Source organism: Neovison vison, chromosome 3 (assembly GCF_020171115.1).
Source record: "Neovison vison isolate M4711 chromosome 3, ASM_NN_V1, whole genome shotgun sequence".
Classification (NCBI taxonomy): domain Eukaryota; kingdom Metazoa; phylum Chordata; class Mammalia; order Carnivora; family Mustelidae; genus Neogale; species Neogale vison.
Genome location: NC_058093.1, coordinates 225,811,201 through 225,947,500, shown reverse-complemented (window position 1 = coordinate 225,947,500; position 136,300 = coordinate 225,811,201). Strand labels below are relative to the sequence as shown.

General features: G+C 45.0%; 4 protein-coding genes and 1 pseudogene across 7 annotated transcripts; 2 read left to right on the top strand and 3 right to left on the bottom strand.

Annotated features, from left to right (window-relative positions):
• The first annotated feature begins 30,829 nt into the window (after positions 1 to 30,829).
• Positions 30,830 to 33,810, top strand: DYNLL1 (dynein light chain LC8-type 1). Its single transcript, XM_044244142.1, has 3 exons — positions 30,830 to 30,941; positions 31,142 to 31,279; positions 32,842 to 33,810. Exons 2-3 carry the CDS (start codon positions 31,148 to 31,150, stop codon positions 32,977 to 32,979), a joined length of 270 nt encoding a protein of 89 aa, XP_044100077.1. The 5' UTR covers positions 30,830 to 30,941; positions 31,142 to 31,147; the 3' UTR covers positions 32,980 to 33,810.
• A 2,134-nt stretch (positions 33,811 to 35,944) lies between these two features.
• COQ5 (coenzyme Q5, methyltransferase) lies at positions 35,945 to 54,206 on the bottom strand. Of its 2 annotated transcripts, XM_044244140.1 has the most exons (7): positions 53,993 to 54,206; positions 48,828 to 48,977; positions 45,650 to 45,871; positions 40,535 to 40,641; positions 37,723 to 37,811; positions 36,791 to 36,902; positions 35,945 to 36,712 (listed from the first exon to the last, which is right to left on the bottom strand). In XM_044244140.1, the coding sequence occupies exons 1-7, from the start codon at positions 54,192 to 54,194 to the stop codon at positions 36,611 to 36,613; spliced, it is 984 nt and encodes a 327-aa protein (XP_044100075.1). In that variant the 5' UTR covers positions 54,195 to 54,206; the 3' UTR covers positions 35,945 to 36,610. The 2 variants fall into 2 exon arrangements, with proteins under 2 accessions (XP_044100075.1, XP_044100076.1); XM_044244141.1 differs by lacking the exon at positions 48,828 to 48,977.
• Positions 54,207 to 56,546: 2,340 nt separating this feature from the next.
• On the bottom strand, positions 56,547 to 57,323 carry LOC122903636 (annotated as a pseudogene).
• A 1,435-nt stretch (positions 57,324 to 58,758) lies between these two features.
• RNF10 (ring finger protein 10) lies at positions 58,759 to 99,959 on the top strand. Its single transcript, XM_044244139.1, has 17 exons — positions 58,759 to 59,358; positions 72,263 to 72,459; positions 80,994 to 81,193; positions 82,358 to 82,448; positions 85,382 to 85,566; positions 85,647 to 85,783; positions 88,699 to 88,859; positions 89,393 to 89,518; positions 89,754 to 90,015; positions 90,229 to 90,362; positions 91,794 to 91,911; positions 92,148 to 92,249; positions 93,713 to 93,868; positions 95,813 to 95,913; positions 98,722 to 98,779; positions 98,876 to 99,034; positions 99,674 to 99,959. Exons 1-17 carry the CDS (start codon positions 59,202 to 59,204, stop codon positions 99,748 to 99,750), a joined length of 2,421 nt encoding a protein of 806 aa, XP_044100074.1. The 5' UTR covers positions 58,759 to 59,201; the 3' UTR covers positions 99,751 to 99,959.
• A 2,093-nt stretch (positions 99,960 to 102,052) lies between these two features.
• On the bottom strand, positions 102,053 to 104,608 carry POP5 (POP5 homolog, ribonuclease P/MRP subunit). 3 transcript variants are annotated; one of them, XM_044241097.1, is made up of 6 exons: positions 104,544 to 104,608; positions 104,311 to 104,453; positions 104,063 to 104,182; positions 102,876 to 103,025; positions 102,612 to 102,695; positions 102,053 to 102,510 (listed from the first exon to the last, which is right to left on the bottom strand). In XM_044241097.1, exons 1-6 carry the CDS (start codon positions 104,561 to 104,563, stop codon positions 102,398 to 102,400), a joined length of 630 nt encoding a protein of 209 aa, XP_044097032.1. In that variant the 5' UTR covers positions 104,564 to 104,608; the 3' UTR covers positions 102,053 to 102,397. The 3 variants fall into 3 exon arrangements, with proteins under 3 accessions (XP_044097032.1, XP_044097033.1, XP_044097034.1); XM_044241098.1 differs by lacking the exon at positions 104,063 to 104,182 and having other exon boundaries at positions 102,054 to 102,510; XM_044241099.1 differs by lacking the exons at positions 102,876 to 103,025; positions 104,063 to 104,182 and having other exon boundaries at positions 102,054 to 102,510.
• Positions 104,609 to 136,300: the final 31,692 nt, after the last annotated feature.

Sequence of the window (136,300 nt, the reverse complement as noted above, 5' to 3'; positions counted from 1 at the left end):
AGGGTGTAAAAGAGTCTCAGCTATCTCAGCTGTCGCTACAGAGTAACTCCCACTATTTGTGCTTTTAATGCTCCCCGAAGATGGTGGGATTCCGATGTTAACAGGTGAGAAAACTGAGGTCTCCTGGTGGAGTCGGGATTCGAACCCGAAGCCGAGCTCCCAGCCTGTGGGGCGAACCTCTCAGGAGCTCGGGTAGACTGCCATTTTGGCACTTTTTCACATTTACCACCAGTTTTTCAGGGCACTGAACTTGGGGACGTTACAAAAATAGACATCTAAAAAGAACTTGTGTATTAAAAAATGAAATCTCTGAGCTGATGCATGGGCAGGTGCGCAAAAGCAAATGCAAACGAATGTTAACTGTAGAATCTTAGACGGCGGGTGCGTTCAGTGTGTTCAGTGTACCATTCTTTTTTTTTTTTTTAAGATTTTATTTATTTATTTGACAGTGAGAAATCACAAGTAGGCAGAGAGGCAGGCAGAGAGAGAGAGAAAGGGAAGCAGACTCCCTGCTGAGCAGAGAGCCCGATGTGGGACTCGATCTCAGGACCCTGAGACCATGACCCCAGCCGAAGGCGGAGGCGGAGGCTTTAACCTACTGAGCCTCCCAGGTGCCCCTCAGTGTGCCATTCTTTCAACCTTTTTGTATATCTGGAAATCTTTATAATAAATGTTGGGGGGCAGGTATGGAAACTTTTTTTTCTAAAATTTTATTTATTTTTCTAAAATATTTATTTATTTACTTTTAAAGATTTTATTTATTTATTTGACAGAAATCACAAGTAGGCAGAGAGAAAGGGGGAAGCAGGCTCCCCACTGAGCAGAGAGCCCAATGTGGGGATCGATTCCAGGACCCTGAGATCATGACCTGAATCTAAGGCAGAGGCTTTAACCCACTGAGACACCCAGGCACCCCTGAAACTTTTTAAAAACATACTCTAGGGTCGCCTGGCTGGCTCAGTCGTGGGTGACTCTTAGATCTCCCCGTTGTGAGTTTGGGCCCCACGTTGGGTGTTTAAAAAAAAAAACCAAGAACTCCATTAATACTAGCAATAGCAAGAGAATAAAACCACACATTTAATCTGAAGGTACAGTAGTTGATTTGTAGTTACACCACCTCTGAGATTGTCGTTGTTTTCTTTCTTTTTTTTTTTTTTTTGAGTAGACTCAAGCCCAGTGTGGAATCCAAGGTGGGGCTTGAACTCAGGACCCTGGGGTCAAGACCTAAGCCAAGATCAAGTCTCAGACTCAACCGACTGAGCCACTCATATGGCCCCGCCTCTGAGCCTTTTAAAATAAAAATTAGGCACCCATTCATAACTACTGAGTGTATATCCTTTTTGGAAGGTAGAGCGATGGTATACATCAGATCCTGATAATATACATACATATAGCTTTTGGTCCAGTAATTTCAATTGTAGAATTTTATCATTAGGAAATAAGAAATCCTTACAATAAATTATGTATGTTCATTGCATTCTGTGCAATTATTAAAAAAAAATTGAACCCCTGATAAGTGGTTCAACATAATTTTGAATGTTATGATTATTAAATGATATTTTGGAGGATATTAAGGTCATGCTAATTTAGTTATAATTAAAATGATTTTTTAAAGATTTTTCTTTCAGGGGCGCCTGGGTGGCTCAGTGGGTTAAGCCGCTGCCTTCAGCTCAGGTCATGATCTCAGGGTCCTGGGATCCAGTCCCACATCAGGCTCTCTGCTCAGCAGGGGGCCTGCTTCCTCCTCTCTCTCTGCCTGCCTCTCTGCCTACTTGTGATCTCTCTCTGTCAAATAAATAAATAAAATCTTTAAAAAATAAATAAATAAATATTTTTCTTTCTTTCTTTTTTTTTTTTTTAAAGATTTTATTTTATTTATTTATTTGTCAGAGAGAGAGGAGCAAGAGTGAGCACAGGCAGACAAGAGTGGCAGGCAGAGGCAGAGAGAGAAGCAGGCTCCCTGCCAAGCAAGGAGCCTGATGTGAGACTCAATCCTAGGACGCTGCGATTATAAGCTGAGCTGAAGGCAGCTGTTTAACCAGCTGAGCCACCCAGGCATCCCAGAATTTTCTTTCTTTATTCGACAGACAAAAGATCACAAGTAGGCCAAGAGGCAGGCAGAGAGAGGCGGGGAGGCAGCTCCCTGATGAGCAGAGAGCCCGATGCAGGGCTCGATGTGGGGTTTGATCCCAGGACCCTGAGATCAGGCTTTAACCCACTGAACCACCCAGGCATCCCTAAAATGAATTTAAAATGTTATTTAAGGACCACCTGGATGGCTTCAGTTGGTTGAGCTGCTGACTCAATCTTGGCTCAGGTCTTTTTTTTTTTTTTTTTTTTTTAAATATTTTATTTATTTATTTGACAGAGAGAAATCACAAGTAGACAGAGAGGCAGGCAGAGAGAGAGAGGGAAACAGGTTCCCTGCTGAGCAGAGAGCCTGATGCGGGACTCGATCCCAGGACCCTGAGATCATGACCTGAGCCGAAGGCAGCAGTTTAACCCACTGAGCCACCCAGGCGCCCCCTTAGCTCAGGTCTTGATCTCACAGTTGTGTTTGGGCCCATGTTGGATTCTGCGATGAGTGTGGAGTCTGCTTAAAAAGATATATTGTTTAGGGCGCCTGGGTGGCTCAGTGGGTTAAGCCGCTGCCTTCGGCTCAGGTCATGATCTCAGGGTCCTGGGATCGAGTCCCGCATCGGGCTCTCTGCTCAGCAGGGAGCCTGCTTCCTCCTTTCTCTCTCTGCCTGCCTCTCTGCCTACTTGTAATCTCTCTCTGTCAAATAAATAAATAAATCTTTAAAAAAAAAAAAAAGATATATTGTTTAATAAGTACATTATAGGGGCGCCTGGGTGGCTCAGTGGGTTAAGCCTCTGCCTTCTCATGCTCAGGGTCCTGGGATTGAGCCCCACATCAGGCCCTCTGCTCAGGGAGGCTGCTTCTCTGCCTGCCTCTCTGCCTACTTGTGATCTCTGTCAAATAAATAAATAAAATCTTTTAAAAAAATAAGTACATTATACACATATAAGTATATGTTCTCAAGGAATCTATTAAATTGGTTGACACCAGTTGTCTCCAAAGAATGCAGTTGTGGGAACTTTCACTTTAGAACTCATATAGTTCTGTAAAGTTGAAAATAGTTACTGCAACTGTATGCAGTTTTTTTATATTCTGGAAAAAAAAAAAATTGAAGCAGTACTATCCAGTTCTGTTCAGGGGAACACACACACACATTGGAGTTTCCTCAAAAAAGAAATACACACACACACACACACACATTCATTCCTTATAACAGAGAAGCATAGAACAAAATACCTTTCCAAATGTTTGTGGAGATATCTCTTGTTGGAAGTGATTTCTATATTTTTATTTATGCTGTTCTGTATTTATCAAATTGTCTGTAATTAGCATGTACTACTTTTATAATTGGAATAAAGCACAATAAATTATTTCTAAAATAAAACAGAACCATCTGTTGTATTCTGGATGATGTAAAGCTTCTAGTTGTTCTTTGTTAGCCTTCAGAAATCAAGCAGGAAAGAGTCCTGGCCAAATATGATCTTGAATCAAAGTACAAAGACTTTTAGGAGCTTACGTATCCTAAAGGCATCCAGAAGTCCAGATGCCTCCCCATTTTTGGGGTGTCTTTAGGTGTGTTAATACCACTATCTGACTCCTACCACTTCTACATAATTGTTGCCTGGAAAGATCAGCCTCCCCACCCCCGCAAAAAATGCTTGTTGGAGACAATTTGGTCATCTCCTAGGGCGAGAAGTAGAGCAACCAAGTAGCCTACTAGGACTCAAGGTGGAAGATTGCTTATGAATAGTAACGATGCAGCTTATGTTGTGCTCTCACAGCATGCAATCACCAGAGGCGTTCATAGACATGAAAATGTTGTGCCCTGATGTGGAGAGAGGGTCAAGTGTAGAACTGGAAGGAACACAGCTAAATTGCTAGGTGGCATTTATGGCCATCCATGGAAACCTAAAGGTGAATTTTTGTTTGTTTTCCTTTGAACCCAGGTACTAACCTTTGCAGGTCAGAACACAAGGCCAGAATTATGGCTTAATGCTTAAGGGGCTCATGGGTTCCATTCACTACTAAGACTGCAGACTCTAGGCAGGAACATGCTTTTGAGCTTTTGCTTATCTGTTCAGCATTATGGCTACATTTTAGGCCATATAAGAGACCCATGGCATGTAGTAATACAATTTTGTTCTCAAAGTGTGTATTCAGGGCGCCTGGGTGGCTCAGTGGATTAAGCCGCTGCCTTCGGCTCAGGTCATGATCTCAGGGTCCTGGGATCGAGTCCCGCATCAGGCTCTCTGCTCAGCAGGGAGCCTGCTTCCTCCTCTCTCTCTCTGCCTGCCTCTCTGCCTACTTGTGATCTCTCTCTGACAAATAAATAAATAAAATCTTTAAAAAAAAAAAAAGTGTGTATTCAAGCTGCTATTCAAACAGCTATAGAGAGCACATTTATGATAAGGGTAAATCTCTATGAGAACACCTAATACAATCTTAAGAGACTACAAGGAACGCTTCTAGGAGGAGATGTTGAGGTCGAGCCCTGAAAGACCAGTAGGAGTTAATCATAGGGAAAAAGAGGAGTATGACAGATCTCCCATATAGAAGAGAGCACACCAGACCGGGGGCGATCCTTACTGCCCTACAGTATGGCTGGGGCAGAAGGTTCAAGTGGGGAAGATGGAGGAGGAGCTGGGTCTGGGGCTTGCAATGTCTAGTAGACCACATTATGGAGTGTGGACTCCACTGAGAGCAGTGAGTAACCATGAAGGAAGGACTCTAAAGAGTTATGTTGGGATGAGATAGTTTCAGAAGGAAGTGGCAGCTGAAAGGATTAGAGATACGGAGTAAGAGATAGGGAGGAGGAGACCAAAAGCTAATTAGACTAGAGTGCAGCTGCGGAAGCAAGGAATGAGGGACGGGTGTGGCAATACCTGCCTTAATGAGGCGGGGGTGGTGGGTGGCAGGGGGGGACAAAGGGTCTGTGTAGGAAGAATTGCTGTGTATTACCCTGTAAGCCCCTCCCTGGGACTTTGTAGAGTCCTTTATTTAAAACTACATTATTCATTTGTGATTTTGCAATGGATTCTTACTGTTCTGGAAAGATATGATAGTGTAGTCAGATTGGCCTAAAAGTGCATATAGGTAAGAACAGGGGTTAGAGGTACCTGGAAGGCTCAGTTGGTTAAATGTCTGCCTTTGGATTGGGTCGTGATCCTGGGTCCTGAGATCAAGTCCTATGTCAGGCTCTGTGCTCAGCGAGGAGTCTGCTTCTCCCTCTTCCTCTGCCTGCCACTCCCCCTGCTTGTGCACACGCTCTCTCTCTTTGTCAAATAAATAAATAAATAAATAAATAGAAGAGAGATAGCTCCAAATGGCCTGTTGACTAGTAGGTTACATGGGGAAGTAATATGGGGGCCAACGCAGGGAGACCCCAGCTGGTAGACACTGCAGTCTGCCAAGCAAGAGATGCCAGTGACCTGACGTAAGATAATAGAGATTGAAACTTAAGGAGGTGAGTTATCCCAAGGAGACGACATCATAGGACATGGGGATAGACTGGGTGTGGGGGCTGAGTGAGGAGGAGCCCAGGTTGATTTCCAAGTTCTTGGCTTGCGGAACTGGTTATGCATGGGTAGCATTCTGAGGTGGGGAGGAAAGCAGAAGAAAGTAATCTACAGGGAATGGACAATGATGATGAGTTCAGTTGTATGTGGAGAATATAAGGAAGGATAAGAAGTGTGACAGCTCTAGGCTGTCACATCTAGTGCCTTCACTAATTTCAATTGCATGACTTGATGATGGTGAATGGGCATCAGAGTTCTCAGATACATGGGCTAGGACTGCCCTTTCTACAGGGATAAGCTTTCACCTAAAATACATGGGAGCTCCAGAACATTGATCATTCCTAATATGAAGATAAGAATGGCACTGTTGGGCTTATCTTCAGATTGAAAAGAAGCCTTTAACCTTGGCAGAGTGTTAAGAGTTAATGTATTTCCCACGGCAGGCAAGCCATTCACTAGGGAGTAGAGCAGTGCCCAATAAAAAGTAATAGTAAAACAATTATCACTGGGGATAAAACATTCTATGAACTGGCCCATCCGGTTTTCTCCCTTTCCCTATGACATCAGTTCCCTCTGGCATCCCAGCAAAATATTCTCTTCTTGGTCAGGCTCAGTCATGAGTTTCTCCCAGACTCTGGTCCTTGGGAGCAGTGGACCGAAGAGGAAGTGATGTGGGAGGTAAACCACTGGTGGGAAAATGAGTCACCTCAGAGAAACTGGTCCAGGGTGCCAAGGAGAGCTGCGGGGTTGGATCACTGTGGAGTGTGTGCCTGGTCACATCACCCACCCTGGGAGCTTTCTCTTTGTTACTCTTTGCACTGTATTCGTGGGATGGAATAAAATAAAACATATTCTGCAGAGCTACATAACAGAGAACTTTGCTGTGCAGGGGAGGAAGGGGAGAAGCGGCAGCAGACTAGGTTTGGAGGGGGTTTGGATGCAGAGAACTTTCAGGAAGCAAGTGCCATGTGTGGGAGGATGAGAAGAGGAAAAAGAGATAATTGAAGAAGATTTACAGTGTGTTGTGAATGTTATTCCTCTTTGGTGTCTCCTTCAGAGACTGCAGAAAATACTTAACATTGTTTTCAGTTATTTTTGGATAATAAGCTGATATTGTTGTTGTTGCTATTGGGATGGTTTGTGTTTGTTTTTTTTGTGTTTTTTTTTTTAAGATTTTATTTATTCAGGGCGCCTGGGTGGCTCAGTGGGTTAAGCCACTGCCTTCGGCTCAGGTCATGATCTCGGGGTCCTGGGATCGAGTCCCGCATCGGGCTCTCTGCTCAGCAGGGAGCCTGCTTCCCTCTCTCTCTCTCTGCCTGCCTCTCCATCTACTTGTGATTTCTCTCTGTCAAATGAATAAATTAAATCTTTTTTTTTAAAAAAAGATTTAATTTATTCATTTGACAGACAGCACAAGCAGGGGGAGGAATAGAGGGAGACGGTGAAGCAGGATCCCTGCTGAGAGAGGAACCTGATGTGAGGACCCTGGGATCATGACCTGAGCAGAAGGCAGATGCTTAACTGACTGAGCGACCCAGGTGCCCCTGCCATTGTTGTTTTTAAGATTTTATTTATTTATTTGAGAGAGAGATAGAGTGGCAGAGGGAGTGGGAGAAGCAGGCTCCCTGCTCAGCAGGGAGCACAGTGTGGGGCTGGATCCCGGGACCTTAGGATCATTATCTGAGCTGAAGGCAGACACTTAATGGCTGAGCCTCCCAGGGATCCCTAAGCTGATGTTTTTTTGAATGTGGCCAGAAGGTAGGCACCTCCTCTTTTACGTGAGGAGGTAAAATTAAAGCAGTGACCTTACTGAATTTGTAGTAGCTTTGTCAACTTGCTATATATATATATTTTTAAGATTTTATTTATTTAGGGGCATCTGGGTGGCTCAGTGGGTTAAGCCTCTGCCTTCAGCTCACGTCATGGTCTCAGGGTCCTGGGATCAAGCCCTGCATCGGGCTCTCTGCTTGGCAAGTAGCCTGCTTCCCCCTCTCTCTCTGCCTGCCTCTGCCTACTTGTGATATCTCTCTCTCTCTGTGTCAAATAAATAATAAATAAAATCTTTTAAAAAATTAAAAAAATATATTTTATTTATTAACAGAGATCCACAAGTAGGCAGAGAGGCAGGCAGGGTGTGGGGAGCAGGCTCCCCGCTGAGCAGAGAGTCCCATGCGGGGCTCAATCCCAGGACCCTGAGATCATGAACTGAGCCGAAGGCAGAGGCTTAACCCACTGAGCCACCCAGGCTCCCCAACTTGCTATATGCTGAGATGGAGTCCTCACATTGCTTGTCATATGAGGGCTTCTTTTTCTTGGATTCTGGGGCCTTAGGGACAAGTGAATAACCCCCACCCCAACCCTGCAAAATTGTGAAGGTTCTAAAGTTGGATGCAAAGTATTGCATGAGAACAGAAAAGTCTTTATTCTAGGGAGAATATATATGTAGTGCTGTCCAATAGAACTTCTTGTGATGCTGGAAACATTCTGTGTCTTGAGTTCTGTGTGATAGTCATTAGCACCATGTGAGTGTCGAGCTCTCAAAATGTGACTACTGCAACTGAGATACTGAACCTTTAATTGTATTTAATTGTAATTACTTAATATTACTTTATTACTTTATAAAGATTTAGTTCCTTAGAGAGAGAGAAGCACGAAGAGTTGGGGAAGGGGCAGAGGGAGAGAGAATCTCAAGCAGACTCCATGAGGAGCGTAGGGCCCCACAACACGGGGCTTGATCTCACAGCCCATGAGATGATGACCTGAGCCGAAATTGAGAGTCAGATGCTTAACTGACTGAGCACCACACCCCGCCACCCCCTGCCCCACCGAGCCCGGTTAATATTATTTTAAATAGCCAGATGTGGCTAGTGGCTACCACATAGGGCAATGCTATTCATCATCATTCACAATGATCTGTAAAACATCCCCCCAGAAAAGATTAAGAAGCACATAGAACAATCACTTCTCTTTACAGCCATGTTATGTTGGCACATAGTAGGTGCTATGAAATAAAAATTAAAAATTTAAATTTTAAAGATCTAACTGGCTTTATTTTTTTTAAGTTTGTTTATTTATTTATTTCTAGTAATCTCTACACCATTGTGGGTTGAACTCTCAACCCTGAGGTCAAGAGTCACATGCACCTCTGACTGAGCCAGAGAGTCAGACAATCTCTCTAATTTGCTTTATTAGTTGATTTTTGAATCACGCAGCATCCAGTCTAGCAAGCAAATAAGAGATCCACAAGGCTACCGAAAAGGAAAGGTTTTTTAAAGGTAGAGAGGGAATGGATAAAAGCAAATGATTAGCAAAGAATCCATTGTTTTAGGCAAAGTCACCCTCCTGAGGGGAACTGAAGGGGCTTATCAGTAAATTTCCTAGTGTTAACCAGAAAATTCCCCTGTTGACTGGTTAAACATTACATTTCAGTGTGTGGGGGGGTGGCTGTTGAAACTGCAGTTTAGTTAGAAGTCCTGCTCTACCGACTTGGGGTCTTAACCTCAGTGACACCATTTTGAGCCTGTGGGTTTTTTTGTTCTTCTTCTTCTTTTTTTTTTTTTTCTTTTTTTTTTTTTAAATATTTTATTTGTTTATTTGACAGACAGATCACAAGCAGACAGAGAGGCAGGCAGAGAGAGAGAGGGAAGCAGGCTCCTTGCAGAGCAGAGAGCCCGATGCGGGACTCGATCCCAGGACCCTGGGATCATGACCTGAGCCGAAGGCAGCGGCTTAACCCACTGAGCCACCCAGGCGCCCCATCTTCTTTTTTTTTTTAAAGATTTTATTTATTGGGTGCCTGGGTGGCTCAGTGGGTTAAGCCGCTGCCTTCGGCTCAGGTCATGATCTCAGGGTCCTGGGATCGAGTCCCGCATCGGGCTCTCTGCTCTGCAGGGAGCCTGCTTCCTCCTCTCCCTCTCTCTGCCTGCCTCTCTGTCTGCTTGTGATCTCTGTCTGTCAAATAAATAAATAAAATCTTTAAAAAAAAAAAAAAAAGATTTTATTTATTTATTTAACAGAGATCACAAGTAGGCAGAGGCAGGTGGGGGTTGGGAGGGAGCAGGTTCCCTGTAGTTTTCTTTTTAACAGTGCTTAATGGGGCCCCTGGGTGGCTCAGTGGGTTAAAGCCTCTGCCTTCAACTCAGGTCATGATCTCAGGGTCCTGGGATCGAGTTCCGCATTGGGCTCTCTGTTTGGCAGGGAGCCTGCTTCCCCCCTCTCTCTGCCTGCCTCTCTGCCTACTTGTGATCTCTGTCTGTCAAATAAAAGTAAGAAAAAAAAAAAAACGTAAACAAAAAAACAGTGCTTAATCACATGTTGACTTTATTAACTAGTACTTAAAAAAGAGTTATTCTAGCTCCAGAAAAGGTTAACTGAGGTACAAAATGGCAGATGGGCTCCTTGAGTTCACCATGTTTTATTTTCTCAGCCCCAAATTCCTTACCCTCAACCCAGAACTATTCCTTAAACATGTCCCCACCCTATCACATACCTTTGAAACTCATTTTATGGCAGAGTAAACCAGAAACACAAGCAAAGGGTTGAAGCAGTGTGAATTGATTGATGACAGTGCTAATTATATATATATATAATATATATATTTATGCAGCTATATATATAACATATATATATAGCTGCATAAAAAATATATATATTTTATGCAGCAAGAAGATGCACTTATTTATTAGAATCCTAATGTTTTTGGATCGAATCAATTTTATACTAAGCAGATTTTTAATGAACTCTGTCAATATAATTTGGTAACAGCACCTGAAAAATAAAAACATTTCTTAAAGGCAAAAAAAAATGTATATATAAATATTAAATATCTGGAGATTTTTTTTAAGTTAAAAAAAAAAGAAAATGAACGCAGAGCCAAGAAGTTTCTAAGCCACACATTGCTCAGTGCTAACACATGCACAGTAGCTGAACTCCCTTCTGTCTGGCAGAGGCAGGCTCTCCCCCTCAGTCAGCCCGGTGCAGGGTTTCTGTGAATGTCACACTGACAAACATTCCCTGGAGCGAGGCAGCTGGAGACCAGTTTCTTTTGTTATTCCATCCTTTCCCTTGGGTTGCCAGTTGTCTTGTGACAGACTCCTTGAAGGTATCTGCAGGAAGCCAGGTTTTTTGTTCCTTAGAGAATGCTTCTTCCCCAGCTGTAAGAGACCACAGTCGTGTATGTGGCATCTGGGACTCTAGTGACTTCCCCCCTCCTCGTGCACTTCACATTTGTTCATTCATTCAACAGATATGTATTGAGCCACAGAACTGCCTGGCTCTGTGGTGGGCTCCAGGGACAAAACAGTGAACAAGACCCAAAGTCAGCCCTCACGCTATTCACGGAGAACTAAAAAAGAAATGTATCAAAGTGGGATATGTGCTACAAGAAATAATGGGGTGGGTCTGCGGCTCTTCACCCAGTCTGGAGTGGGTATTCAGGAAAGGCTTCCTGGAGGGGGTGGCTTGTGAGACCTGAAGAACCAGCTGGTGTTCGCTAGGTCGTGAGGAGAGAAGGAAGACCTTGTGCAAAGAAAGCTGGGAGGGCCAAAAAGAGCTTGGTGCTTTGGGGAAAGCTCGGTAGCTCAGCACAAGAATGGTCTGAGTTGGGGGTGAGGGGTGTTCTTTCTCCCTCTAGAACCACAGGTGACTTGTGAGAAGCCCTAATGTAAATCAGAGCCCAGGTGGGTTAGGGTATATACATGTAAGACCTGAGTATTTCAGGGGCTCAGTAGAAATCAGCGTGAGTTGCCTTTAACATACAAATGTTTACTGTATATCATCCCTGAATAGGATGATTGTAAAGGGGAGTAGGCTGGGAGGAGGGGAAGGCCTGAGGGGACTATAGTCTCAGTCTCTGAGGGGACTATGAATAGAAAAAGGGTGCTTGTTTGGGAACCAGGAGAGCAAAACTGGACCAAATAAAAATCCAAAGATCCCTCCTGGCCCTTGGGAAGAAGGGCCACAGAAGGAGCTGTATTGGAAAAGCTAGGATGTTTATTAATAATGACTGTGATTCCCTAATAATAACTGGAAGCAACCTCCAGGTCCATCCGGTAGGGACCTGTCACAGGGAAAATGTGGAGGCCTGAACACTATGCAGATGTGACAAAAACCAAGTCCATATACACAGGTATGAAAAGATCTCCAAGATACAGAACATCTTTTGGGTGCTCTGGGCTAAAACCTAGGGACTCAGCAGTGGAGGAGAGACAAAGTGCCTCCTGGAGAGAGCCCCATCTCTACACCCTTATCTTGGCTCTTCATCGTGTGCCTCCCCCAGCTTCTCCTCATCTCTCACTACTCCTCAGCCAGCTTCTCTGTGTCTGAAAGCCTGTGCTTGATCCTCACAGGGGCTGCTCCTTCTTGGAACATTGATTTCTCCACCTCTGCCTCCCCAGTCTTTTGCTTGACCAAACTCTCCGTGGCCGCCAGATCCCTGACTTGGTGAGTTTTGGTATTCAGTGGTAGCAAGAACTGTATGAGCCCAGTCTAGAACTTTCCTCCTAATTTGTACCTCTGAAAGGCTTAGTTGTGTTGATTATTTGCAGACTTTTTTGTGGGGAGGGGGGCAGAGAGAGAGGGAAAGAGAGTATTAAGCAGACTGCCCAATGAACGCAGAGCTCCATGCTGGGGGTCTGATGGTAACCTGAGCAAAAGTCATGAGTCAGATGCCTAACGAACTGAGCCACTTAGGCGACCCAGGAGAGAGAGAATCTTAAGCAGGGTCCATGCCCCGCACAAAGCCCGACCTGGGGTGCTCGCTTCGGCAGCACATATACAAAGCCCGACCTGGGGCTCAGCCTCACAAACCCTGAGATCATGACCTGAGCTGAAATCAAGAGTGGGATGCTTAGCCAACTGAGCCACCGAGGCACCCCATGATTTATCTAAGCATAATCTAACATCTTTCTGTCAAGTTCTGTACAACATCTTGTTAGTATCTTAATTGGAATGGTGTTAAATCTATAAATTTACATGTGGAAAATTTTTTCATTCTTGCTATATTTGGCTTTCCCATCCAGAACCTTGATGTTACTTTCCATTTATTCACATCTTTCCTTTTCTTCTGTTTGTGGCTTATAATTTTTATATCTTTTGAAGTCTGTGTATCTAGCACTGTCCTAATACCCAGTGACTACCTCTGGTGTTTTTGTTTTTTGTTTTTTGGACATGTAATGTGTCATTTTTCCATCTCGATTCTCCAGTTCTCCAACACCAACTCTGTGTTCAATAATTCAAGTCCTTTTCTTTCTTTCTTTCCTTTTTTTTTTTTTTTAAGATTTTATTTCTTGGAGTGCCTGGGTGGCTCAGTGGGTTAAAGCCTCTGCCTTCGGCTCAGGTCATGATCCCAGGGTCCTGGGATTGAGCCCCGCGTGGAGCTCTCTGCTTGGCAGGAAACCTGCTTCCCCTCCTCTCTCTGCCTGCCTCTCTGCCTACTTGTGATCTCTGTCTGTCAAATAAATAAATAAAATCTTTTTTAAAAAAGTTTTTATTTCTTTATTTGAGAGGGAGAGAGAGAGCATGAGCGGGGTCAGGGGGACAATGAGAGCGGGAGAGGGACAAGCAGACTCCCTGCTGAGTGTAGAGCCCAATCCCAGGGCCCTGAGACAATGACCTGAGCCAAAGTCAGACACTTATCCAACTGACCCACTCAAGCACCTCAGTTCAATTTAATTCTGACACTACCCAGAGTTCATACTGAACCCCACGGGTTAAAGGCTCAGTCCTGCAAGACTCATCCCTACTTTAGGCAAGGGCCACAAATGGGATTCCCAGTATACCCAGTTTTTTCCTGGCTGACTACAAATTTGGGGCTTCCTGCAGACTGAATGTTTATGCACCCCCAAAATTCATATGTTGCAACATATGTGTGATAGGATAGGGAGGTAGGGCTTCGGGGAAGTATTCGGCCATAAGGATAGAACTTTTAAGAATAGGACTAGGGGGACGCCTGGGTGGCTCAGTGGGTTAATCCACTGCCTTCAGCTCAGGTCATGATCCCAGGGTCCTGGGATTGAGTCCCACATCGGGCTCTCTGCTCAGCAGGGAGCCTGTTTCCTCCTCTTTCTCTCTGCCTGCCTCTCTGCCTACATGTAATCTCTCTCTGTCAAATAAATAAATAAAATCTTAAAAAAAAAAAAAAAAGAGGGGGGGTGGGAGGTTGGGGTACCAGGTGGTGGGTATTATAGAGGGCACAGCTTGCATGGAGCACTGGGTGTGGTGAAAAAATAATGAATACTGTTTTTCTGAAAATAAATAAATTGGAAAAAAAAAAAAAAGTAAGGAATTTAAAAAAAAAAAAAAAAAAAGAATAGGACTAGGGCCCTTATAATAAAAGAGACCTCAGAAAGTCCCTTGCTCCTTCTAGCATGTGAGGACACAGGAAGAAGACAACAGGCTATAACGCAGGCAGAGGGCTCTCACCAGAACCCAACCATGTCAGCACCCTGATCTTGGATTTCCAGCCTCCAAAACCGTGGAAATGAATTTTGGTTGTTTCTAAGCCCCTCAGTCTATGGCATTCTGTTATAGCAGCCCCAGTGGACTAAAATAGGAGTCCTGGGCATAGAGGTGGTGTTTAGAGCCGTGAAAATAGAAACTATGAGAAGTGGCCCAAAGAGTGAGGCCTGGGACACTCCCTTCTTCAGAGGTCAGGGAGAAAATGTGGACACACAGCTGAAGCTGAGGAGGAGCAACCAGGGAGAGAGGAGAGCTCTTGAGAGTCTCAGGGATCCTGGAACCCAAGCAAAGAATGAGTTTCAGAAGAGAAGAAAGCGAATTGTGATGAGTTCATCCATGGAAGTGCTGAGAACTGGTCACTGGATTTAGCATGTGGCAGTCACAGGTCACCTTGATAAGCTGTTTTGGTGCAGTGAATGGAGGAGACAATTGGCATTGGGCTGTGTCTCAGTCTGTTCTGGCTGCTGTAACAAAATACCACTGACTGGATGGCTTTTTTTTTTTTTTTTTAAGATTTTGTTTATTGGGGTGCCTGGGTGGCTCAGTGGGTTAAGCTGCTGCCTTCGGCTCGGGTCATGATCTCAGGGTCCTGGGATCGAGTCCCACATCGGGCTCTCTGCTCAGCAGGGAGCTTGCTTCCCTTCCTCTCTCTCTCTCTCTCTGCCTGCCTCTCTGCCTACTTGTGATCTATCTCTCTGTCAAATAAATAAATAAATCTTTAAAAAAAAAGATTTTATTTATTCAACAGACAGAGATCACAAGTAGGCAGAGAGAGAGGAAGGGAAGCAGGCTCCCCGCTGAGCAGAGACCACCCCCCTCCCCCGCCCCATGCGGGGCCCAGGCGCCCCCTGGGCGGCTTTTAAACAACCAAAAATTCGTTTCTCATGGTTCTGAATCAGACATTGAGATAGTTCCCCTCCCCCCACCCCCACTCCCGCCCTTGTCCACGGTTTCACTTCCCCCGGTTCCAGCTTCAGTCTGGAAGCAGAGCATCCTCCTTCTGACTATCCTCAGAAAGTCAAGAGTAGCCCTAATGCTACGTCACAATGCCTGCCATTCATCTTGCTTCGTCTCATCGTACAGGCATTTTATCGTCTCAGAGCATCACAAGAAGGGGAAGGTCAGCACAATAAGATATTTTGAGAGAGAGAGATCATATTCACACAACTTCTATGACAGTTCTATAATTGTTCTACACTTATACTTGTTCCATTTTATTGTTATTACTAATCGTTAATTATTAATTGTTAGTTGCCTGATTCATAAATTAAATGTTATCATAGGTATGTCTGTACAGGAAAAACATGTATACGGAGAATTCTGTGTATCTGTGGGTTCAGGCATCCCCAGGGCGTCTTGGAACGTATGATGAGGGGGGCTACCCACAGATGAGGGGGTGCTAACTGCATAGACAGCTCTTTGGAGGAGAGCTGAATGGGTTGGTAACTAGAGGAGAATGTAGGGGTAAGGAAGGCATTTGTTAAAGGTGGAGAGTGTTGCAGGATGTTTGTACACTGATGGGAATAATCCAGGAGATGCGGGAAATTAATGATGCAGGATTTGACACACTGGCTATCAGAGAAGCGAGAGGAGATGGACTCAAGGCCAAGAAGATGGCCTTAGATAGGAGCACTTGTGATTCATGCCTGGGACGTGGAGGGGAGGCAGCGTGTGCTTACAGATGTGTGTGGGCAGATAGCGATGGTAGGGGGGATGTCAGGAAGATTATCAAAAGAATGAAGCAGATGTATATGTCGTGACATGGAAAACTCAGAATCATCCTGTTTTGGTAAAAAGAAAGAAGAAAGACTATTCTACGCATTTTTTAAAAATCTAATTTTAACTATTGTTATCTTTGAGTTGTGAGATTACCGGGAACGTTCTTTTCCAGATTCTAAATTGCTGCAGTGTTTGACTTTTATACAATGAGTACCTATTACTTCTGAAAGTAGAATAAAACAAAGATTATTTTTAACTTTGAAGGATGTTCATCAGAACAAAGTGTTGTTACAATACTGAAAAACTGGAAACAACCCAAGTGTCCAATAATAAGGGATTGTTTCAAAAAGTGATGGATGGAAATAGTTATGGATGGACTATTAAGAAGCTATTGAGGGGCGCCTGGGTGGCTCAGTGGATTAAGCCGCTGCCTTCGGCTCGGGTCATGATCTCAGTGTCCTGGGATCGAGCCCCGCATCGGGCTCTTTGCTTGGCGGGAGCCTGCTTCTCTCTCTCTCTCTCTCTGCCTGACTCTCCGCCTGCTTGTGATCTCTCTCTCTGTCAAATAAATAAATAAAACCTTAAAAAAAAAAAAAAAAAAAAAGAAGCTATTGAAAGATTATGTTGGGGGCACCTGGGTGTCTCAGTTGGTGAAGCATCTGCCTTCAGCTCAGGTCGTGATCCCCGGGTCCTGGAATTGAGCCCAGAGTTGGGCTCCCTGCTCAGCAGGGAGTCTGCTTCTCCCTCTGCCTCTGCCTCTCTCCCCGCCTGTGCGCTCTCTCTCGATCTCTCTCTCAGATAAATAAAATCCTTTTTTTTTTAAAGAAAAATAATGTTGTAGAAGGCTTTTAAGGATGTGGAAAAGCATATAACGAAAATGATATTTACAGGGGCACCTGGATGGCTCAGGCAGGTAAGTGTCTGCCTTTGGCTCAGGTCAAGATCCTGGGGTCCTGGGATCAAGCCCACATTGGGCTCCCTGCTCAGCAGGGAGTCTGCTTCTCCCTCTCCTTCTGCCGCACCCTCCACCCTGCTCATGCTGTCCTTCTTTCTCTTAAATAAATAAATAAAATCTTTTTTTTTAAATGATATTTACAGGGGCGCCTGGGTGGCTCAGTGGGTTAAGCCGCTGCCTTCGGCTCGGGTCATGATCTCGGGGTCCTGGGATCGAGTCCCGCATCGGGCTCTCTGCTCAGCGGGGAGTCTGCTTCCCTCTATCTCCCTCTCTGCCTGCCTCTCCATCTGCTTGTGATCTCTCTGTCAAATAAATAAATAAAAAATCTTTAAAAAAAATGATATTTACAGTGTGGTAGGTATCCTACCTACCTACAATACATATGTATATATATATATTGAAAAAATGATTTTTTAAAAAGATTTACTTATTTATTTGACAGACAGAGGTTACAAGTAGGCAGAGAGGCAGGCAGAGAGAAAGAGGAGGAAGCAGGCTCCCTGCTGAGCAGAGAACTGGATGCAAGGCTCGATCCCAGGACCCTGGAATCATGACCTGAGCGGAAGGCAGAGGCTTTAACCCACTGAGCCAGCCAGGTGCCCCTGAAAAAATGATTTTTAGGGCAAAATATTAACAGTGTTCCTCTTTATACAGTTAATCATTATAATTTAATTCTTTGTGTCCTGCATCTTTTACTTTGCACATTTATTATTTTTATAATCTTTAATAAAAAACGGATGTCAGGAAAGAAAACTGGTTCTCTAAATATTTCACACCTGTGATGGCTGTGACATCAAGACAGAACAGTTGCAATTGGCTGCACTAATTATTTTACTTTATAGCCCGATGGTAAAGGGCCCATAAATCCAGGAATCTAATTTATGTGAACTCAGATAGAAAATAATCATAGAGAAGAGAGTCACAGAGGCTCTGGCCAGAACAACCTGGCATTTGTGCTTAATGAAATACAGATCTCCGGCTTTCAATGGGTTTATTCCAATAAACCCATCATAAGTTGAAAATATCCTAAGTTGGAAATGCATTTAGTATACCTAACCTACTGAAAAGCATAGCTTAGCCTGGCTTACCTTAAAAGTACTCAGAGCAGTTACATTAGCTTATAGATGATCAAAATCATCCAACACAAACCATATTTTATAATAAAATGTTGACTAGCTCATGTAATTTATTGAACACTGTACTGAAAGTGAGAAGCAGAATGGCTGTAAGTGTATCAGTCTTTTACCCTTGCGACTGCATGGCTGGCGGGAAGCTGTGGGCGAGAGCGTAGAGTACCGCACATCGCCAGCCTAGGAAAAGATCCAAAATCAAAATTCAAAGTATGGTTTGTGTATCACTTTTGCACCGTTGTAAAGTCAAAAAATCTTAAGTCTAGCCATCCTAAGCCAGGGACTTTCTGTAGTATCTCTGGAGTGGCTCCTAGAAGAAGAAGACTTTTATATGCGGCCTTAAACTCTGGCTTTGAGATCCCCAGATGCCAAGTTTGGGGGCACCAGGGGTTCTACTCCTCTGAGAGAGAACATCCCTCCTGCCCTGGAGAGAACTGGGGCTCTGCAAACAGATGCCTAAAATGGGTCAAGCAAGAGACTGAGGCAAAGGGGCAACAGTCAAATACTTCTTCTGTGATGACTTGGCTACCATTTTGGCTCCCTCCCCTGATCTACCCTTCTTAGTGACCCTATGATCACATGAAATGCAACCTATAGCCTTTTGGGACTAGTGATGTGGTCTTATCTAGGCTCACAAGGCCCTGAAGGTCTGGCTGTTGCCCAATCCCGCACCCCCAGCTTCATCTCTCCAGTTCCCCCAGATCACTTCTATGTAGCCAAGTTGGCCTTCCTCAGTTGTCAGCCTCCTTCGAGCCTTCAGATCTTTGACCTGTGCTATTCCTTTTTTTTTTTTTTTAAGATTATTTATTTATTTATTTGACAGAGAGAAATCACAAGTAGATGGAGAGGCAGGCAGAGAGAGAGAGAGGGAAGCAGGCTCCCTGCTGAGCAGAGAGCCCGATACGGGACTCGATCCCAGGACCCTGAGATCATGACCTGAGCCGAAGGCAGCGGCTTAACCCACTGAGCCACCCAGGCACCCCTGTGCTATTCCTTTCACCCGAGAAACTTCTGCATGTCCCCTTCTGCAAGTACAGCTTCCTTTAGATTGCTACTCAAATGTGACTTCTCAGGAGAGCCTTCCTGCCTCCCAGACTAGGGCGCAAGCCTCATTAACAGCTCTCCTACTACCCTACGTTCTCTGTCATTGCATTTGTCACAACTGTAATCACATCAACATATGCATCTTGTTCAATGCCCACCTCTTCCACATACAAAATGTAAATACCATTAGTATGAAGCCTTATCTGACATTTCCTTTCATGACCCCAGTGCCTAAACAGGGGCCTTGTACAAGTAGGTGCTCAGTAAGTATCTGTTGGAAAAAAATAAGTGACTAAGAGGCATGGCAGAACTCCCGATGTTTATCCTCTAAGTAGCCAAAGCATTTAGACAGGAAAAATTAAATAAGTAATGGAGTGTCTCTTGGGCAGGTGCCTAAGGATATACATCTCTGTACCTAGCACCTACCTTGGGGCCTGGCCCATGTTAAAATCTCAGAGAATGTTGTTAGCTGAATAAGCATTACCTCTTCCATCTTCACGCACTCCTCCCTCTATGATGACCTCATTCAGTCTCATGGCTTTAAATGTCACTTATAAACTGATGACTCCCCAAATTATAGCACTGGTCTGGACCTCTTCCCAGAACTCATATATCCAACTACTTATTTGACACCTCCACTTGGAATAAGCATCTTTCTTTTTCTTTTTCTTTTTTTTTTTTAGATTTTTATTTATTTATTTGACAGACAGAGATCACAAGTAGGCAGAGAGGCAGGCAGAGAGAGAGAGGAGGAAGCAGGCTCCCTGCTGAGCAGAGAGCCCGATCGATCGGTGCTCGATCCCAGGACTCTGGGACCATGACCCGAGCCGAAGGCAGAGGCTTTAACCCACTGCTACCCAAGTGCCCTGGAATAAGCATCTTAAACTTAACGTGGCCAAAGTAACTTTTTGCTTCTGTTTTGGCCAGCCTTCCCCAACCCAATCTATTCTTCTCATTGTTCAGGCCGCAAGTTTTGGAGTCATGTTTGATGCCCCTATACCCTCACACCTTGCATTCAATTAATCAGCAAATCTGCCAGCTCTGCCCTCAGAATATATCTAAAATCCAGCCAGCTCTATTCCTACCTCTGCCTGGCCTCTCTGCCTCCACGGACTTCTCCACACCCCATCCTCCACCCGGTCATCAAATCTTGGCTCAAATGGCGCCTTCTTGAAGAGTCCTTCCCAGAAACCTCCATTAAAATCAAGACTCCTCATCCTATCACTTTTGGTTCTCTTGTTCTACTTTATTTTTATTCATTTCACTTATCAGGGCATGACATATATTTTTTTAAAAGATTTTATTTATTTATTTGACAGAGATCACAAGGAGGCAGAGAGGCAAGCAGAGAGAAAGGGGGATGCAGACTTCCTGCTGAGCAGAGAGCCCGATGCGGGGCTCAATCCGAGGACCCTGAGATCACGACCTGAGCTGAAGGCAGAGGTTTTAACCCACTGAGCCACCCAGGCGCCCCAGGGCATGACATATTTTTTGCTTATTTATTGTCTTTATTCTATTAGAATGTAGGTTCCGTGAAGATGGGACATTGCCCATTTTGTTCTTTTGTACATTCCTTTAAAAGATTTTTTTTATTAGGGAGAGAGAGAGACAGTATGCGTGTGAGTGAGGGGAGCAGCAGAGAGAGAGGGAGAATCCCAGCAGGCCCCACGACCAGTGCAGAAGCAGATGCAGGGGCTCCATCTCATGACCCTGATATCATGACCTGAGCGAAATCAAGGGATGCTTAACCAACTGAGCCATCCAGGCAACCCTCTTAGACATTCCTAGTAGGGTTTTGGTCACCAATTACTCTATATGGGGCAGGGGGTTTCCCTCACACCAACAAGCATTGTCTGGACACCACCTGGGTTTCCTACAATTTACCTCAATTCTGGCACTCTCTGCCTGGAGATAGCATTAGAATCCACAGTTAAGGGCCCAATCCTGCAAGACTGCCCCACCCATTACACTGCAGAAACCAGTCACAAGCCCAGGTTGTTGCCTGTACGACTGCTGCTGCTGCTTTGTGTATGTGTATGTGTGTGTGTGTGTGTGTGTGTGTGTGTGTGTTACATATACTTCTGACCAACTGGCTATAAATCAGAGGTTTCCATGACCCTTTCCTTGGGTTTGATTAATTTGATAGAAGAACTCACAGAACTCAGAGAAACATTTTATTTACTGGATCTCCAGTTTATTATGAAGGGATATAACTCAGGAAGATACGTGTAAGACAAAGTATGGGAAGAGAGCTCAGAGCTCCCGGCATGCCACTCTCCCTGCATCTCCACATGTTCACCAACCCAGAAGCTTTCCAAACCCTGTCCTTTTGGGTCTTTATGGAGGCCTCAAAACATAGGGATGATTGACTAAGTCATTGGCATTAGTTGTTAGTTATTGAACTCAACCTCCAGCCCCTCACCCCCCACTTGGAGGTCAAGGGTGGGGCTGAATGTTCCAACCTTCTAATGGTTGGCTCAACTAGCAATCAGCTACTATCCCTGGGTACTTTCCAAAAGTCACTTCATTAACATAAACCTTATTAACATTAACATAAACATAGTAGAGAAAGACTTGTTATGATAACAAGACCTCCAATTCACCCATTTCATCTGATTCAGGAACTGAAACTAGAGACCAAATATTATGACAAAAGATGCACCATAGAGACACAAACTATTTACAAATAAAATGATAATAGCTGAGATGTGTTTAAAAGGGGGGGGGGGAAGGGCGGGTAGGCGCCTTAGTGGCTCAGTTGGTTAAGCATTTGCCTTTGGCTCAAGTCATGATACCAGGGTCCTAGGTCTGAGCCCTGCCTGGGGCTTCAGTGGGGAGCCTGCTGCTCCCCCTGCGTGTGTGTGCGCGCGCTCTCTCTGTCAAATAAATAAATAAAATACTAAAATATAAGAAAAAAACATGCTGCCATTTCTCTTAACTGCTCAGGAAATTCCAAGGTTTTGGGAACTCTGAGCCAGGAACCTGAATGGAGATCAAATATATATTTCTCATTAAAGTCACAATATCACAATCCTCCGCACCCAGCACACTGACTGACACCTAGTTCTCTCTCAAAAATCTCCTAAAAGTCCCTAAAATCTTAAAAAACAAAACAAAACAAAACAAAAAACAAAAACCAGGACACCTGGGTGGCTTAGTGGGTTAGGCCTCTGCCTTCAGGTCTGGTCATGACCTCAGGGTCCTGGGATCGAGCCCTGCATCGGGCTCTCTCCTTAGCAGGGAACCTGCTTCCTCCTCTCTCTCTCTCTGCCTGCCTCTCTGCCTACTTGTGATCTCTGTGAAATAAATAAATAAAATCTTTTTTTTTTTTTAATCTCTCAGCAGTCATGAATAAATTTCTGAATGAACTCTTGAGTTCTGGAGAGTCAAGTTTTCTCCCTGTCAGTGAAAAAGAATGCAGATGCCAGAAATCAGATACCCATGACTCGTCCCTTTGGGCCCTAGAATAATCGAGATTTAACTGGGGGCCATTTGTGCATATAATTAAAGAGTGACACTGAGATCACTAGTGAGTCAAACGGGGGCTGTTAGCTCCCAGAGCAAGTGCAAGTCCAGATTCTTAGCACAAACTGGGGGGAACCTGTTCTGTAATTGCAGGACGTCCCATCCCTTCATCTGTAGTACGCCTGCCTGCCTTGTGGTCTTTCACTGGGGCTGTGAGTTTGGGACTCATGACATTTTGGACTCAAGTTTTTATTGTTTACAGCAGTCATTCTCAACTGGGGCCATTTCACCCTCCAGGGGACATTTGGTGCTGTCTGCAGACATTGTTGGTTGATAATTGGGCATGAAATGCGATTGGCGTCTAGTAGGTAGAGGGTGTGGATGCTGAGAACATCCTCCAAAGCACAGGATGGTTTCTCTCCTAGCAAAAAACTTTTTGGTCCAAAATGTTAGTGCCAAGGTGGAAAAATCCTGGTTTAGGGTAATATTAATAATAATTGGAAGCTGGCATCATTGACTTTTGCCACGTCTTGCACTATATACTTTACACACACCATCTCAATCTCCAAATTGTCCCTGAGAAACAAGGACTACGGCAGTCCCCATTTTACAAATAAGAAAACTGAGGCTCGGAGAGGTGGACTTGCTTACCTAAGGCTACACACCTTAGGTGGGGTAGAGTCAGGATGTGTACCCAAGCCTGCATGGCCTCAGAGTCTCTGCTTTTAGCCTCTGCTCTGGATGGCTCTGACCACTCATTGGAAGCTGATGGGGGGCTGATTAGGCCTCTCTGGATGTGTCTGAATTCATCTGCTGCCCCCTATGGACAGGAGGCTGAGCAGTGAGGCTTCAGAGGGGTCTGTCCACTCAGGCAAGACTTGGCTATTGGCCAGAGAGGAGATTTTTCTTCCCTGAGTTGTCCCAGCCTATCTGTCCTCACTCTCCCTGCACTGCAGCACAGCACTTGGCTCTAAACCTCAGTCGCCCTGCCAGCCCCAGGCAAGTGCCAGCCCTTCTCCATGAGGAAGCTTCTGGATTCAGACCTAGGCCTTATGCACTCTCCCATGGAGCCTATGCTTTCTGGGCAAGAGTCCTTGAATCAATTCTGGGAGCTGCAGGGTCACATCATCTCACATGTCCTTTCAGGTAAGGGAGGGCTAGGGCTGCTAGGTTGATGACAGAACTGGTCATCACTGGGCTTGAGGTCCCAGAAAACCTTGATAAGTGATTGCTGGACATGGCTGGGAACAGTATAATCCTGGACCAGTGGCGAGTGGAGATGGAGGAGGTGGTCTTCTCTAGCCTGTTTGTTGGAGGGTAGAGCTCTGAGCCCTCGAGCCTGCATATGGACATTCCCAAAGGGCTTTCTGAAGGCCCTGGGAAAGTGTGGTGGCTAAAATACAAGGTAGTTTCTCCAGGGAAGATCAAGAGAGTCAAGAGCCAGTCTAGGGTCAAGTGTGAGAGGAAGCAATGTTGAATTAGTTTGAAATATCCATCCTTCCGTCCTTCCTTCCTTCTTTCCACCCATCCATCCATCCATCCATCCATCCAACATATATGTAGCAGGCTTCTGCCAGGAGCCAGGGATACCTACAGTCTCCAGGAACATGCATCATCTCTCTCTGTCTGGGGAGGTGGACAGCTCAGAGGTTCCGCCTACTACATGTGACTGCAGAGTCAGACCCAGCTCTGTCATTTCTGAGCAGTGTAACTTTAGGCAAGGGACTTCACTTCACTGAACCTTATTTTCCTTCTCTGTGAAATGAAGAGATCGGCAGTTCTTGATATCCACCCCTTAGAGTTGTGAAAAGTCAATGAGACAGTGTGTCCCAAATGCCTGGCATATAGTAAGTTCTCAATACATAACAGCAATAGTCACCATTTTGGGGGACCTTGGTTAGGTCTTTAGATGCATTATTTAATGTAACCCTTCCCACCACCTTATAATGAAGGTATTATTTCCATTTAAAAATCAGGAACTGGGTGCCTGGGTTGTTCAGTGGGTTAAAGCCTCTGCCTTCGGCTCAGGTCATGATCCCAGGGTCCTGCGATCGAGCCCCACATCAGGCTCTCTGCTCTGCAGGGAGCCCGCTTCCTCCTCTCTCTCTCTCTGCCTGCCTCTCTGCCTACTTGTGATCTCTGTCAAATAAATAAATAAAATCTTTTAAAAACATATATATATATATGCCTTTGTAAAAAAATTTATTTTTAAAAAATATTTTATTTATTTATTTGAGAGAGAGAGAGAGAGAGAGATAAAGAGAGAAAGCATGAGAGAAGAGAGGACAGTGGGAGAAGCAAGACTCCCTGCTGAGCAGGGAGGACGATGTGGGACTCCATCCTGGGACTCCAGGATCATGACCTGAGCTGAAGGCAGTCGCTTAACCAACTGAGCCACCCAGGCACCCTATTTTTTTTATTTTTTAGGATTTTATTTATTTATTTGACAGAGAGAGGCATAGAGAGAGAGGGAACACAAGCAGGGGGAGTGGGAGAAGGAGAAGCAGGCTTCCTGGTGAACAGAGAGCCCGATGCAGGGCTCTATCCCAGGACCCTGGGATGATGACGTGAGCCACCCAGGGGCCCCTACATTTGCCTTTTAAAAATACACTTATTTTAGGGGCCCCTGAGTGGCTCAGTCAGTTAAGCATCTGCCTTTAGCTCAGGTCACGATCCCAGGATTCTGGGATGGAGCCCTGCATCCACTGGGCTCCTTTCTCTGCAGAGAGCCTGCTTCTCCCTCTCCCTCTGCCTGCCACTCCCCCTGCTTGTGCTCTCTCTCTCTCTCTGTCAAATAAATAAGTAAGTAAGTAAGTAAATAAATAGATATCATTTTTAAAATTTGAAAAATAAAACAAAAAATAAAGGGACTTTAATTAAAGAAAAATATTGAATAAATAGTAGTAGGAGGTAGGATACAGGTATGGCAAAAATTATGAAGATGATTTGGGAAACTTCTCTGGGGTTTCTACTTGGTGGAGTCATAGTGGGTTTACTTTAGTGCCATCTGAACTCCCAGAAGACCTTGGAAATGAGCTATTCTTGGGCTTTGTAAATCTGATCAGATGGTTCTCATCAACAAAGAATGAGGTTGAGTCTCCACTTTCTCCCCTTCCCAGAGAATCCCGTAGTACCTATGATGAGTTGTCCCCCCCACCCCCGCTGCCAGTCAGAACTACACCAGGTATTGTCAGTGTGCCGCTCTAAGTGTAGGCATTTTGGTGCTATATCCATTCATTTATTCTGCATTCATTCCACAAACATTATGTGCCAATTAGTGAGCACAGAACACACTCCATTCACTCCTAGAAAGTATAAAATCCCGGCACCCAAGGATGAGCCAGTCTGTCTGATGTGACAGAGTACCAGATGTGGACTCAGACCAGGTTTTATAACTAACTCTGTGTAACCACATGCAGGTCTTTTTTCCTTCTGTAGTGTCTTTTTTCTGACACTACTTCCATCACTGTTTGTTTGTTTGTTTGTTTGTTTTTCCTCTCTCTCCCAACACCAAGCACTTATTTTTCCATACAGATTCTTCAATTCTCCAACATCAACTGGGTGTCCAACAATTCAATTCAATTCTGACACTGACTCCAAGGGTTAGCACAAGCTCCACTGGCTAAGGCTCAGTCCCATAAGACTGCCTCCACTTCGGGGGTGCCTGGGTGGCACAGTTAGTTGAGTGGCTAACTCTTGGTTTTGGCTCATGTCATGATCTCAGGGTCCTGAGTTCAAGCCCCACATCTGGCTCCGTACCCAGTGGGGAGTCTGCTTGGAATGCTCTTGCGCTCTGCTCCTCCCCCCAGCCTCTGTAAAAATAAGAAAATAAATAAATCCTTTTTAAAAAAAAAGACTGCCCCCACCTCAGGTGTCCCTGCAAATGGGGTTCCCAGGCTGCCTTCACTTTGCCCAGCAGACTAAAAATTTGGGGGGTTCCCATGATGACCTCCTCAGCTTTGATAATTCTGTGGAACAACTCACAGAACTCAAGAACATACTCTACTTACTATTACAGATTTATTATAAAGGACAACTGAGGAACAGCCAAATGGGAGAGTTGCATATTGGGAGGGGTTGCAGAGTTTACATGCCCTCTCCAGGGGGGCCATGGTTCATGGTTCATGGCTGGGGTTTTAAAGATTTTATTTATTTATTTATTTGACAGAGAGAAATCACAAGTAGATGGAGAGGCAGGCAGAGAGAGAGAGAGAGAGAGGGAAGCAGACTCCCTGCTGAGCAGAGAGCCCGATGCGGGACTCAATCCCAGGACCCTGAGATCATGACCTGAGCCGAAGGCAGCGGCTTAACCCACTGAGCCACCCAGGCGCCCCGGCTGGGGAGTTTTTATGGAGCTCTCATTACACAGGCACTGTCACTGGAGGTTGGCTTTAATCTCCAACCCCTCTCTGCTCACAAAAGGTGAGGAGATAGGGAGGGTCAGGGTCGGGGACGTGGCTGAGGAAGGGGGTGGGAAAGTTTTTGTTTTTGTTTTTTTAAAGATTTTATTTATTTATTTGACAGACAGAGATCACAAGTAGGCAGAGAGGCAGGCAGAGAGAGAGGGGGTTAGCAGGCTTCCTGCCGAGCAGAGAGCCCGATGTGGGGCTCGATCCCAGGACTCTGGGATCATGACCTGAGCTGAAGGCAGAGGCTTTAACCCACTGAGCCACCCAGGTGCCCCTGTAAAGTTTTAAACCTCTAATCACAAGGTCGGTTTCTTTGGGGACTAGCTTTCTAGATATCTCAAGCTATCCAGCCCCATTCCCACAAAAAGTCACCTCACTGGCATAAACTCAGGTACCAGTAGTTAATGGAGGCTCATTATGAATAACAAAAGCAGATTCCAGAAAACACTCCAAAGGTATTTAGAGCTCTGTGTCAAGAATTCTAGACAAAGACCAAATATATATATATATTATATTAAACCTTCTCTGAATCTGTCTTCTGGTTGCAGAAAGAGAGTATTCAGCTGAATGAGAGGACCATATGCTGTATCTAGACTGCACCGTATTTTTTTTTTATTGCACTGTATTTCGAAAAATCAATTTATGACCAGCATTTAAAAATTATATTTCTCTAGGGGCGCCTGGGTGGCTCAGTGGGTTAAGCCGCTGCCTTCGGCTCAGGTCATGATCCCAGGGTCCTGCGATGGAGTCCTGCATCGGGCTCTCTGCTCAGCAGGGAGCCTGCTTCCCTCTCTTTCTCTCTGCCTGCCTCTCCATCTACTTGTGATTTCTCTCTGTCAAATAATAAATAAATAAAATCTTAAAAAAAAAAAAACTTTAAATTAAAAAAAAATTATATTTCTCTCAAAAATAACCCAGATCTCCCATCCTCTTGAAAAATTAGATTCAGGGGCCCCTGGGTGGTTCGGTTGGTTAAGCACCTGCCTTTGGCTCTGTCACAATCCAGGATCCTGAGATCCAGCCCTGTGTTGGGCTCCCTGCTGAGTCTGGTTCTCCCTCTCCCTCTGGCCCCACCTACTGCTTGTGCTCTCCCGTTCTCTCTCTCTTTCTCTCTCTCAAATCAATCAAAAGAAAGAGAGATGGGGCACCTGTGTGGCTCAGTGGGTTAAGCCTCTGTCTTCAGCTCAGGTCCTGATCTCAGGTTCCTGGGATCAAGCCCCCACATCAGGCTCTCTACTCAGCAGGGAGCCTGCTTCCCCCTCTCTCTCTGCCTGCCTCTCTGTCTACTTGTGATCTTCCTCTGTCAAATAAATAAATAAAACCTTAAAAAAAAAAAAGAAAGAAAAGAGAGAGAAAGAGAATAGATTTTTAGGATCATCCAGACCTGGAACTTATTCATTTATTAACAATGTAAACTTGAGGGGCACCTGGGTGGCTCAGTCGGTTAAGGGTCTGTCCTCGGCTCAGGTCATGATCCCAGGGTCCTGGGATCAAGCCCTGCATCAGGCTCCCTGCTCAGCAGGGATCTTACTTCTGCCTCTCCCTCTGCCAATCCCTTTGCTGCTCCCTTTGCCACCCCCTCTGTTGCCCCCCCTCCACTGCTGCCACTTGTGCTCTCTCACTCTCTCTCTTAAATAAATAAAAAATAAAATCTTAAACAAAGAACAATGTGACCTTGAGAAAGTCAACGTCCTAACCTGTAAAATGGCGATAGAAGACCTGGTAATTTTAATTCAATGCATATTTGATGCAGTACATAGTCTAGAGTCAATGCAGACACTGAATTAGATGCTGAAGGTGCAAGACAGGGACAGAGAGACAATAACCAAGCAAATAAATACAAGATAATTCTTCTGAAGGAATAAATGAAGCAGGTACAATGGAGGAAATATAAGTGTTGTAGAAAGTCACTAATGGGTGATGGTTAGTGGCAAGTAGAGATGGGAGCTCAGGGAAGGTGGCATTTGAGCTGAAATCTAAATGAGCAGACAGCTAGGCCAAAAGAGAAACCAGAGGAAAGGGATCCCAGGCCCAGCTGTTGTGAGGAATAACTGAGTGAAAGCACTTGGTGCTAAACAACCACTCAGTAAACAGCTGCTGTTCTTATTATGGCACATGGTTTACTCTCAGGTCCTTCTATTCAAATGAGGAGAAGCTGGCCAAGCCATAGACCAGAAGGATAAATATATATGAAAAAAAAAACATGAAAAATAAATATAGGGGCATCTGAGTGGCACAGTCAGTTGTGTGTCCGACTCTTGGTTTTGGCTCAGGTCATGTCTCAGGGTTGCGAGACTGAGATTCCCTCTCCCTATTCCTCTCCCTTCCCATCCCCACCCCTCCTGCTCCTGAGCCTCTCTTTCTCTCTCACTCTTTTTTTCAAAAAGTAAATGTAAACATATTCATAAAAAGGCCCCCAAGAAAAATTCAGGCTCTGACCTCATAAGAATCTTCATAAGAAGATTCCACAGCTCTGAATCATAACCCAAGTCAGGTAGAAGCACTAACCCAGCCTCGCCCCTGTTGCCAACCCAACTTCTTCCTCCATACAGAACTATTTTAACTCCTGTAACCCATAATCCCTCCAGGGGAAACCTGGAACTGGGAAAAGCCTCTTAATTTTATTTAACTGATATGCATATGTTGTACCTGAACCTCTTCTCATTATTCCCATCTGTTTCTCTTTGGAATTGTGTGCCTGTCTTGTCCAGTTGCTATAAGGGGTTCTGGCATAACAAGCGTAATGGTCAAAAAGGAAAAGGCAGAAATGTAAACGGAAAGCTTCTGTTTGCATGATGAATCTGAACTTGTTTATGGAAGTACAAAAACACATCATAGGCATGTAAGGATTGGTCAAAATCTTGCTGTGACTCTTGGGACAGTTCCATAAACTGACAGTTTTTGATAAGATGCATTGAGCCCTTACTATAATCCCACACCTCGTGCTGAAGAACGTCAAGAGCATCAGTGCTTTTAATATTTTCAACATGCCAAGAAGTGGTTTTCTTTTATATTTAGTCCTCCTTCGTGGATAAGGAAACAGATTCAAACAGCTAGTAAATGACAGTGCTGGGATTCCAGATCTGACCCTGCTCCCCAAACTCCCAAGACCTAGCTTTTTTAAAACCACTTTAGTGGTTAGTCCCCCAAAGCCAGAGGAAAATACCTCTGAGGGACACCCTTCTATCCGGCCCGAGAGTTAAATCCCTAACCCAGAAACTCCCACAGGAAAGACTGCCTTCTTGAGCAAGAAGCCCCACCCTGGACACACACACCTTGGGATCAGCGCTCCCAAATCCACCCAGATGTAATCCTCACCCCTTAAAGAAGTCTTCGCTGCCCAGCCAGGATAAGGAAACCTCTCCCATTCCTGAAGACCTTACCCCTACCCCCAAATTTCAGAGAGGACCAGGTTCATAATTTGCGGGGCCCAATGCAAAATGAAAATGTGGGTTCCCGTGCTAAAAAAAAAAAAAAAAAAAAAAAAAAGAATTTCAAGAATGAGAGATTAGAGCATTAAACCAAGCCATGGGACCCGTATTCTGAGACTGCCCTGGTTACTTGCCCATAAAGCCAGCGCTGCTTCAGAGATGCCGTTTAAGTTAAAGGACTGGCTACCTCAGCCAGAATTCTTAAAACCTTTGGACATGGGGTGGATATGGCAGGTACGTAGCACACACAACTTCCCGAGATATTCGAGAACACACCCTGGGGCAGACAACTTTCGGAAATCTGAAGCCAGTTCTCTTGGCTTGGGCACAAAGTCCCCTCGCACCCTTCTAGTCTTCTGGGTGGTCCTCGCAACCCTGCCCCAGCTCCACCTTCGGGGTGTGTGGGCCTTACCGCGTGCGGCCCATTGCCGGGGCAACCGACGCCGCGACAGATGCATTGTGGTCTGCAACAAAATGCTGGAGAAAGATCCTGAGGGAACCATTGACTCCATGGACCAATGGGAGAGTCCCGGGGGCTGCGTCAAGCCAATGGGGACGGTCCTTGGGGGCGGGGCCGGCGGGAGCAGGGCGGGGCCTAGGCACTAGGCGGCGGCGGCTGGCGTGGGGCTCCTTAGATGCGCCACGGCTTCGGTAGCGACCGTAGCTCCTGCCGGGTGTGAGTGTCGCCAGCCCCTCCCCCAGGAGACCGTTGCAGTTGGTCGCCCCCTGCTTCTCGGTGAGAGACTGCGGGGACTCCGGGGGGCTTCGCTGCTTAGTTACATCTCCCGCCGGACTTCTCCCGCTGTTCGGTCCGCGCGGCCCGCGCTTTCTGAGAAGTGGGGTGGGGGGCGGGAGGAGCGGGTTGGGGGAGCTGGCGCCTCGCAGGCGCAGCCTACACCCCAACTCCTCACCCCTTGCCTGGGCCTCGCCCCCCAGGTAACCATGTGCGACCGAAAGGCCGTGATCAAAAACGCCGACATGTCGGAGGAGATGCAACAGGACTCGGTGGAGTGTGCAACTCAGGCGTTGGAGAAATATAACATAGAGAAGGACATTGCGGCCCATATTAAAAAGGTGAGGACGGGGCCTACGGGTAGGGGGGCTCGGGCCGCTTGCGCGCAGCTGGGGCGAGTCACAACTTAGTCCTTCTTCCCGATCCCGCGCTCCCAGAACGCGTGGCAGACATCGTTGGAGGTACGCAGGGCACCTCGGGTGTAGAGGTTTCCAGAAAAGACGCAGATGAATTTTGCGCTCCTGATGAGAAGAACAGACCCTCCGCGCCCGAAGTTTTTTTATTACTCAGCTCCGCAGGGGGAAAGCGCCACCTAGCAACGGTTTCTAGGATCAGGGAGCAGCGGTTCCCCCTCTTCTGCTTGATTCCTGTGCGGAGGATCCATCTGGGTGTTCTGAGGGGGGAGGGGGAGCTGCGTGGGTGTTTCCAGCCCGGCCGGAGGGAGCTCTTGCCAGCCTTCCAGTGGGGAGTTAGTCGACAGTAGAAGGAAAGTGGGTGGTAGTGGTGGTTAGGGGGCTGGGGTGAGGGCTTGGTAAATGGCAGTCTGTAGAAAGCTGGCAGGACTGCCAATTTCTCCGAGCTGTGTTTTCTGCAAGGGAAGGAAGCTGGCAGCCTAATCCGTGGGAGGGTTCCCAGTTGAGAATGGGGAGATGAAAGACTTCAGATGGAACAGAAATACCTTTTTTGACAAACGCAGCAGTGGGTTCCTCTAGCTTGTAAGAATGTTATTCCAGTAGATGTAGATGTAAAAGATGTTCATGCTGCATACGGTGAGAGCCGAATTTTGTGTAACTCCTCACTAAGACTTGTAAGAATTCTACAGAGAAAGATTGGCCTTGGCCCCTGCCCTACAGTCACCCACTGAGGATATTACCACCGTCGTTCTAGTTCTCAGAGCCCCTTTGGCTGAGGAAAATAGGGAAAGCTGTTCCTGCAATTTGCTCTTTGTATACCAGGTGATAGATTAGCACCATCAGGATAGATGTGGAAGAGAGCGGTATTGAAATTAAGGATAAAATCTGACTAAGTGACTGTCAGATTCTGCTTCTAGCGTTCTTTTCGTAGGACCAGTGGATTGCAGAGTATCTTGTGCCCTTCCACAGTGGTTGAGATGTGAATTGAGGCTTTGCCCTTCGGACATCTTTTGTTTTCAGTGATACTGGAGTGCAGTTAGGGAATGGGGTATTTGGGGCTAAATATTTACCATTTTGGATGTTGTGGTGCATGACTTAACAGGAGAATAATTTCGTTTGTTTTGTTTACACGTAACATGATAAACTAGAACTGTTATCACCTGCTTTCTCTCAAGGAGTCTATCCTAGGAGCTATGAGGGTGAAATTACCATGATAACAAAGTGCCCCTGTCTTTGAGGCTGCCCTTTCTGCCTTTTAGTTCCCCAGCCCCCATTCTCAGCTTAGCTCAGACTGCAAGTATGTATGCATTAATGCACTATGTAGGCGACTTGGAGCTGGGGAACATTCTTTCATGTTAAGAATTTGCAGATGCTAACGTTCCTCCTTTCTGCCCCTACAGGCTCTGCTTAACTAGGAGGCAAATTCTGACCTCTGGTTTAGCACTGAAATTCTAGTGTTCTTTTTCTTTTCCCCTCTCCCCCCCCACCAGGAGTTTGACAAGAAGTACAACCCCACCTGGCACTGCATCGTGGGGAGGAACTTCGGTAGTTACGTGACACATGAAACCAAACACTTCATCTACTTCTACCTGGGCCAAGTGGCCATTCTTCTGTTCAAATCTGGTTAAACGCATGGACTGTGTCACACACCCAGTGATCCATCCAAAACCAAGGACTGCAGCCTAAATTCCAAATACCAGAGACTGAAATCTTCAGCCTTGCCTAGGGGAACACCTCGATCTTTGAACCTTTATTGTGTTGTTTTGTGCAGGGTATTCTCTGTACAAATTTGTTGTGGTTATAAAACAATTAGCAAAACAGCTTACATTTGTATTTATTTTCTATTCCATACCTCTGCCCCATGTTTTTTCTCCTCAGAATCCATTCCTTTCAAATAAATCTGTTGGAGAAGTGTGTGTTAGTTACGATTTGTTCAAATCTAGGGTTGAAAATGGCCTATTACTTGATAGGCTATTGGGGGTCAGGCCTTGAAGTGAGTTTTTGTGGGATGTAATAGACTAGCCTATTCATAGTGCTCTTGAGTCTTTGATCTGTCCCATCCTGCAGCTGCCGTGCATGGAAGACTACTGCTCAGAAGTGCATGTTGAGAAATGCATGGCAGAGAAACTTTTCGGTTAAATCTCGGTACTAATCTGAAAAATAACTATCCTTAAGTGCTCATTTTGTTAAAAGATGCTGTTCTGGACTTTGGGCCTCAGTTGGTGTTGATGAATGTGTAGAACTTTATCAAAGTTCTCTTTGGTTGTAAAACAAGCCAATAACAAAGTTGCACTAATGAGAAATTGCTGGGCTAGTCTAGGCCGTCTGCCCCTGCCCCCTTTTCCTGCCCTGTCCCAAAAGGACACTCAAAGATTAAAAGTGGTTTTAAAAGGAAAAATGAAAGTTTTTGAGCAGCAGCCCTCCGTGTGATTCCAATAAAGTCTTTGCAGGAATGTAAACGTGTAAGCCTGCTGTGCTTTGCTTTAACTAGCTGTGCTTAGAAACCCCATTAACAATTAAATGTGAATTGAAGCTTTCATTAAAAGACCCAATTAAAGCTGTGGACAAGTAACCTTCATTAAAGGTTTCCTGCTATCAATTTTAAGAAGACTTAAAGGCTTTTCTATGACGAAAAGCAAATATAGCAGACTTGGCTTTTGTAGGCATAAAGGAAATAACGCCAGAGGCGGAAACAACCCACGCTCCTCTTGGGAAGATGCGAGGAAGGTCCTGGCTTTCTAATCTTATGTTTTGAGTGTTCAGAGGAGGGAACGCTTTTCGTTTTAAACTTTGGATCTCTGAGAAGCAATTAGGATTTCTGAGCAGCCAAGCTGCTGCTACATAAGGGGAGAATAGTAGTTGAAATGACTCCATCTTAAGGACAGCATTAGGTTGTAACATTTTGGGGAGATTATTACTACTAGAACTTGGGGTTTTAGGAATCGTAGTGAAGTTGAGCTAGGTTAGGAGTGGGAGCGTTTCAGAGTACAGAGGCAAAAAAATGTTTATTGGCGGCAGTTAAAATGGGAGAAAAAATTTCCCCCTGCTTTTTGTAGGAAAGAAGGATGAGGTTCTGTGGAACGGGAGTGTAACTGAGGTGATTTAGGTTTCTATTTATATGAACATACTGAAGATGTTCCCATAATTCATTTTTTTTCTAGCTCCTTTCCCTTTTTAGTGACTTAGCTATAGTTCTCTTTGAAGCCCCCAAAGCTGGATCGTTCTTGTTCCATTAGCCCTCCTTCCAGATAGTCTTCTGGCAGTAGACCCTAGGGTTGATGTAAGTCCACAGTGGCTGGGCCTTGGGGGTTTTAATTTGATCAGACCTGTATCTACTGCCTGGAAGTGGCAGCTTTTAACTATTTAATTTTTTTTTTTTTTTAAAGATTTCATTTATTTGTCAGAGACAGGGGGAGAGAGCGAGTGAGCACAGGCAGACAGAGAGGCAGGCAGAGTCAGAGGGAGAAGCAGGCTCCCTGCCGAGCAAGGAGCCCGATGTGGGACTCGATCCCAGGACCCCGGGATCATGACCTGAGCCGAAGGCAGCTGCTTAACCAACTGAGCCACCCCTTAAAATTCAGATACGAAAAAAAAAACACTTTGCCAGGGAGATAGAATTGGGTTGATGGTTTATGAAATTCCCTGAGCGTCTGCTCCTTGTTAATTCTAATTTCAAAGACCAATAGGCTCCAGCTGGCTGAAAAAAAGTAAGTTAATTTTTTTTAAGGTTTAGCACTTTGTCAAATGTTCTTTTCTCTTCTTTGAGATGGTTGTATATAGATAACTGTGTCTGAAAGCTTTTCAGTGACAGAGCCAGGAAGATCTTGTGAGTGAAGGTACATAAATGACCCCTACTCTGCTGGCCCTAGAGGCAGCATGTCTAAAGGCTTTTGAAATAGACTTGAACTAAGTTACCCACAATTACCAAATGGCCAGCCAAGTCACAAGTTGCTTTTTGCAATGTCTTAGCAAAGTCCCTTAAAAACCATGGGCTTAATCCACATTCAGAACATTTTGGGCCTCTATTTATTTATTTAAAGGTTTTATTTATTTATTTGAGAGAGCACAGTAGGCAGAGCAGCAGGCAGAGGGAGAGGGAGAAGCAGGCTCTCTGCCAAGCAAGGAGCTGGATGTAGGGCTTTACCCTGGGATCAGGACCTGAACTGAAGCGAGCCATTTAACCGACTGAGCTGCCCAGGCACACCTGTTTTTTTTTTATTTTAAAGATTTTATTTGACAGAGACGGCAAGAGAGGGAACACAAGCAGGGGGAGTGGGAGAAGGAGAAGCAGGCTTCCCGCTAAGCAGGTAGCCCAATGCAGGGCTCCATCCCAGGACGCTGGGATCTTGACCTGAGCCGAAGACAGATGCTTAACTACTGAGCCGCCCAGGTGCCCACTTAGGTCTCATTTTAGCATCAAACGTTGGACTGTATTAAGGAGACGAGCTCTGCCCAGCTCTACCACTTAGTACCAAGGAAAAAAAAGGGGTTAGGCTAGATCATTTTCAAACTTTTTTTGGGGGGGGGGTGCTACAAAACCCTCCAAATGTATTCTGATAAAGGAGTTCTCCATATAAAACACGAAAGCAGGAGTTTCCTGGAACATTTATTTATTCTTTCACCAAAGGTTTGTTTTCTTCGTGACAGGCACTGAGGATCCAATAGTAGTTTTCAGTAGAAGAGGACTGAGTGATGACAAAAATGTATTTCCCTCACACTCCCCCTGTCCCAAGAAGAAATAACAAATACCACACAAATTGTAAACTCATTCAGTGGTTCAGTTCATAATTCTAATTGTGATTGTTAGCACTCTGACTCGGGCCTTCGTTTTTGGCCCCAGACTTAGTCCTGAGAGGCTGACTCAGGTACAGCTAGGACACGTTTTGGTTCAAATCATCATTGGGTTCAAATGAGTCATCATCCCTGTGGAAGGCAGCACCAGCAGAGAAGCTACAAACACTTCAAAAAGGAGAAGTAGTTCTGGTTTTACCTTAACCACACATCGCGCAGTCAAAAAAAATAGGAGCTGAGCAAAAAATACAGAGCAAATACCTCTGGGAAAAGCCCTGAAGCAGCTTCTAGTGAAATGTGCAGTAGAATCTGTTTCTTCCACTTTGGGACTGGTCACGTCAGAGCAGGAGTCCGAGGCACAGGTCCTTAAGAGGGGATGTTCTGCTGCCAGTCTCACTAGCCAGATTATCCTCCAGTTCCAGGCTTTTGACAGGATGTGACTGTTCACACTCCAGAATGGTAAAGGAGTTATAGTTTGAAGCCAGAATGAATAGCCACGATGCCTGATGTGAGACTTTCATAAGTCACTTTTTCAAAACCTGCATCTTGTATCATCTCTTTGAACTCCTCCTAAAACGCAAAGATACAGCAAGGATCACCTGGATTTAAACTCTAGGGCCTTTGTTGTAAAATATCAAAGTTTTGTACCTGAGATGGGAATTGTCGGATACTTTCTACAAGATATTGGTAGGACTTCCAATCTCCTGCAATGACCTCTCCCAGGACAGGAATGACCTGGAAGCTATATAGATCATAAAGCCTAAACACAAAGGCAAAAGAGTAAGATTAGAACATGCCCCCTGATAAGAAGCAAGAAGGTTTAAGCGTGAAGTTATAAATTCAAATGCCTTTAGGGGTCAAGTACCTGAAAGTAATGTGGGCCAAGTGCAAGACCAGTAGGGACTAGTGAGGAGGTGGTGACAGGTGCAGTTAGAAGATAGCATAAAAGTGGAGAAGGGGCAGGTACTACTCAGCTCCGACTACTGCTATGTGGGAATAAGTGCTCAGCGTTGCCCTATATGATGCCTCAAGTGAAGCTGGAAACACATTTTTATGTGAAACTTCCTCATTTTTAAATATGAACATCTAAGTCAATCTTTTTTTAAAGGTTTTTTTCTGGTTTTTTTTTTTTTTTTTTTTTTTTTTTTTTTTTATTCAACACACAGAGAGAGATCACAAGCAGGCAGAGAGGCAGGCCGAGAGAGGGAAGCAGGCTCCCTGCCATGCAGAGAGCCTGATTCAGGGCTCGATCCCAGGATCCCAAGACCGCAACCCAAGCTGAAAGCAGAGGCTCAACCCACTGAGCTACCCAGGTGCCCCTAAGTCAATTTCTTAAAATACAAAATACATCCGTGGGCCAACTTGAGCTTCTGGTTGCTGGTTTGAAACTTTTTTGGCTTAGGTATTCAGAACTGGCTGACTTCTGAGGTGGCACTGTGCCATAGATAGGGCTATCATATGCCTTAGAGACTCTGAACTATGAGCTTCATGCTTATCACTTACTGGCTGTTTCTGTCCAGTTTGGGGATGGAAAACCCTTGGCTAGACAATGAGAATAAAGCCCTGTTAACAGTACCAACCTGGATACGAGGGGATTGTTCACTTGACTAAACTCCAGACAGAGAAACCGTCCTCCTGGTTTCAGGACTCGATGGGCTTCCTGGAGTGCCTGAGCAAGACAAGGAACAAGAGAACACACTCCTCAGCAGAACTCAATTCCATGAGGCCAAAACAGCTTTAACTTTGATGGGCATTATAAAAGTTAGCATTTCCTATAGCATGCACATAGATCCCTTGTGCATTCTCAGTGGGTAAGCTGTAGCAGCAGAGATAACCCGACAATATCCTAAATTTTACAGGCATTCTGCTGCCCGTGAAGAGAATGTTACTTGGAGTACTTAGATTGGGACCACATGACGGCCAATTTCACAAACTGTCAATTATTTATTAAAATCTTATTTCAGGATTTTCTTTTTTTTCTTTCTTTATTTTTTTAAGTAAACTCTTTACCCAACATGGGATTTGAACTTAAAACCCGGAGATCAAGAGTTGCACCCTTTACTGATAGAGTCAGCCAGGTGCCCCTACAATTACTTATGTAAATCACAATGGATATCCTCTTTGATCTAGGAATTTTACTTCAAGGAACCTCTCACAGAAATGCATCTGTTGTAGGGGCACCTGGGTGGCTCAGTCCGTTAAGCATCTGACTTTTGATTTTGGCTCAGCTCAGATCATAAGATCGGTCTCCGTGCTGGGCGTGGAAACTGCTTAAGATTCTCCCTCTGCCCCTTCCCACCATCCAAAGAAGAAAAAAGGAAAAAGAAATGCACCTAGGGCGCCTGGGTGGCTCAGTGGGTTAAGCCGCTGCCTTCGGCTCAGGTCATGATCTCAGGGTCCTGGGATCGAGTCCCGCATCGGGCTCTCTGCTCAGCAGGGGGCCTGCTTCCCTCTCTCTCTCTCTCTCTCTCTCTCTCTCTCTGCCTGCCTCTCCACCTACTTGTGGTTTCTCTCTGTCAAATAAATAAAATCTTTAGGGGAAAAAAAAAAAAGAAATGCATCTATTGTAGAGATGACATGCACACACGTTATTACCTGCAGCGCTGTTTGAACAGCACAAGATTAGAAGCATCTTAACTATTGAGAGACTAAATTATGGAATATCTATATAAATGGAATCTATGCAGCTATTTAGAAAAAGGAAAAGCCAGGGCTCTTCATGTACTGACATGGAAAAATCCTCCAAGATACATTTTTAAGGGGAAAAAAAAGCAATGGGCAAAATGTATCATATGCTAATATTTATACAAAAGAAGAAGAAAAGAAAAACGTTTATTATTCACAAAACTTCTTTGCAAAGGTACATAAGAAACTGGTGATTGGAGGAGGGAGAAGAGGCACTGCATGGTTGGTACACATGGGTGGGAGGCATACTTTCACTGACATGCCCTTTTTTTAAAAAAGATTTTATTTGGGCGCCTGGGTAGCTCAGTGGGTTAAGCCGCTGCCTTCGGCTCAGGTCATGATCTCAGGGTCCTGGGATCGAGTGCCGCATCGGGCTCTCTGCTCAGCAGGGAGCCTGCTTCCTCCTCTCTCTCTCTGCCTGCCTCTCTGCCTACTTGTAATCTCTCTCTGTCAAATAAATAAATAAAATCTTTTAAAAAAATAAATAAATAAAAAATAAAAAAAAATAAAAAGATTTTATTTATTTGACAGAGATCACAAGTAGGCAGAGAGGCAGGCAGAGAGGGGGAAGCAGGCTCCCCGCTGAGCAGAGCACCTGACGATCCCAGGGACCCTGAGGTCAAGGCCTGAGGTGAAGGCAGAGGCTTTAACCCACTGAGCCACCCAGGTGTCCCTGACATGCCCTTTTGTACTTTGAACCTATTCAAAAATTTTTTTAAATTAGAAGAAATTATAGGGCGCCTGGGTGGCTCAGTGGGTTAAGCCACTGCCTTTGGCTCAGGTCATGATCTCATGGTCCTGGGATCGAGTCCCGCATCGGGCTCTCTGCTCAGCAGGGAGTCTGCTTCCCTCTCTCTCTCTCTCTGCCTGCCTCTCCATCTACTTGTGATTTCTCTCTGTCAAATAAATAAATAAAATCTTTAAAAAAAAAAAAAAAGAAGAAATAATAAACTGGCTGCATACAAGGGGCAGGTCACAAAAACCAAGCTCAAGTGCACCACAAAGATGTCTCACTGAAAGCAGAGGAACCAGGTAACTGGAGCCCGTGATTACAAAAACAAAACATGGTGCCTTGCACATGGTCTTCAAATGCTCTAGGATAGAATACTGAAGGAGAAATGAAGAGCTGCATCAGGGAGTGTCTGGCCGGATCAGTCAGTAGATACATTTGATCTCAGGGTTGTGAGTTGGAATCCCACGTTGTGTGCAGAGATTACTTAAAGATAAAATCTTTAAAAAAAAAAAAAAAGAACAGCTGCATCAGATTAAGAGCTAAATGTTCCCTTCTCCCTGTAGAGGAACCCATGACTCTAGATATCTTCTGCCAAAATAAGTGTTCGAGTGCCTTCTGTGTTGGCCTTGGAAATGCCTCTGATCTGCAAACTTACTGGGTCAGACAACTTCACAAGTGAGCGGAAACAGATGGAAAGCCAGAGCATGACTGACAGCTCAAAGATGTGAATACCAACCCAAGCAACAAATGCTTCTATGGGGATCTGCTCTGTGGTTTGTTTTTTTTTCCCCTTCATTTTTGTGACAAGGAAAATTGGCAACTTCAAGGAATGAAGCCCCCAAGCCTGAAAAAGTCATTCCATTCAAAAGCTGGTGGAGAGAAGAGTCTCCCTCTTTTCTCATTTTTCTGTGGGGCTGCTCTAGGAGATCAAATAGCACAAGAGTCACACAAGCTAAAGACGCAGCCATATATACCTGATTAATGTGTGTGACATTCCGGATCCCAAAGGCGATAGTGTAAACATCAAACTTGTCATCATCAAAGGGCAGTTCTTCAGCATCTCCCAATACCCAAGCAAGTCCTGAAAGAGAAAATCATTTCTGGGCTCAGCCTGCGCTGCTCAATTGTACCCAGTGAACTGTCAAACATGAGGAGGGCATTGTGGGAATCCCCCGATTTGGAGTCAGCCAGGCAGAAGTGTGGGCACCCTGCACACCCCACTCATGGCTGACTTCTCAAGTGGGGGCCGTCTGTGCAACCTGTGACTGATTCTGGGAGTCAGTGTCAGAATTGAACTGAATTGTTGTACACCTACTTGGTGTGGGAGAACTGGAGAGCAGTCTGGCGCTGGGCAAATACCATATGTGTGGTATTAGAAACCATCACACGCCTGCTTTCATCACTGGGTTCCTGGCCGCTGTATTGGAGGTGCTGTCTTGGCCTGAGAATCTGAATTTCTTCAAGTTTAGCAGGAAGCTCTTTCTCCAGGGGTCTCGGGGTAGAACCTGATGAATATTTAGTTATGCCCACCCTGAAGCAATTTTTACCCAACTAACTGTTTTGTGTAAAGTACCATGGTTAGGATCCCAGGTCTGGGGTTTAGACTGCCAGAGCTTTAATTCTAGCATCACCATTTATTAGCTGTATCATCTTGAATAAACTACTTTGCCTTGGTTTCCTCATCTGTAAGATGGAGTTAATAATAGTACTAACTTCAGAGGGCGATTAGAAGTATTTTTTTTTAAGATTTTATTTATTTATTTGACAGACAGAGATCATAAGTAGGCAGAGGGGCAGGCAGAGAGAGGGGGAAGCAGGCTCCCTGCTGAGCAGAGAGCCCAATGTGGGGCTCGATCCCAGGACCCTGAAACCATGACCTGAGCCGAAGGCAGAGGCTTTTAGCCCACTGAGCCACTCAGTTGCCCCTCTTTTTTTTTTTAATTTTATTTATTCATTTGAGAGAGAGACAGAGCACAAGCAGGGGGAGAGGCAGAGGGAGAAGCAGGCTCCCTGCTGAGCAGGGAGCCAACATGGAACTCGATTCCAGGACTCTGAGATCATGACCTGAGCTGAAGGCAGATGCTTAACCGACTGAGCCACCCAGGTGCCTTGACTGGAGTATTCTAAGTATGGAATTTAGCCTAGTTATACTGGTTCTACTGAAGAATCAAAGTGTCTAGACAATTTTTGTCTGGTCACAAATTCAGAAAACACCCAAGGGAACCCCATAACAGGGTAGCTATGTCCACTAAAGGATCCTGATTCAGCTTTAAGATTAGTCAACTTTCAGCAAATTAGACATAAAATGCAATATAGAAGGAAGGCTCTATAGAGGAAAGTAAATGAAAACCTCCCTGGAAAAGCAAAGTGGCGGTATTTAACAAAACCCTTAAAAATAACCATACACTGGGGTGCCTGGGTGGCTCACCAGTTGGTTAAGCGTTGGACTCTTAGTTTTGGCTTAGGTCGTGATTTGGAGATCGTGGAGGTCTAGAGATCCAGCCCTGCGTGGGACTCCGTGTTCCACCTCTCTCCCTTTCCCTTTGCCCCTCCCCTAGCTCAAAACACACACACTCTCTCTCTCAAATAAATAAATGAATCTTAAAAAAAAATAACTATATCCTTTGAACCAGCTCTTTGATTTTTAGGAGGATGACCCTGATATCATCCTCAGGGCAACTGCTCTGAGCCCATGATGGCAGGGTCTGTACTATCTCTTCACATACATTATCTTATCACATTCTCATACTACCGCCATGGAATAGCTCTTATTATCATCATCATGTTTTAGGAGAGCCAAGTTGAGTATCAGGCAGCTTGTCCAAGGTCACCCAGATGGACTGGAACTCAGGATGTTTTATCCCAGAGCCTGTGTTTCCTTCTTTTCTATTTATTTTTTATTATCTATCTATTTATTTATTTGACACACAGAAATTGCAAGTAGGCAGAGAGGCAGGCAGAGAGAGAGGAGGGGAAGCAAGCTCCCTGCTGAGCAGACAGCCTGATGCGGGGCTCCTTCCCAGGACCCTGAGATTGTGACCTAAGCCTATGGCAGAGGCTTAACCCACTGAGCCACCCAGGCACCCCGAGCCTGTGTTTTCAATAGCTGTGGTATATTACCTCCTAATATGGTTTTTATTCTCCCATTTTATAGATAAGGGAATTGAGATCTGGAGAGTTTAAACACTTGTCTGAGGTTATGTAAAAGGGAAAAATGAACAAATGCATGCAAAAATTTACAAATAAGGATGTCACAACGCTGTGCTTTTTAAGCAAGAGCTTTAGAAAAAAGTGAAGGATCAATTGGGGTTGCTGGTTATGTAAACTGGTGATGTGAATCTTTGTCATTCACATCAGTACAAGAGAAAATCATAAAGAAGGATTTTAAGGAATTTTTTTTTTTAAAGATTTTATTTATTTATTTATTTGTCAGAGAGAGAGAGAGCGCGAGCGAGAGTGAGCACAGGCAGACAGAGTGGAAGGCAGAGCCAGAGGGAGAAGCAGGCTCCCTGCGGAGCAAGAAGCCTGATATGGGACTCGATCCCAGGACGCTGGGATCATGACCCGAGCCTAAGGCAGCTGCTCAACCCGAGCCACCCTGGCATCCCCCAATTTTGAGGAATTTTTAATGACATGGAAAGATCTCATGATACAATACTAGGAAAAGCTAGGAAGGATATACATTAAAATACTAGGAGCATTACTTGATGTTGGAATTATAGGTAACATTTATTTTCCTCTTAATACCTTTGCAAAATCCAAAATTTCTCTCAAATCTATCACTTTTATAACCTATCAAATAATTTAAAAAATATATTTATTTTCTGGGGCGCCTGGGTGGCTCAGTGGGTTAAGCCGCTGCCTTCGGCTCAGGTCATGATCTCAGGGTCCTGGGATCGAGTCCCGCATCGGGCTCTCTGCTCAGCAGGGAGCCTGCTTCCTCCTCTCTCTCTGTCAAATAAATAAATAAAATCTTTAAAAAAAAATATATATATATATATATATATTTATTTTCTTATTTGAGAGAGAGTGTGTGCATGCATGAGAGCACAAGCAGAGGAGGGTGGCAGAGGGAGAGGGAGAAGCAGTCTCCCCACTGAGCAGGAAGCCAGAGGCAGGGCCGAGGCTGGAAGTCGATCCAGGACTCCAGGATCATGACCTGAGCTGAAGGTAGACGCTTAACCAACTGAGCCCAGGCGTCCCTCAGATAACTTTTTTTAAAGCTCTTGCCCTCAGAACTTCCATTTGGGGAGGACATGCTCCACAGAAGATGTAAATCAAACACACAAGAGTGCTACACATAAATATGTCTTTCTCATTAACTTACTCTCCCAAATTAATTTCTAGGATTCTTCTTAGTTTCAACTCTTTTCATGGTATATTTTTTACAAAGACATCATTGTTGGACACTGATAAAGCAAGGAGGAAAGATAAGGAAAACGGGCCTATGCAGCACTTAATAATTCATTCGCCAGTGGTTTTGTCTTGGCAGTAAGGAGAGGCTGAAGGGCAAGCTACGCTATGGAAGGGATGATTCTAGAAATGGAACACTGCCTATCACTTCTATCTTTGTTCTCCATTCTTTATGGCTGAGCACCAGAGGGAAGGGAAACACGTTTTTCAGCAGGAGTAAGGAAACATAGTGCCTTTGTCTAAAAACACTAGGGGCTGTCTGCTTTCGGATCAGCACTAATGGTTAACAAAAGAGCCCTTCATCTTGGAGGCCAAGTGGGTGGTGGTCCGTCTAGGCAGTTCGTTCTAGGGGTGGGAGGTGGAGGAGGAAGAATTGAACTAAAATAACCATAGTCACTTCTGGTGGGGGAGGGGGGAGCACAGGAACGCTGATGTTGACCCGAGGGACTCTATTTTCTTTGTCCCAGACCACTGCCTCATGGTAGCTGCCTGCAGTGCTTGGCCAGCTGGGAAGAGGGCAGTGCAGCGGCTCTGGAAAGCTGGCGCAGCTGCCACATCCTGACTTCTACTTGAGAAAGTTGGGGGGAAAATATTTTAAAGGGTGAAAACAGGGGCGCCTGCGTGGCTCAGTGGGTTAAAGCCTCTGCCTTCGGCTTAGGTTGTGATCCCTCAGGCTCTCTGCTCAGCCTCTGCCTGCCTCTCTGCCTACTTGTGTGATCTCTGTCAGTCAAATAAATAAACAAATAATATTTTTTTAAAAAAAGGGTGAAAACAAACAGCAAAATGTGAAATCTACATCTTTTTTTTTTTTTTAAGATTTTATTTATTTATTTGTCAGAGAGAGAGGGAGAGAGAGTGAGCACAGGCAGGCAGAGAGGCAGGCAGAGGGAGAAGCAGGCTCCCTGCCGAGCAAGGAGCCCGATGTGGGACTCGATCCCAGGACGCCGGGATCATGACCTGAGCCGAAGGCAGCCGCTTAACCAACTGAGCCACCCAGGCGTCCCTGAAATCTACATCTTTAAGCTAGGGCACAAATTGTTCATTTTCAGGCTATAAATTGTTCATTTACAGGACATTGGGGTCAGCAGGGAATTGCTGGGAACTGAAGGCAAAACTTCTATCTCAGGGTCCAAGAGCTAAGATCCCAAGACTCAACTCCAATTTGGGATCTGCCACTTAAGAGTTGTGTTACTTGGACAAAGGCACTTTACTCAAGCAGCACTTGGGGCTTTGGTGATCGGCCCTGTCACATGGGGCTGGTAATCAAGCTACCACCCCAGGCTGGCGAAATAATGTACATAACAGGGGTGTCTGGGTGGCTCAGTGGGTTAAACCTCTGCCTTCGGCTCAGGTCATGGTCTCGGGGTCCTGGGATCAAACCCCGACATCGGGCTCTCTGCTCAGCAAGGAGCCTGCTTCCTGGGCCCCCACTCTCTCTCTGCCTTCCCCTCTGCCTGCTGTCTGTCAAATAAATAAATAAAATCGTAAAAAAAAACCAAAACCAAACAAAAACGACGTACATAACAGCCTGCAAACTGGATTCAGGCACACAAATTATCTTCAACTCCGGCCTAGCTACATGTTTTTGAAAATAAAGCCCTTCAATATTTATATATCCCATCTTATTTCATAAACACACAAACATTTCCACTGTGTCTACTTCTCACAGGACTTACCAGCTTTGTGTCCTTGAGCACGGGCTTTCTGCTTTCCAACCTTTAGCATCTCCTTGTTGATGTCACAGACCACTACCCGGGAACCGCCCAAGGGGTCCTCTTCATTTTGGTACTTTCTAGCAATTTCTTCCCAGGATAAATTTTGCTGGGCCCGTAACTGCCGCTTCAGCTTTCCCTTGTGCTGTGCCTCGACATAATTAAGGAAACGGAATGCAATGTCACCTGTGGGAAGCCAACAGGAGGAGAGATGCAAACACAAACACAAACACAAGCAAAACCCCAACATTTCCAAAACCCAAACAGAGCAACAAAGGTACAGGATTTGACAGTGTACAAAAATTGAAGTTTCTCTTCATTTCTCTGGTAAATTAAAAGGAAAAAAAAACCAGCAATTTTTTTTTAACTTCTCTCTCTTTTTTTTTTAAGATTTTATTTTTAAGTAATCTCCCTACCCAGTGTGGGACTCAAACTCATGACCTCAAGATCAAGAGTCCCATGTTACACTGATTGAGCCAGGCAGGTGCCCTGTTAACTTAAAATATTCCTAAAAACCCTTTAAAAGGGGCACCTGGGTGGCTCAGTGGGTTAAGCCGCTGCCTTCGGCTCAGGTCATGATCTCAGGGTCCTGGGATCGAGTCCCGCGTCGGGCTCTCTGCTCAGCAGGGAGCCTGCTTCCTCCTCCTCTCTCTCTCTCTGCCTGCCTCTCTGCCTACTTGTGATCTTTCTCTTTCAAATAAATAAATAGAATCTTTAAAAAAAATCCTTTAAAAAATTGCATAATGCATGGACACATTCTTGCTATAAAAGACACACCCAAATATTTTTTTTTTTAAAGATTTTATTTATTTATTTTGACAGAGAGAGATCACAAGTAGGCAGAGAGGCAGGCACAGAGAGAGAGAGGAGGAAGCAGGCTCCCCGCTGAGCAGAGAGCCCGACGCGGGACTTGATCCCAGGACCCTGAGATCATGACCTGAGCCAAAGGCAGCGGCTTAACCCACTGAGCCACCCAGGCGTCCCACACCCAAATATTTAAACTAAAACAGAAACGTTGGCTTCTCTCTCCATACCCTCTCCAGACCTAAGCAGTGTTAGGTGCTAGTGCTCAGCCCTTCTAGTCTTTGTCTAATAATTGTTGCGAAAGCAACACAAGGGTACAGTTACCAGCAAGGATCCCCTCCACCACCACTTTCCATGCCTAGTTCAGCTCTCCAGGGACTGTCTTTCTCAACCCTCTCAGCTGTGTCTTCTGTTGGTTCCAGCTCGTTCTTTATTTACCAAATTTATGATATCTCGCCCATCCTGTCTGCTTGGCTCTATCTTCGTAATATGTTTAGATCAAATTTCATAGTACCTCATAGATTCCTTTGTAAACTGGAGTAACAGACTCTTATTTCTATTTCGTCCGTTACAAATGGTACCTCTTGACTCCTTTCAACCTTCTACTGTGAGCACTTTTATACCGTCAAGACCAACTGATACTGTTTGTTCTGAGGCTATAATTACTTCTGTGCTTTGTTGGTTGGAGTCTAAAGGCTGAAAAGTGTGTATGTTACTGTAATCAGGTAAATACTATTTGGGCCAAGACAGTGCTTTCTAGGAGCACACTGCCTTTCTTATAATGTTGTTTGTCTTTGTTTTTCTTAGACTAGTTGTAAGAAATATACCCTTAAGTTCTTCTAGTCTCTCCAACCAATTAGGTATTCTCCAGTCCCTTTCCTATATGTTTAAATATTTTATATGAAATGACTTAAAAACATATACAAGGATCATATTAGACACATAGTTGTACAACTTTTCTTTCTCTTCCCACTGAATATGTCTTTGAAAACTGTCCATCAGTATTTATAGGTTTTCCACATTCTTTTAAATAGCTACAGGATAGTTCATAGAATGGATGTATCTTAATTTAAAACAATTTCTTTACTGAGGCAGAAATAGGTTATTTCCCAGTTTTCACTACTACTAAAAATGATGCAGTGAGCATATCTGTAGCTACATATTTTTAAAATGTCTTTTTAAATATATGGGATTACCTTCCAAGTAGATTTTTTTTTTAAAGATTTTATTTATTTATTTGACAGAGAGAGAACACAAGTAGGCAGAGAGGCAGGCAGAGAGAGAGAGAGAGAGGAGGAAGCAGGCTCCCTGCTGAGCAGAGAGCCCGATGCGGGACTCGATCCCAGGACCCTGAGATCATGACCTGAGCCGAAGGCAGCGGCTTAACCCACTGAGCCACCCAGGCACCCCCAAGTAGATTTTCTAAACGGGCAGTTGGCAGCATGCAGTAATCATCGAGGTGAAGGCACAGATGTAGGCAGTTCTGACCAAACCCTTTCTGAAGCTGTATCTTGGTGCAAGGTTTTTCTTTTTCTTTTTCTTTTTTTTAAGACTAGATATGGAGAATTGGAATTGTGGGGTCCTAGACTCCGAAGATTTTAGATTTCAGCAGATTCTGTTAAATGGTCCTTCATTGAGCAAGGTGTCTTACCACGTTCCCAGTTTCCACCAGGGAGAGGGCCACATCATCAAAGTCACACATAAACATGTTTCACACATGCAGATGGTTCTACTGTCATTTCTTATTCTATATTATCCTATTGGTATAGATTATCACATTATTACATGACCCATTATTCTAATGTAATTTAACATGTACATGTACATTAGCCATGTACATCACCAAGATGCATGAGTGAAACCCATGATGTTTTTCTCCCCAGATACCTAGTGTGCACCAAGTAACAAAGGACTGTGGATAAACAACTAAGCTTTGGATTTCTGATATGATTGTGGATTAGGCAGAAAAGTTTGCCTAGAAAGCTTACAGAATATGAGAATGGGCATATTCTCCCTCTGCCCCAAGAAAGGGGGAAAGTGGATTAAAGGTTAAACAGAAAAATAAATTCATTCACACGGTGAGATGTCCCTGGAGTAAAAGAGTGAACTCTTTACTTTGTAGCCCTGTGCATTTTAGAAAAATGACGGGCATAAAGCTAATATGTTGTGCTTTCTGAGTGACATTTGGTTAGAAAGAGTAAACCTTTCTTAGAAGTGTACTGACTTTCAATTATCATCTTCAGCCTAATGGTAGATAAACTAGCTCATTCTAACAAGAGACACTTGATTTCTACAAAAGGTGCTCAGTGATATTCAAGGATACTCGACTGGACATTACCTGTGCCTCCAGCAACATCGAGCAGCTGGGTCCCAGGAAACGGGTGCATCTTCCAGACTAGCATATCCTTCCAAATACGATGGATACCAAGACTCATCATATCATTCATTACGTCATACTTCTTGGCCACACTTTCAAACACATGATAGACTGACACAGGAGAAATACAACACAATTGTGCTATTAACAAGATTAACTTAGGAAGTCCTAAATGAAATGGGATGAAGCTTTTCTCCCCTGAAGTTGCTGGTCTTTGTCAGATGTAGTTAAGCTAGACTGCTTGATGCCCAAATCTACCCCTTAATCTCTTTTTTAAAAGGGCTTAAGTTACTTCATCTAAGAAACCAACCTCTCTTCTGCTGTCTTAGTTACCTTTATCTAGGACTACTACCCCATAATAATGCCATGCACCTGCTTGGCACTAAGTTAGGTTTCCATTTCTTAGAGGATGGGGGAGGTATGGAATTTTTATTTTATTTTGCTGTTATTATAATAGAAAACAATAAAATCATTAGAAATACATGACTAATGGATGGGAAGGCCTCAACTCATCCCTCCCTGGATCACAGAGAAAAACCTCAGGTACAATTTGGTGGGCAGATGAATGGCAAGATGTGAGTGAGGGCCAAGCCACACTGCAGAGGGCCCTTGTAAATCTCAGAGGATCAAGAGAGAATGTGGAATCTGGCCTAGTGGGAGAAGGAATTTACTATATAAGGCATTTTAAAGCACAGGCTACATTTAACTTCTTTACACCTGCTTCTCCACCCATAAGATGAAAAGCTCAGTGCCAGCTCCCGATCACCCTGCCATAAGGCTGAATTAGGTAATGAAGGGGAGATGCCTTGAGTTTCTCAGATGTAATCTGCTGCATAGATCTAAAACATCATTATCCTCTGCTGATTCAGCACTACAGAGCTCCTCCTGAACTCAGTCTTTTTTTTTTTTTTTTAAGATTTTATTTATTTATTTGTCAGAGAGAGCGGGAGAGAGAGCAAGCACAGGCAGACAGAGAGGCAGGCAGAGAGGCAGGCAGAGGCAGAGGGAGAAGCAGGCTCCCTGCCGAGCAAGGAGCCCGATGTGGGACTCGATCCCAGGACGCTGGGATCATGACCTGAGCCGAAGGCAGCCACCCAGACGTCCCTGAACTCAGTCTTGAATGCCTGTCTCAACCCTGGGATCTCCAAGCTTGCTTTTTTGTTTTGTTTTGTTTTTGGGGTATTCATGGACACTATAGCTCAACCCACTGAGTATAAGGAATCTTTGCTTTGCATGGTTCTGATATACATGAATTTCAGTGACTGTGGTTTAGTTAGGTAACACCAGTCCCCCAACAACATCATTCATGTGCAGTGGTGTATTAACTGTGAAATAAGTGCATAAAGCACAAACTTCTCTGGAAGTTCTTCAGCCCATAAATCACTCTGTAAATAATCAACATGCATCATGGTCAGTAACCAATCATATCATTTCTTTCGGTTAGCACTTGGTAGATCACTACACATCAGTCATTCAGTTGACACACAGACAGCAAAGCATGTAGTTGTGTTACCTCCTTATCTCTCAGTTGTGAACACGTGGTATTTTACAAAACTAGATAACTGAAAGAGGGAACTGGCCAACAAAAATGAAAGCACTGCATAACAATGAAAAGTGATAATTCTGGAAGTGAAACGTCCATGGGGTTATAGGGGAAACAGCTGACTGTGGCAACGTGATGCTGGAGAGACTCTAGATATGCAGCTGGAAGAACTATGTGAAGATGAACTTACGGACAACATTGAGGATGTGGGGGCGCCTGGGTGGCTCAATGGGTTAAAGCCTCTGCCTTTGGCTTGGGTCATGATCCCAGGGTCCTGGGATGGAGCCCCACATCGGGCTCTCTGCTCAGCAGAGAGCTGCTTCCCTTCCTCTCTCTCTCTTCCTGCATCTCTGCCTATTTGAGATCTCTGTCTGTCAAATAAATAAATAAAATCTTTAAAAAAAAATGAGGATGTGGTAGTGATGAAAAGGTTGAATATGTCCCAGAGGAAATGATGCCAGCAAAAAAATCTCACGCTAGAGGAATTCTTAGAGATATTTCATGACAGTGAAGGCATAAAATGTTACAAGCAGATTGAAATTTAGAAAGGAGTACAGCAATTTGTCAAGACACAGATAAGAAGCTTGCTCCCTATTGTAAATTATATGACCAGAAGTAGCAAACACTGTTCAAACTACTTTTGGTACATTTTTTTAGGAAGGAATAAAACAACTTAATGTTTCTAGTTTTTTATTAGAATTTTAATTTAATTAAAAAAACAAACTTAAGGGGCACCTCCTGGGTGGCTCAGTCGTTAAGCATCTGCCTTTGGCTCAGGTCATAATCCCAGGGTCCTGGGATCGAGCAGGAAGCCTGCTCCTTCCTTTCCCTCTCCCACTCCCCCTGCTTGCATTCCTTCTCTCTCTGTCTCTGTCAAATAAATAAATAAAATCTTTAAGGAAAAAAAACCTTAAAATTTAAAAATTCTAATTACATTAAGTTAAAATGAAATCTTAGTTTTATAGTTTGTTAAATAAATATTAACTTTACTACTTATTTCATTTCTCTATACATTTATAACTAAGAGTAAGAGAGTTTTTGATGTTCAGTAATTTTTAAATTTTTTTTAAGTAAACTCTCTGCCCAAAGCAGGGCTTAAACTCATGACCCTGAGATCAAGAGTCACATGCTCCACTGACTGAGCCACCCAGCCACCCACTATGTTCAATAATTTTTAGAAGTCATAGAACAGTTGTAATTTTTCCCATTGATTATTAATACCATTGTGCATGATTTCAGTGCACATGGTCATTTTTACAGTCCTGCACTACTGAGCAGAGAAAAGACTGCCTGTACTTCAATGTTGGGTCCCATCTGGGAGATACATATTTAGCTCATGGTGGGTACCTCTTCCTTGCTTATGTGTGTGAAATGTCATTATATTCTGTAAAGTACAACACAGAGGTTAAGCATTATTATCATTTTGGAAGCAACCCACCTGGATTCAAATCCACTTACTAGTAGAATCTTCAGCAAGTGACTTAACATCTCTGTTTCAACAGTTTCTTCATCTATGATATCAGGCTACTAGTCTCTACCTTATAAGGTTGTATTTTTTTTTTTTTTAGATTTATTTATTTATTTGACAGAGAGAGACCACAAGTAGGCAGAGAGAGAGGAAGGGAAGCAGGCTCCCTGCCTAGCAGAGAGCCCGATGTGGGGCTCGATCCCAGAACCCTGGGATCATGACCTGAGCCGAAGGCAGAGGCTTTAACCCACTGAGCCACCCAGGTGCACCATAAGGTTGTATTTAAAAGAATTAATGAAAAGTATTCCAAAAAGTTTCAAGTCCTTGGGGCACCTGGGTGGCTCAGTGGGTTAAAGCCTCTGCCTTCGGCTCAGGTCATGATCCCAGGATCCTGGGATCATGCCCCGCATCGGGCTCTCTGCTCACCGGGGAGCCTGCTTCCCCCTCTCTCTCTGCCTGCCTCTCTGCTTACTTGTGATCTCTGTCAAATAAATAAATATAATCTAAAAAAAAAGTTTCAAGTCCTTAATAAAAGTTTACTATCATTTTACTTGGATTTTCTTATTTCACAAGCAGTTATCAAGCTTTTAATGTGCATCAGGCGCTGAAGATCTAGACATCAATGAGCCACCGTTCCAGCATTCCGGGGATTCACAGCCCAGTGAAATAGATGTTATTTTATTTTTTTTAAAAGATTTTATTCATTTATTTGAGAGAGAATGAGTGAGAGAGAACATGAGAGAGGAGAAGGTCAGAGGGAGAAGCAGACTCCCGAAGGAGCTGGGAGCCTGATGCGGGACTCGATCCTGGAAGTCCGGGATCATGACCTGAGCCGAAGGTAGTCGCTCAACCAACTGAGCCACCCAGACGCCCCTAGATGTTATTTTAAAATCAATATTCGAAGAGTTCCAGTAGAGCTATGTATTTAGTAAGGCTGAGGTAAGACATAAGACAACGTGAGTAGTCTTGAAGAGGGTGGGATATTCCACTGTAAATTCTTTCTCTTTATTTCCTGGGTGACCACAGGCCAAGTGAAGGAAACTCTCAGAGCCTCACCATATCCACTTGTTAAATGGGCTTAAAACCTACCCCATTATGAATGGTACAATTGGAATTTTGAAACAGTCCTTTCCTTTCCCATGCCTATAGCACAATGCTGGGCACAAAGCAACTGCTCAACAATATCTAACCTTTACCGGGCATGCCTATAGCACAATGCTGGGCACAAAGCAACTGCTCAACAATATCTAACCTTTACCGGGCAATTACGAAGTGCCAGGCATTGTTTAAAATATTTTAATATATTAAGTATCTAATCCTCATTATATCTAAGAAAGATTACTATTATTCCTACTTACACAATTTGGAGGCTGAGGCACAGCAAAGGTAGTTTCCTCCTTCCTTTCTATTAAAAAATGGTCCTACCCTTGGGATGCCTGGGTGGCTCAGTGGGTTAAGCCTCTGCTTTCGGCTCAGGTCATGATCTCAGGGTCCTGGGATTGAGCCCTGCATCAGGCTCTCTGCTCAGCAGGGAGCCTGCTTCCCTCTCTCTCTCTGCCTACCTGTGATCTTTCTCTCTGTCAAATAAATAAATAAAATCTTTAAAACAAAAATGGTCCTACCCCTTGGCAAGAGGTGAAGAACATGAGCTCTGCAGTCACAGTTTTGGAATACTGGTTCCGCCACTTACAATATATATATATATAGATATATATATATATATATATATTTTTTTTTTTTTCCGCCACTTACAATATTAAATTGGGTAACTTCTCGTTTAATCTCGAAGTCTCAATTCCCTCCTGTGTAGCTTGGAGATAACAATACCATTGTTTGGAGGCTGAAATGAGAATTGGGAATAATATCTGCATGGTGCCTGGCACATCATAAACACCCAATTTTTGGAATTTAGTGATAATTACTGTGTTTAACCAGAAGTGGCATCTAAGCTCTGCGGGGTCAGGCTGGGAGGGGGGGTGGCGGGGGTGCTCTCTGGAGGTCAGGACTGCACAGCTTACGTCATCCGAGTCAACAGGACGTTAATTCAACTCCTAGCTGAGCAGAAGAAACTAGATCGCAGACAGATCCCTCCATCCGCCCTCTCGCCCCTTTCACCTTTGTCCCCCTTCTCCTCCTCCGACACAGTCTCAAACCCGAAATGTGTTTCCGTTGCCTGCTTCTCTTGGGACAAGTGCCGCACACCCAGCGGGCCCCTAGGCCAGGAGCTACGAAACCCGGGGAACGGGCAGCACCGCATCACCCGCAACCATCTAAGACCGCAGTAGCTCCATAGAGCGCAGCTCCTGTGGGTCGCCATCTTGGCAGTAGGGTGACAGCGCCCGCACAGTACGTAGGGTTGCATCACTAGAGGGCCAACGGCGGCCGGTAGGAGACATTATTAGCCGAACGCGTCCTGAAACCCTTTCTTAGGGAACTATGTGTGTGACCTCTGGGATCTGGAGGCTGCTTAGTTTTTGAGTACTGGAAATCCCTTCTTCTCCCTCTTCCCGCTTTGAATCTAGAATTCACCAGAATGAAGGGTCCTTATGATAAGGCCACAATCACTTCCCAGCGGCCATATCCCTGAATATTTTCAACCAGCCGTATGAAAGCTAACTCTCAAGATATCCTGTAACTCTTGCTTTCTGGTGCAGAAGTAGGAAACTGAAGTATACGGTGTGGTTACAAGGCAGAGATAACAAGGTCGATTCTCTTACACTTTGATGGGCCTAAGAATCACTGGTTTGAGCTTTAAAATGCAGATTCGGTGGCCGCCAGGTTGGCTCAGTGGATTAAACCTTTGACTTTTGATTTCGCTCAAATCATGATATTAGGGTCGGAGGATCAAGCCCCCATAGGGCTCCATGCTGGACGTAGAGTCTGCTTGGGATTTTCTCTCTCTCTCTTCTCTCGAAAAGAAAAGAAGAAAAGCAGGTTCCTGGGCCAAATATCAAGAGATTTTGAATCCATACATTAGAGATGGGCATTGGGAATCTTCATTGAACAAACTTCTGTGGTGATTCATTCATTCATTCTTTCTTTTTTTTTTTCCCCCTCAAGAGGGAGAGAAAGAATCCAAAGCAGGCTCCACACCCAGGGCAGAGTCCCATACAGGGGTGAATCTCAGGACCCTGAGATCATGACCTGAGCCAAAACCAGGAGTGGAATGCTCAACCCAGTGAGCCACCCAGGAGATCCACAGACTTATGTGGTGATTCTGATGCAAGGAATTTGCAGACCATTCTTGAGAAACATGTGCTAGATGACTCTGAAAAATAAATGTACAGGGCACCTGGGTGGCTCAGTGGGTTGAGCCGTTGCCTTCGGCTCAGGTCATGATCTCAGGGTCCTGGGATCAAGTCCCGCATCCGGCTCTCTGCTCAGCAGGGAGCCTGCTTCCCTTCCTCTCTCTCTGCCTGCTTCTTGCCTACTTGTGATCTCTCTCTCTAACAAATAAATAAATAAAATCTTAAAAAAAATAAATGTACAAAAGGCTGTTCTTTGATCTTTATATTTTATGTACCTAAGAAGTTTATAAATGGAAAGGAAAGCTCTAGTGTCTATTTAGTGAGTCAGACCCAATCACCACTCACCCTCCCTCTTCTGCTGTCACAAAGCTACACTTCTAGTGCCAACTGGCATAGCATGTATATTTACTTCAACCCCAGATTTTCATGGTGTTTTTTTTATAGAAAGGGTAATGTAGACCATCTTGCGCAAAAGAGGATGGAGGTGGTAAGTTTTGCTTGGATTTCTATATGTTTCTGCTTTGATTCTCCTTTTAAATATATGTTGCCTGTAAATATTTCACAAGGAGAAAGCGCCAAGGACCCTAAGAAACTATTTTAAAAATGAAAAATCTCTTCCTGGTTTAATGTGTAGTCTGACAGATGGACACCTACTGCTTTCTTTTTGGAAGAGCTACATGGGTTTTTCTTCTTTCCCTCTCTTTTATTTTTAAAAGTGATAGAAAGAAGGAATGATTCATTCACGTAATTAGAGTTCTCACATCATTGTTAAGGGAAATAAAAATTCATCAAGGAAACTTAGTATGTCTTCCATATCTAGTCATACAAAAGAATGGACCTCAGGCTTTGGGGCTGTTCCTTCTAGACATCAAAGTTAGGTTCCAAACCAACATTATGTATTTGTTCTCATTTCAATATGACTTGCGGAGGAAAAACCTGCAAGAGGTGAAGCTGGGCAAGGAATGATGAAGGCCATTTTAGGGAAATTTAAAAATGTGAAATTAGTATCTAATTTTCCTTATTCCAGTTAAAACTGTTAATTTCAAGAAACTGACTTATACATACATTACTTATTAATGTTTTGTACTGCATGCAACGATGGATAAGGAGCTGAAAAGGACTCAATTAGGGGAATTCTAGGATTTTGTCTATTTATTTTTTCATATATGACTGCTGAAATTCCACTCATCCTTCTTCTATGCTCAGTTCAAGTGACACCTCTCTGGGAAGCCCTCCTCTACCCTCTCACCCCCAACTGTTTGTATACCTCTCCTTGGAGCTTTTGCTATAGTCAGCATTTTGTGTTAATTTTATTATAGCTCTTGTTACCATCTTCCCTTGTAGTTTTCTTCCCTACTCTCTCCCTCCCTCTCTCCTTTCCTTTCTTTTGGGTGAATGATATGTTATTTAGTCAGTTTTGTTTACAAGTGAAACTCTGGGAATTCAAAATTAATATCCTTGCTAGTGAGCTTGTTACAGACAGCAGGAAAAGTTTCACCCTTGTGCTCCACATTGTTCCGCTATGTTTTATCGAAATGAACTTTTGTGAGTTGGCTGCCATCCAGTTTCACATGGATTCTCTTGCCCATAATTTTACTTGGGAAGACTAAGCCCTCCAGGATTGTTTGTTTGTTCATTTATTTATCAAAAAAGATTTTAAATTTATTTGACAGACAGAGATCACAAGTAGGCAGAGAGGCAGGCAGAGAGAGAAGGGGAAGCAGGATCCCTGCCTAGCAGAGAGCCTGATGCAGGGCTCAATCCCAGGACCCTGGGATCATGACCCAAGCTGAAGGCAGAGGCCCCAACACACTGAGTCACCCAGGCGCCCCAGTCCTCCAGGATTGTATCATGCACAGCTGTCAGAGTTGAACACTTGCTTATTTTTTTTTCACAGTTTTTTTGAGTTGGCTCAGGCAACTCTGGGCGATAAAGACATCGCACTTCCCACTGAACTTTTTCTCCAGTTTATGAAATATCTGGACTTGGATTTTCTGGAAAGATTTCAATTGAGGAATGGGAACAAAAATTATAGTAGCTTTCTGATCACCAACTTAAGTTTCCTTGTCTGTTGTTATATTCAACTCCCTTAGCTGGGCCTTGAGTTTTGAGTTCATTTGCAGCTGAAGGAAAGCTTAGGAGATGCTAGACTCTTCTGTAGCCGTTGGTTTCATGATATTTTGGCTCAAACGGAACATGGCCTCTCTCTTTGGTGAGCACTGGCCTAACCACTGTAGTTTCTTATTTGCTTAATTCACTTAGGAAACAATGAGTTTATTAAAGGCCTCAATCTGAATATATTTTTGGGTTTCCTTGTGCTCAGCGCAGTGCCTGGCATATAATAGGTTTCTAACGAGCTGTGGTTAGTCTGAAAAATTACTTGTTCCTCTCTTTAACAGTGTGTGTATGTGATCCTACAAATCTCAAACTGCTATGGTTGAAAGGAATCATTAATAATTTTCTAAAGTACAGATGGCTGTGGTGAGATTTCCCAAGTTTCAGTGTCCATATTTGTAAAATGGAAAACTGCTTATCTTTTATTTATTTATTTATTTGACAGACAGAAATCACAAGTAGGCAGAGAGGCAGGCAGAGAGGCAGGCAGAGAGAGAGGGGAGAAAGCAGGCTCCCCGCTGAGCAAAGAGCCCGATGCGGGGCTCGATCCCAGGACCCTGGGATCATGACCTGAGTTGAAGGCAGAGGCTTTAACCCACTGAGCCACCCAGGCGCCCCAGAACTGCTTATCTTATAGGTGGTTGAGAACACCACATATTCACTATGTGATGGTGGGTAACTAATCTAAGCTTTTGGAACCAGTTTCCTTGTCTTAAAATTTGAGTTAATGTGAGGATTAAGTGTGGTAATCCATATAACCCACACGGCAATGCCTGCTAATGATAAGCATTCAGTGATAATCCCATTAAAGATGAAATGAAATATTAACAATGACATATATATTTTTTCTTGAGAGAGAGAGAAAGCACGTGCAAGTTGGGGAGGGGAGGAGCAGAGTGACAAGGAGACAGAATCTTAAGGAGGCTCTGCAAGCCTGGAGACTGAGGTGGGGCTCCATCTCACAACCCTGAAATCACGATGTGCGGGGAAACCAAGAGTCAGTTGCTAAACCCACTTAGCCACCCAGGTGCCCTGACGATGGCTTATATTAATAAATGACTTATTAACAATGAAATGAAGTGCTGTATGAAGAAGTGCTGTAAAGTTATATTAAATGTAGGGTTTTGTCATTATTTTTACCCTTATTCTTATTGGGAGATAAAATAAGAGCCATAAATAACTTGATATTGATACTAGAATAAGAACTATAAATGAACCAAATAAAAAAATTCCACAGGCATTCCAATCTTTGGATTCGTTATTAGTACTGGTGCATGTTATATTATTATGACTGGTGCATATTTTATTATTATGCACATTAGCATACTCGTTATAAAACCTGAACTACAAGTCCCATCATTCTTTCAAAGGCGGGGCGCGGGGGGGGGGGGGGAACCGGGCCCAGAATAACTGGGCCCGGATGTAGATAGAAAACTACGTTTCCCAGAGGGCGTCACTCCCACATCGCCACTATATATAAAGTCCATCCGGGTTCTTCGAGATGCTGTTTGGCGACTCGTCGCCATTCCCGGAGCACCTCGGCCTCGGCCTAGAGGCGAGTGTCGGTCGCTGTGTCGGAGACACACGTCCCCGACACCAAGACAGCCAGCCCTCTCCCCTGCCCCGCGGCGGGAGAGCGTGTCCGGCCGGCCGGCGGGGCTCGCGCACCCTCCCTCGCCTCCCCTTCCCCCGCAGCCTCCGCCCCGCCAGGCCCGGCCCGGACCTCCGAGCCCCGGCCTCCTCCTCCTTCTCTGTCACCACCGCCGCCGCTGGGCTCGACAGCCCCGCCCGCCGCTTCTCTTCACAGTTTGAGAAGCCGAGGAAGGAAACAGGGAAAAATGTCGCCATGAAGGCCGAGAACCGCTGCCGCCGCCGACCCCCGCCGGCCCCGAACGCCATGAGCCTGGGTCCCCGCCGCGCCCGCTCCGCTCCGACCGCCGCCGCCGCCGAGGCCCCCGTTGATGCCGCAGAGCTCCCCCAGCGCCGCCGCCACCGCTTCCGACATGGACAAGAACAGCGGCTCCAGCAGCTCCTCCGCCTCTTCGGGCAGCAGCAAAGGGCAACAGCCGCCCCGCTCCGCCTCGGCGGGGCCGGCCGGCGAGTCTAAACCCAAGAGCGGTAAGGGCGGTGGGAGGGAGGGGGGCGACTGCCCCTGCGGCCGGGGAGGATCCTCGCTCCGGTGTCTGCTAGGTCACCCAGGGACAGCCCACTTTATATTATCGTTTCCTACCTTTCTCCCCTTTTCCGTGGCTCCAATTATTTGAAAATTAAAACTTAATGGGCACTGTACAGCGTCGTTTACGTGAATCCTTGCATTAACCTTGCATTAATACACGAAACAGATGGGTGAAGTAGGTGCTATTCTTATCCCCATTTTGCGGATGAGGAAACTGAGGTTCAGAAAAGATAAGGTCACTCAGCCAGTATGTGCCTCACGGCGGGCCGTAAGACCTGGTTGTCTGACTCACCAGTCCAAGCTCCTAAACCACCAAGTTGTTCTACCCTTTAATGTTGAATTAGCATTGGATGGCATTCAAATTTAAACAGTGGAGGGTGGGGCCCAAGGACTTTTCAAACTCAAATTTCATATTTAATAACCTGGTTTCAGATCCATCTCTCTGTTGAACAGGATTCGTCCTCAGATGGCTTTGTTTCCTGTGGAATAGTGGTTAAGAGCATGGGCTCTGTTTCAGTCTTTTTAGATCTGCCAGACCTTGAGCTTCCAAGTTTCCCTTTTCTGTAAATGTGGAGATGATTAGAATTAAATAAGTTAACTTAGGGAGCAAATGAACTAAGAGCTTAGAAGAATACCTGACACCTATTATTCACCAAATACACATCATGCCTATTTCGCTGTGTAGGTTAGAGGCCTTTTACAGGGAAGATTTTGTCATTTTTGTAGTTATGCTTCTCAGTATTATGACCATCATGGTGATGATAGCTACCATTTATTGAGGGCTTACCATGTGCCAGCGAGTAGGTTTATACCTCTGTTATTTATAGCATATTAACCTGTCCAGTATGGTGGAATTGTCCTTTATTTTTTTCTTAATTTTATTTTATTTATTTGAGAGAGAGAGATCACAAGTAGAGAGGGAGGCAGAGAGGGGAAAGCAGGCTCCCTGCTGAGCAGAGGGCCTGATGGGGGGCTCGATCATGACCTGAGCTGAAGGCAGAGGCTTAACACACTGAGTCACCCAGGCACCCCAGAATTGTTCATTTCTAAAGAAGGAAAAAGCCAAGAGGCCAGGAGTTTAGGTGTTCGCAGAGTCTGGAATCGAATGTTCTCCATCTTACTTCAAAGCCTGTGTACAAATCTCTGCTATTTTGTGCTGTGATTATATCAGCAGGAGTAGGAAGATGTTTTCAGTGGAAGTGGAGATATGTGGCAGACAGGTGAAGATTTGAAGTCTCCAAATGTGGAGGTCCAGTTTAAAACTTTTTTTTTTTTTTTAAAGATTTTACTTATTTATTTGACAGAGAGAAATCACAAGTAAACAGAGAGGCAGGCAGAGAGAGAGAGAGAGAGGGAAGCAGGCTCCCTGCTGAGCAGAGAGCCCGATGCGGGACTCGATCCCAGGACCCTGAGATCATGACCTGAGCCGAAGGCAGCGGCTTAACCCACTGAGCCACCCAGGTGCCCCCAGTTTAAAACTTTTTAAGATTTAAAAACTATAAGGCTTAAATGCAAAGAGGAAAAACACCTGTAAGGCTGACTTGAGTTCAGAATTGATCTGTTGGATATAGCAAACTTTTTTACGTGGTACGCTGAGTGCTTCTAGAAACTAATTGTGGAATTTCTGGTGGAGTCCAGTTGTCTTATCGTAAGAGAATGCTTTAAATATCTAAGCAGGAATTAGTGTGGACTTTCAGGCAGTATTATGTAGATTAATTTGGGGGTGTTGCACTTGTGTAGCTTTATCGCAGATCCGAGGGTAGCCGGCCCTCTTGGCCAAAACTGCTGGTTTTGTGTGGTCTGAGAGTATTTCTCAGTGTGGTTGATAAAAGAACTGCTTTTGCACTCTATTCCCAGATGTAAAGATAAAGATGGTGATTTTCTTTTTTTCTTTTTTTAAAAGATTTATTTATTTATTTATTTATTTGACAGAGAGAGATCACAGGTAGGTAGAGAGGCTGGCAGAGAGAGAGAGAGAGAGAGAGACGGAAGCAGGCTCCCTGCTAAGCAGAGAGCCCGATGCGGGACTCGATCCCAGGACCCCGAGACCATGACCTGAGCTGAAGGCAGCGGCTTAACCCACTGAGCTACCCAGGCGCCCCAAGATGGTGATTTTCTAGCTATCTAGATTGTCAACTAATTTTTCTGGGCTTGCAGTAAATGCCTTGAGTTTATTCTCAAGTGAGGCAGTAGTGAAAGTTTGTGACAATCCAAACAAGAAAACTGAAGTATTTTAAAGCATTTTACTTTGTCCCTGACTTTGTATATGTTGATTAGAACTAACTCTGATTACCCAAGAGGTTGATAGACACTTCTGTTATAGTTTCAGATAAACTTGAATAGAATACTTATTGTTGGCTTCATTCTGACTAAAGTGATTTTTTTTTTTATGACAAATACTGTAGAATGCTCTTAAAACACTTGTTCACCTTCTTAATTTAAAGCTTCTGAGGAAGGAAGTAAAAACTCCTGTAAAGGATTTTTTGCTAAGTTTTATAAAATATAATGTGCCCTCTGGTAGCATTAGGTTTTGTTTAGTATGTTAGAAAACTTGTGCATGTTTGCCATTGCCAGTGCCTACTTTCCTGGCTACTGCTGTGTACCCTTAGCAAATAGGTAGGATAGGTTTGTAGTTGATCAGCCATAATCCACTGCATGCATTTAGGAACAGATCAAAGGCAGAATAAGTAGATATTAAAAATGACTTAGGAAACGCTGGATATTAGCTAACTTTTAAGGTTGAATTGAAGAATAGCATAAGCTCCATTAAGAACATTATAGCTAAGACCATGGCAGCAGACATCATTTAGGATCTCTTACACAATGATTCTAGGGAGTTGCTCTAACAAAACGGTAGGCCCAAATTCAGCATAATTCCATAAGAGGTTTCTATAGTATTTCAGAAGTTGACCCAACACTTCATGTACTCGATTCTGCTGGAAACTGTTGAAAGGACCTCTTGAGTTTCAGAGTACTGAGTTGAAGAAAGAAAGGGGAAGTAAGGTGAAAATACATAACTTGCCTTCTTTTGTCAAAGTAACAAGAATAAGGATTGTTCAGATTTTAAATATTTAATTCCCATTTCCTCTCTCCTCTCCCTACTTCAGGTGAAAAAACCCCTGTCTGTCCTATTTTCTAAACTGCATGACAGAAGTGGTCATTTGCTTCCTAGTTACATGTTTAATATACTTGAGTCTTTGTTCCTGCAGTTGGCTTAAGTTCATGCATGCGGGAAATAGGTAAATTTGGCTCCTGGGATTTACTTGATCTTTTCTGCCAGAGTGGCATACCACAGTTTCTTTGCTTTGGCTGATTGCTTCAAACATTCATATAACACTCCTTTTCTTAGGTATATTCCTACAGCTTTGTTCCAGTAGTTCTAAGATACAATTCTAAGAACACTTAACAGTGAATAGCCTAGGAATATGGCCCAGAGGAGAAAGGTGGTTTAGGGTTTGGGGAAAGTCATTTAGAAGGAGCAAAGAAAGTAAAAAGAGGCAGGAGAGGTTACGCAGTTTATGGACAAACAATGGACCCTGGCCCAGAACCAGGCTCTTGCCCCATTCCCCTGGGTGGGGGATATACTACCATGGAGGTTAAGGGAAGGTCAGGTATTATGAAGCAGTTATTTTGAGGTTGGTGATATGAAGCACTATCCTGACACACTTCCTCTTATTCCGGTACCAGGAGCCAGATTACTAGTGGTAATCTGCCTTGAAGAATGCTTCTGGGCTGTAAATGGACCTGGAGATTTTTGATGGCTTTGAAAATTGAGGTGACTTGAGCCTTTAATAAAAACCACTTAGAGAAGTCATAAGAATTTCGGGGCCTTTTGGCTGAAGTCCTTGGTTTATATGGCTTTGTTGGAAGTCTAGGGGGTGCTTTTGACAAGAATGATTTAGACATATTAATAATAGTAGTCTTCCAAATAATAATGGCAACTTTGTGCTAACCACTGTGGTAGGCATTTTACAGAAGTGTTCCCTTAATCTTCATGACATTATGAGGAGGTGGGGTAGAGGATAAGCCTCAGATCACGGACAAGAAAACTGAGGCTTTAGAGGGGGGTGAGAGTGATTTGTTCAAGTGTTTTTTTTTTTTTTTTAAGAGAGGGAGAGATGGGGAGGGCTGGGAGGAGAGCAGAGGGAGAGAGAATTTTTTTTTTAAAGATTTTATTTATTTATTTATTTATTAAAAAGATTTTATTTATTTATTTGACAGAGAGAACAGATCACAAGTAGGCAGAGAGGCAGGCAGAGAGAGAGAGGGAAGCAGGTTTCCTGCCGAACAGAGAGCCTGATGCGGGACTTGATCCCAGGGCTCGGGATCAAGACCTGAGCCGAAGGCAGAGGCTTTAACCCACTGAGCCACCCAGGTGCCCCTAAGATTTTATTTATTTGAGAGAGAGCATGAGAGAGAGAGAGAAAAGGTCAGAGGGAGAAGCAGACTCTCCATGGATCTGGGAGCCTAATGTGAGACTTGATCCCAGGACTCTGGGATCATGACCTGAGCTGAAGGCAGTTGCTTAACCAACTGAGCCACCCAGGCGCCCGAGGGTTTTTTCTTTTTCTTTCTTTCTTTCTTTTTTTTTAAAATCCACCCATACTTCCTTCTTTCCTTCTTTTTTTTTTTTTCCCCCCAAGATTTTTATTTATTTATTTGATAGACAGAGAGAGATCACAAGTAGGCAGAGAGGCAGGCAGAGAGAGAGGGGGAAGCAGGCTCCCCGCTGAGCAGAGAGCCGGATGTGGGGCTTGATCCCAGGACCTTGAGATCATGACCCGAGCTGAAGGCAGAGGCTTAAACCACTGAGCCACCCAGGCCCTTCTTTCCTTCTTTTTAAAAAGAATTTCTTTATTTGACAGACAAAGCAAGAGAGGGAACAGGCACCCTGAGAGAGAGAATCCTTAGCAGGCTCTGTGCCCAGTGTGGAGCCCTACATGGGGCTCGATCATGACCTGAGCTGAAATCAGGAGTCCACCTACTGACCCACACAGGTGTCTCTCAAGTGAATTCTTAGGAGGTCTGAGGCAGGGGCACCTGGGTGGCTCAGTCGGGTTAAGTGTCTGCCTATGGCTCAGGTCATAAGCTCAGGGTCCTGAGCAGGGAGCCAGGGTTTCCCTCGCCCTTTGCTGCTCCCCCTGCTTATGCTCTGTCTCTGTCAGATAAATAAATAAAATCTTAAAAAAAAAAAAGTTCTAGGCAGTATTTATAAATTGCCCTTTGTATGCAGGTAACTTGGCACTTGCCATTCTTTTTTAACATAAGACCTGGTTTATTATATATTTTTTAAATTTTTTAATTTTATTAACATATAATGTATTATTTGCTTCAGGGTTACAGGTCTGTGAATCATCAATCTTACACAATTCACAGCACTGACCATAACACACATTCTCCCCAATGTCCCTCACTCAACACCCTGTCCCTTCTCTCCCCTCCCACCCCCAGCAACCCTCAGTTTGTTGGCATGTGTCATTTTTTTTTGTTTTAAGATTTTATTTATTTATTTGACAGAGATCACAAGCAGGCAGAGAGGCAGGCAGAGAGAGAGGGGGAAGCAGGCTCCCTGCTGAGCAGAGATCCCGATTCGGGGCTCAATCCGAGGACCCTGAGACCATGACCTGAGCTGAAGGCAGAGGCTTAACCCACTGAGCTGCCCAGGTGCCCTGGCACGTGTCATTTTTTTATACCACTTCTCTCTTTCTTTCATTAAGAATTACTAATTTCAGCTGGATTCAATTCGTTGTCAGTTGTTTCTATAGTAAGGCCATATGTTGCCCCTCCAGGGGTGCTTGTCAACTACTCCAAGTGATGGGTAAGCAACTTTCTTGTGATTACAGCATGAATCAGCAGCAGAAACTTCCTGGCTGGTTTTCTGACCGCTAGGTTGTGCCACCTGTTAGAACTAGAGCTAGAAATGTTGATGATGCCAAGTTATTTTTTTTAAATAGTCTTTTTTTTTTTTTTTTAAGATTTTATTTATTTGACAGAGAGAGAGAAATCACAAGCAGGCAGAGAGGCAGGCAGAGAGAGAGAGGGGAGGAAGCAGGCTCCCTGCGGAGCAGAGAGCCCGACATGGGGCTCGATCCCAGGATCCTGGGATCATGACCTGAGCCGAAGGCAGAGGCTTTAACCCACTGAGCCACCCAGGTGCCCCGATGATGCCAAATTATTTAACTGTGGAAAAATTTTGGCCTTTAATTTGGCAATGGAGGGAAAGACTGAGATGTGTTATTTGGTAGAGACCTTTCTGTTAGGGAGATGTGGAAGAACTGAGACATGGATTAAGGTTTCAAGTCTCTTGTTGACTCTGTGATCCTGAGTTCTGGATTTGAGTCATTTAACCAACAGTCTTGTCCATTTTAGAATGTGTCTTGATAGTCGTCCTCTGTAGTTCTCCGCTCTGGCTTGTGCATCAGAATTTCTTGAGGCTCTTTTTTATTTTATTTATTTATTTATTTAATAGGGATGTGTGGAGCTCTTCCCTAGGGATTCTTTCTGATTTTTTTTTTAATATTTTATTTATTTATATGACAGAGAGAGGCACAGCAAGAGAGGGAACAGAAGCAGGGGGAACGGGAGAAGGAGAAGCAGGCTTCCCTGCTCCCAGGACCCTGGGATCACAACCTGAGCCAAAAGCAGACACTCAACAACTGAACCACCCAGGTGCCCCTCTTTCTGATTTTTTAGGTCTAGATTGGGTCCTTGGGCCAGTTTTAAAAGTCTCTGCGAGTGAGTCTTCTGTGCAGCCAGGACTGAGAACCACCACTTGGAAATTTAAAACTTATAGTGGAGAATATGTTTCTGCCAGGAACTTGACTTTTTCCAAAATCTGAAGCAGATCATCTTTATTGCTGTCTCCTTTCAGAGAAAAGAGGACAGATTCTACCCCCCCCCATGTTGTTCATCTGTGTGTCCTGACAAGTTGTCTATGAGATATACCAAAAACTGTACTCCTAATTTTATCTCTGGGTCACAGGCCTGACTGTACCTTCAGTCTTTAGCTGCCTGTTGCCTGGGTCTGGAGATAAAGCCAGACTCTCACTTCAGTTATCTAACTTCATACTTTTAGGCGACTGGAAGACAAGATGATGGAGTTTGTTTGAGCAGCTAAAATCGTGATACATATGTGGTCATTTTGTAATCTGTTTTAGAAATGAGCAGTTCCCTGTCCATCAGAGAGCAGTTCTGTAAATGTGATGAAACTGTTTCCTTGCCTGTGTGGTAATAAGTGAAGAAATAAAAATAGAACTTTCTTGTTCAAATGTAGAATCTGGCTTTACCTAAATCTATGTAACTCTTAGGTGCTTGTATTGAAAGTATTAGGGTCAAATGCGGTATCATCTGAAACAGTCCTCGGTAATGAGGTTTGGAAAATCCGTGTTTTCTGTACCTGCCTGTTTTCATAAGCCCTCATTTGTTCTCATGGTGAAGTTAGCTTGGACCCTATTCCTCTGAATTTTCTACTTATTTGAAATCTTATTATCAACTCCACAAGTAAGAACATTTGCGAGAGAACTAAATCTTCACTTTTTGTTACCAGTGATGCTGTGTTGGTCAGTAACTGTGGCTGACTGAAATAGTAGGTAAAAGTGTAGTTCTTAAGTTCTAACTTCAGGTTAAACTCTGGTCAGTTTCCCTACCTGGGATTGAAAGGTGATTGGTAGGAGTAAACCTAGCCTGGCAGAGTTTCTGTGACCATCTGCTCTCTGCATTGCTGCCATCGCCTGTGACTCCTCGACTCCCAGGTTGTGATTTGGTCAGGTTTGGAGAGGATGGCATATTTGTCAGAGAGAGAGAGAATGAGAGCGAGCACAGGCAGACAGAGTGGCAGGCAGGGTCAGAGGGAGGCTCTCTGCCAAGCAAGGAGCCTGATGTGGGACTGATCCCAGGACGCTGGGATCATGACCTGAGCCGAAGGCAGCTGCTTAACCAACCACCCAGGCGTCCCAGCATACCTCTCAGTTAAGCCATGCTGGTGACAAGGGAAGTGTGAAGTGGTTGATTTCAAAATTCAGACTTTTGGGACGCCTGGGTGGTTCAGTTGGTTAAGCAGCTGCCTTCGGCTCAGGTCATGATCCCAGGGTCCTGGGATGGAGTCCCACATCGGACTCCTTGCTCAGCAGGGAGCCTGCTTCTCCCTCTGCCTCTGCCTGCCTCTTTGTCTGCCTGTGCTCGCTCGCTCTCCCCCCCCCCCCGGCAAATAAATAAATAAAATCTTAAAAATAAATAAATAAATAAACAAACAAAATTCAGACTTTGATTTTATCAGCTCGTGCTTCCTTTTCTTTCTTTCTTCTTCTTCTTCTTTTTCTTTTCTTTCTTTTTTTCTTTTTAAGATTTTCTTTTATTTGACGGGGAGAGAGAGAGAGAGAGCGAGAGCGAGTACAGGTAGACAGAGCAGCAGGCTGGTGGGGGCCAGGAAGCAGCCTCCCTGATGAGCAGGGAGCCTGATGTGGGGTTCGATCCCAGGACCCCGAGATCATGACCTGAGCCGAAGGCAGAGAGGCTTAACCCACTGAGCCACCCAGGTGCCCCTCCTTTTCTTTTTTTGAGGGTATCTTTACTTTGGACTTATTAGTCTGCTATAAAATTAGTTGGTCATCTTACCTAGAAATAATTTTTTCTAGGGACTTAGTAGTTTTCAAAATTACCCAAACGGTAAGTATACAGAACTTTTTGTTTACTTAAGTCAGAATCTTAGAGGGTGAGACCTGAGCATAGGGATCCCCTAAAAGCTTATTTGGGTGATTCCTTCAAACTGGCAGGATTGGAAACCACTTGATTAGGTAAAAGTGAAGCTGCATTTTCCGAAGTTAACTGTCTTAACAGCCTGCGCATTGCCTTTCCAGATCTGTTTGTTTGTTTGTTTGTTTCTTTCTTTTTTTAAAGATTTTATTTATTTATTTGACAGAGATCACAAGTAGGCAGAGAGGCAGGCAGAGAGAGAGAGAGAGAGAGGAGGAAGCAGGCTCCCCGTGGAGGAGAGAGCCTGATGTGGGGCTTGATCCCAGGACCCTGAGATCATGACCTGAGCTGAAGGCAGAGGCTTTAACTCACTGAGCCACCCAGGCGTCCCTCCAGATCTGTTTCTTTTTAAAAAAGATTTTATTTATTTATTTGACAGAGAGAGGCCTCACAGGTAGGCAGAGAGGCAGGCGGAGAGGAGGGCGGGAAGCAGGTTCCCCGCCGAGCAGAGAGCCTGATGCGGGGCTCGATCCCAGGACCCTGAGATCATGACCCAAGCCAGAAGCAGAGGCTCAACCCACTGAGCCACCCAGGCACCTCTCTTTTTTCTTTTTTTAAGATTTTATTTATTTATTTGACAGAAAGAGAGAGAGCACTCAAGCATGGTGAGCGGCAGGAAGAGGGAGAAGCAGGCTCCCTGCTGAGTAGGGAGCCCAATGCGGGACTTGATCTCAGGACCCCAGGATCATGACCTGAGGCAAGGGCAGCCGCTTAACTGACTGAGCCACCCAGGTGCCCCTCCAGACCTGTTCTCTATATATATTTATATATATACAAACACACACTGATAAATATGTGCCCCTAGAAAAAAATTTTTAAATTAAGATTTTACTTTTAATACCAGTATAGTTAACATATATTAGTTTCAGGTGTACAATATAGTGGTTCAATAGTTGTATCTATTACTCAGTGCTTATCATGATACTTGTACTCTTTAATCCCCTTCACCTATTTCACTACCCCCCCACTTCCCCTCTGGTAACCATCAGTTCACCTTAGTTAAGAGTCTGTTTCTTGGTGTGTATGTCTCCCTCTATTTTTCTACGAATCATATATGTATATATATATACACATACATATATATATATACACATACACACGTATATATATACAGACACACACACTTCTTTTTTTTAAGATTTTGTTTATTTATTTGACAGGTCACAAGTAGGATGAGAGGCAGGCAGAGAGAGGGGGGAAGCAGGCTCCCTGCTGAACAGAGAGCCCAATTTGGGGCTTGATCCCAGGACCCTGGGATCATGACCTGAGCCGAAGGCAGAGGCTTTAACCCACTGAGCCACCCAGGCACCCCTATATATTCTTTTCTTTTTTTAAAGATTTTTTTATTTGACACAGAGAGAGAACACAAGCAGGGGAGCAGCAAAGAGAGAGGGAGAAGTGCCCTTGAATTACATATTTTTAATATAACAGGATTAAGCTATATTTGGGGGGAGAAACTTCGTAGTTTCTGAGGCTCATGGTGGAATCCTCTTGATTTTTAAAGCACCACCTCCTTAAAGTTTGAGCGTAAGCCTAATGGATTTCTTCATTAAGAATCCCCCAACTTCCATTCTAAGTTTCTGCTGAAATGAAAGCCATTAAATTAGTATGTAGCCTTGATTTGGTCAGATTTCCATGTTGAAATAAGATATGCAGTGAATATAGACAAATCTAAGACAGGATGAAAATCTTTTTTTTTTTTTCTTAAATTTAATTTTTAATTAAAAAAATTTTTTTTTTGTAAACATAAAATGTATTTTTATCCCCAGGGGTACAGGTCTGTGAATCGCCAGGTTTACACACTTCACAGCACTCACCATAGCACATAACCTCCCCAATGTCCGAAACCCCACCACCCTCTCCCTACCCACCTCCCCCCAGCAACCCTCAGTTTGTTTTGTGATATTAAGAGTCACTTATGGTGTGTCTCCCTCCCGATCCCATCATGTTTCATTTGTTCTTTTCCTACCCCCTAAACCCCCCATGTTGCATCTCCACTTCCTCATATCAGGGAGATCATATGATAGTTGTCTTTCTCCGATTGACTTTTTTAAGTCTGTCATTTTGTGAGAGATGTGGCAAGTGTATGAAATGGAGAGTGAAAGGAAATTATGCACTGTGTCTAAGTTGGTATTCTATGGATAGGGGCAAATTTAAATTATTCTTCCAGATTTCAAAATTGAACATGTGTTCTTATGACTGGAGGAAAAAAGCAAGAAATATATTTAAAAATTTTTTTTCTCAGATTTTACTTGAGAGGGGGAAGAGAGAGTGAGCCAGGGGGAGGGCAAAGAGAGAAGGAGAGAGAATCTTAAGCACACTCCATACGGAGCTGCAGGGATCAGTCTGACAACCCTGAGATTATGACCTGAGTGGAAACCAAGAGTCGGATGCTTGACTGAACCACCCAGGCGCTCCAAGAAATGTTTTTTTAAAAGAATATGACTCATGTTGGGATGCCTGGGTGGCTCAGTTGGTTAAGCAGCTGCCTTCGGCTGTGCTCGCTCTCTCTCCCTCGCTCTCTGACAAATAAATAAATAAAATCTTAAAAAAAAAAAAAAAGAATATGACTCATGCTGATATGACTCATGCTAATACGTTTTTAGAACTCAACTAATTTTGTTTTGTCAATTTAATGGCTTCTCAGTTTGATGTCTAGTGTATATGTAAGTATTATTTTGCTTTTATGCCTTTCGAATGTACCTGCTAGAGCCTAGCCCAAGCCTTTGCACTATAGAATCTTGCTATGTTGTAGTAATTTAAGGAGAATAATGTCTTCTATCCTGCTTCCAGGTAAAATACTTTTCCCTAACAGATATAGGTTGACCCCTTTTTGGTTTTCTTTTCTTTTTCTTTTTTCAAATTAAAAAAAATTTTTAAAAAGTAGAGTGTATGGCCAACGTGGTGCTTCCAAACTTAGGACCCTGAGATCAAGAGTTGCATGCCCTGTGGACTGAACCAGCCCGAGTGCCCCAGGCACTTTTTAATCACTTCATCTAAGTTGACTTCTGTAAGGGCAGTTGTTAAACCCTGTAAAAAAGAGAGATACTGTGAACTAAAAATCTCTGTGGTTTCATTTGCATTTGTATCCCTCTTGAAGGAGGGACCCTTCAGGCTTCGGCATTTAAAAAAAAAAGTTGGGGGGCGCCTGGGTGGCTCAGTGGGTTAAAGCCTCTACCTTCAGCTCCGGTAATGATCCCAGGGTCCTGGGATCGGGTCCTACATTGGGCTCTCTGCCTGCCTCTCTGACTACATGTGATCTCTGTCAAATAAAAAAAAAAAAAAAAAAAAAAAAAAAGTTGGGACACCTGGGTGGCTCAGTGGGTTGAGCATCTGCCTTCTGCTGGGGTTGTGATCCTGGGGTTCTGGGATGGAGCCCCCGCATTGGGCTTCTTGCTCAGTGGGCAGTCTGCCTCTGCTTCTCCCTCTCCATCGCTCATGCTTCCTCACGCATTTTCTCTCTCTCTCTCTCACTTGATCACTCTCTCAAATAAATAAGTAAATACAATCTGTAACAAAAATAAAGAGCCAAAGTAAAAACCACCTTACTGTGAGTTGTCTTGCCCAAAGCTCTGGTCCAAACCGAGGTTTCTTATTAGAGATTGTGGAAGGGTCTATTTACCATTATTTTTATTTTTAAAGATTTTATTTTCCTAAAACCCTAAGATCAAGAGTCCCAGGCTCTTCTGACTGAGCCAGCCAGGTATCCCTGTTAGTTAGTTTGTTTGTTTGTTTATTTATTTATTTTTAAAAGATTTTATTTATTTATTTGACAGAGAGAGATCACAAGTAAACAGAGAGGCAGGCAGAGAGAGAGAGAGGAGGAAGCAGGCTCCCTGCTGAGCAGAGAGCCCGATGTGGGACTCGATCCCAGGACCCTGAGATCACAACCTGAGCCGAAGGCAACGGCTCAACCCACTGAGCCACCCAGGCGCCCATCCCTGTTAGTTAAGATTTTTTTTTTAGGTATTTTCTACCTGATGGGGATGCTTGAACCTACAACCCCAAGATAAAGCATCACATGCTCTTCCAACTGATCCTCCAGGAGCCCTGTGTATCATTTCTTAACTAATTCTTTGCATTTCTTGCTTTCAGATGGAAAGAACTCAAGTGGATCCAAGCGTTTTAATCGCAAACGTGAACCTTCCTATCCCAAAAATGAAAATTTTAGCAACCAGTCCCGTCGCTCCAATTCACAGAAAAGCAAAACTTTTAACAAGATGCCTCCACAGAGGGGCGGCGGCAGCAGCAAAGTCTTTAGCTCTTCTTTTAATGGTGGAAGACGAGATGAGGTATGGAATTTAAGAATGGCCTTTCTAAAATAAGAAGCGTGAGTTCTGATTCCGCCCCCCCTCCCCCAGGTTTATCAGTAGTTGGTGAGGAGAGAAACATGAAAAAGTAAATAACCAAAGCAGTCTTGAATAGTTGAGGATTAACTAGGTTTGGAACTTTGCCTCTTTTTTTCCCTTGAAAGTTAGGGAGATTTCCTTGGTGGAAGAAGACATCATTATCCTGGATTGTGAGAAATTACAGCAAATTTGGGGTACCTTACATTGTATAATCCTTCTGTCATCACTCCTGAATTAGAGGTACCTCTTAAATATTTAAGTAATAAAGTGACTTCAGTTAATTTTTTTTTTTTTAAAGATTTTATTTATTTATCTGACAGACAGAGATCACAAGTAGGCAGACAGGCAGGCAGAGAGAGGGCGAGGAGGAAGCAGGCTCCCTGCAGAGCAGAGAGCCCGATGCGGGACTCAATCCCATGACCCTGAGATCATGACCTGAGCCGAAGGCAGCGGCTTAAACCACTGAGCCACCCAGGCGCCTGTGACATCAGTTAATTAATGGCATTTGCGCTGTTCCTAGCAGAATGCACAATGCTATATCCTTAGTCCCAGGTACTCTGATTTTAGGAGTTTCTCAGGTATCCTTTTGTAAGTCCATAAAGACTTCCTTACAAGGAAGTTAATTGTAGCATTGTTGGTAGTTAGAAGATCTGGGAAACAACTTTAATTAGCAAGGGACTGGTTAAATTGTCTTCCTGTTTGAATGTTCCATATTATGTAGCCATTATAGAATAAGACACATTTAATGTATTTATAGAAGAATTCATTCATTCACCAAGAATTTAGTTCTCCTCTGCTGTGTATCAGATACTATTCAGTTTGGAATACAATACTGAGTGGAATATTGTCCCTCAGAAGCTTATATTCTAGTTCAGGGAGATAATAAATGATTATACACTTGAACCTTGAAAAACACAGGTTTGAACTGCATGGGTCCACTTATGTGGGTTTTTTTTTTTTTAATAAATATAATACAGTACTGTAAATGTGATTTGATTTTCTCTACCTTTTTAAGATTTTGTTTACTGAGAGAATGTGTGATTAGGGAGAGGGGCAGAGGGAGAGAGAATCTCATGCAGACTCCATGCTGAGCATGGAGCATGACGTGGGGCTTGATCCTATAACTCTGAGATCATGAGCTGAGCTGAAATCAAGAGTTGGACGCTTAACCGACTGAGCCACCCAGGTGTCTTTGTTTTGATTTTCTTTCTTTCTTTTTTTTTAAAGTACATTTTATTTATTTATTTTAAATTTTTTAAAAGATTTTATTTATTTGTCAGAGAGAGAGAGAGCACAAGGAGGCAGAGGCAGAGAGAGAAGCAGGCTCCCTGCTGAGCAAGGAGCCCGATGTGGGACTCGATCCCAGGATCCTGGGATCATGACCCGAGCTGAGGGCAGCAGCTTAACCCACTGAGTCACCCAGGTGTCCCTCTTTTTTTTTTTTAAGATTTTATTTACTTATTTGACAGACAGAAATCACAAGAAGGCAGAGAGGCAGCCAGAGAGAGAGAGGAGAAAGCAGGCTCCCTGCCGAGCAGAGAGCCCGATGTGGGGCTCGATCCCAGGATCCTGGGATCATGACCTGAGCCGAAGGCAGAGGCTTTAACCCACTGTGCCACCCAGGCGCCCCCTCTTTTTTTTTTTTTTTTTAAAGATTTTATTTATTTGACAAACAGAGATCACAAGTAGGCAGAGAGGTTGGCGGGGTGGGGGGAAGCAGGCTTCCTGCAAGGCAGAGAGCGTGATGCGGGGCTCAATCCCAGGAACCCAGGATCATGACCTGAGCTGAAGGCAGAGGGTTTAACCCATTGAGCCACCCAGGGTCCCCTTGTTTTGATTTTCTTAATGACATTTCCTTTTCTCTAGCTTTATTTTAAAAATACAACATATAATGCCCATGATATATAAAACATGCGTTGAGTGTTTGTTATTGGTAAGGCTTCCAGTCAACAGTATGTTATTAGCAGTTAAGGTTTTGGGGGAGTCAACAGTCATACATGGGTTTTAGATTGTGCAGGCAGTTGGTGCTCCTAATGCCTGCATTGTTGAGGGGTCCTCTGTATAGTAAATCTGAAGGTACGTGCTTATTGAATTGAAAAAAGTAGACTGAAAGAGTTAGCATAGAGAATAACAAAGAATACAGTTTTATTTTTTATTTTTTTAAAGAGTTGACTTATTTGAGGGCGCCTGGGTGGCTCAGTTGTTGGGCCTCTGCCTTTGGCTCAGGTCAAGATCCCGGAATTCCGGGATTAAGTCCCACATTGGGCTCCCTGCTCAGCAGGGAGCCTGCTTCTCTCTCTCCTTCTCCCCCTGCTTGTGTTCCCTTTCTCGTTGTGTCTCTCTCTGTCAAATAAATAGAATCTTGGGAAAAAAAAAAAAAAAAGGTTTTACTTATTTGAGAGAGCATGCATGAGTGTGTGTGGGTTTGGGAGAGGGAGAGGCAGATTCCCCCCCACCCCCGAGCGGGGAGCATGATGTGGGGCTCTATCTCAGGACCCTGGGATCATGACCCGAGCTGAAGGCACACGGTTAACTAACTGAGCCATCTAGGCTCCCCAAGGGTACGGTTTTAGAAGGTGCTTAAGGAAAGCTGCTCTCGAGGAGGTGAAGTTTGAGTAGAGTCCTGAATGAGCATGGGAGCACACCATACAGTTTTGAGGAAGAGTGTCTTAGCCAGAAGGAATAACAAGTGCACAAGTAGTAAGGGATTAGAGGTGGTAATGTTTTTTGCTTGTTTGAGGTAAAACAAGTAGGCTTCCCTGGGAGGAGGAGGAGTAGGGAATGAAGCTAAAGAATGGGAAGGAGGGGTCAGATCATGTGGGGCCTTGCAGGACTTTACCTTTTGTTCAGAAAGATGGGAAGCCATCAGGGGTTTAGGAAGAGAAGTGCTGTAATCTGACTTGGAATTTTAAAGGGGAGTGTGGAACCAAGGAGGTCAGTTAGGAGGCTGTTAAGATGTTTCTGGTGAGGGGCGCCTGGGTGGCTCAGTGGTTTAGGCCTCTGCCTTCAGCTCAGGTCATGATCTTAGGGTTCTGGGATTGAGCCCCACATCGGGCTCTCTGCTCAGCGGGGAGCCTGCTTCCCCCTTTCTCTCTGCCTGCCTTCTGCCTACTTGTGATCTCTCTCTCTCTATCAAATAAATAAATAAATAAATAAATAAAAAATATATATAAAAAAAAAGATGTTTCTGGTGAGAGTGATGGAAACTTTGAAACAGCGATAGTTGGTGAGAGGTGTGCCCTTTGGGCTAATGTTTGAAGGTAGAGCCAACGTGACTTTTTAATTATGTTAGATATGGGGTCTGAGCAGAGTAAAAAATGAATGTTTTTGGCAGGAGTTCAATTCAGATACCATATGCTGAAGTGTGGAAGATTTCCAGAGAAGTACAGGGTTTGGGGGTTGTGGGGTAGAAAGGGGAGTTGAGATAAAGAACTTCGTTTTGGAAATACATTTATGTGAAGAGGTTTACTGGATTTCTTTTTTCTTTCTTTTCTTTTTTTTTTTTTTAAGATTTTATTTATTTATTTGACAGTGATCACTGTCAAGTGATCAGCTGAGCAGAAAGCCGGATGCAGGGCTCGACCCCAGGACCCAGAGATCATGGCCTGAACTGAAGGCAGAGGTTTAACCTACTGAGCCACCCAGGCGCCCCAGTTTACTGGATTTCTAAGTAGAGATAGGCAGTTAATGGGATTTGGACTTGAAGGAAGAGACCCAGGCTAGAGCTAGGTGTCTCTGTCCATTTGGTGTTTGCAGCTGTGGAACTAAGTGGGGTCATTAAGGAGTGAGTGCTGCAGAAAGGGAAGAGATTTAAGGACTGAGTCAGGATCATGAGGGATCAGCAAAAAGGGAGGAAGAGAACTGAAAGCCATTTGAAGAAAGTAGTTAGTTTTGCCCTGTGCGGATAGGCAGAAAATGAGGACTGAAAGTGGACCAGTAGATTTCATAAATAGGAAGGTAAGTTGGTTGACTAGTAGATTTGATAATAGGAAGGTAGGTTGTTGGCCTTGAGCTGCTTTGGTGGAGTGGTAAGGATAAAAACCTGATTGGCATAGATTTAGAGAAAATGAAAGACAGGGAGGAAGGAATAGCAAGTTTAGACAGTACTTTCTGGTGGCTTTGCTCTAAAGGGGAGCAGAGGTGAGGCAGTAGCTTGAGGGAGTGTGAAGTCCAGAGGTTTTAAAGTTAGAGAAATTATGGGGCGCCTGGGTGGCTCAGTGGGTTAAGCCGCTGCCTTCGGCTCAGGTCATGATCTCAGGGTCCTGGGATCGAGTCCCGCATCGGGCTCTCTGCTCAGCGGGGCGCCTGTGAGGTTCCTCCTCTCTCTCTCTGCCTGCCTCTCTGCCTACTTGTGATCTCTCTCTGTCAAATAAATAAATAAAATCTTTAAAAAAAAATAAAGTTAGAGAAATTACATCATATCTCTGGTAATGGGATTGTTCTGTGAGGGGGGAACATGATACAGAGAACAGGGGGAGAATTGCTGTAACAGTGTCCTTGAGTCCTTGAGGAGTTGGGATCTTGTGTACAAGTGGCTTAGATAGGAGCTTTGCCTGTTCATCCTCAGTACACAGGAGGAGGACAGAGTACCTGGTAGGAGGATGTAGGAATTCTTTTTTGATTGTTCTTACTATCTTGGTGAAATATGGAAGGTGAGCTGAGAGAGGAGCCTTGGAAGCCTTGAGGAATGGAATTGTCTGGGTGACTAGGGAATTAAGTGGGTACGGAATTGTCATTGTGGTAATATTGCCAGGCAGCCCAAGAGCCTACTTCAGTGAGACTGGTTGGTGTGGTGTGGTTGTGTTTTTGTGTATAACTCTCTGGTACTGGTATGGAAATACATAAGCAGAGTTGGATTAATCAGGAAGGTTTTGCCAGGTGAGTACCGATGACAAAGAGAAGTGGGTAAATGGACCATAGGATCTACTCCAAGTAAGGAAACAAAACTGTAGGGGTGAGTTGGATCACTGTTTTGGAGATCCTAGTGGGGCTGAAGAATTGTGGATTCAGGCCTGAAGGGAACAAGCTAGGAAAGGAGGGAGTTGCTGCCTGGATGTTGGAAGAGATGTGATTGTTATCCTTAATGGTCTAGATGTAGAGCAGTGCTGTCCAGTAGAAATGCAGGCCGCATAAATAATTGAAACTTTTCGGGCGCCTGGGTGGCTCAGTGGGTTAAGCCGCTGCCTTCGGCTCAGGTCATGATCTCAGGGTCCTGGGATCGAGTCCCGCATCGGGCTATCTGCTCAGCAGGGAGCCTGCTTCCCCCTCTCTCTCTCTGCCTGCCTCTCTGCCTACTTGTGATTTCTCTCTGTCAAATAAATAAATAAAATCTTTAAAAAAAAAAAAATAATTGAAACTTTTCTAGTTGCTACATTAAAAAAGTAAAGAAATGGTAAAATTAATTTTTATGTTTTTACCCAGTATAGCTAAAATGGTATTTCATGTGTGGCACTGGCAAGTAGTGGTTGCTGTATAGGATGGTACAGATCTAGATGGTATGTCTTGGGAACTGAGTGCCTGAGGTGGAGTGGAGGGCAAGCTAATTGGAGGAGGTGAGGGCCAAAGAACTGAGCAGTCAGTGTTTTGGAAGGATAAATTTTTTTTTTAAAAGATTTTATTGATTTATTTGACAGACAGAGATCACAAGTAGGCAGAGAGGCAGGCAGAGAGGACCGTTGAGCAGAGAGCCCGATGGGGGCTTGATCCCAGGACCCCAGGATCAGGACCTGAGCCGAAGGCAGAGGCATTAAACCACTGAGCCACCCAGGTGCCCCTGGAAGGATAATTTATCAGGAATTTTGATGGGCAATATTGGAGAGGGTGGCAGTGGGCCAACTAGGATAACAAGGTGATGATTGAAGGTTCAGAGGATTTTGCTGAGTGAGCACAAGCTCTTATGTAGGATTGGGGCATTGAGGGTAGAAGACTGATGAGGGGATAGAAGAGCCACATGGAAATGAGCATCCAGGGGATGAGACAACAGATGACTGGAAGTCCTGAGCTTCCTGTGGTGAGTTACATAAACAGTGGGAGGTGTGGTCTCCTGGGATCTTTTGTTGAGATGAAAGGAAATTGTTTATGGTTTGCCACTTAATTATAAGGGTCCTGTACTTTGGTTTATATGCGTTGGATATGTCAGGCCATTTGGTTGCCTCTGCAGTGTAAGGTATTTTTCACCATATCCCTTTCTGTACTCTTTAGATTTTCTTTTTTAATGATTTTATTTATTTAGAGAGCGAGCATGAGCAGGGGGAGAAGAGGGAGAGAGAGTTTCAAGCAGACTGTGTGCCGAATGTGGAGCCCGAGTGGGGTTCTATCTCACAACCCTGAGATAATAACCTGAGCCAAAATCAGGAGTTGGATGCTTAACTGACTGAGCCACCTGGGCATGCCTGTATTCTTCATGAAGTGTAGGTGCTGTTTACTAATCTCTAAATTTGACTAAGTAACAAACGCTTTAAATTTGCTTTTCCTTTGACCTAGTAATTCCTACTATACATTCAGAAGAAATAATTGTACGTGGCCAAATATTTGTGCACAAAGATCTATCCAAAAACAGGTTTATCATAACATTATTTTGTTACAGAGGAGAAACTATGAACAGTGTGTCCTTCATGGGGCATTATAGTATACTTCTATGATGTAGTGGTATATAGTCATTTAAAGTGACTATATGCTAATATGACTGATGTGGCAAAGTGGTTTTTTTTTTTTTTTTTTAAAGATTTTATTTATTTATTTGTCAGAGACAGAGGGAGAGAGAGCGAGCGAGCACAGGCAGACAGAGAGGCAGGCAGAGGCAGAGGGAGAAGCAGGCTCCCTGCCGAGCAAGGAGCCCGATGTGGGACTCGATCCCAGGACTCTGGGATCATGACCTGAGCCGAAGGCAGCTGCTTAACCAACTGAGCCACCCAGGCATCCCGGCAAAGTGTTTTTAACATCAGATAAGATACGGATTAGGAAATGGACTAGCTGGGGCATCGGGGTGGCTCTGTCATTAAGTGTCTGCCTTTGGCTCAGGTCATGATCCCAAGGGTCCTGGGATCGAGCCCCACATCGGGCTCCCTGCTCTGTGGGAAGCCTGCTTCTCCCTCTCCCACTCCCCTTGCTTGTGTTCCATCTCTTGCTGTGTCTCTGTCAGATAAATAAGTAAAATCTTTAAAAAAAAAAAAAAAAAAAAAGGAACACACTAGCTGACTTATATAAACAGGTATCTTCCATTTCAGTTTGGTAATGTTAAGAGAACCAAAAAAAGGGGCACTTGGATGGCTCAGTTGGCTAAGTGTCTTTCTGCAGCTCAGGTCATGATCCCAGGGTCCTGGGATTAAGCCCCACATCAGGCTCCTTGCTCGGTGGGGACCCTATGTTTCCCTCTCCCTTTGCCTACTGCTTCCCCTGCTGTTCTCGCTTGCTCTCGGTTAAAAAAAATAAATGAACCTTTTTAAAAAATTTATTTATCTTGTTTTTTAAATTTATCTTCTTTAAAAAAAGATTTTATTTATTTATTTGAGAGAGAGAGAGCAAAAGTAGGTAGAGTGGCAGTCAGAGGGAGAGGGAGAAGCAGGCTCTGCTGAGCAGGGAGCCTGATATGGGACTCGATCCCAGAACCCTGGGATCATGACCTGAGCCGAAGGCAGAGGCTTTAACCCATTGAGCAAAAACAGGGGCGCCTGGGTGGCTCAGTGGGTTAAAGCCTCTGCTTTCGGCTCAGGTCATGATCCCAGGGTCCTGGGATCGAGCCTGGCATCAGGCTCTCTGCTCAGCAGGGAGGCTGCTTCCTCCTCTCTGCCTGCCTCTCTGCCTACTTGTGATCTCTGTCTGTCAAATAAATAAATAAAATCTTTAAAAACGAAAACAAAAACAAACTGAAAAAGCCCAACATGATTTCTTCCATCTTTGTGTGCAGTGGTATTTCTCCCATGTGGTTTCTTGCCACTTTATAAACTTCTTCTGAATCTGCCGATTGGGTTTATTTCTGGACATAGAGGTAGTCTGCCTACATGTTCTAATTCTGTCAGTTTTAATTAACAACGAATAGCAGGGTGTGTCTTAGACAGAAGGGCTCTGGCAGGATCCTGAAGCCCATGGCAGTTAGCAGCTGCCTGCGAGCCACCTCCAGAGTATAGTTCCACAGACTCGCTTTTGCCAGAAACAAACCAAAGAACAGGTAGCTAATAAGAGTGAAGGTGTCGGAGTCCTATGGGACTGTCAAAAGACTAATCCAGTCAATAAATCTTTGTGCTTCAAGAGAGCCAGAGGAGTTCTGTTGGATTTTGTCACTTAATGGTTAATTGCCTTTTCACAGGGCAGGCTGAGCAGTTTAAGTAATTGTATGTTAAAGGCTCTGTTCCCCCTCTGTTTACTTTAAGCCTGTGTTTCATTTAGTTAGCATTTTAAGCTATGTAGAAGGAGGGATTGTGCTAGTTTCTGCTATAAGTCAGTAATAAACTGAAATGCTTGATTCTTTTCTGTTCTAGGTAGCAGAGGCTCAAAGGGCAGAGTTTAGCCCTGCCCAGTTCTCTGGTCCGAAGAAGATCAATTTGAACCACTTGTTGAATTTCACTTTTGAACCCCGTGGCCAGGCGGGTCACTTTGAAGGCGGTGGACATGGCAGCTGGGGAAAAAGGAACAAGTGGGGGCATAAGCCTTTTAACAAGGAACTCTTTTTACAGGCTAAGTGAGTATGTCAGCTCTTAGGATGAAAGTGCAGTTGAGCCTCTGGGCAATTGCTGGAGCTGAGAAGCAGGTTTTATTTCTTTAGAAGCAGCTTCTTTTATATTATTTCATGTAAAAATTTATTTATTTATTTGAGAGAGAGAGAGAGCAGGGTGAGGGACAGAAGGAGAATCAGACCTCCCCTCTGAGCAGGGAGTGTGACACAGGGCTCCATCCCAGAACCCTGGGATCATGACCTGAGCCAAAGGCAGACGCTCAGCTGACTGAGCTGCCCAGGTGCCCCAGCAGAAGCTTCTTTTAAATTGCTGTGGGAGAGAGGTAGAAAAGGATTTGATTTGGTTCTTTTTCTCCTCTCTCTCTCTTTTTGAGGGGGGTGGCAAGTGTTGAAAAACAACTTTTCAAGCGGATGTTATTGGTGCTTAGAAGAAGATATTACTTAAATATATTAATAAATGCTAAAATTAAATAATGCTTTCGTGTCATGATGTTGTAAAAGTTTTCTTCTGAATTGGACCCAGATTTAAATTTTATTTTGGTAATTTGTACAAAATTTTATTTTGGTAATTAGGTAATTTTTTAGCCACTTTTGAGACTCCGCTTCCTTCTATAAAGGAGGAAAATGAATGACAGGTTGGAGTGTTTGGCATATATTTGCTCAAATACTGATTGCCTTTTGTTTCCTTTTGTGTGTCATTAGTTATAATGTAAGATTTGACCTTGGATCTAGACTCAAGTAACTGATTAGTACTTTATGTAAATTGGTAATCAAATGATTGAGTGCGAATAGGCTTTCTACTGCATTGAAGATTAGCTGTTCGCCAGGGTTTCTCACAGGGCCAAAGGAAACCTGGCTTCCTCCTGACTGATGGAGTCATAGTCTGGGTTAATTTTAGACCAAGGGAGGCCTACATCAGCTTGGCTGGGCTTGGGAACAGAAGAAACAGAGTTCATGGATTTAGACTCCTTTCTTCTTGCCAAGCTCTGGATTCCCTCCAGAGTCAGGGCTAAAAACTGAGGCTGAACTCCTAGTTCTGTGCTTCACAAACCATGGCTGCTAATGGCGTGTATTTGATTACTAAGTGAAGGAAGTAAATGACTTTTTGGTGATGGCATGTCGGTGGATTCTGACAGTCTGCCTTTTCCTTGTCTTTTTCCCTGTTTCCAGCTGCCAATTTGTAGTGTCTGAAGACCAAGACTACACAGTTCATTTTGCTGATCCTGATACCTTAGTCAACTGGGACTTTGTGGAACAAGTGGTGAGTAGTTCAGCTATGTGGGGGAGAGAACTAAAGAAATGGACCATGTGACACAGCAGCTGTTGGCTGGTTTCACTGTTGATATGTTTTTCTGCATGGCCGCACTGTAGACATTCCCCAGAGATCAGTGCTGGTTTCTCCTGGAGTTTGTTTTGTGCACTCCTATTGGCTGGCCTGCAGGATTGGGAAATTGGAGGACTCTCATCTAAAAGGTATATAAAAGCAGTGCTATCTACAACCTCTCCTGAGAAGAAGTAACTAGGGAAATAGATGAAGAACTCTGGTTACCCTCCTGACCTAGAATGGGCTCATGGATATGGCTTCATTGGTAGCCATTTGTAGTAATCTGTTAGGCCTCAGTCTTGTGGCAGGTGAATGAGCCACTAGCTGCACTGCTGTCTAAGCCACTGCTGCATTTTGTTTTCTGTTGAAGTTGGGAGCTTTGGGTATTCTCTTGCTGCTCTTAGCTTACAGAGATGTAGAATACTTTTCAAAACTAAAGGCCTTGGGGCACCTGTGTGGCTCAGTGGGTTAAAGCCTCTGCCTTTGGCTTAGGTCATGATCCCAGGGTTCTGGGATCGAGCCCTGCATTGGGCTCTCTGCTCAGCTGGGAGCCTGCTTCCCTTCCTCTCTCTCTGCCTGCTTTTCTGCGTACTTGTGATCTCTGTCTGTCAAATAAATAAATAAAATCTTTAAAAAAATAAATAAATAAATAAATAAATAAATAAATAAAATCTTTAAAAAAACAAAACCTAAAGGCCTCAAAGCCTGGCTTCCCATTAAGTATGAAAATTCATAAAATCATCAGAAAATGACGAGTCCAGGGGCACCTGGGTGGCTCAGTCGTTCGGCGTCTGCTTTCGGCTCGGGTCATGATCCTGGCGTTCTTGGATAGAGCCCCATGTTGGGCTCCCTGCTTGGCGGGGAGCCTGCTTCTCCCTCTCCAGCTCCTCCTGCTTGTGTTCCCTCTCTCCCTATCTCTTTGTCAAATAAATAAATAAAAATCTTAAAAACAAAAAAGAAAATGACGAGTCCTGTGAAGCCTAAGTTTTATATACATTGGCTAAAAAAAAAAAGAGAGGCATAGAAAGTGAAAATCTCATTGACTTCTCTGTTGGAAAATTACTGGTACCTTACTTCTTGATATTCTGTATGCCTTTGTGTATGTGTGTATATCTTTTTTTTTTATAAATGGGGTCATAGGGGTGCCTGGGTGCCTCAGTTAAGGGTTTGCCTCGGCTCAGGTCACGATCCCAGGATCCTGGGACTGAGTCTGACATCGGGCTCCCTGCTCAGTGGGGAGCCTGCCTCTTCCTCTTCCCCCTGCTTGTGTTCTCTCTCTCTCTAATAAATAAGTAAATAAAATCTTTTAAAGAAAGTGGGATCTTATATTGATTTCTGTCACCTTTTCCCTTTGTGGAACCCCTAAAATACTTGTGTACTTATTATATATGTTTGTGTGGGTGTGTGTGTATACATACATATATTTTTTAAGATTTACTTACTGGGGCGCCTGGGTGGCTCAGTGGGTTAAAGCCTCTGCAATCGGCTCAGATCATAGTTCCAGGATTCTGGGATCAAATCCCGCATCAGGTTCTCTGGCTCCCCCTCTCTCTTTCTCTCTTCCTGCCCTTCCACCTACTTGAGATCTCTGTCAAATAAATAAATCTTTTTTTTTTTTTTTAAAGATTTTATTTTATTTATTTGACAGGTGGAGATCACAAGTAGGCAGAGAGGCAGGCAGAGAGAGGAGGCAAAGCAGGCTCATCACTGAGCAGAGAGCCCGATGCGGGGCTCGATCCCAGGACCCTGGGATCATGACCTGAGCTGAAGGCAGAGGCTTTAACCCACTGAGCCACCCAGCCGCCCCAAATAAATAAATCTTTAAAAAAAAAATAAGATTTACTTACTGAGAGAAAGCATGCACACATGTGTGCACCTGGCATGGAGCGGTTAGGGAGAAGGAGACAGGCAGACTCAATGCTGAGTGGGGACCTGATAAATAGGACTTGATCCCAGAATACTGAAATCATAACCTGAGTTGAAATCAAGAGTGGGGTGCTTATGGGGTGGCTCAGTTGGTTAAGTGACTGCTTTGGGTTGGGTCGTGATCCTGGAGTCCTGCATCAGGCTGCCTGCTCAGTGGGGAGTCTGCTCTTGCCTTTGACCCTCCCCTGCTATGTGCTTTTTCTTTCTCATTCTCTCTTTCAAATAAATACAGTCTTTTTTAAAAAAAAAAAAAGCGTAACTGACTGAACCACCCAGGTGCCCCTTGTTATTATATTAAACCATTATTGTGGGTTCCTTAATGATATAAAGTGTTACTGTATATCTACTTTTTTATATTTATGTTTATATTTATATTCATATACATGTATGTGCATTTTTAGAAAAAGATTTTATTTACTTATTTGACAGAGAGAGAGATCACAAGTAGGCAGAGAGGCAGGCAGAGAGAGAGGGGGAAGCAGGCTCCCCACTGAGCAGAGAGCCTGTTGTGGGGCTCCATCCCAGGACCCTGAGATCATGACCTGAGCTGTAGGCAGAGGCTTAACCAACACTGAGCCACCCAGGTGCCCCTGTATCTGCATTTTGGAACACTTCTGTGAAGATGTGTTGAGTAGAAATGTACAGAGCTGTGATGGGAGAGGAGAGAGAGTTTTTTTTTTTTTAAGATTTTATTTATTTATTTGACAGGAAGAGAGATCATAAGTAGGCAGAGAGGCAGGCAGAGAGAGAGGGGGAAGCAGGCTACCCACTGAGCAGAGAGCCTGATGCGGGGCTCGATCCCAGGACCCTGAGATCATGACCTGAGCCGAAGGCAGTGGCTTAAACCACTGAGCCACCCAGGCGCCCTGGAGAGAAAGATTTTAACTTTGACAGCCCCATGTCAGTTTGAAAGCAGTGTAACTTGTGGCGTTATTTTGTTTCAGCGTATTTGTAGCCATGAAGTGCCATCTTGCCCAATATGCCTATATCCACCTACTGCAGCCAAGATAACCCGTTGTGGACACATCTTTTGCTGGGCATGCATTCTGCACTACCTTTCCCTGAGTGAGAAGACCTGGAGTAAATGTCCCATCTGTTACAGTTCTGTGCATAAGAAGGATCTCAAGAGGTGAGATGGAGGCATTTAATAGATTAGATCCCCCTTCTGCTGACTCCTTGCTCTTTTCCATCTAAATGTCCGTGTTACAGTGTTGTTGCCACAGAGTCACGGCAGTATGTTGTTGGTGATACCATTACAATGCAGCTGATGAAGAGGGAGAAAGGGGTGTTGTTGGCTTTGCCCAAATCCAAATGGATGAATGTAGACCATCCTATTCATCTAGGAGGTGAGTTCTGTTAATTTAGGGGGCAAATAATTTTGGGTACATCCTTCAAGGCTATTGTGAGTATATCTTTCCATTAGAAATTGAGCCTTTGAGCAGGCTATTTCTATCATTTCCACATCAGTTTTAGGATTCTGGTAGGTTAGAGGGGAGTTTACAGAGTGGCTTAACTCTCTGCAAGTTTCAAGTATGGTTTTAAGTATGGCTCAGTTATATATTTTAATTTTTTTAAAGGTTTATTCATTTATTTGAGAGAGCATGAGGAGAAGCAGGCTGTCCACTGAGCAGAGAGCCCAGTGCATGGCTCAGTCCTGAGACTCCAGGATCATGACCTGACCCGAAGGCAGCTGCTTAACTGAATGAGCCAATCAAAGGCCCTCAATTTTTCGTTTTGTTGAAATAGTGGCTGGTCTTGAGGATTCCACAGTCAGCAGTCTGCGCACCTGTTGTTCAGGAACTCAGTAGTCTAGTAGAAGAGACATATGGTGGCCAAGCAATTAGAATAGAATGTGAGAAGTACTCACAGTGGGGAATGTGCACAGGGTTTTATGTCCTGCATTCCATGCAGAAATGAGGTTTTTTTTTTTTTTTTAAAGATTTTATTTATTTATTTGACAGAGAGAGATCACAAGTAGGCAGAGAGGCAGGCAGAGAGAGAGAGGAGGAAGCAGGCTCCCTGCTGAGCAGAGAGCCCGATGTGGGACTCGATCCCAGGATCCTGAGATCATGACCTGAGCCGAAGGCAGCGGCTTAACCCACTGAGCCACCCAGGCGCCCCTAGAAATGAGTATTGATTAAAGTGGCATTTCAGTATCTGGGCTAAAGATACTTCTCAATAAATAGTATTCAAACAGTTGAGTCTCGTGGAAAAAAAAAACATAGATTCCTGTCTCATACCATTCATAAAAATCAACTTCTCATGGATTAAGTAATCAAATTTTTAAAAATTTAAAATTTTTAAGAAAAAATATGGGACAGTATCTTTATAAATGCTCAGGTATGGATGAATTTTTGAACCAGGATAAAACCGTATAGATGTTATAAAAGAAAAGCTAAATAAATGTGATTTTATAAGAATGAAATCTGACAAGATTCCTTAAAGTCAACTGATGAAAAACTAAGGGAAGATTTATACATTTTTAAATTAACTAATTAGTTTAAAGATTTTACTTGTCAGGGAGAGCAAGTATTCTATGAATTATATTAACAAGCTGGGCTAAGCATGTACAAAGCATTTTCCAGAAAGGGATATTGGAATCCTTCCCAACAATTATAAGAGATTTAATTTTGCTAAGAGTTATGCAAATCAAAATGGCTATCAGATTGACACACATAAAAAAGAGAAAAAAACATTGGGAACACCAGGTTTCACGGGGGTCGGATGGGTGGGGAAGGAAAATGAGTTTCTTGGTGGTCTTTTGATGGGAGAAGTTTGATAGTATTTAAAGTTTTGCGGTAGGAAAGGAAAATGAGGTCTTTTGAGGGGAGAAGTTTGATAGTATTTAAAATTTGATAGTATTTAAAATATTTAAAGTGATAGTATTTAAAGTTTGATACTATTTAAAGTATTTAAAGTGCACAGGGGCACTTGGCTGGCTCAGCTGGAGGAATGTGGCTACGATTGTGAATTTGGACCCCACATGGGGTGTAGAGATTACTTAAAAAAACAAAACAAAACAAAACAACCCACAACCTTTGATCCAGCATTTATACTTAAATATCATAAGGAAATTATTCGCACCAAGGAGCATGTATAAGGATTTTTTTGTTCCAATGTAATATAAGTTGACAATAAGCTAAATGTTCCATAAGGAATTTACTCAAAGTAGAGTGTATTATTCTGTGGAACACAATACAGAAGACAAAAATTAGGTCTCTGTGAGGCACCTGGACGGCTCAGTGGGTTAAAGCCTCTGCCTTCGGCTCAGGTCATGATCCCAGGGGTCCTGGATCGAGTCTCCCATCGGCCTCTCTGCCCGGCAGGGAGCCTGCTTCCCCCGCCCCTCTGCCTGCCTCTCTGCCTACGTGTGATCTCTGTCAAATAAATAAATAAAATCTTAAAAAAAAAAATAAATGAACATGGGTATAAATGTATAGAAAAAGATTTGATGACTACATATTGAAATTTGTAAATGGTTATCTCTGGGTGGGTACTAGGATGGGAGGGTGGGGAAATGGTATTTCAAGGGTTTCTCAAAAGATAATATTGTCTTAAACTTTTGAAAAAGTACAGAAAATATGGGAGAGGGAAGTTAAGGAAATAAATCCTCCATGATCCTTTTATGCAGAGGTACCCCAAAATTCTAGATTTTTTTTCTGTGCATGTATACTTCTGCAAGATTAGGATTAAATTTTCTAGTTTGGTGTCTGCATTTTATTCATGTAATGTGAGTATTTCTACGTGTTAATAAATGTCCTCAGAAAACCATTTTTATTTAAAAAAATTTTTTTAAAGCTTATTTTTAAGTAATCTCTGTATCCAACATGGGGCTCAAAAGCACGACGACCCGGAGATTAAGAGTCGTGTGCTCTCCCAATTGAGCCAGCCAGGTGCTCCCAGAAAACCATTTTTAATGTCTGCAAAATTCCCTTTAGTGAATATGCCCTCATGTTATTAACTATTTCTGTATTATTGGACATACTGGTTGGTTTTATTTTTGGTATTATAGATGATGTAATTATTGAATATTGTTCGGCTAAATTTTTTTTTAACTGCATTTTTTGTTTTCTTAGATTACTTACAAAATGGGGTCAGAGTTAGAAACCTTGTATTAAGGTCATTATTAAATTGTTTTTAGAAAATTATGCTAAATTACTTCCATCTTTACAACAAAGGTATGTGTAAAAGTTGCTGTGTAGCCAGGCGGTTGCAAAGCTTTGAATGTTCCATTTTTGTGATCTTGCTGGTTTTCCTGTAGATGAACAGCACAGCCAGTACTCCAAGTTGCTGCTGGCCTCTAAGGAGCAGGTGCTGCACCGGGTGGTTCAGGAAGAGAAGGTAGCTCTAGAGCAGCAGCTGGCAGAGGAGAAGCACACTCCCGAGTCCTGCTTTATTGAGGCAGCTATCCAGGAGCTCAAGGTAAGCCAATGCCCTGGAAACAAGGTAGAGTGGTGGGGATAAGTTACCTCAGCCCCACATTTATGATAATGAACAGGGAAAGGCTAAAAAAGACAGTTTGCTCTGGGATTTGGTAATGGGAGGAAAGGGCTGACGTAGTGGGGTTTTTTTGTGTGTTTTTTTGGGGTGGTACCTAGTTTTTTTTTTTTTTTTTTTTTTAAGATTTTATTTATTAGGGGGAGAGAGAGTATGAGAGGCGAGAGGGTTAGAGGAAGAAGCAGATTCCCCACTGAGCAGGGAGACCATTGTGGGAATCATCCTGGCATTCCAGGGTCATGACCTGAACTGAAAGCAGTTGCTTAACCAACTGAACCGCCTAGGTATCCGGTACCTAGTGGTTTGTAAAATGCTCTCTGGAGCTGAAAGAAAGAAGTTAAAATGATCTTGGAGTTAATTGAGCCACTGAAGTCTCTTTGATTAACTACGTTCTGAGTTAAGAAAACTCAGTGTTTCTGGAAACTTTGCTTTCTCTGGTCTTCTCTCTGGTGGTCTAGACTCGGGAAGAAGCTCTGTCAGGATTGACCGAAAGCGGAAGGGAGGTCCCTGGTGTTGTGCCTGCTCTGGAACAACTGGTGCTGATGGCTCCCTTGGTGAAGGAGTCCGTTTTTCAACCCAGGAAGGTTAGTGTGTCCTTCTTAGAGGCTAAATGGCTGCTGTTCTTCAATGTTGCTGTTTAGGTGGCAGGTGCTGGACTTTGTGGGGAGAGGGGGTGCTGTGAGTATTTTCTGTGTGCTTATTAGTTCTTTACCCAAGGATGTTCAGTCAGTGACAGCTAAGGAAGACATCCGGAGAACTTGGTTCTGGTGCCTACCTTGCCACATAAACTTTCTTTTGATATAGAGTTTGTCCCAACAGGGTGTGCTAGAGTATCTGTCTGCTTTTGATGAAGAGACCACCGAAGTTTGTTCTCTGGGCTCTCCTCATCCTCTTGCTCTCCCTCTGGTGGAGGAAGAGGAAGCAGTGTCTGAACCAGAGCCCGAGGCCTGTGATGACTCAGAGTTAGCAGATGACAGTTTGGGAGAGGGGACCATTTGTACTGAGTCCAGCCAGCAGGAGCCCATCACCAAGCCAGGCTTTACACATCTGAGCAGCTCTCCTTGTTACTACTTTTATCAAGGTGAGTGTCCCTGAGAGGAGGGCTGGGTTGCCATGGAGAGGTTTCAGTGAGGTGACCTGTCCTCTTAGCAGAAGGAGGTATTGCTGCTAGATGTGGGTGCTTGGGTCTGTTGTGCCTTTGGCTTTGGGGAGGGAGAGGCAGGCCTAGCTGTGTGCGGGGCCCTCGCTTGAGGACCCGCCAAGATTGCTGTGTGAGAGAACCGCTTGTCTTCAGCGGAGGACGGGCAGCACATGTTCCTGCATCCTGTGAATGTGCGCTGCCTTGTGAGGGAGTACGGCAGCCTGGAGCAGAGCCCGGAGAAGATCTCAGCGGTGGTGGTGGAGATTGCCGGCTACTCCATGTCCGAGGTAAGGTCCTACCTGCCCCAAGGGTTACGGTTCTGGGGTGCCATCAGAATGATCTCTTTGACACGGGCCTAGCCAGCCCATGCACCCAATCCTTCAAGGATCGTAGCTTTTGTATTTAAGTCTATTTTTGTCACTGATAATTGTCCCTGCAAAGTTTTTAGAGATTAAACGATGCTCCCTTACCATGTTGGGTTTCTGGTAGTCACTACTGCTCTCTGCTCAACAGGTTCATTTATTGTGGTTTGGGAATATAGATGTCTCTCACTTTCATTCAAAATGAGTTTGTTTTTATCGTTTTCCTTATGGCTTGGGAAAAATGTCCAAGGAATCGAAAAGTTCTTGGAAGCTCTACACTAGGTTATACAAGCTTGAAATACATTTCTTTTTTAAGATTTTTAAAAAATTTTTATTTATTTGACAGACAGAGATCACAAGTAGGCAGAGAGGGAGGCAGAGAGAGGAGAGAGGAGGAAGCAGGCTCCCCTGCTGAGCAGAAAGCCCGATGCGGGGCTCGATCCCAGGACCCTGGGATCATGACCTGAGCCGAAGGCAGAGGCTTTAACCCACTGAGCCACCTAGGCGCCCCTTGAAACACATTTTTGGCTTAGCAGACACATGTTAATTATTGTCTGATAATTTACATATGTGTTTTTACCCTTTGAGAGTTACCCCTGTGTTGATCACAAAATTTGTTACAAGCCTCAAAATAAGAGACTTATTGAGTACCATAAACTTTACATCAAACATGCAGAAAATGGGGGTGCCTGCGTGGCTCAGTTGGTTAAAGCCTCTGCCTTCGGCTTAGGTCATGATCCCAGGGTCCTGGGATTGAGCCCCGCATTGGGCTCTCTGCTCAGCAGGAAGCCTGCTTCCTCCTCTCTCTCTCTGCCTGCCTCTCTGCCTACTTGTGATCTCTGTCAAATAAGTAAATAAAAATCTTAAGATAAAAATGAACATGCAGAAAATGAAAAGAAAAATTGATGGCCTTCATTTTTTTACTATTTCAGGCCAAGCTTTAATAGTAGGGAAATCTGCTTTATTTGCCTTCCCAGTTACCATTAATTCTGTCCATGGATTCTAGGTTTTTTGCCATCCAGTACTCTTTAACTCCCCTTGTTCTCCCCACCCCCCTGCTTAATTGTGGGTCCCAGAAAATCAGAAATAGCTGATCAGCTTTAGATTATTTATTACCAGGCTCAGTTTATTCATTTGCAGCACAAACCTAAACACTGCTTTTGGTTGCTCATTCTACCTTACTGAATGTTGACTGACAGTTTCTGTTTGGCTTTGTCAAATGGTGATAACTTGAGTACTGCTCTTTGAACCCCAGTGCTGTGTGTGAGTGTGCGTACTGTTGGCTGTCTGGGGTGGAAATCTCTGCTCTGAGTCTGGCTCGCTGTCAGTTGAGTTTTGGTCCCTTTTGCATGGTAGGATGTTCGACAGCGCCATAGATACCTTTCTCACCTGCCGCTCACCTGTGAGTTCAGTATCTGTGAATTGGCTCTGCAGCCTCCTGTGGTCTCTAAGGAAACCCTAGAGATATTTTCAGGTAAGAATGCACCCACTCTGCTTCTTTTCAGAGTGGAGTTCAGGGGTTCTTCTGACTGGAAACCCGGGGTGGGAGGAATTAAGGAGCTCCATCATGAGCCTCCGTACCTCCAGAAACACTCCATCCGTTCATCCAGTTGGCTGTCTCTTTATGTGGCCTTATCTACTAGTCACCTGGGAGGAGTTAATGGCCAGGTTTTCTTCGTTCTACCTCATCACCATCTAACCAACCCACAGATGACATTGAGAAGAGGAAGCGTCAGCGCCAGAAGAAGGCTCGGGAGGAACGCCGCCGGGAGCGCAGGATTGAGATGGAGGAGAACAAGAAACAGGGCAAGTGTAAGTTCAGGAGCTCCCATGGTTGACTAGTAACAGCTGTGCATCATCGGAGAGAGACTCAGTGCTTGGGCCCAGGACCCAGACTGCTTGGTTCACATCTTAGTCCTGCCACATGTTTTCAGCTCTTAAATGTGAATCATGAGGCTACCCCCTTCATAGGCTTATTTGAAAATTAAGTGGGTTAATTCTAGTCAAAGCTCATAGCTCTTAATAAGGGATGAGATTAAATGCATCCTTGGCATAGTGGGTAAAAAAATATGTTCTGGGAAGAGAATTGGAATCTGAATTTGGTGGATAATTATCTCCTGTGCACTCTAGATGGAACATTAATCCCACCTTTGTATTAAAGGGACATCTATACCTAGCGTAGCATGTCTCCCAAGGGGTCTGACAGAGTAGAAACCTTGACAAACGAGGAAGTACATGCAGGAGGTTAGATTTTCATACCAGTAAGTGCAGAGCCTTTTGATCTGCCACTCCAGCGTAAGCTTCATTGCACCCAGGAGAGTAGTGTGACACGAGGGCCTGCTTGTCCTCCAGGAAGCAAAGAACTGAGTCCTCAGCTCAGGAAAGGACTTCACTGTTTTTGACTACATTCAGTATGGTAAACACACAATTTCCTTCTTTGAGGCACCTGGGTGGCTCGGTTAAGTGTCTGCCTTCAGCTTAGTTCATGGTCTTGGGGTCCTGGGATTGAGTCTCACTTCGGGCTCCCTGCTTGGTGGGGAGTCTGCTTCTCCCTCTCCCTCTGCCTCTCTTCCCTGCTCATGTTCTCTCTGTCTCAAATGAATAAATTAAGAAAAATCTTTAAAATTTTTTACTTTCACTTTTTTTACTTCTTAAACTTGGATAACTAGGATAACACTGGGCTTCCAGTGTTATATAGCTCTTTGGCACATTTCCCAAATGTTTGAAAAACTGGTGTTTCAGGAATGAGCTTTTTTTGGTTTGCTTTTTTTTAAATTATGGAAATATTCAGAGACAAGTATATAGAGTAATATGGTTAAGCTGTATGTCTATCACCTGGCTTCAGATAGGAATAGTTAGAACAAAGATTTTATTTATTTATTTATTTTTATTGAAAAATTTTTTAAAAAGATTTATGTATTTCAATAAGAGATTTATATATTTCATGCACGGGAAAGTGGGGCAGGGGAGAGGAAGAGGGAGATAGAGGGGGCAGGGCAGAGGGAGAGAATCCCCAAGCAGACTCTCCCCTATGAGGGGAGAGCCCACAGGGGGTCTTGATCTTAGGACCCACGCGATTAAGACCTGAGCTAAAATCAAGAGTCAGACGGTTAAGCCACTGAACCACCTAGGTGTCCCAAAATTTTGTTTTTAAAGCTGTTTACATCCCTTTTTTTAAAAGACTCTTGGGGGATTCATTCTGACTGTCCTCAACTGTTGGAAAAGATTTGAGGAATATTCTAAATGTGTCTACCATTCTCCTCTTTTCTTTGCAGACCCAGAAGTCCACATTCCCCTAGAGAATCTACAGCAGTTTCCTGCCTTCAATTCCTATACCTGCACCTCTGATTCTGCTTTGGGTCCCACCAGCACCGAGGGCCATGGTGCCCTCTCCCTTTCTCCTCTTAGCAGAAGTCCAGGTTCCCAAGCAGGTAAATGAGTTGGGGTTTAAAGAATAAAGTTGGCCATCAGCCACAGACCTTAAAGCAAAGTCCTGGTATCTGAATGTACAACTCTGACCTACTCAGCATGGTGGGATCTTTAGGTGACTAACATTACTTTGGGTAGTTAATATATTTCTGAGATATGTCAGATTTTACCATTTGATCCACCTTTCGCGTTTGCTGTACTGACTGCTTTGTACCCTGCTGTCTTCTAAAAATGTCAAAACCTCAAGGTAGTTCATAGGGCGGGACAGTTAAACTTAGATTCTTTCCTGTGACCCATCTGTTTTATTTCTAGTTTGTACCTGTGATATAATCCCCTTGTATGCTTAAGCATCTTTGTACATGTCTCTGTTGTAGCATTGGTTATAATGGGGGGGGGAAGCCTATGAAATCTGCTGTTAAGGTAATGGCTGAATTGTAGAGCATTTATACTCTACTGTGAAATACTTTATACCTATTGAAGAGGGGAGTAGCCGTCTTCATGAACTAATGCGTGGACCTTTAAGATGAAAGGACATCGTCAAATAAGACGAAATATGATAGCACTTGTGGGTTTTACTTTTTTTTTCCTTATTTTTTTAAGTAGGCTCCATGCCTGATACGGGGTTTGAACTCATGACCCTGAGATACAGTTGTATACTCTTCCAACTGAGCTAGCCAGGCACCCCACATTTGTGGATTTTAAAAAAAGAACATAAAAACAGCATTTCGTTATGGGTTCATATATCTGAATGTGTAGAAAAATACTGAGATGATTACCTAATCAAACTGGTAATGGTGTTTTACTCTAGGGAGTGAGGTCAGTATTTAGAGGTTGTTCAGAGGCTTTTGCCTTTTAAAAATACAGAGAGAATGTATTAATGTATTATCAAGCTAAACATTTAAGAGTTAATCATAATTTTGTTTCAAAGAGCTATCTTTTCTGATCGTCCTCCTGGATGGTAGTTTTTGATAATTAAAATTTCTTGCCAGCCATTTTAATAAAATGTCCAAAGCAGAATATTTAAAGCTCTTGGTGATTCTCTTGTGATCATTTGCCTGACACTTTGCAGATGAGAAGCGTGAGGCTAAGGCAGGGGCTTAGTGACAGGAATGTGACAGAAACCTGCATTGTGACCATTATGCTCTTTAGTTTGAGAGCTGCTATACAGAGCACCATGGCAGAACGTTGACCACATCATCTGTGATACAAAAATTGTGTTTGTGTATGTGCTTTCATCATATGAGTCTTTCTGAGGAGCGGGCTTTAATGTCCTGAGGAAGAGCAGTTGGATGGTGCTGGGAATGAGTGTACTGAATAGCCCTGGCTGACTGCGGGACGGCCTGCCACCTGGAGAGTGACTAGGCCCTTCCCTCCCAGCAATGATCAGGACAGTGGGTAGACCTGTGGGAATTGCTCACCTCGAGGTCAATAAGGATGGAGAAGACTGTTACGTAGGGCTTATCAAGGAAAAGCTTGGATCTTCTTACTGGATTTTGTTCATGTATGTGTATTTTGGATTCTAATTGAATATTCCCAGGTCAGAGACATCTGGCTGGACCATAAAGGCTGACCTGATTACATTTTATCTTTTCCTTGGAACTTTTTCATTCACATAAAACTAGTCCATAATAGTCCCCAATACCTAGGCCTGGAGAGTCAGCTGCTTTGGAAAGGGTTTTTCTTAGTGTGGGAACAGATTCTGCCATGCTTTCTAGTATTACTGTGAGTACTCAGCTTTTTTCTCCGTGGATCACTAGTGTGAATAGTGGGGCCATGTTCTTGACTTTATAAGAACACGGCAGAGTGGTAATTGGATCAGGTTCGCTTTTAGAGGTGGGGCTGGTAATATCCAGACCTGATTCAGGGTTCATCTTTTCTCTCTTGTTAAGAATAGACTAGCTCTTTGGAGCTTAACTTACATAATCAGGTCTCTGGTTTCCTTTCAGACTTTTTGCTGACCCCTCTGTCACCTACTGCCAGTCAGGGCAGTCCTTCATTCTGCGTTGGGAGTCTGGAAGAAGACTCTCCCTTCCCTTCCTTTGCCCAGGTAAATCTTTTGCTTGTATTGTAAAACAGCCCAAGGATATCTAACATGAACTCTGCTTGTTCTTTCTGGAAATCCTTTCCGTTGGAGGAGGAGACTTACAGGTTCATGTTGCATGAATGGTAATAGTTGTGGAAAACTTTTTTAAGAGGAAATCTATTGGATTTAGTCTCAGATGTTACTGTGTAGACTTACCAAGGAAAGAGACCAAGAGTAGCTGAGGGAGAATCAGAGCTTCAGTTATTTAACAAATCATTAGATACTTGGGTAATGAGCACTGTTGTAGGGGCTGGGGAGACATCAATCAATTTTAGCTGGTCCCTAGTTCTAGGACCTTGGATTTAGGTAGTGTGTATCTGTTACATATAGTAAACCATTCCTCTTCACTTTGGGAAGGGAGAGGTTGTGGTTATCCTATAACTAGCCAGACCAGCTTTCTTAGGCAGGTGGGTTAGAGGAACACTAGCCTAGTGACACTTGTTGTCAGATCTTTTTTTCTCCCCCCAGTAATTGAAGTATTTTTATTTTATGTACAACGAGTTAACATTAAGATAGGTCTCTTGGAGGACCCATTCAAGAAAGTTCACTGAATCCAATTTACTGAAGCCTGTATCCTTCCCATACTGATGGAAACACTGGTGGCACATACATAAGACCCTATTTCCGGATCTCAGACCAAGTGGGTTTGAGCAGACACAGCTTGCTCTCTCAGATGCAACGAGACAAAATGAGTCAGATGACTTTTTTAATCTTTAAAACACAAACCAACACTCAGCATTCCTGCATTGAGATAACTAAGTTCAGATGGATGGATTGCTTGCCAAGCACCCCCATTAGAAGTTAGTATTAACTTTTTGGGGGCTAGTTTGGAATCATTAGCTTAACAGTTCTTTAGAGCAGGTGATAATGGATGTTTCTCACAACAAATGGCAGTGCGTGTTGAGAAATAAGCAGGAATTGGACTTTGGTAAGGAGAGTCCTGAAGTCAAGGAGAAAGAAATAATTGAGAGCAATCCTGAACATTAACTGGTAGGCTTCAGAAGTGATAATTATGCAAGTGGCTCCCAGGAGTTACGTCAAATGCTTAAGTTTGTTGTTGTTGTTGTTTTTAGTTTTCTTTTTTTTTTAAACTAGGTTTTATTGCTTTTGATTTTTTTTTCAGAATTAAATGGTGAACAACTTCAAACTTCAATGTGTTGAAGGAATAGCATAATGAACACTTTTACCTTTCCTCTATCTTCACCAGTTGTTAGCATTTTGCTGTGTTTGCTTTCTCTTTTTATGTTAAAAATCAGTTACAGACCTCATGAATGACAGTTTACCACCAAATATAAGTGGCCCCACAAATGACATTCTTCTTTATAAGCACAGTTGTCATGACCACATCAAAGAAATTCAGCTAATTGAGTATCTCATTGCGTATGTCTCAAGGGTCCTATATTGTTTTCAATCACGTCCAAAGATTGCTCATTGCATGTATCTGTCAAGTCTCTTTAGTGTCCTTTGATCTATAACAGTTTCTCTAGCCTCTCTTTTGTTTTGATTTTCTTCCTACGGCATGGATATTTTTGAAGCATCCAGGCCAGCTGTTGTATATAGAGTCTAGAGTTTGGATTTGTTGGTTTCTTTTTTCTTAAGTGGGTTCAGGTTAAACATTTAAACATTTCTGGCAAGAATAAAACATAGGTGGTAGGTATTTTAATGACCTTTTAAGAGTAAGGTGGTTCAGATGTCTTACTATTTGGACTCTGAACTCCCAGGGACCAAGAGAAAAGATCATCGAAGTGGTACATGATAAAGAAATGTTATTCAGGGAAATCAACCTCTGCAAGTCCAACTCCGTTTGAATAATACTGTACCTCACTTTGGGACACACACTTTAGGACAAGACATGCCTATTTGAATCTTGTGGGGCTTGTCTCCTGGTATTTTTCCAGGAATAAAATTCCCCTTGCTTTGGGCACCTGGGTGGCTCAGCGGGTTAAGCCTCTGCCTTCTGCTCAGGTCATGATCTCAGGGTCCTGGGATTGAGGCCCACATTAAGCTCTTGTGACCTCTGTCAAATAAATAAATAAAAGCTTAAAAAAAAACACCCCAAATTCCCCCTGCTTTGAGCATAGCATGTGTTGCAGATGGGACTCACACTGGCCCTTGATAATTAAGAAACTGGCCTTGGCCAGACAAGATGAAAGAGTTCCTCATTCAGGGGCAGGAGGAATTGTTCTGATTTTACTGTACATGGAGGCTGGATCTAAAATTTTATAATTAAGGAGCTGTTGGAAAAGCAAAGACTGAAGGGTAATTAAGGCTGTTGTGGCAGTTGCAGGATAAAGTTAAATTTATTAAACTGGTTTTCTTGGCCTTTAGTAACTGGAATTCGATAGCCAGGTGGTTCATTTTGAAATTGAAGGGTACTGCACACTGCTTATTCCAGGAGGTTTATGTTTTTAGGAGTCCCAAGAAGAGCAGGAAAACTTACCAGAACAAGAGAATCACATAAAAGTCAGGATTGTCAACTTGAGAGTCTGAGTAAGAACCTATTGTGCTGTCATGCACTATTCTTCAACCTTTTTCTAAGGAATAAAACAGGCTTTGGTCTTCCACCTTGGGAATTCCACTGCTAGTTCTGCTGGTCAGGTTATAGAGAACATGACCAAAATAGTGCATTGAGGAAAGAAGTATCTGGAAAATCCTTTTTTCCCAAAGGTGATAGTTCTTTGACCTTCTAGCTAGTTAGTGTCGAGACAAAGTCTAGAAGAGAAATTGGACTGGTTACTTAAAATCTTTTCTCTCCTCTTTCCCTCTTGGCAGATGCTGAGGGTTGGAAAAGCAAAAGCAGATGTGTGGCCCAAAACTACTCCCAAAAAAGGTGAGAATGACCTTCTGGTGGAGGGGAATTTGGTCCCTTTCGGAAAGTCAAAGTCTCTAGAATCCTCTCTAAAATTCTAACACTGGTATTTTATAGATGAAAACAGCTTAGTTCCTCCTGCTCCTGTGGACAGTGATGGGGAGAGTGATAACTCAGACCGTGTTCCTGTGCCCAGTTTCCAAAACTCCTTCAGCCAAGCTATTGAAGCTGCCTTCATGAAACTGGACACACCAGCTTCTTCAGATCCCCTCTCTGGTAAAGGCAAAGAAATGTGTGCTCAGTACAGGGCTGTCATTCCCGCCTACATCTAGTGGTGGACATCACTGATTAGGCTCTTTCCTCTGAGCCTGTAGGGTCACATGCTAGTGTCCGCTAACAGTCCCTTCCGTAGGGAGGGGTAGGACCTTTTCGCCACCCCACATAAATTCTTGAGGCCTGGATGTGAAATTCTGAGAAGGTCTTTATTTTTTCCCTTCTAAGACATAGTGGAGAGGAGATTTTAGAATCCTGTTTGGTAGAGGGTGGCTAATAGTTGGAGAAGTCAGGCTTGAAGGCCACACCACTCTGGCTATTCAGTGAGACAAGAACGTTAGCATTTAGCGTGTGTCTTCTCTGTGCTTAGCATTGTGCTCATTTTAGTCTCCTGACAACTATATTAAATGGGTAGAACTGTCACAGGTAGAGCAGATAAAGAAATGGGTCTAGGGACGTAAAGGGACTTGCCCAGACAAATAGTGCAGCATGCGGGGACTGGTGTCCAGATCCAGGCAGTCCTCACTCTAGAACCTTCGCTGCCGCTCTGGACTCTCAGGAGTGAAAACTGGCTGTAATTGTCACTAAGCTGGAGGCAAGGAGATAACGTTCAAAGCTAAGCTCTTTCTTGTTTCCATTTAGAAGACAAAGGTGGAAAGAAAAGGAAAAAACAGAAACAAAAGCTCCTGTTCAGCACTTCAGTCGTCCACACCAAGTGACACTACTGGCCCGGTTACCTTCTCCATCTGGTTTACCTTCTTCTGTGCTTCTGTTTTGCTGCTGTAATTTTTAAGTATTTGAGTTTGAACAGATTAGCTCTTGGGGGGAGGGGGTTTCCACAGCGTGAGGGGGAACCAAGAAAATTTTAAATACAGTGTATTTTCCAGCTTCCCGTCTTTACACCAAAATAAAGTATTGACACTCTCAAGAGATCTCTTCCTGCCTAGATTTTTAGTTTGTTACCAGGGTTATTCTTTTGGACCTATGTATAATTGGTTTTTCTCAACCCAAGTAAGTTTGAGTCCCTTCACCACCCCTTGGAGCAGCCCACAGCCCACTGCTCTGCTGACATGTCAGGGGGTCACGGTTTCAACACACCACTCAGCATGTCTCTTGAAAATAGAGCCTTTCCTGTCTAGTTTTCCTCTTGTTAAAGAAACAGAGGATGGGAATAAAATGGATTTAGGACACCCAGCTTGAACTGCAGTTTTTCTTCTGAGAAATGGCCAGGATGCAGCTGCTTACCTAGGTGCTAGAGGGTTTTACAACTTGTATGTGGCTCATTTGGCAGGGAAAGCTGAAATTGTCACTAAAGCAGCCCTGGAACCTGCCAACTGTTAGATGAAGCTTATTTTGAGTGACAGTGGCCTGAGTTGTAGGAGCAGAGGAATCTGGCACAGCTGGAGGCAGAGCTGAACAGGTTTGAAAGCAGTGGTGGTGCGCACTGCCTCCCTGTTGTCTAGAGCAGTCTGTGCCTTGGTTGGAGTGGAATTTGAGTGATGTGAATTATTTTTCTGCTTAATAAAGTGACCTCTAGGTATAATAGAATGTGAAAGCAAATAGTCGCAATAAATCACCCGCACAAGCAATGTGAGCTTTCTGGGTTTTTAAAGTTCATTACAGGTTAGCTAGACACACTTCTTAAATAGGGTAAAGTTAAAAAAAAAAAATATATAGGGTAAAGTAACAGCTACTGTGAGCTTGAATAGTCTGGTGTCACAGGGTCTCGGTGTCTTTCCTAATGTCAGGACTAAGGGGTTCTTGAGTTGGGCTTAGCTTTACCTGTCATTCTTCTTTTTTTTTTTCTTGAGATTTTTTCTTTATTTATCTGACAGAGATCACAAGTAGGCAGAGAGGCAGGCAGAGAGAGAGAGGAGGAAGCAGGCTCCCTGCTGAGCAGAGAGCCCGATGTGGGGCTCCATCCCAGGACCCTGGGATCATGACCTGAGCCGAAGGCAGAGGCTTAACTCACTGAGCCACCCAGGCGCCCCTTTACCTGTCATTCTTAAAGAGGTTCATAAATCCTGGGACAGGAACCGCTCTGGGTGCATGAGCGTGTTTCAGCCCTGAAGATAAGGGGACATGTTGAAGCAAACATTACAGATCTTTCTGTTAAATGTGTAAGGGACTTTGAATAACATGTTTTATTATACAAGATAACATCCTAGAAATATCATTGGTAAGTAGTGGATCCAAACCCTCCTAACCTCTGTGAGTGAGGAAGTGTTACTTGGTTTCAGGTGGCCCAGCAGGGGTGAGACAACAGGGAAGGGCAAACTGCAGAGAACTACTAGAAGTTGGCAGCTGCTGCTTGGCCTTGTAATGTCAGGCAGGGCCAGGTTTTGTCACACACCTCCCCCCACCCCCATCACCCTTTCTGGTAAGAAAAATGCAAGAACCATGTTTGTTATCCTGTTACCTGATTAAGGATTGGTAAGGAATCTGGTATTTTTAAGGTCAGTATGGGTCAGTATGGAAACCAGCTATAGATTTGTGCCAGTTTAGCTGCCATGTCTCACTAACACTTTTACTCTAAATAACCTGGACTGCTTAGGGTTCATCCACAAGACCTCAAGTGGTAGGCTATACATCTAGCATCACAGGGAACCAGTCTTCCCACTGAGGCCAGGGATAGCGGGGGAAGGAGACCTCCCAGCCAAAGTTTTTTTTTTTTTTTTTTTTTTTTAAGATTTTATTTATTTATTTGACAAAGATCACAAGTAGGCAGAGAGGCAGGCAGAGAGGAGGAAGTAGGCTCCCTGCTGAGCAGAGAACCCGATGCAGGGCTCGATACCAGGATCCTGGGATCATGACCTAAGCTGAATGCAGATGCTTTAACCCACTGAGTCTCCCAGGTGCCCCCAAAATGAAACTTAAGTATAATAAAAGGCTGCTATAGAAGTGAGTGTATTTATTTTTTAAATTTTATTTGAAACATGGCAGGAGATGGAGAGAGGGAAGAGAGAAAATCCAAAGGACTCCATGCTGAGCACAAAGCCCAACTTGGGGCTCAGTCCCACAATCGTGAGATCATGACCTGAGCCAAAACCAAGAGTCGGAACCTTAACCGACTGAGCCCTGGTGCCCTGCCAAGTACATTTATTAAACCTACTCAGCCAGGCAATTAGACATAGATATGTCTGTAACTGCTGGGGGTTCACCCCCTACAGGACCACTTAACCCGGCAGCGCTAGGTAAAGGTGACTTCAGTTTAAGTGAACAAGTCCTCTACTTTGAGCTGATACCTTGGCCTCTGGTGAGCAGTCATCCACTTTGGCAAAATTGTAGCAGATGCTGCTGCCTCCCAGAATGTCCTGTTCCAACAACTGGGCCCTGAATCTCGGGCCCAGCACAGCCTGCAGAGGTTCACTCCATTGCTTCAGCAGCCTCCTCCTCACCACTCTCCGAAAACTCCTCATCTGACCTCTCCTCTAGTAAACAGCTTCTGGTGACAGACTTCTGGATAGCTTGTCGTTCTCCTGGAAAGGCAGGCAGAGCAGGGATAAAAGAGGTCTTTGGGAGTCCCCTCTTTTCAGCCAGGCTAGTTACTGCTCAGTGGGCACTGGCTAACGTTGCTTACCTTCGTCGGTGCAGCTCTGCAATAAGATCAACAGCTGTCTCCTGTTGTAATGAATCAGGAACTTCTGGCATGTTCTAATTGTACCTGGCACATGAAAGAACTCTATGGTCAACAGCTCATGAAAGGGGTCTGTCTCAAAGACTTTGACCTGGGTGAAAGCCTCTTGTTCTTGGCAGGAGAGCAGGAAGACCTACCTGCCTGTCAAGACTGAACCCTGGACCTGTTACTATTGAAAATCAGCGGCCATACCACATGCACCCCTACCTCCCACGTGTAAGGTGTTGAGGAAACACGGGTAACGGTGTCCTTTGTTCTCCAAGTATGTGATGAAAGGAAGAGCTGAGCACACGAGGTGGTAGAATTCCTTCCTGCATCGAAGTAGCACTACTCCAGTATAGGCATTGAGGTATCGCACTACAGCAGGGGAAAAAAAAAATACTTTGGGAAACTCTGGATTCATTTAAAAATCTTAGAGTAACTGAGCTTCTACTATGTGCCAGGCAGTGGCACCTGGGATGCATCAGTGAGTAAAAACAAATTTCTGAAGGAAAAAAACCCTTAGGACACACATTTATTTATGAAAAAGGGATAAACCGCACCAGGGCTTTGCACACCAATCAGAATGAATTTAGAATTTTAAATGCTCTTCTAATTCACTGATTAGCTGATAAGTGGGGCTGGGACTGGCAGAGATCCATCTTCCTCAGGGGAAATCTTGGCTAAAAAAGTTTTTTATTTTTTTAAGATTTTGTTTGACAGCACAAGCAGGGGGAATGGCAGGGAGAGGGAGAAGCAGGTTCCCTGCTCAAGGAGAGCAGGGAACCTGATGGGGGCTTGATCCCAGGACTGTGGGATCAAGATCCGAGCCAAAGGCAGATGCTTAGGTGACTGAGCCACCTAGGTGCCCCCTGAAAAACAAGTTCTATTGCAACTGGATTCTGTAGGTCTTTTAGAGGTTGCGAATGACCCAATGTAAATAAACTGGGCCTATGTGCATGAATTCTCCGGTATTCAGTTTTAAGCAAAGGTTAAAACATGTAATGAATTTAAATATTAAATAGCGTGGCTGGGGAGTTTGGGTGGCACAGTCGGTTAAACCTCTGCCTTCAGCTCAGGTCTTTATACCAGGATCTTGGAATGGAGCCTGCTCCTCCCACTCCTCCCTGCTCCTGCCCTCTCTCGCTATTTGTCTCCAATAAATACTTTATAATCGTTAAAATAAAATAAAGCACTTAAAACAGCGTCCTTGTCAGAAGAATCCCCCCTCTCATCTACATACGATGGTGGGTTCTGTATTTCATCTGCTGTATTAAGGGGTTTCTTTAAAGGTAATTTTGACAATTTTACCCCCATGGGATGTCAATGTAACCAAGTAACTTAACTCGGAACTATACCCGTCCTGCCCCCATTTAATTCATTATCTTGCTCAATCACAATCCCAGTATACACACGTGAAATTGATAAAGCCGATTCTTTCTCAATGTGCCACCGCCTTCTGCTTTTAGCTCTCCGCCTAACCTCGAACTCACGCAGACTCGGGCTCAGACTCCGATTGGCCTCAAGAGGACATACTGTACAGTGAGGAGTGTGTATCGGGTTTGGAAGCTCCTGCCGTGTCCCGTACTCTTTCTTTCTCCCTCTTCCGGCCCCCGTTCCCTCCCAATCCCGCCGTTCGCCTAGTTCCGCAGCACTCTCGTACCTGCGAAGCCGATGGAGCAGGAGGCTGCGCCGAAAGTCCCGTGCACGCGGGCGATCGTGTCCCGTATGAGGCCGCCCAGCACTCGGTCCTCCAGACTCAGGCGGCAACGGGGGTCATCAGAAACCACCTCGCACAGCAGGTACCTGCGGCGGGCAGCAGAAAAGTGAGCGCGCAGCCAAGGCTACGGGGGACCCGGTACGGGAGCAGATGTTGGGCAGGCAGGGGGCCTTTACCTGTGCTTAAACCGCACCATGGCGGCCTCCGCGCGCCGCGGCCCACCTCCCAAACCGGATATGTGCGGTTTTGCTGGTGGCCAATGGGAAATTACCCTCCGCAGTCTTGCAACCAGTCAGAGAGGAAGCAGGGTAAGAAGGAGGGGCTAGAGGGTTGGGAGGCAGATCCCTGTGCCAGTCTCCCTTAAGCCCTACCTCCCTCTACGTTTGTAGAGCGCATGCGTCCTGCTGACCGCCTTGCTGAGTTAGGTGTTTGGGAGTGGGGTTCCGCGATCTAAGGACGTGTGTTTGTGATGGGTGTTTCTGCAGCATGCCGGAGTTTGCAGTTCTTTGCAGGTGCATCCGCTGCATTTGGGGCTCTCGGGATATGTACTCTCTTACCTTGCAGTCAAGTACTGTATGCGATTATATTCGCTCCCTAAGCTATACGGCGGGACTTTTGAGGGCGAGACCCTGCATTTACACGCCCGGGATTGAAACGGGAAATCGGGCCCTTAGTTTCAGGTTGGAGATCGGTTTAATTTTTTCGTACAGCCAAATATATTATTACTATTTGGGTCTTTCAACAATCTTATGGAAACCGGAGTATTGCCTCGGCTTTTGTTGGCAAAAACAATCCGTGATTGTTATATTTTACTTTTTTTTTTTTTTTTAAATAGAAAAGTACAAAGAAGGAAATAAAAATAATCTCAACACCGAGAGAAACTAATTTATCATGTAGTGTCTTTACTTCCTTTTCTTTCCCCTTGTGCCATAGGGCCTCAAAGTGAAGTCCAGGGACCGCTGGGTTTTCTGAGATTCTTTCCAGGTTTCTCTAATGTCAAATAACTTCCATTCTAATACTAAGATGTTATTTGCCTTTTTCATTTTCTCAGAGTGGACAGTTTTCCGGAGACTATGTGACATGTGCTGATATTATCACTGATGGCTGATGGGATTTTGCATTGTGTCCTAAACACTTAGTTTTGTTATATTTACTTGGAATCTTTGCATTTCTCAGTTTTAATATCCATGATAAGTATCAATATATCCTATAAAAACAAAAGCTCTTTGGGATCCTCAATAATTTAAGCACATAAAGGGGTCCTGAGATAAAAATCTTAGAACTGCTGCCCCGTGTTAAATTACATCTTTCTTTTTTTTTTTCCTTATTAAGAATAGGATCAAACTGCTTAGCACTTTCTTTTGCTTGAGTATCCTTTTTTTTTTAACAACTGAATTATTGAGGTGTACTATGCATAAAGTACCTATTAAGTGTAAGGCTCAGTGAATTTTTACATATGTGTAGACTCTTGTAACTACCACCCAGATTAAGAGGGAGCATTTCCACACTCAAGAATGTTCCTTGCTTTCTTCCCAGTCAAAACCTTCCTAGAAGTGGCCTCTGTTTTGACCTTTATCAAGATAAGATCAGGTTTGCCTGTTCTTGAACTTTATTTATTTTAAAATATATTTTTAAAAATATTTTATTTATTTGACAGAGAAACATCAAGAGAGGGAACACAAGCAGGGGGTGTGGGAGAGGGAGAAGCAGGCTTCCAGCGGAGCCGGGAGCCTTATGCGGGTCACGATCCCAGGACCCTCGAATCGTGACCTGAGCCCAAGGCAGACGTTTAATGGCTGAGCCACACAGGTACCCCTTAAAGATTTTATTTTAAGATATTATTTTTAAAAATTTATTTGAGAAAGAGAGTGGGAGAGAGCACAAACAGGGAAGAGGGGCAGAGGGAGAGGAAGAAGCAGACTCTCCACTGAGCAGGGAGCCCTGTTTGGGGCTGGGTTCCATCCTAGAACCCTGGAATCATGACCTGAGCTGAAGGCAGCCCCTTACCTAACTGAGCTACCCAGGCACCCCTGGTTTTGAACTTTTTATAAAAATCCAACAATATGTTTCTGTGTGTGTGTATGTGTGTGTCTCCTTTTACTCATAATAACGCTGTAAGATTCATTCTTGTTTGTGTTTTCATGCCAACCATTCTGCAATGTTATTTTTCAGCTGCACAGTATTGAACTGTTTGGATATAACACTGCTAAATTAGTCAATGTTCCCATGATAGACATTCAGATTAATTCCAAACTTTTTGTTATACCCAGCACGCAGGTGCACAGGTTTGTAACTTGATCTATTTTTTTTTCTTCAAGATTTTATCCATTTATTTGACAGAGAGATCACAAGTAGGCAGAGGTGGGCAGAGAAAGAGGGGGAAGCAGTCTCCCCAATGAGCAGAGAGCCCGATGGGGCAGATCCTAAGACCCTGAGACCATGACCCGAGCACAAGGCAGAGGCCTAACCCACTGAGCCACCCAGGTGCCCCTGTAACTTGATCTTTATATCCATCCCTACTTGTGGAAGTGTGGAATTGGCTGGCCCTGTGAGGTCCATGAAGGGAGGCCAAGTATTTGCAAAATCTGGAACGAATCCTCAATTTTCCATCTCTCAGTTCTTTGCCACCTTAAAGAAGGGATGCTGAGGAAGGAAGGGGAGAGGGGGAGGCGGGGTGGCGGGAAGGCAGTGGCTCTGCTGAGAGACCTGTGTCTACGCTGTTCCTCCTTAACCTAAAACCACCTGTTTAACCAAAACGGTCTCGCCAGTGTCCCCCCCGCCTTGGCCAGAAGGGGGCGTCAGACGCCCGTTGTGCGCGGAGAAGATCCCGAGCCTCAGAGCACCCCTTCCTCCGCCTCGCGTCCCTAAAATAACTCCAACACTTCTTAGCTTTCAAGTCACTTAATCCCAACACCGCGTCCATTTTATTGATGTAGTTGGGGTTCCGACCAAAGTCACATCCAGAAAGGAGCTGGATTAGAATTCGAACCCAGGGCCTTCCGGCTCGGGTCCTTACTGTCGCCAACGCGGCTGCTGCCTTGTGCACGGTTTTGCCTGTCCCTTCTCTGTTTCCCAGCCACTTGCCGCCGAGGTTAATTCACGTCCCCAGACCTGAGTTTCCTCAGCTGTGCAACAGAATGACGGTGGCTCCGCGCTCACGAGTGAATAGGGGATAAACGAGATAGCGGGGGCGAAACGCCTGGCTCGGGGAGTGTAGAGTACACACCGTTTGTGTGAATGATCTGCTCCTCCCTCCCGCCCCGCCCCCCGCCCCGGGCGTAGCCCCGGGAGCAAACACTCGGGGCCCGGCTCCCCCGCGGGCCACACGGGGGGTCCAGACACCCGCGGTGGCCCGGCGGCCCGGGCGGCGGCGTGGGCGGCGCAGCCCGCTCCCCGCGGTAATTAGCCCATGTAGGCTCCGGCTCCGCCAGCCGCTAATTACACGTCTCCTAATGAGGCCGGCGGCTGTTTGCAATCACCCGGGTCCCCGCCGCGCGGCGCGGGAGGCCGCGGGGGGACCCGCCCGTGGAGGCGTGGACGCGCTGGGCGGCGACGCGCCTGTGCCTCTGCGGTGCGGGTTCCCGGGATGCGGGTGCGGGGAGGGACGCTGCACGGCAGTCGCTCCTCCAACCTCTCCCACTGCGCCCGTGTTGCCCTCACCTTACAGTGAGCAAGGCAGCTGAGGCTCGGACTCACAGGCACAAAACTCAGGCTGGGATAGGTTAATCGTGATCTGACTCCGAAGTTGGGCACGTCTATGATTGAACTTCTTCCTGGATGGGTGGGGGTACTTGCTGCTGTTACTCCTGGGACTTCTCTGAAAGGGTAGATCCCAGATCAGATCAAGGACGGGAAGGTGGGGTTGCTTGGGAAACTTCCTTCCAGTGCCTCTCTCTCACCCGGGAGTTCCCATTTGCCATTTGGGATCAGACACAAAATGGAACACTAGCTTGGGCAAGGCCTCTAAAACTTACTTGGCAACCTAAGTCACACATCCCGTTTTCCAGACTGGGACATTTGGAACGTTCCCTAGGACATGGTTGGGGCAACTGCTAAATCGCTCTCTTCAGATGGGGCTGGGGAGCTACCACCGTGTACCTTGTCCCCAGGCCTTTCTCGGGTAGTGTCCCCAGTAGCTGCCTTTTTTCTTCATCTGTATCTTCAGGGCTTCCATGTATTAGACTGTCTGTGCTGGGCACTGTGTAAGCACTTCGTGTTTGATTTCATTCAGGACAACCCCTGGAGAGTAGGTCCCATTCTTCTGAGAGGTCAGGGAGCAAATGACTTGCCCAAGGTCACACAGTAATTTCAGCAGACAAAAGACCTTTTCTGTCTTCCCCCCACACCTGTGCTCTTAACCCCTTGCTCTCTACCTAGGTCTGGGACCTAGATGGATGTTGGGAGAAGGCGAACCCGACTATTGGGGTGTCATTCTGAGTTGACCTGGGCATCCGCGGGTTCCTACCAGGGTGAGGATGCTGCCATGGTGGATGGTGGTAAAGGAAAATTGTATCGCTTCAACATTTTGTTAAGCAGCTGCTATCATTAGGGGCTCCTGCCGCTCTAATCCAATCAACCAGTTCCCTGTAAAACCTTTATGGGAACAATCTGTATAAAATTCAACTCTCCATCTGCTTGGCCTGGAGCTTAGGGAGCTGCTGCGTCCTTCAGGTTTGGGCGTGGGGGGGGGGCAGGCAGACATGGCCCTCTCTGGGCCTCAGAGACAGAACACTGCATCACACTCCTCCCTCGTCCATCCTCACTGCCTTGTGGACCTCTTTCCCCTGCCCTGCCTGCTGCGAGGGTTCACTCATCCAAAAATTAATTGAAATTACAAGGGCACTACGGTTTGACCCAGCAATTTCTCCGCCAGGAATTTATCCCATGGAGATTCTTGCACTTGTGCCAAATGACAGGTGAGTGAGGATGTGTCTTGCAGTATTGTTTCTCATAGCACAAGGCCATCTTGATATCTGTCGGAAAGGATCCGCTGTATGTGAGTCTTTATCGGACAGCTGTGGGCCAGAGAATGTTCTAAACACTTTACATGGATTGACTCATTTAACCCTCATAGCTACCTTTACATGAGATATTTTAATTTCAGTAACTCATTGACAGGTGAGGACACGGAGGTCCAGAGGGAACCAGTAACTGGACCAAGCTTCACATAGAGAGTAAGCAGCCGTACCTGGCAGCCCAGATTCTAAATCCCTATGCGACTATAACTTCTCTGTCTTCGAGTGCATGGAGAATTTCCAAAAAGTGACCCAAAAGCAACTGATGGAAGGTGCCTCTGGGGAGAAGAATTGAAGGCCTGCAGTAGGAGGGGAACTCCCTTTTTTTGGGTTCCCTTTTGTACCATACTGTTTTACCAGGTGCCAGTGTTGGTTTCATGATTTAGAGGAGTCTCTGAGTCCCCAAAGCGTGTTATTGCTAACCCTTACCTCAACCCTGGGAGTGGGTAGTATCATCTGCATTTGGTAGGCGAGGAAGTCAAACTCGCTGCATGGGCTGGCCAGCGGCATGACTGGGAATGACAAGGGGGCTTGACTCTCAAGCCAGTGCTCATTCCCCTAATTTATATTAGCCCCCTGGGCTTGCACGTTTCAGAGGGAAGAAAAGCAAGGTTCAGAGCGTTAAAAGCATGGACTCTGGGGCCAGCTTGCCTGTGCTCAAGTCCCGACTCAGCCACTCACCATCTGTGTGACCTTGAGCGAGTCATTCACCCTCTCTGAAGCTCAGAGAAGTTTTCCTCTCTGTGAGGATTAAATGACTTACCTCCATGTCAAGTGCTTGGAACAGGGCCTGTCTCCTCACAGGCTCTCAAGAAATGTGAGGTATTTTTGTATCATTGCCCCGAACACTGTCTCCCACGGTTTCAAGCTCAGAGCCGTCCTCCTTGCAGCTGGTGTGTCCAGCTGTGGCTGCTCTGGTCCTTTCCGGAAAGGGCCAGGCCCAGCTGCCCTGTGCTCCAGCCTCTAGCAGAAGTCCTTGGGAATTGGTTTTCCCAGATTATCCCCTTGTGGTGGCCGTGATCAGAACTGATCACTTGTCGCCAAGAGCTGGAAGAAGGGGCAAAGCCGCAGGGCTGGTGTGGCCCAGATCCAGGGTGAGGCAGCGACGGGCGGCCTCCTAGTTCGGGATGTTCCCAGCGCCTTCCCACCACTTATGCTTGGAGGGAGAAAGGCCTTGAAATAGCTGTTGCTTCCCCAGCACGGCGCTAGGCCAGGGACAGGAATAGACATCTGGGGGTGGCCGCCTCAGCTTTCCTCAGGGGCCCTGGGGAGGGGGACAGGAATAAGCAGAGGCCAGACTCCTCCCCATGTGGGGAGATAACCCAGTGGTCAGTATCCCAGAGACCTCCTGTGACAGTCCAGCCCATGGAAAGTATGGCCTTGGCCAGGGCAGGCTGGTCAGCAGGCCCCCAGCCTCGGCCAGACAGTGGCTGGAGCCTGGATCCTAAGGCCAATAGGAAGTGGCCTTCCCCACTGCCTCCTACAGTTCTTTCTTGGCAGGTGGGGAAACTGAGGCCCAGAGAGAGACTCACGTGCTTGAGACCACAAAGCTGCTTAGAAGCCAAGCTGACAGGAGAAGCAGGCCTTGAGAGGTGTTGGGAGGCAGTCTGGATGGTGGCTGGAGGGTGAAACGGCTCAGACTTTCTGGGTCCAAATCGAGCTTCCGTTCCTGAAGCCCTGCGTGCCCTTGGGCCTCAATCTCATTACATGTAAAATTCACGTCATGATAGTGCCCCCTCCTTTAGTGGTCGCAAAGACTGGACGAGTTCATACTTGTGTACTGTTGTGATGATTATTGTTTTATCTCCAGATCCCTTCCTCATTCATTCCTAAGGCATTGGCTGAATGCCTGCCGTGTGCCAGGCACAGTGCTGGGCCTCGATCCTGCAGCTCAGCATGTGGAAGAAGAGACCAGCTTCCATTTCAGGGAGCCTCCCATGTGCCAGTTACTGCGCTGAGCATTTTTACCCATATCGTCTTGTCGATACCTCTCTGTGAGGAGCCATTACCATGCTCTATGTCATGGATGAGGGGAATGTGCTCAGAGAGGTGAAGTCACTTCTTCAGGGTCACACAGCCAGGAGGTAGCCATCAGGATTTGAAACCCGAGCTGCCCGCCTGCATAGTTCATTCAGAGAGCCACTGCATGTCACTGTCTCTTTACTGGGGAGACAGACGAGTCAGACAAGTTGTTCCCATTGGCGCAGTCAGGCGTTGGGCGCGTGCAGGAGGGCTCTGCTCTCTCAGCCTTGATGGTGGTTACCCAGGCCCCAAGACAGTCCTGTATGAGACGTGTGGTGGTCCCCAGCCTGCACTTCCTAATTCCCCTGGGTTTCCTTGGGTACTTGCTATGTGCCAGGCCTGTACTAGGCTCTGAGAACACAAAGACAACTTTGTTCTTGCCCTGAAATTGCTCACCATGCGGTGAAAGACAGGTTGTTAAAATGTCACCAGCAATTCGGAGGCAGTTACTCCCATGAGGGTTAGAAAGGGGGCAAGGTAAGCTGAGGAGGTATCTAACTCAGTCTGGGAGATCAGGGAAGGCTTCCTGGAGGTGGTGAGGTCTGAGCTGAGGCCCAGAGGCAAAAGAGAGCCCAGAGAAGAGAAGGGGAGTAGGAAAGAGTGTTCTAGATAGAAAGACAACTGTGGTAGTGCTGGGTTATAGGAAATCTGAGTGGTAGGGGCTGAAGGTGTGGCTGAAGGGCTCCGGGACTGCACAGATGGATGGCTCGGGGCATCTGGGGCCTTGCAGCCCACACTAACGGGCTTGGCTGCTATCTGGAAGGCTAGAAGTTTCCCTCCGGCTTTGGAGGAGGGTGAACCTCAAGAGACTGAATTGAAGGAGGGGAGCCAGCGAGGAGGCGGCAGCTGCCTGGAGAGAGACGAGAGAGTTGGCCTAGGGTGCTGGGGGTGGGCGTGGAGAGCCATGGGTGGCTTTGTGAAGTTTTAAGACAGAATTGGTTATGTATCGCTGTGTAATAAATCACCCCCAAACTTGGTGGCTTAAAGCAACGACTTATTTTTTTAGGATTCTCTGGGGGTGACGGGGCTGTTCTGTTTCATGTGGTGTCAGCTGGGGGCACTGGGGTGACTGGAGGGCTCGCTGGCTGCCAGCTGGGAGTTCAGCCGGGGCTCTTGGCTGGGGTGGGGGGCCTCAGTTCACCTCCATGCAACCTCTCCAGGGGGCTCATGCTTCTCACAGAGTAGCAGGTGGCTTCTGAGCCAGGCTTCTTAAGGCCTGGGCTCAAAAGTCTCAGAAACATTACTTCTGCTGCGTCCGATGGGTGAAACCCAGCCCTAAGACCAGCCTGATTTCAGGGTTAGGGGAGCATCCCTCCTTCCTCTCCTCCTCCTCTTCCCACTCCTGCTCCTCCTTTTCCTTCTCCTCCTTCTGTACAGTTTAATGGGATTTAGGGCATTCACGACGTTTTGCAACCAACATCTCTCCCTAATTTCAACTGGCTAATCACCGCCTAAGAACACTCTATCCCCGTTATGCCATTACTCCCCATCTCCTGTTCACAGGTCTCTGGCAACCTGCTTTCTGTCCCTCTGGATTTGCCTTTTCCAGACATTTCCTGCAAAAGGAATCCTATAAATGAGGCCTTTGTGTCTGGCTTCTTTCACCCAGCATCATGTTCCCAAGGTTCATCCAAAGTGCACCCATGGGTGCTCATTCCTGTTTATGGCCAAATAATTTCCTGTTGTATGGATAGACCGTAATTCATTTATTCATTCATCTGTTGATGGACATTTGGGTTGTTTCTACCATAATGTGAATCATGCAGCTGCGAACGTCAGTAAATAAATATCTTTCAGGTATATGCCTAGAGGGCGCCTGGGTGGCTCAGTGGTTAAGCCACTGCCTTCAGCTCAGGTCATGATCTCAGGGTCCTGGGATCGAGGCCCACATCGGGCTCTCTGCTCAGCAGGGAGCCTGCTTCCTCCTCTCTCTCTGCCTGCCTCTCTGCCTGCTTGTGATCTCGCTCTGTCAAATAAATAAATAAAATCTTTAAAAAAAAAAAAGGTATATGCCTAGAAATGGAATTGCTGGGTCATGCAGTCGCTCCATGTTTAACTTTTCGAGGAACTACTAAGCTGTTTTCCACGGTGGCTGAACATTTTACATTTCCACTGGCATGTATAAGGGTTCCTATGTCCCCACATCCTTGCTCATACTTACTGTTTTCTCTTTATTTTATTTATTTAATTATTTCTAATTATTTTTATTAACATATAATGTATTATTTGCCCCAGGGCTACAGGTCCATGAATCATCAGGCTTACACATTTAGCACATACCCTCCCCAATGCCCATAACCCAACTTTATTTTTATTTTTATTGAAGCCATTCTAGTAGATGTGAGGTAGTATCTCTTTATGGTTTCAATTTGCATTTGCTTAGTTACCCATGATGTGCAACATTTTTTTTCATGTGCTCTTTGGCCTTTTGTATATCTTCTTTGTCCTTCTCTTACTTGGGTTGTTTGTCTTTGGTTGTTATCTTTTTATGGATACTTTTATTCTGGATACTAAACCCTTCTCAGGTACATGATTTGCAAACATTCCCTTCCATTCTGTAGGCTGTCTTTTCATTTTCTTTTTAAGATTTTATTTATTTATTTGAGAGAGAGAGAAAAAAAACATGAACTGGGAGGTGGGAGGGGCAGAGGGAGAGGGAGAAGCTGACTCCCTGCTGAGCAAGGAGTCTGATGTGGGACTCGAAACCAGGACCCCGAAATCACGACCTGAGCTGAAGGCAGTTGCTTAACTGACTGAGCCACCCAGGTACCCTTGTTTTTTTAAGTAGGCTGCCACCCGGCATGGAGCCGGGCTCTGGGGCTGAACTCACGACCATGAGATCAAGACCTGAGCCGATATCAAGGGTCAGACACTTAACTCACTGAGCCATCCAGGTGCCACTCACTTTTTCTTTTAAAGTTTAAGGAAGTTTTAAAATTTAAGTAAGCTTCATGCTCAGTGGGGGGCTTGAACTCATGACCCTGAGATTGAGAGTCACATTCTCTGCCAACTGAGTCAGCCAGGAGCCCCCTTTGACTTTCTTGATAATGTCTTTTGATGCACACAAATTTTTACTTTTCATCCCATTTATCTATTTTTCCTTTGTTGCTTGTGCTTTTGGTGTCAAATCTAAGAACCCATGGCCAAATCTGAGGTCATGAATATTTACCCTTATGTTTTCTTCTGTTTTGTCATTTTAGCTCTTACATTTAGGTCATTGATCCATTGAGTCAACTTTTGTCTATGGAGTGAGCTAAGTAAGGGTCCAACTTCCTTCTTTTGCATGTGGTTAAGCTCTATGTCTTGGCTGGAGGTCAGCATGACCTTTCAGAGAGGGAAAGGAATTGTTGGGGTTTCTCCTTGGAGACAGTTTTGGGGATGGGTTGGCTGTGAGGGGTTGTGGAGGGAGGGAAGAGAAGAAGGCATGCGGAATGACATCCACATTTCTTTTTTTTTTTTTTTTTAAAGATTTTATTTATTTATTTGACAGAGAGAAATCACAAGTAGATGCAGAGGCAGGCAGAGAGAGAGAGAGAGGGAATCAGGCTCCCTGCTGAGCAGAGAGCCCGATGCGGGACTCGATCGATCCCAGGACCCTGAGATCATGACCTGAGCTGAAGGCAGCGGCTTAACCCACTGAGCCACCCACCCAGGCGCCCCAACATCCACATTTCTGATCTGAGCAGATGAGGAAGACTTAAGTGAAGGGAAGAACTCAGTCCTGGACATGTCGAGTGTGAGCTCCTTAGCATCTAAGCACCGGGAGCACTGGAGATCGCATACATTATAAATGAAATATAGAAGGACACTAAAGTTTTTATCCATCCAACAGATAGTTACGGGACACCTAGTACTGACATTGGTAACATTCATGTCGTGCTAACCATGGGCCAGACACTTAACACTTTTTAAAAAACTGAGCTCTAATGGTCATAGTATAAAATGAACAAACCTAAAGTACACAGTTCATCAAATTATATATATACCACCTCCCAGGTAAGACTATAGAACATTTCCAGTCCCCAGAAAGCTCCCTCTTGGGCCCATTATATTTAATTCTCACAGTGACCCTGTGAGGCATTATTCCCATTTTTTGGATGAGGATACTGAGGCTTATAGAGAGAGGTGAAGCCACTTGCCCAAGACCACAATGTGGATTCTAACTCTGGCCTATAGGACTAGGCCAGGCCGAGGAATAGTCCCCACTCTCACTTGGCTTGGACTAGACTCAGGCCTAGGGGATGCCTGAGGGCAAGGGCAAGGCAGTCTAGCCTTTGCGGGAGGACAGGAAGCCCTCAAGGGTGGATCTGTGGGGAGCCCGAGGCCAGGGAGGGTGTGGATTTAGGAAGGGTGGTGAGAAATGAGAGGAGTCCTTTTGGTCCCCATCGGTCTTGGAGGTGGCCGCTTAGGGGAGGTGCAGCGACAGATGAACAGCAGGCAGGCAGCCCAGCTGGAATTCTTTCCCAGCAAGAGACCCTGGGGGAAAGCTCAACTCTGCCTGGACCAAACTGGCCTGAGGTGAGGAAAGGACGGTGCCCCGCCTGTCAGAACCTCTTTAGACTGTGCTTCTCAGCATCACAGCTGAGAAGATCCCGGGTGCATCTCCTTTGTCTCCTCCCTCCCTCCACGTGTTGGCCCCGCACCCCTCTGACCTGTTCTGTCCCTCTGCTCCATCTGAAACTGACCTCCTTCCTCCTCTTCCAACCTGTTAAGCTCCTAGCTGCCTCAGGGCCTTTGCAGTCAGTGTTGCCTCCATCTGGAACCTTCTGCCTCCTGGACTCCCATGGCTGGTGTCTTATCAGGTGTCTTAGCTCAAATTTTACCTCTTGAGCGTGCTCCTCTCTGAATGAATTGCCCTATTTAACTCTGTCCCCTGAGAGCCAGCACAAGGGAGCCAGATGGCCTAGGTTTGAATCTCAGTTCTGCGCCTCCTAGCGGTGGGGCACTGGGCAAGTTAAGCGCCAGCTTCCTTAGCTGTAAAATGGGGCCAGAGACAATCACACACACCTCATAGGACTGTAGTAAAGATGACATTATTTAACACCTGCTCACAGTGCTTGGTCCCTATTAGGTGCTTTACAGATATTTGCTATCATGCATAGAGCACATGTCCCATCCTGAAATTATCCTGGTTGGGGGTGTTTACTTGGTTTTTCCCATTTCCCCCAGTTAGAATGTGAGCTCCCTAAAGACGGTTTCATCGTGTTGTTCGCTGCCGTGTCTCCAGTACCTGGAACTAAGTCTGCCGCACAGTAATGAAATTGGTTGAATTGTCAAGTGGATGATTTAATGGGGCTCCTAGATTATCCTGCTTGCAGCCCTCCAGACATGCCATGAGTGCTCTCAACTCCGGCCCTTTGCATTTGCTGTTCTCTGTGCCTAGACCCATTCCCCAGATGAAGGGAAGAGAACATGAAGGAAACACTGCTTTGTGGCTGCCTGGGTCTCTTTTCTTTCTTTCTTTTTCTTTTTTTAAGATTTTATTTATTTATTGGAGAGAGGGAGCATGCATGTGTGCATATGAGCGAGCAGGGGAGGGAGCAGAGGGAGAGAAAGAGAGAGAATCTCAAACAGACTCGCAGCTGAGCAGGGAGCCCAGCAAGGGGCTCGATCTCACAACTCTGAGATTACGACCTGAGCCGAAAAATCAAGAGTTGGATGGTGAATCGACTGAGCCACCCAGGCACTCCTGCCCAACTCTCTTTCTTACTCTCCTCTTCACTACCTCTTGCACCAGGCACTGGGAGAGAACAGCAGACGAGAACCTAGACTCTCCAGGTCTACAACCACCTGCTTCCAGCCCCTTGTTCAGCAGCTGAGGAGTCAGAGGCCCAGAGAAGGGAAAGGACTCAGCCAAGGTCATATAGTGAGTCGAAGGCTATGTTCTCCCCAGTGGACCCTGCATGTCTCACCTGGAGGTTGTTTCCAGCACCCATGCTGGATCTGCCTTCCTCGAGGGGGCCTGGAGAGAGGTAGTGGGTGGGGGCTGGGCCCTGTCTGTGGACTAGCGGGCTAGGCGGGAGCAGGGAAGCTGGGCCCAATGAACCAACACGCTTCTGACTTACCTGAATCAGGCTCTTTTTTTTTTTTTTTTTTTTTTTTTATTTGTCAGAGAGAGAGGGAGAGCGAGCGAGCACAGGCAGACAGAATGGCAGGCAGAGGCAGAAGCAGGCTCCCTGCCGAGCAAGGAGCCCGATGTGGGACTCGATCCCAGGACGCTGGGATCATGACCTGAGCCGAAGGCAGCTGCTTAACCAACTGAGCCACCCAGGCGTCCCTGAATCAGGCTCTTGACACTTGTACTTATTAACCATGCAGCTTTGGGCTCTCTGAGCCTCAGTTTACCCCCTGGTAAGATGAGGAGATGGAAGCCTACCACCCTGGGTTGCTGGAAAGATTCCTATTAAACGTTCTCATCCATCCATCCAACGTTCTCATACATCCTGATTCTCACCTACCCTATAGGCAGGTATGAATTTTATCCCCATTTACCAGGTAAGGAGGAAGGCTCAGAATGGGGGAAGAAGTGACTTGCCCAACATTCCACAGCCAGCAAGAACTAGAGCAGAGATTCATACCCAGGCAGGCTGATTTTGGGGCTCACATCCTTAGCCAGATGTTACAGCGCTGGGCACACAGTAGGCACTCCACAGATGGGGACCCTGGGAAGACCTTGCTTTCTTGTCAGCGTCTTCTAGGACAACGGCTCCTCACTGCAAACCACATCTTTTTTCTTTATTTCCCTCCCCCTCCAATCCCTGCTTGGAGACACAAGCCCTCTCGGCACCCTCTGTCTGATGGATTTTCGGATTATCCCCATCTTGATTAGTTCCAGAGCCTCCCAGCGGAAGCAGGAGTTATTTTGGGGTCTTGATGGCTCCCTCTGGCTGCCTCTGACCTCCCACCTCCCCCACTCCCCCAGTGCAGACACCTCTCCCATCGACTGCAGGGTTCATTAGCTACTGTCCGGGCTGCTTGCTCTCGGCCCCCTGCAGCTCTCAGCTCAGACTCCAGCCGCAACACCTGCTCTCCGCTCCTCTCCTCCCCTGACCCACAGCCGGTCCCGCCTTCCCACCGTTTTGTCGGGGTGAAGGATGCCGACTCTTTCCTACTCCTTGGCCCCTGACTCTGCCTCATCGCAGTGACCCTCCCTTCAGTTTTAGGATTTTTCCAGACTTGAGCAAAATCTCACACACCATTTGGACACAAATATTTTTGGCTGGTGATCTGACTCCCTGTTCCTGTTGGAATTCATTCCCTTGTGTCATTCAGCCTGGGTGGGAGTGGCTCAAAAATTCGCAAGGAAACATTTTATGGGATGCAGGTCTTGTCACAGCTAATAAGAAAAATTTCCAAGGGGATGCAGGACACCCCCTTGCCGCTGCCGCCATGTTATGTCACAGGGCGTGGGGCTGACGTCACAGGGACGGGGCGTGGGCTCCGCTGTATCTGTCTGTTCTCTCTGCTTCTGGCTTTCTCTTCCAGCTCTGTGCTCTGCCAGGGCCGCCCGCAGGCCCTGCTTGCTTTTCAAAAATAACTCTTGAGTCTCACTGAGGTGGGGGGCTGCTTCCTTGGTGTCCCAGGCTGTGTGTTAATCCTTCCAACGCAAGACTTCCTGAAGCCAACTCTGGGCTGGGCTGGGGAGCTTATCAGTTGCTTGGCTGAAGATTCAGCTGCTGACATCCTGTTTTAGTACCGATGGCCTTCAAGGAAGTGGGACGAGTGAGACCCTCCCGGTGCCCCCCAAGTCATTTCATTTATTCACTCATTCACTCATTCACTCATTCATTCATTCATTCATTCAACAAGCATCTTCAGTGACCATTGCCTACAGAGCACACCTCTGAGTGGCCTCTGTTGCTTTTCCATGTGTTTCTGAGTTATCTCCTTGGTCCTCTTTGAATTTCTACTTTGTTCTCTAAAGTAAGGGGATTTTAACTACAGTGGCCAGTCAGTCCCAGAAGGAAACAGATGGCACGTTCAAATTGGATAATTGAGGGAGGCTGAATCAAGGGACTAGTTAGGCGTCAGCGGGGTGTCGGGGATTCACAGGGGATTGTGCGTTCCCGGGCTAGTTACAGTGCGAGAGCTCCTGCCTGCTGAAGCCTGGCTGCCAAGGGAGTAGTTCCCCAGCTCAGAGGGGTTGTATGGAAAGAACCACCTTGAGGGAGAAGCTGTGACCTTTTGCTGAGGACCAGAGCCAGCCTGAGGTGGCCTGCAGTGAGGGAGCCCAGGAAGAACGATTCTGACCTCACCCTTCCCTTGCCCTTGCATATCTCCCTGGGGCTCCCTATCGGCCAAACCTGATGAAAAGCCAAAGGACAGAGGAGACTGTTGAGTCTGAACAGGTCAGTCTCCATGGGCACAGAGCTGGGTGGAAGAGGGGAAGAGTCGTTCTAGACAGGTGCATGGAAGAGACTCTGTTTCTTCCCTCCTAGTAGGCATCGTAGGTCACATGGATAAGTGCTCAACAATGTCAGCTCTTACCATTAGTGCTTGTATTAGTTGTTCACTGGTGCGTGACAAGTCACCCCCGGACTCCGCGGTTTTAAAAGCTTATGAATATTTCTTACTTCACCCAGTTTCTGGGGGTCAAGAATCGGGAGCAGCTGAGCTGTGTGGTTGTGACTCATGGCCCCTCCTGAGGCTGCGGTCAAGCTGGTGGCCAGCCATCTGAAGGCTGGACTGGGAGTGCAGGATCCAGCTGGCTCCCTTCCATGGCTGGCGAGTTGGCACTGGCTGTTGGCAGAAGCCCTCAGTTCCTTGCCATCCAGACCTCTCTGCAGGGCTGCTTGAAAATCCTCATGACTTGGCAGCTGGCTTCTTCCAGAAAGAGTGAGCCAGGAGCAGAAGTCTCAATGAGTTTTCTGACCTAGTCTCCAAAACCACAGACCATCATTTCGAAAACATCCTAGGGGTTACACAGGTTGGTCTATTCAATGTGGAGGAGGCCCCATGGGGGCAGGAACCCTCCGAGTCCTTCTTAGAGGTTGGTGCCCACAGTTCATAATACAGTTGCTCATTTAATCCTTTCAACAATCCTATGAGCTTATCTAATGAAAAAAAATGAAACAAAACAAAAACCTAACAAACATGGGGCAACTGGAGGGCTCAGATGGTAGAGCCTCTGACTCTTGTTCTCAAGGTCATGAGTTTGCAGGACATGGAGCCTACTTAAAAAACAATAAACAAACAAAACAAAACAAATCCTATGAGATAAGTATTATTGTTACAACTATTGTCACTTTTCTTTTGGGAAAATAGAGGCACAGAAAAATGAAATAATGCGCCCCAGATTATGCAGCTAGTTAGTAGCAAAGCCAAGAATTCAACCCAGGTGGTCTTAAAAAAATTTTTTTTTTAAGATTTATTTATTTTAGAGAGGGGGAGAGAGAGAGAGCACAGTGGGGAGGGCCAGAGGTAGAGGGAGAGTCTGAGGCTGACTCTGTGCTGAGTGTGGAGCGCGAGCCCGGGCTCCATCTCATGACCTGGAGATCACAACCTGAGCCAAAACCAAGAGTTGGATACTTAACCAACAGGTGGTCTTTTTTAGAAAAATCAATTTTATTGGGGTATAATTCACATACAGTAAAAAATGCTAATGGAGTTATAGAACATTTTTCTACACCCCCCACCCCAAATTTTTCCTCATGCCCTTTTGTGGCCATTCCTCCTGGGCTCTGCTCCAGCCAATCACTGATCTGGTTTCTGTCTCTACAGATGGTCTTGTCTGTTTTGAACTTCCTATAAATGAAACCATACAGTATATTCCCATTTGTGACTGGCTGCTTTTGTTGAACAAAAATGTTTGCAAGGTTCCGATATATTGTTACATGCATTGGTAATTTTTTCTTTTGTTATTGCTGAGTAATATTCTGCATTGATATAAGAGAAGTCCCTGACTAGTTTCCTGTTCAATGTCACTTGGGTTGTTTCCAGTTTGGGGCTATTCTGAATAAAGCTGATAAGGACTTCATGTTCTTCTTCTTCTTTTTAAAGATTTTGTTTATTTATTTGACAGAGAAAGAGATCACAAGGAGGCAGAGAGGCAGGCAGAAAGAGAGGGGGAAGAAGGCTCCCTGCTGAGCAGAGAGCCCGATGCGGAGCTCGATCCCAGGACCCTGAGATCATGACTTGAGCGGAAGGCAAAGGCTTAACCCACTGAGCCACCCAGGTGCCCCAGACTTCATGTTCTTTGCATGGACTTGTGTTTCATTTATCTCAAGTAAAGAGCTAGTGGAACTGCTGGATCAAATGGTCAGTGTATATTTACCTTCATAAGAAACTGCCAAACTTTCCTAGTATAATTGTGCCAGTTTATACTCCCACCAGCAGAGTATGTGGGTTCTGGTTGTTTCATATCCTCACCCATATTTTGTATCATCAGTCCTGTTAATTTTAGCTATTCTAATCTATTTATATCTTTCTAATTTATTTTAATTTAATTTATTCAAGAGACAGAGAGAGGGTACGTCAGAGAAAGCATGAGTGGTGGAGGGAGAGGGAGAAGCAGGTTCCCCTTTGAGCTGGGACCCCAATGTGGGGCTCGATCCTAGGACCCTGAGATCATGACCTGAGCTAAACGTGCACACTTAACCGACTGAGCCACCCAGGCACCCCTAAGCTGTGTATATCTTATTGTAATTTTAATTTGTACTTCCCTGTCAACTAAAGATATTGAGCATATTTTCATGCACATACTGGCCATTTATATGTTCTTTTTTGGGAAGTATATGTTTGATTCTTTTGCCTCTGTTTTACTGGTTTATTTGTTTTCTCATTATATAGTTGTGAGAGCTCTTTATTGTGGACATAATTTCTTTGTGAGATATACACACGCAACACACATACACACACATACACACCCATAAAATGAACATTTTCTGTAAGCTTATGGCTTACAGTTTCATTTTTTAAGAGTATATTTTGAAGAACAGCAGTATAAAATTTTGATGAAGTTCTATTTATCAATTAATCGCTTTTGTTATTTGTGCTTTTGTGTGTCCTAAGAAATTTTTAGGCCACAAAGATTTTCTCTTATGCTTTTCTCTAGAAGTTTTATGGTTTGGGTTTTTGCATTTAGGTCTCTGATCCATTCAGAGTGAGTTTTTTTATATGGTGTGAGGTAGGGGTCACAGTTAATTTCTGCTTTGGCACAGGTTTGTTCTAGTGCTAGCTTCTTTTCCCCACTGAATCATCTTGGCACCTTTGGCAAAATCAGTTGATTGGATGTGTATGGATTTTTGGACTTCATTCTGTTTCACTGATCTATATGTCTGTCCTTAGGCTAATACCACATTGTCTTGATTACTACAGACTTATAGCAATTTTTGAAATCAAGTAGCCTCAGGTGTTGTAACTTTGTTCTTATTTTTCAAAATTGTTTTGGCTGTTCTAGTTTGTCTGCATTTCCACATACATTTTAGAATCTACTTGATCATTTCTACCACCACAACAAGAAAAGCTGCTGAAATTTTGATCAGGATTGTACTGAATCTATAGATTCACTATGGGATGAAGTGAAATTTTATAGGTGAATGTGGTATATATCTCCATTTATTTAGGTCTTTTATTTCTCTCAGTAAGATTTTATAGTTTTCAGTGTACAGATCTTGCATATTTTATTAACTGTATCCCTAAATATTTTATGTTTTTTTTGATGCTAATGGAGATGTTTTCATGCATTTAACTTCCCAATTATTCATTGCTGGTATAGAGAAATGCATTTTTTAAAAAAGATTTTATTTATTTATCTGAGAGAGAGACAGTGAGAGAGAGCATGAGAGGTGAGAAGGTCAGAGGGAGAAGCAGACTCCGCATGGAGCTGGGAGCCTGATGCGGGACTTGATCCTGGGACTCCAGGATCCTGACCTCAGCCGAAGACAGTTGCTTAACCAACTGAACCACCCAGGCGCCCGAGAAATGCATTTTTATATATTATCTTGTACCCTTTCATTTTGTTAAACAAAGTTCTTATAGTCTTGTTTCGTAAATTCGTAGGATGTTCTATGTGCATAACTATGCCATCTGCAAATAAACACAATTTAACTTCACCCTTTCCCCATTTTTTTTCTTCCCTTGTTGTCCTGGGTAGGACCTTCAGTCCACTGTTGCATAGAAATAGAGCATATAGGGGTGCCTGGGTGGCTCAGTGGGTTAAGCCTCTGCCTTCGGCTCAGGTCTTGGTCTCAGGGTCCTGTGACTGAGCCCCGCATCGGGCTCTCTGCTCAGCAAGGAGCCTGCTTCCTACCGCCCCCCACCTACTTGTGATCTCTGTCTGTCAAATAAATCAATAAATAAATCTCAAGAAAAAGAAAGAAAGAAATAGAGCAGATATTCTTGCCTTGTTCCCAGTCATAGGGATAGAAGTGTTTAGACATTCAGCATATGCTGACTACAGGTATCTTGTTTTAAAGATTGAAAATTTTAAGAAAAATTCTTATTTACTTATTTATTTCAGATCAGAGGGCACAAGCAGGGGAAGAAGCAGGCAGAGGGAGAAGAATGCTTCCCGCTGAGCAGGGAGCCCTCTGTAGGACTTGATCCCAGGATCCTGGGATCATGACCTGAGCTGAAGGCAGATGCTTAACTGACAGCCACCCAGGTGTCCCTCTTTTTTTATTAATTTTAAAAAGATTTTATTTATCCATTTGAGAGAGAGAAAGAGAGAGTGAGTGAAGGGAGGGGCAGAGGGGGAGAATCTTTAAGCTGAATTCTCGCTGAGCATGACACGGGGCTTGATCCCATGACCCATGAGATCATGAACCCAGCTGAAACCAAGAGTCGGACACCGAACCAACTGAGTCACTTAGGTGCCCCTAAAAAAATTTATTTTAAGTAATCTCTTTGTGGGGCTTGAACTCATGACCCAGAGATCAGGAGTTGCCTGATCTACTGATGGAGTCAGCAAAGTGCCCCATCTGTAGGTATTCTGAAGCTGCCCTTCAGCTGGTTAAAGAAATTCTCTTTATTTTGGCCCTGTTCAAGTTTGTTTTTGTTTTTAAATCATGAATGGGTGTTGATTTTATCAAATGTTTTCTCACATCAATTGGCATGATCATGAAGTGGCCCCAGATACATCCTTTAAAAAAAAAAATTGAGGTGAGATTCACCTAACATATAATTAACCGTTTTTAAAGTGAGTGGTTCCGTGGCATTGACTAACCATTGCCTCTACCCAGTTCCCAAACACTTTTCTCACCCCACAAGGAAACCCTGTGCCCGTTAAGAAGTTACCCCCCATTCTCCCTCCTCACAGCTCCTGGCAACCATCAATTTGCATCCCATCTCTATGGATTTACCTATTCTGGACACTTTGTATAAATGGGGTTGTGCAATATGTGACCTCTCATGTCTGGCTTATTTGACTTAGCATAACATTTTTGAGATTGGTTGACACTGTGGCATGTGGAAGTATGCTATTCCTTTTTATGGCTGAATAGTATCTCATTATATGGAAACACCACAATTTCTTAACCTGGCTGTATTCTTTTTTTTTTTTTTTAAGATTTTATTTATTTGACAGACAGAGATCACAAGTAGGCAGAGAGGCAGGCAGAGAGAGAGAGAGAGGGAAGCAGGCTCCCTGCTGAACAGAGACCCTCTATGTGGGGCTCAATCCCAGGACCCTGAGACCATGACCTGAGCCTAAGGCAGATGCTTAAACCACTGAGCCACCCAGGTGCTCCTACGCCGCTGTATTCTTAACCATTATTCTATGCTGTCTTTCCACGTGCCTGGTGTTGTCATTAGCTCTCCAGGGACAACAGAAAACAAAGAATTAGCCTTGCCCAAGTGGAGCCGAAGTCGCTTCTGGAACTTAGTATGCTTTCTGGCGATCGTGTGTTTCCATTCCTGGTCAGACTGAAGGCCCTGTACATTCCTGCTCATAGCATACCAGAGTTTAGTTCACTGTTCAGATAGGTGTTAATCTGGGTAGGCTTCATGGAGGAAGCAACTTTTGAGTGGAGCCTTGAGGTTCGAGGAGGTGAGCATTCTCCTTGAGCCCACAGTGATTAATAACCATTGCTTATCAGACTCATGCCATGTGCCACATATTGTAATGAATGTGTTAACTTTCCAGGGTCAGCCAGCTACTGAGGGGCAGAGGAAAGTTTGGATTTGAACCAGGACCCACTCCTGGAAGGACCGCCTTGTACTGACTGCCTTTCTAAGCCTCACTCCAGACTGGGGTTGGGTTTTTTTCTTTTCTGTATTCTATCTCCCCTGTCTTTCTGCTTCTGGGGACATCTGGATGGGACTAGAGAGTGACAGATTGAAGGTCGAAGCCTGGATTGGGGCACCCCACGTCTTGGAAAGGACTCTTCAGCTCCTACCTTGCCAGGTCCTTTGGACTTAGCTGAGACCTGGGCCTTTGGGGCATCCTCTGTCCTTCGCAGCACCCTTTCCTCCCCCAGCCTCCCTACTCCTCCTTCCTTAGCCCCTCTAGCTCATCGGGCTGTGCTGGAGTCTGTGGGGAAAGGAGCAGGATTTTGGCTAAATATAAACCAGGCTGTTCCAGTTTCCAAATAGAACAAAGGAGCAGGGTGTTAAGTTGATTTTTATAAATAAAGAGAGAGGGAGTGAGAGAATATTTTTTCGAGATGTTTAATAAAATCGCCTGTGAGAGGCAGGAAAATCACTGGGCTGCAGTGGGAGGGTTTGGAGGAGGAAGGGGGTGAGTGAGAGGGTGGGAAGTGCTTCCTCCTTCCTGCTGTGATCCTTGCCAGTGTCCTTGTCCTTTTCCTGGGACCAGAGAGAGACGGTGGGGCAGAAGGGGCCTGAGAGGCAGGGGAGGGACATGAGGGTCCCCGGGAGGAGGAGGAAGAGAAGGACAAGGAAGGCTCATAATCATAACAGCCACTGCGTGTCGAGCAGCCACAGTACGCCAGGTCCTGGGCTAGATGTACGCATCATCTCACCAAGTGCGCACAAACGCAGAGAAGCTGGGATGCTCGTCATTGGGTGCTCTGCGATCTAGCCCCTGCCTACCTCTCTGACCTCATCTCCTCACTCTCTCCCCCTGGCTCACTTCACTCCCACCATGCCAGCTCCAACACCAAACTCATTCCCCTCTCAAGGCCCTCGTGCCTGCACTTCCCTCTGCCTCAAGGTCTCATGGCCGGCTCCTTCCCAAGGTTCAGAAGAAGGGCCGCCACATTTTCCTGACCACCTTGTCTGAGAGCTCACCCTTGCACCTACCCCAGTTAGGAGCACACTGCCTTGGTTCATTTTCTTCATTCACATAACACTTCTTCTTTTCTTTTTTTTCTTAAGATTTTATTATTTATTTGGGGCACCTGGGTGGCTCAGTGGTTTAAGCCTCTGCCTTCAGCTCAGGTCATAATCCCAGGGTCCTGGGATCGAGCCCCGCATTGGGCTCCCTGCTCAGCAGGGACCCTGCTTCCCTCTATCTCTGTCTGCCTCTCTGCCTACTTGTGATCTCTGTCTGTCAAATAAATAAATAAAATCTTTAAAAAATATTTTATTATTTATTTGAAAGAGAAAGAGAGCTTGAGAGAGTGAGATCACAAGTGTGGGGTAAAGGGAGAAGCAGACTCCCTACTCAGCAGGGAGCCTGATGCGGGACCTCGATCCCAAGACTCCGGGATCATAATCTGACCCGAAGGCAGATGTTTAACCGACTGAGCCACCCAGGCGTCCTCACATATCACTTCTGAAATTATTTGCTTATGTCTCTCTTCTGCGTCCACCAAAATGAAAGCCCCACGAAGGCAGAGGTTCTGTCTCCCTAATCCACTGCTATGGGACCAGGGTCTACAGCAGAGCCTGGCACATGGTAGATGTTGCTGAATACGCATTCACTGGAATGAATGGATAAGTGAATGAGGCTCAGAGAGGTAAAGTGACTTGCTCAAGGTCACACAGCTAGGAATGACAAAGCTAGAAGGGAGCCCAGATTTGTCTGACTCCCAAGCACATGCCCTTTCTACTATTTTAAAGATACATTTTTGAAGATTTTATTTATTTATTTATTTATTTATCAGAGAGAGAGAGAAAGGTCAAGCAGGGGGGAAAGCAAGCAGAGGGAGAAGCAGGCTCCTCGCTGAGCAGGGGCTGGGATCATGACCTGAGCAGAAGGCAGATGCTTAACCGATGGAGCCACCCAGGCACCCCTCTACTATTTTATGTCTTGAGCATGGTGGAAGAGGGGACTTGAGGGAGTGTCTCTGGAACCTGGGGACCTGGGGCGATATCAGACACAACCCTGGAGGATCAAAGTAGGGGTGCCAATGAAGCCAAATTGTCCCCATCACCTTCATCTTTAAACGATGTGTGTGACACATAAAAATTATTATGTAGATCTTTTTGGGAGCCGTTCGGCAGAGAGTTTTACTCAATAGCACCCAAAGGAGAGCTGATCTGTGCTTTGGGGAGTGGCAGAAAACTTCTCATCTCAGGAAGTGGAAGGGATGCCAGGGAAGCAGAGATATTTTGCACTCCCACCCACCTGCTCCCCTTCTCCCCACCGCTCTACTCCCAGTGCTTTGTCACGTGGGGGTGGGCTAGGAACAGGCAGTTGCACATGCCCCCGGGGCCTGAGGGGAGGTGGCTGTGCTTTTTCTGCTGACGTCAGGTTCTGCCTCACAGGTACTGTGTGGCTTGGACAAGTCACGGCTCTCTCCGAATCTCGTTTCTTCCCCTGTAAGGTGGAGATGGTGACGTTTGCTTGGTTATGAAGATTAGGGATGCAGCATTACATGCCAGGAACCTGAACTTCAAACCCATGGTAGATGCTCAGCAGAACAGGTGAAAGCTGCCATTTTCTTATTTATTATTACCTTTCTCTGAGTTCTAATCGAATTGCTCACAGGGACCATCCCTCCGTTAACTGAATAACTACTATATCCCAGGTTCTGGGCTAAACACTCTAGGTGGGGTATCGTGTTGCATCCCCATACCATTTCCAGGAAGTAAGCACTATTATCATTGTCTTCATAATACTATCAAAATAGCATATTATTATCATCTTATTATTATTATTATGAGTGAGGAAAAGGGGGCGTGCAAGGGGGAAGTGACTTGCCCAAGGTCACACAGCCCAAAAGGAGCAGCTCTGGGTCTGAAATCCAGGTAGACTCACATCAAGATCTTGGGCTTTTCAACAGTACGCCATCCTGCCTCTGAGGACTAGGGAATCAGTGGGCTTTCTGGAGCTATGAGAGGTAGAGCCTGGGACAAGTGGGGAGTGACAGGGCCATAGAGAGTCATGGTGAGAAGCAGAGGCCTGGCCTTGATGAAGAGGTCTGTGAGGGAGTGGGGGGTGGTGGGGTTAGGGAGTGATGCGGCAGGTTGAGGGGCTGTGGCTCTGAGCCTCTGACTCACTCAGAGCAGCTTGATTCCCAGCTACAGGGGATGCTATTTATAACCTGCAGGTTCTAGCAGCCTCTGGAGCATGGAGCCTTGCAGGTACCTTGGACCCTTCTCCCAGGGCTGGGTGGCAAGGAGGGGAAGGCATGTGGAGGGAAGGCCACCCGCTGAGCCTCCTTTCTCCTTGGTCTGGATGCTCATATCAGCACAAAAGGCACATCCCAGTGAGTGAGTGACCCGTGGCTCACTTGTCATCAGCAGAGTGCCCGGCACCTAAGACGCTTGAATGACTGAATGAGTGAAGAGCAGCAGCTCCAGGCTTGTTGTTGTTGTTTTTTAATTATTCAACTAATTAGAGAGAGAGAGGGAGAGACAGCAGAACGAGAGAGCAAGAGAGCACAAGCAGAGGAGGAGCAGAGGGAGAAGAGGGGAGAAGCAGAAGGAGAAACAGACTGCCCCGCTGAACAGGGAGCCTGATGCGGGACTCAATCCCAGGACCCCGGGATCATGACCTGAGTTGAAGGAAGAAGCTTAGCTGACTGAGCCACTCAGGCACCCCTGCAGGGTGTTTTTTGTTTTTTTTTTTTTTAATTGGGTCAGATCACATCATTTCTCTGCCCCAAACTCTCCAGTACTTTTTCATCTCATTTGGAATAAAAGCCAAAGCCCTCATTAGTGGCCTAAGAAACTCATACACAATCTGGACCCTGCATCTTCTGACTTCCTAGCCTCCCTCCTGCCTACTTCACTCTAGAGGCCTCTTTGCTGCTCTTGGGAACATACTAGTGCGTTCCTGCCTTGGGGCCGCTGCTCTGTTTCCTCCTCTTGGGACGCTCTTCCCCCAGATACTGGCATGTTTTCCTCTCTTACCTCCTTCGGGTCTCTTCGCAAATGCCCCCTTCTCATGAGGCCTTCCCTGACCATTCTGCTTCAAACTGCGCCCACACAGGGATGCCTAGATGACAAAGTCGGTTAGTGTCCAACTCTTGATTTTGGCTTAGGTCATGAACTCAGGTTCATGAGCCCTGCATTGGACTCCCCGCTCGGTGCGGAGCCTGCTTAAGATTCTTTCTCTCCCTCGGCCTCTGCCTCTCCACCCCACCCCAGCGTGTGCACGCGCACCTGCATGTGTACTTGCTCGCTCTCTCTCTTTCAAAACAAGAACAGCAACAACAAAAAAAACCCTGCTTCTATGCAATACACTCCTTATTCTGTTTCCCTACTCAGTTTTTTTCCCATGACAGTTGCCATTATCTATTATAGTACATATATTACTAATACCTCCTTTTTATTGTCTGTCTCCTTCTATTAGAATGTCGGTTCTGGAGAACAGGAGTTGCTGTCTCTTTTGCCCACTGCTGTATCCCTAGTGCCAAGCACAGTGCCTGGCAGGTATACAGAGCTCAGAACATTTGTAAACTGCATGAGTTCACGGAGATTTTCATGGACTTGCTGTGTAAGCTTGGACAGCTCCCTTCACTTCTCTGGGCCTCAGTCTGTTACGGACTCTGTGGCCTTTCAGTCTGGACAATCCGAGGGCTCTCTCCCTTCAGCCCAGCTCCTGAGATTTTTTTTTTTTTCCCCCAGAATGAATACTTGCTAGAAGGGGAACTGGCCAAGGCCCGGCTTGATATTTTTCTACCAGACTAGACTGCTCTGTGCAAAGTGTTCAAGCCTGTGAGCAGGCATGTGCCAGCACTCTCGTATCTGTGAGGGGCTTCGAGCAGATGCATTTGTGTGAAGCAAGCCTCAACATGTATTTGGGGACCTGGTAGAGATAGGGCATTCCAGCAAAATGTCAACACACGTCCTAATTCTGTCTTCCTGTTTCTTTTTGTTTCCAACGGAGCAAAAAGTAGGAATTTCCAAGGGCATGGCAGACCCTTCTCAAATGAACTGATGGAAACACCCACTTCTCTGGAGATGCAAGGAAAGAGCTTGTTGGCTGTGAATCCCCATACCTGTAACAGGCTGTTTCCGCTTCCTCAGGACCAGCTGTGAGGAACCCACACCAGAGCTGCCCACCTTTCAATAAGGGAAGCCCGCAGAACTGCGAGCTTCAATGGGGATGCCAGGCCCATTTTTAGATCTCATCTGTTCTTAATGGGAGATGGGTCCAAACTTCCGCAGGTTTCTAGAATAATCCCTGGCAGGTCTTCCTCCATCATCTCCTCAGGTCTCTGCTCAAATGCCATCTTTTCATGAGGCCTTCTCTGACCATTCTGCCTAAAACTGCACCCGTGCAATACGTTCCTTACTCCCTTCCCTGCTCAATTTTTCTTCATGACACTTGCCATTAACTAACACACTGTGTAGATTATTGGTGGGCATTAGGGTATGTTCACACACTATCCCATAATTAACGATCTCTTCTGCTTTGGCACACCCCAGGCCTACCTAGCACAGTACCTGTCATCTGGTAGGTACTGCTACATTTTTGTTGGAAAGTTAATCTTCATAAGTAATGGGCAGAAGGCAATATTGTCATTTTACAGATGAAACAGAGGCTAAGCAGTGACATGACTTGCCCAAAGTCGCACAGCCAGGACATGAATCCTGGCAGACAGCTGGCTCAGGTTTAACAGGGAAGGAGAGAGAGTACTCCTGCCCAGGGGCCACCACACTTTGGGAAAATTTGGCTTTCAAAGGATGAGCCAGGGCGTCAGAGGGTTTGGATATTTGGGAGACAGAGAAAATTGAATTCAAATTCTAGGAGGGCCATTAACTGTGCCTTCGGACAAGTTCCTGGTTTTTACTACACGAGCCTCAGTTTCTCTATCTGTAAAACGGTCACATCAACCCTTAAGACTACACAGAGCCACTGGCAGTGTTCACTGAGATATTTCAGCCCAATGCCTGGTGCAGGTCTAGGTTCAGTACATCCCATGCCCACCCTGACCTCCCAAGTGACCTCGCAAACCCCTCTCCCGGTTCTTTCATCCCTCCAGCGGGTCCGGGCTAGGGCGAAGAGATCACATGACGAAGAGTTCCCCCGCGCACGCGCAGCTTCCACATCACATTGCTGGGTGCCACACAAGTGCGCAGGTGCGAGGCAGGAGGGAAGCCATGCTCCGGTTGGGCGACATGGGACTATTACGTTCTCGTCTCGGCTGGAACTCCAGGTCTTGGAGCCCGTGGATGTGCGCTTAATTGGGAGAGAGAAAGCAAAGACTTTCTAGAACTTCAGGCGAAGTTCTTTTGGCCTTTCTATTTTTGAGGGAGACTTTGCCCTGTTCCTGGGGCCAAGGCAAACCCCTGTTAGGGGAGTTGGAGATAGGGCCACGGTGAAGCCCGCCAGCCCTGATGGGCGACCCTTCCTCGTTCGGAGCACCCGTGAGTGTTCAGCCTTTGTCTGTTTTTCAGCACTAGGGATACAGTGACATAGGCCCAGCTGGGGAGACAGACATTCCCTGGGAAGTGTAAACTGAGCGGAAAGCAGAGGGAAGAGTCTGAGTTAGTCTGAAGAAAGAAGGGAGAAGAGGTTGCAGACAGTCCTAGGGACAGAAAGGCCAAAGGCCTTCAAGTGGGAAGAAGCCTGGCTGGTTGAGAGTCCTGAGGCAGGGATGGTGGCCACGTGAAGAATTTTGGACTTGATCCTAACCAGTGGGAAGTCATTGAAGCTGGGGAATAATGTGATCTTTATAGTCCTGCATTGAATACTTTGCCTTTCCTTCTCATTCCAAAAAAAAAAAAAAAAAAAGGATTTTTGAATTCCACACCTGCTATTCTAATTTTTTTTTGAGAAGTAGAGAATAAGAGAACAATGAACTACATATATATCTCCAGAATTAAATGTGCTAACAGATGCAAACTGCTTAGCATTCTATATGTGCTCTATAAATGGTAGTTCCCTTATCTTTCCTCTAAATTCCCTTCCACAACTTCTCCTATTCCAGGAGCACGGAAGGAGACCGATCCTCCCTGCAGACCGACGATAAATTTCATTTGAAGTACCCCAGGTGGATGAAAAATCTGGATTGGTTCAAAAGATCAAAAGGTGATTATTTTTCCAAATGATTATTCAAATATTAAGCGTGCCCCAACCGTACAACCTATGTTTTTATTTATGGAAATAAAATTCATATCGAACTTCTTTAGGAGCAGATTTATCCCGTAAAATGAGATCAAATTGCACAAAGTGAGAACCCACCTCTTTGTTGTTTCTTACTAAGATCACCACTTTTCTGGCCACATCATAGGCTTTTTTTTTTTTTTTTAAAGATTTTATTTATTTATTTGACAGAGAGAAATCACAAGTAGGCAGAGAGGCAGGCAGAGTGAGAGAGGGAAGCAGGCTCCCTGCTGAGCAGAGAGCCTGAGGCGGGACTCTATCCCAGGACTCTGAGATCATGACCTGAGCCGAAGGCAGTGGCTTAACCCACTGAGCCACCCAGGCACCCACATCATAGGCTTTTGAATATTTGTGTGATAGGTTTAAATACTGGAATATGTTTTCTGCTAAATCTCAAGTTGGGGGCCTCAGTTCTGCAGTTCTCGCTTTATAGTTGTTAACATGAATTTTGATGACATGAGAAAGCTTGTTCTCTGAATTATATTTAGCTCATACAAACTCTACTGCACAATTATGTTGTAAAGAGGAATTAGGTTTTATCTTTAAGTTGTTATTATAGCCTTGTGAGAAGGTGAACGTTGAGAATAAGTATAAAGTAGTAGCATATCGTATTATTAATTTTGCTCCTTTTAAAAACACTGCATGCGGGGCCTAGGACAGACTGACACCAATGGTAGGTTTATCAGTCAGGGTCTGTAAGAAACAGATGGCACTCTCAAATTAGATAATTAGGTGAGGATTTAATAGACTATGTACAAAGGTCAGTAGGGTGTCGGAAAACCGTAAGGATAGTGCAGTAACCAGGAGGCTCGCCATAGCGTTGGTCTTTATCACTTCTTGATCTGAATATTGAAAGGAGGGAGAAATGATGGAACCCGGAAAGAGGACCCTCTTGAGGAGGAGCGGTGATGTGTTGTTGATAGATACAAACAATCTTATCTGATCCCTAGGTGATCTGGTATGGGGGAGCTGCGGCGGGTGGGGTGGGAGGACCCTCTGACTTCACCTTCCTTCTGCCCTCCAGTCTTCTGCTGTGCCCAAAAGGAAGCTAAGAGGACAAAGGAGTGAGTTGATGTAGATTTTTTTTTAAAAGATTTTATTTATTAATTTATTTGACAGAGAGAGAGAGAGAGATCACAAGTAGGCAGAGAGGCAGGCAGAGAGATAGAGGGAAGCAGGCTCCCCGCTGAGCAGAGAGCCCGATGCGGGGCTTGATCCCAGGACCCTGAGATCATGACCTGAGCTGAAGGCAGCGGCTTAACCCACTGAGCCACCCAGGCGCCCCTGATGTAGATTTTTAAAACATATTTTATTTATTTATTTGAGAGAGAGAAAAAGCACAGAGGGAGAGGGAGCAGCAGACTCCCCACTGAGCAAGGAGCCCAATCCTGAACTTGATCCCAGGACCCTGGGATCATGACCTGAGCCAAAGGCAGACGCTTAACCCACTGAGCCACCCAGGCACCTTGCACCTTGCACTGATGTAGTTTAGAAAGCTGAGCACCCCAAGGCAAACAGCAGGATGGGTAGAAAAGTGGATCTGAAGGGGCAAATGGAAAATATCCGGTAGAGAAGACTTCATTTCCTTCTTGAGTAAAGACTTGACATTTAAATCTTGGTATTTTAGTAAGAAAAAAACCTTTAGGAAAGCATTATAGTAGTGGGTTCAAGGTTATCATTCACTTGTTCATTGTTCTACCATAAAAATACCATAAAAAGCATTGTGCTGGGCATTTTGCGAGAAATCCAGCAATGGCAGAAGAATCCCAGACATGCAATGCATTTTCCTTCTTGATGCATGTTTGTAAAAAAAAAATTTATTATCAAAGTATAGTTGATATACAATATTCTATTAGCTTCAGGTGCACAGCACAGTGATTCAACAATTCCGTACATTACTCAGCTCTCACCAGGATGAGTGTAGTCACCATCTGTCACCATACAGTGTCACTGATGCATGTATTTTTAAGAACACATCCCCACTCTATCAAAGCACCTGTTCAGAGCTCTGAATAGTAAACATGACCCCACTGGTCTCAAAATTAGATACTGCTCCCCAGAAGCAAATGAGGTCAGTTCAGGCAAAGCGGGCAGGTTCTGAATCTCTGGGGAGGCGCCTGGCCGTTGTGTTCCTTGCCATGTTGGTAGCTACTAGGTCATAGTGAACAGTCATTTTCAGGCAAGGGGAGCAGAGTAGGAGTTATATCAGTGCTGCTCTGGAAGCTGGACTTGCTCTTATGAATGGAGTTGATTGTGGTCTCACATGTTCTGAATCTGTGAAATCATGCCCCTCTTTAATGAGGTCCTCTTGGAGAAGGAGGGAGCGGTCTCCTTTCCTGACAGGGCTCTGACAAGCAAATCAATTCGTTCCATTTGTTTCCTCTTTGAAAACAGCAATCCTCCAGCATTACATAATCTAATCTTCATGCCTCGCTGGTTTGTTCTGTCCTCCTGAGGAATTGGCAGATGGTGCCAATGCGGAGACCCGCGCGCGCACGCCTCGCAAGCCTCATGGTAACGGGAGAGTTGCTCACAGAGGCTGTCTCTTTGCTGTGGGGTCCCTTGCTGGCATTTGTTTCCCTGGATCAGTTTGCTCTTTAGCATTCCTCAGGCACCACTGGCTTCTTGCCCTGGGCTCTCATTCCAAGATTAATTGGAAATGCCGAAAGCAGATAAAAAGAGAACAGAAAGTGAAGTTGAAAGGGCAGAGAATTTGCCAGATCTTTTCTAAAAGCCCTCCTGCATTAATGGCTGAGTGTCTTCGGGGTTTTAGCTCCAGACCTTTGACTTCCTCATCCAAGCCTGGTCCCTGTCCCCGTCTTTGTTGCTGGGTTACACACAGCCCAGGGACAGGGCTGGCTGGCTGTCAGTGCTGGGGGAGCAGAGATGTGCTTCAGAAGGTCTCTGAATTTCTCTCTCTTTTTCTCTCGCGGTGACTCATACACCAGCAGGAATGATTATTCTCCAGATAGGGCAGTTGCCTAGAATCCACCTTCAGGCCAATGATGTCAGCCTTGCCAAAGGAAAATTATTTCGGACTCTGTAAGGTGAGGAGCCTTCCCTCAAGGTCCTGTCAGCCAGCGCCGTAGTGTTTACATGTCCAGGCAGAGACACTGCATATCTATCTCCTCTGAACACGGGGAGCTTGCAGGTTCCGAGTTAGGAGGGGCTTCTCAGACATCCCGTGCTGGGGGATGTATCTGCCGATACTGGGGACTGAAAGTCAGCAGATATGTGCTTGGTATGGCCTTTTGATCGTGAAATACTGACATACTTCCACATGAGTTGGCAAATAGTTCTGTCTTTGAGCTCCCGATGCCTCCCATCCCTCTGCTACTACTTAAGTGTACAGACCACAGGGTCTCACTTTGGGTGAAGTCATGAGTGGGGCTGCCATTTCCTGCGGCGGTGTTGCGTTTCCTTTGCTGAACCCACCTTGTTTCCAACCCCACGGTACCAGGAGGTCTCCTTGCCGTAGGGCCAGGCACAGTTC

Coding starts and splice junctions, on each gene's coding strand:
- POP5 (XM_044241097.1), bottom strand. CDS start 104,563: ATGGTGCGGTTTAAGCACAG. Junction 104,454..104,543: donor ATGGTGCGGTTTAAGCACAG/GTAAAGGCCCCC, acceptor TGCCCGCCGCAG/GTACCTGCTGTGCGAGGTGG. Junction 102,511..102,611: donor GCAGAGCTGCACCGACGAAG/GTAAGCAACGTT, acceptor CTGCCTTTCCAG/GAGAACGACAAGCTATCCAG.
- RNF10 (XM_044244139.1), top strand. CDS start 59,202: ATGCCGCAGAGCTCCCCCAGCGCCGCCGCCACCGCTTCCGACATGGAC. Junction 90,016..90,228: donor TTGTTACTACTTTTATCAAG/GTGAGTGTCCCT, acceptor GCTTGTCTTCAG/CGGAGGACGGGCAGCACATG. Junction 92,250..93,712: donor GAACAAGAAACAGGGCAAGT/GTAAGTTCAGGA, acceptor TTTTCTTTGCAG/ACCCAGAAGTCCACATTCCC.
- COQ5 (XM_044244140.1), bottom strand. CDS start 54,194: ATGGCGACCCACAGGAGCTGCGCTCTATGGAGCTACTGCGGTCTTAGA. Junction 48,978..53,992: donor GGAGGAGAAGGGGGACAAAG/GTGAAAGGGGCG, acceptor CTCCTGTGTCAG/TCTATCATGTGTTTGAAAGT. Junction 36,903..37,722: donor AACAATCCCCTCGTATCCAG/GTTGGTACTGTT, acceptor CTTTGTGTTTAG/GCTTTATGATCTATATAGCT.
- DYNLL1 (XM_044244142.1), top strand. CDS start 31,148: ATGTGCGACCGAAAGGCCGTGATCAAAAACGCCGACATGTCGGAGGAG. Junction 31,280..32,841: donor TTGCGGCCCATATTAAAAAG/GTGAGGACGGGG, acceptor CCCCCCCACCAG/GAGTTTGACAAGAAGTACAA.